At 38.2% G+C, this 122178-nt stretch overlaps 17 protein-coding genes across 17 annotated transcripts in view; all 17 read left to right on the top strand.

Moving 5' to 3' along the window:
* The first annotated feature begins 7735 nt into the window (after positions 1-7735).
* On the top strand, positions 7736-29644 carry matn4 (matrilin 4). The gene is made up of 12 exons (XM_062415602.1): positions 7736-7837; positions 8644-8802; positions 9733-9964; positions 13612-13734; positions 23726-23848; positions 25169-25266; positions 26087-26218; positions 26473-26656; positions 26804-26956; positions 27659-27668; positions 28181-28278; positions 29586-29644. Exons 1-12 carry the CDS (start codon positions 7751-7753, stop codon positions 29642-29644), a joined length of 1458 nt encoding a protein of 485 aa, XP_062271586.1. The 5' UTR covers positions 7736-7750.
* Positions 29645-37881: 8237 nt separating this feature from the next.
* On the top strand, positions 37882-40052 carry LOC133976587 (odorant receptor 131-2-like). The gene is made up of 2 exons (XM_062414833.1): positions 37882-38031; positions 39285-40052. Exons 1-2 carry the CDS (start codon positions 37882-37884, stop codon positions 40050-40052), a joined length of 918 nt encoding a protein of 305 aa, XP_062270817.1.
* Positions 40053-41985: 1933 nt separating this feature from the next.
* LOC133978003 (odorant receptor 131-2-like) lies at positions 41986-43551 on the top strand. Its single transcript, XM_062416321.1, has 2 exons — positions 41986-42135; positions 42784-43551. Exons 1-2 carry the CDS (start codon positions 41986-41988, stop codon positions 43549-43551), a joined length of 918 nt encoding a protein of 305 aa, XP_062272305.1.
* Positions 43552-46589: 3038 nt separating this feature from the next.
* On the top strand, positions 46590-48457 carry LOC133977992 (odorant receptor 131-2-like). The gene is made up of 2 exons (XM_062416308.1): positions 46590-46739; positions 47690-48457. Exons 1-2 carry the CDS (start codon positions 46590-46592, stop codon positions 48455-48457), a joined length of 918 nt encoding a protein of 305 aa, XP_062272292.1.
* Positions 48458-51316: 2859 nt separating this feature from the next.
* LOC133977993 (odorant receptor 131-2-like) lies at positions 51317-52887 on the top strand. The gene is made up of 2 exons (XM_062416309.1): positions 51317-51466; positions 52120-52887. The coding sequence occupies exons 1-2, from the start codon at positions 51317-51319 to the stop codon at positions 52885-52887; spliced, it is 918 nt and encodes a 305-aa protein (XP_062272293.1).
* A 3831-nt stretch (positions 52888-56718) lies between these two features.
* Positions 56719-58359, top strand: LOC133978004 (odorant receptor 131-2-like). The gene is made up of 2 exons (XM_062416322.1): positions 56719-56868; positions 57592-58359. Exons 1-2 carry the CDS (start codon positions 56719-56721, stop codon positions 58357-58359), a joined length of 918 nt encoding a protein of 305 aa, XP_062272306.1.
* Positions 58360-60551: 2192 nt separating this feature from the next.
* Positions 60552-63270, top strand: LOC133976578 (odorant receptor 131-2-like). The gene is made up of 2 exons (XM_062414820.1): positions 60552-60701; positions 62500-63270. Exons 1-2 carry the CDS (start codon positions 60552-60554, stop codon positions 63268-63270), a joined length of 921 nt encoding a protein of 306 aa, XP_062270804.1.
* A 4769-nt stretch (positions 63271-68039) lies between these two features.
* LOC133977967 (odorant receptor 131-2-like) lies at positions 68040-69832 on the top strand. The gene is made up of 2 exons (XM_062416273.1): positions 68040-68189; positions 69065-69832. The coding sequence occupies exons 1-2, from the start codon at positions 68040-68042 to the stop codon at positions 69830-69832; spliced, it is 918 nt and encodes a 305-aa protein (XP_062272257.1).
* A 2567-nt stretch (positions 69833-72399) lies between these two features.
* LOC133976576 (odorant receptor 131-2-like) lies at positions 72400-74282 on the top strand. Its single transcript, XM_062414804.1, has 2 exons — positions 72400-72555; positions 73503-74282. Exons 1-2 carry the CDS (start codon positions 72400-72402, stop codon positions 74280-74282), a joined length of 936 nt encoding a protein of 311 aa, XP_062270788.1.
* A 3303-nt stretch (positions 74283-77585) lies between these two features.
* LOC133976568 (odorant receptor 131-2-like) lies at positions 77586-83221 on the top strand. Its single transcript, XM_062414794.1, has 4 exons — positions 77586-77694; positions 79477-79658; positions 79790-80562; positions 83101-83221. Exons 1-4 carry the CDS (start codon positions 77586-77588, stop codon positions 83219-83221), a joined length of 1185 nt encoding a protein of 394 aa, XP_062270778.1.
* Positions 83222-84728: 1507 nt separating this feature from the next.
* LOC133976560 (odorant receptor 131-2-like) lies at positions 84729-87222 on the top strand. The gene is made up of 3 exons (XM_062414783.1): positions 84729-84841; positions 86180-86315; positions 86446-87222. The coding sequence occupies exons 1-3, from the start codon at positions 84729-84731 to the stop codon at positions 87220-87222; spliced, it is 1026 nt and encodes a 341-aa protein (XP_062270767.1).
* A 1209-nt stretch (positions 87223-88431) lies between these two features.
* On the top strand, positions 88432-92770 carry LOC133976551 (odorant receptor 131-2-like). Its single transcript, XM_062414773.1, has 3 exons — positions 88432-88575; positions 91676-91849; positions 91949-92770. The coding sequence occupies exons 1-3, from the start codon at positions 88432-88434 to the stop codon at positions 92768-92770; spliced, it is 1140 nt and encodes a 379-aa protein (XP_062270757.1).
* A 3225-nt stretch (positions 92771-95995) lies between these two features.
* Positions 95996-98577, top strand: LOC133976539 (odorant receptor 131-2-like). The gene is made up of 3 exons (XM_062414761.1): positions 95996-96108; positions 97500-97635; positions 97771-98577. The coding sequence occupies exons 1-3, from the start codon at positions 95996-95998 to the stop codon at positions 98575-98577; spliced, it is 1056 nt and encodes a 351-aa protein (XP_062270745.1).
* A 2233-nt stretch (positions 98578-100810) lies between these two features.
* Positions 100811-103108, top strand: LOC133976528 (odorant receptor 131-2-like). Its single transcript, XM_062414752.1, has 2 exons — positions 100811-100954; positions 102308-103108. Exons 1-2 carry the CDS (start codon positions 100811-100813, stop codon positions 103106-103108), a joined length of 945 nt encoding a protein of 314 aa, XP_062270736.1.
* Positions 103109-106736: 3628 nt separating this feature from the next.
* On the top strand, positions 106737-107868 carry LOC133976518 (odorant receptor 131-2-like). Its single transcript, XM_062414741.1, has 2 exons — positions 106737-106889; positions 107068-107868. Exons 1-2 carry the CDS (start codon positions 106737-106739, stop codon positions 107866-107868), a joined length of 954 nt encoding a protein of 317 aa, XP_062270725.1.
* A 2188-nt stretch (positions 107869-110056) lies between these two features.
* Positions 110057-111744, top strand: LOC133976507 (odorant receptor 131-2-like). Its single transcript, XM_062414731.1, has 2 exons — positions 110057-110212; positions 110923-111744. Exons 1-2 carry the CDS (start codon positions 110057-110059, stop codon positions 111742-111744), a joined length of 978 nt encoding a protein of 325 aa, XP_062270715.1.
* A 6176-nt stretch (positions 111745-117920) lies between these two features.
* The window catches only part of LOC133976497 (odorant receptor 131-2-like), a 4302-nt gene continuing 44 nt past the window's right edge, over positions 117921-122178 (top strand). Inside the window, exons 1-3 of the mRNA XM_062414720.1 lie at positions 117921-118031; positions 119168-119931; positions 122156-122178. The exon at positions 122156-122178 is cut by the window's right edge and continues 44 nt beyond it. Coding sequence (XP_062270704.1) covers positions 119207-119931; positions 122156-122178 — 748 coding nt within the window. The 5' untranslated portion in view covers positions 117921-118031; positions 119168-119206. The remainder of the gene's footprint in view (positions 118032-119167; positions 119932-122155) is intronic.

Genomic DNA, 122178 nt, shown 5'->3' with positions numbered 1-122178 from the left:
AGGTGGAGGTGGAGGGGGCTTTTTGGGTAGAGAAAGGCTTTCTAAGGCCTCTTTGTCCTTCCCAAACACACACACACACACACACACACACACACACACACACACACACACACACACACACACACACACACACACACACACACACACACACACACACACTTACTTTTGGGGTATTGACATAGATTTATACCCATTTCCTGAAGACTTAACCATTGACCCAAAAGTCAGCATTTTTACCAGTAGGGGTCTCCGCTTTTGTCGCCAATTGCACAAACTGTCCCCAATGAACATTGAGTCTGGTGTGTGTCCATGAAAGTGATTTAAGTTGCCTGCGCACACACACACACATGAACACACCTCATTGTGAAACAGCCTCAGGCTTCAGGTTTGGCTCATAAGTCTTGGACAGAGACCAAACTCTGAAATCAGTTATTGAAAAGCCTCAGTGTGTGTTGAGCTTCGGTGTCATTTTATTTCCCATCAGTACTTTGTGGGTACCAACCAGAGAGTGTCCATCATTTGGGTTGGAAAGCATTTTAACCTTAACCCATTTCAACATCTGCAAGTAACTAAATGCTAAAAATTACAACTCAAAGATATCTAATCACTGTTTTTTAGCTGAGAAGCTGAAACTCAACAGTTTTTATTGGTCGCTTAATTAATGTTAACAACCTGAAAATGAGCTGAGCAGCATCATATATGAAATATTGATTAGATTTATATCAGATGCATTCACTCAACAGTTGTAGTCTCTTCAGGAGCTGAAGTCTCCAAATCCTGAAACTCCTGATTCACAACGATGAAGCTGATTAAATTCAAACGTTGATCTGATATGAATCAAAGTTTAACTGGAACATTTTTGAAGTGATCTGAGGTGATCAGCTGAGTCTCTGTGAAACTACAAAAACACACAGCCCACTGGCAGTCGTACAGTTACAGAGTGATGCATCTTTTCACTCACAAACAATCTTTGTCTGAATACAGCAGCTGCAGAGACACATCAACCAGATAACAGAATAAGTTTAGCTGTTACAGAATCAGTTAGCAACAGCTGATCCAATCTGAAAATGAGAAGCTGCTACCTACAGTATACAGGGTGTTTTATTGCTCCTCTAATAAAAACCAGAGTGAGAACAGATAAAAGGTTTGATAAGCGATACGTGTTTGTTAAAGTTTAACCAATACAGGTATTTCAACCATCCGACCAGGAACCAGGTCATTCCTTTGTCTACTTATTTTTTGATAAGATATGAATTTAAATCATAATTATGTTTATTTTAGACTGTATTTTGTTTGATTAAAGTTCTTGTTCACTAATTAATTTGGTAAATTTAGTTTAAATAGAAAACAGGGTTTTGTTAAATAAACCTTGTTTGTATTCTTCAAAGTGAGACACTGGAAGCTTGATTGGTATCAGAACAAAAATCAGCACCAACACTCAGGTATCATTAGGCATCAGGATATTAACATTTTAATTGATATTCAGCCTTAATCAACCTGGTTTGTGACAGAACATTAGCAGATTGATGTGGTTTTGTTTTTTGCCATTTTTAAGATATTTCACTAATGTTTAGTGCAGCAATTACATTTTTTAATGGGATCATTGTTTATAACAAAATAGTTCAAATAGTCAATGTTTTTTATTTATTTTATGGAACAGTGCTCATTCAGGAACTTCCATTATTCTGCTAATGAGCTGCATTTGTTTTTCTCTGGTTTTTAAAAATGATTTTTTTTTTGCATTTTTCCATTCTCTCTCTCTCTCTCTCTCTCTCTCTCTCTCTCTCTCTCTCTCTCTCTCTCTCTCTCTCTCTCTCTCTCTCTCTCTCTCTCTCTCTCTCTCTCTCTCTCTCTCTTTCTAATCCCTTCATTCATCTTTCTCTCTTCCTCCCACGTCTTCCCTTCTCTCATCCCACTCTCTCTCCCATCAGACATTAGGCAGACAACCTACGACATTTTTTGGCAGGAGAGAGTCTGTGTGGGCTTTTTGTTAATTTATCCTCATGAGAATTTTGTTTTAGACTTGCAGAATGTGAACCTGGATGTAAAGTTGTGTTTGGCTGGTTGTTATTCTCTACTGCAAAGAGCTCATTTTTGTGTTGATGTTTGGATTACTGCACATTATTAGCAATTATCAAACTCTCAGACACATTAACAATCTGTGTGGGGTTAGATTTTTCTTTTATGTTTTCATTTTTCTAAAAATGGATATAAAAATGTAAATCTCACAGTGATCATGAGGTATGTTAAAGGGTTTGAAGTAAAGGTTTATGTTCGAGATGAGAAAGAAGGTAATAAGACTGTTTCCACTGTATCATTAAATATTATAATTCCTGGATTATATAAAACTAATCACTTGTTCTTTGGCCCAGTCATTTTCCCCTTGAAAGTAATTTTCAAAGATTTCCTGCTACAACAAACTGCGCCAAGAAATAATCCTTCGTAGGTCATTGACAAAAACATGTATACATACACACCGCAGGACAAGTTCAACATATAAAAATTATATTTTAGGTGTCTCTGATTTGATGGGAAGGAATGACAGATCCAACGTTTTCAAGTCAAATGGGAACAGTTATATTTTATTTAAGTCTTTTAAGTCTGGCAAGAGGGATTTTTTTAGAAGCCAAGTAAAAGCTTTACAGCTCTGTACATAAATGTATAAGTTATCAAGAGAATCATCACATTAAATGTATGATTTCACTCAGTAATAAGCGTTATTTGGTACCTTGGACTACAGATTGGCGTGTGGAAAATGCATTCTGCAAAGGTCAAAATGTATAAGGCTTTACCGTCGCCTACTCTCAATCATCTAAAGCATGAAGAATGTGCTCCAAATGTTTGTTTGACCCTCCAGTCACTGGAGAGGTGCTCCCGAACATATGTGATTAAGCGTGCAAGAGATGAGAGAAGGCGGACAGGGAGCAAGACAACGAGACAAACAGAGATGTAAACATAGAAAAAGAGCCTCTGTGCTCTTTGACTCATCAGTCAGATGTCAGCCAATGATGATGACCACAGACTCTGGCTGCCAGTCAGACAGTGATAAGCCCCTGGCCCCTCTCTGTGGATAGAGAGGTGGCTTTCATGCTGCCTGTTTGAATTGACCGTGTGCCCTTAACATAAACACTTCCCAGGCATTATCATTATCCCCCTGCTGCTGCTGCTGCTGGTAGACCTGATAGCCTGCAGGAACACTGACTGACACACTGGCAGATTAGTGACTGTATGTGTGTTTGTGCACAGCCTTCTATTAGCAGGAATTGCAGTGCACTTTATCCAGGTGTTCTCAGCCGAGTGGTTTACGATGGGGCAGAACTGGAATGTCCCACTGCAACACACGCCCGCCATCGTCATTATTACCACTTCACAAACTCACACAGGGCAGGAATTTACTGCAGTTTTTCTCTAATTGCCCAGAACAGATTTGTGCCGTCATGTGGTTAGCGGGGTTTGCAGATTGCGTTTAAAATATAAAAGGTAATGATGTATTCCTCATGTTTTACTGGCCACATCAGGTAGATTTTTCTTACATGTATGAACACTGACTTTGGAAAGCCCCCGTTGGTAATACCCCAAATGACTCAAGCGACATAAGCTTGATTTTCATAAAATTCTGAGCTACATTTCTTTAATTCACCCCTGGCCTCGCAACAAGTCCTTTAAATTAAACATTAAAAAAATGGTATTAGAGAAAAATCATAATTTGGGTTAAAATACTTCTGGAGAAAGACAAATGTTGTCACTAGGAAACAGGGGGCAAAGTGGCCTCATGTTGGTCAAATCCAATGTTTTGTTGACCGATCTATTGACCCTGATCTCCTCTTTCTAGTGACTTTGTAGTTTTACAACAAACCTTCACTGTTTCCTCCTTTGCTCCTGGCAGACGGGTCGTAACTGCAATGACCCACTGGAGGGGTTTGTTACCCTGAACCTAACTTGTGTTATTTGGGGGCATGTGACCGATGACCGATGCTCCAGTTTTTACTGCTTCTGACATAATGTTCACAGAATCCTTTTGGAGTCCAACTTCAAAACGTCAGTCAGCAAATTTTAGTCCTTCCAAATTTAGCTGAACAAGAAATCCTGCTACAAGCACGGATAGACAGCTATGGTGAGGACCTAACTTGTCTCCAATCACAGAAACCACTTCCAAAACACAGTCACTTACTCTGTTTATCCCCTCCACTCTAGACTCATTCTTGTAAGAGCATGACTGCGGCAAAGCCATCAACTGGAATCTGAGTCAATCCATTCAATCTAAAGACAACCATTGGTGCACAAATGGTCACTGAAGAGGTTCTGAGAACAGTGTTGATTGAAACCGAGGGCATTCTTAACTCAAAGCCACTAAGCTATGTATCTTCAGACATTGCAGATGTTGGTCAACCCCTAACCTTTTCATCATGGGACGACATGATGCATCTCTCCTTCTGGTGTCTTACCCTGAATCTGAGCTCCTCAATCAATGACGTTGGCATCATGCACAGATACTGTCTCATCATTTCTGGAAACACTTCACCAAATCCTACCTACCATTACTCCAAACACAACCCAAATGGCAAAGTGACAAACCGGATCTGCAGTTAAACTCTATTGTGATTATTATTGCCTATAGGAAAAGTGACCTGTCTCTTACAAAGCAATGACTGCATCAGGACTGTTGAAGTTGTAGTCAAAGAGAAACCCTATGTCAGACCAGTAGCTCATCTTATCCCACTTCCTGGCCTACCTGAAGACCCCCTTTAATTATGGTTTGGTCTTTATTGTATTTCTCATTAGAAATCAGTGGCAGCTTTGGTAAAGATTCACTATTTCCTTTATTTATTCCCCTTCCTTTTTTCTCTTTTCCTTCTCATTAATTTGCTGTTTTTTTGACCCTCTGTCTTCCCTAATTGTCTTGATTAAGTTCACCTGGTCCACTCAAGCCTTATTTAGATTACACTGACACTCATTTTCTTTCTCCTTCACATGAGGTGGCAGACCTGGTAGGAGATTCTTTAGTTTACATCTTATCCTATATACATTTAGTTTAATTGAAAATATAATTCACCCCTTTTTAGGCATGGATAATTAAATTTGTGTAAATGTAATCTTTCAGACTTGGAGACACATCTGTTCTTTTTTCCCTTTTTCATTTATTGTTGCACCAATACAGTTTTATGGCCTTCCTTTCCACACATCCGGACCCATTCCCATGATAATCAACCTTTTATGAACCTCCTACTTTACAACCACCTAACCATTTAACGGTTAACCACAACAACTTGCAAATAATTAAAGGAAATTATACAGAAAAGATCAGCAGTAGACGATGGCTATATAAATGGGGTTTGATCTGCACACAATAAGTAAAGTAATGAGAAAAATCTTTTTTGGTTTCAGTTCCCATTCTAGCTTCTGATCACCACATGGCATCCTCATCCATAGTGGAGTTATTTTATCACCGCCCCTCTAAATTCTTTCCCTCAAAGCATTTGTCCATTTGTTTTACCTCAGAAGTCTTTACTACTATCATATTCACTATCCATGTTTCTAAAACCTATTTCAACCAACCCCAACTATGAGGTTAAATCTTAAAACTGACCCAGCAGAAATTTGATTAATGTAGTTATGACTTGCATTACATTGAAATATATTGATTCAAATGCTGTTGAAACAACTTGTATGCAACCTAGAGATCTAAAAAATGTCACTAAATGTCTGTACATCTTCTGACAAATAAGCAAATCAGGGTTTACCACAGTGCCGCTCTCTAAAGTCAGTCAGAGATCAGAATCAGCTTTAACAGAAGGCATAAAGTGATTCTGGGTCAGTGTCTTACTGAAGACCACTTCAGCAGGAGTTAAGATAAACTCAGCTTCTCTCGTTTATTCCATCATGCTGGCTCAGTGCTCAAACACTCATGTTACCACGAATAACCAAATACATTTCTCTCTGCTTCCCTTCTACCTCACCCTCCACCTCTCTCCTTCACAGTGTGATCCAGTGCCAGCAGAGTCCAGCTGAGTGCGACCCCATCTGCTAGATCAGTATCATCAAAATGAAGATGAGACTCTGTGCCTTTTTTCTGCTGAGCCTGGCCGTCCTTGCCACCTCCAGGCCAACAGGTCAGTCTACTGATACTGTGAGAAGTTTGGAATGAGTTACAGCTTTTGTTACCTTCCTTAAAAATTGAATTTGAAAGTTGAAGTCGAGCAATGGCTTTCAAGTTGGGAATACCATTTTGCAAGGTGACGGACCACTGAATTGGACTTTTTACCAAAAAAATGGTACAAATCTTATATTTTATGCATTTTGTTATTGGAATGCAAAATACTAGAAAACAAAAGATGGACAAAAACAAGTTAAAAAGCAGCTTTCTTGAGTGTTTGTGTTGGAAACTGTTGGACATATCAGACCAACACGTTTAGATGTAGTTTACTTTACATATGCAGCTAAAGTTGACTTGATTTATGTGTGCAGACAATGACGTGGACATATTTACAAGATGTTATAACCTCTCCATTGCTCATGTCTGTTTGAATCCAGCCTATGTGAATAAATGTTGGCTGTACACTAATCAAACAGCTCCTTTCTAAATTATAAAGCTGCTCCACAAACACAGACTTACATCATACCTCATTCATTACCGCTGTGCTTTTGTACCGAGATGATTTTACAACAAGTAAGCGCGTTCACAGTGGTGCCGAAAAAATTAAAGACAAAAACAGGCGGCTGAAGTCATGGAGAAGTGAGCGCAGGTGGTAAATAATGTGAAAGTTATACCAGTGTGTGAGGAAAACCTGACTTGTCTGCTGTTGCTTTATTCCAGAAAAATGTAAAACTTAAAACCACACACTCATACCTACGAGGACACGCTGATTTTAAATCCATAACAGAAAAATGATTTAACTCCCCCATCCATATTATTGTATGTTAAGGAAGACATGCTTTGTTCACAAGTGGTTATTTATAGTATCCTCACAGCAATGTCATGCCCAAGGAGGCACTTAATAAAAAAGACCTAAAAAGACCAGAATAAACATATTTATGTAGCACTACAAAGTCTACAAAGCGCTTCATAAGATAAGAACATAGTAAGATTTAAACAAATAAACATAGAAATCAAATATTTCTTCCGCTGTGCTATTTTGGAAAGTGACAAATGAAATGCATAAAAATGTAAAAGCTAGATTAAAAAATATATGTAATAAAAAGATATACTTTCATTTATTTCTTAAATAGTAGTGGTAGGAAATAGTGCATTTGTTTTGGACAACTTTCAGTGGCATATTATTACACACAATGCTCCAATAAGTATTTCTGGCAGAAGTTATTGAGTCCAAATAAACTACAGTGTGTGTTAATGGTAATGAAGGAACATGAGGATTTTGATGAGCTCAGCTTTGTTGGTTTCAATGTTTTCATGGGAAATAAACAGTTTAATATCACTACCCTTATAATATTGTATTTTTTAAAGTAGTTAGTAGCCTATATGCTGGTATTAACACTTTGAATTTAAAATGATGAACCAATAGTGAAGTGTTATGTTTGCTGTATTTGGCAATCAGAAACATTGATTTAATATCAATTAGAAAAGGGTGTAGCTCCTCCAACTACTCTGTGGCATTACTGTTATTCACCCATCTGATGTCGATTGTTCTGCTGTTATCTCCCAGCTCCTGAGCAGAAGTGTAAGTCTGGTCCAGTGGATCTGGTCTTCCTCATTGACGGCTCCCGCAGCGTTAGGCCACATGAGTTTGAGACCATGAGGAAGTTCATGATTGACATCCTTAACACTCTGGATATTGGACTCAACGCCACCAGAGTCGGAGTGGTCCAGTACTCCAGCCAGGTACGACAGGCACAGAGCCTCTGCATCTTCATCCATATTTTCTTTATTCTTCAACATTGTGTTTTTTAAAGCTAATCTTCTGTACATCTTCATTATTTTGTCCCTCTTGTTGTAAAAGTTGTACTGTTTAACTATTTAGTTTGAAGTATAAGCTATTAAACCTCTCAGACTTTAGCAGAATAACTTTTTATATTAAACATTTTAATCCGACAATAATGACATACAGCTAAATATTTAACTATTCTGCTTTTACCCTAAATTACTCTTAAGTGTTTTACTCTTTGAGCAATGTCTGTTTAATCAGCGGCAGTACTTAAAGTTTTTTTGAGTTGAAAGTAAACATTATTCCCATTGCTTACTTTAATAAAAATGATGATAATGCGTCATTGTATCGCATTCAGAAGGGATCCAAGTGGAAGAACAAATCTAACCTGCAAACAAAAGACTGAGCAAAAAAATTGCCAAAAAGGGAAACTGTTTTGTACTTGTAACATCATGGTCGCAAGCAGAAATCTTCACTGGACAGTCACTTTAGGAAACTGTCTGCAATGAATCAACAGACTGTCCATTGGTAGAATTTTTATTTTTTAATCATGTGTTTAATCATTTTCCTTTGCTTGCAATATTTCCCAGCTCCTTTTGAAAAGAGCACATATTGGTAATTGTGCTGCTGCAAAATCAAACTTTTTTCGCTGCAATAATCACAAAAAAACCCCCTGAAATCCTAGAGGGACTCTGACTCTGCTTAGATGAATACAATAATTGAGTGAAATACTGTCTTTAAGTCTCACTACTTTTCTCTTCAGGTCCGCAGTGAATTCACTCTGAAGGCCCACAGTAAGCTGGACTCCACGGTGAAAGCAATCAATCGGATCATTCCCCTCTCTCAGGGTACCATGACCGGGCTCGCCATCAAATATGTGATGACTAATGCCTTCACCCCCGAGGCGGGAGACAGACCAAAGGTGCAGCACGACATACTGCATGTCTCTCAGTCTCTGGAAAACTCTTGTTTAGACCAACACAGGCATTTGATTTATTGTTTTAGGTCTGACAAGGTTTCTGGTTTTGATGTTTAGTCAATACATTTCTCTGACTTGTTTGTAGTGAACACATTATTACATTTCTTTCATTAAATTAGTGAAATACGGATCTAATGAAACGTTGAATAGACTAGATGCTGATCTGACATCATCATCAGCACCACTTAAATACCACTATCATGTAAATACACCAAAGTTTTTGTTATGGAAAACTTCATTTGTGAAGCAGGAATGTGTCATTGATATAAAATAGAAACAGTTCATATCATTTAAACCCATAATGACTTTGTTTTACCACTTGGGGGCAGCACTAACAAGTAGTGAGAGCTACACTGATATCACCATGTGATCAATTTATTGCCAAACAGTTGTTTAGGAAATATCTGGCTCTTTAGCCACAAAATACTCCGCTATTTTGACCAGTTAGTCTACAGCTAACTGTGTCTGCTGTCTGGTGCTGAGCAGGTAGTGTACAGTGGCATTTTAGAGCTTTTCTCTGCTGCCTGCTGCTGCAGCCCAAAATGACACTATGAGAGCGCTGAGAGTGAACTTAAACAGTGAAGTTGCAGCCAGACAGCTGAACAATGAACTGAAACTCACTACACTGCTCCATAAAGCCGAGCGAAGCTGCAATCACTGATAATTCTCTGTGGGATCATCACTACGAGCCACGACCAACACATTACACACTGACAGACCATATTGTTATATGTCGAGTAAAGTCACGCCAACCAAACTTTTCTAATATACTTTCAAAAAGGATATGTGCAAATGTCTCATAACTTTGGCAGTTGAGTGTGTGTGTGTCTTCCTCTGAATTTATCACCGTACCACCTTCCTGCTCTCCCTCAGGTCCCAAACGTGGTTGTGATCGTGACAGATGGACGTCCTCAGGACCGTGTGGCAGAGGTGGCAGCTGAGGCCAGAGAGAAGGGCATTGAGATCTACGCAGTCGGAGTCGCCAGAGCTGATATGACATCACTGAGGGCCATGGCATCCCCACCCTTCGAAGACCACGTCTTCCTGGTGGAGTCCTTTGATCTCATTCACCAGTTCGGACTGCAGTTCCAGGACAAGCTCTGTGGTAAAAAATAATCTATTGAAATCCAGATAATACACTTTTAGCATCAAGTAACACTTGTTGGGATTTTACAATGACTTGGTTTGGATATAGTATACATTACAGTTTTAGTGCATTTTAGTTTTCTGTGAGTATACGAAACACAATGAAAAACTGAAAAAATTAAATAATGTTACTGGCATGTGAAAACTGAAACTGACTTTTCCAAGAGGAGTCATTCTTTATGGATTTGACATATTTTTATAAAATCCCCATCTGAAACTAGTAAAGTCATTTTATGCCACTAATAGATTATTTTTTATTTGAAGCTACCTCAACATAAGACAAGTCAAAACGTTCAGCCAAATCTCTGGAATTTAAATTTTATGCTACTAAGACAACATGAGATTCTATATGTAATTAAAAACAATACGAATGTCTAGCTGGAATAAAAAAAACAAAAACCCCACCATGCCCATCTAACCCCACAGAACCTAATACTTTTCCATAACAGCCTTCTCAAATCCCTTAAGTGCAAGATATTTCCTAATGCTGCTATTCTAGACTGGACGGCAGCTGTAAAAAATGTTTTTCTTTTAAAATTTGGCTTTCCTCAGTGGGAGATGGAAAAGAAGAGTAAAGGCAGGTGAACAGATAGTATAAAAATGTGTATGAATAAGAAGGAATGAATGAAGTGAACTATCAAAACAGGCATCAAAAGAGGTGGTGGTGCAGATTTAGAAAAGTGGTACTCCAACCAAGACAGTCAGAAGCTGGTGAGATTACTTCTACTGGTTGGTTGATGTGATGCATGAAAGAGAAGCAGGTCCAGGAGTGAAAGCTTAAACCTTCAAATGTTACAACATCCACAGAAATGAATGAGGGAAAAGGTTAAGTTAGCAGATATAGTCTTGACTGAGATGTTTTTTCTTGTTTCGTTACTTCACTTTTTCCTCACATCATAATGACTGCTGCAGTTATTTTTTCCAGCTGTAAAATTTGTCAGTTTTGAGAATGTTGAAGATCCCTCCAGAGATGTTTATTAAAAAAAGTTCAATTACCTGGATAGAAATCTTAAAATTGACAATCCTGAATCTATAAAGATACAAATATTGCTCATTTTAAAAGTTTAACTGCTGGATGCAAGATGTCTCACACTTGTGTAAGTTGCATACTGGATCAAAATTGGCTTTAAACTAGTTGTGATGTCACAAATCATGCTTAAACTGAGATTAAAAGTGAGCACAGAGAAATCTTTTAATTAATAATGATAATCACAACAACAGTATTGTCTGTAATATGAATTTAGTTAAGACTAATAATGACCATGATTATGATCCTGTAGCTAGTTATACTGGAGCTGATGGTATGGGTGCTGATGTTGATCTCATATGGGTGCAGGTGTGGATCTGTGCCTGGAGTCGGACCACGGCTGTGAGCACATCTGTGAGAGCTCCCCTGGCTCCTTCCAGTGCCTGTGCCTGCCTGGATACACTCTGAATGACGATGGGAAAACATGCGCAGGTAACAAAAACTTGTGCAATCAAAATTACACAGATTGCACAAGTGGAATGATGATCTATGATGGCAAATAGGTTCACACATTGACAAGTGTATGATTCTTCCATAATTGCAATGTGTTTTAAACCATATAAAACAACCAACAACATGCAACAGACAGTATCAATTTGGTTATTAAGCATGAGGGAACATTGAGCAGAGGCAGATTGTCTTTACTGGTACTAGTTGCAACCATAGACTGTATATAAGAAATGGACGTAACATCCGTGACGTCACCCATTGGTTTGTGGACTGCTGCTCGGAGGCCAATAGTATCGGATCTGAGCAGCGCCAAATATAAAAATTTCACAAATGAAAATCATACTGCATTGAAGAAGGCTTTAAACTAGCGATTGAGACCATAAACACATTTTGAAAACGTTTACTGAGGTTAGAAATCAAGTGAGAAGTTGGTGAATTCTCCATTGACTTGTATAGAGACAGAAGTCCTTTTGACACCAAAACGGTGGCCTTTTGATAGAATGCAGTTTTAAGTTACTTCCGTGTTGGCCTCCGCTCAGAGGACCGGAACTCCCCGCCTGGTTGCAACCCTGTCTTATAGACATTACATTTATATACTTATTTGCAACAGTGAAAATGTTTTTGGAGGAAATTTAACGCTGACTGGATTCAATCTTCTATTAACATAATGATGTTTAAAAAAATGAAGTGTTCACTAATAGCACCTGGTTTTTTTTGCCAAAATATCCAGTCTTGCAGTACAATACCATTTTAACTAACATTAACCAAGGTGTTTTTGTTTCCTAAATCCAACAACACACAAGACCCAGGATGATAAATGTGATAAACGTTGTGTTTCATTCACTCAAAGATATCGACTTTAAATATATTTTAGCCAGCGATCATGTTTTAAGGAGAGAGGGTTGCCAGTTGAGATAGTAGATAAATCTCAGCATATGTATGATGTTTAAAAACGGATCAAGGGTTTAAGAAGTTTGGATGCAACAAGTGAGATTCATTGATCCAGAGTTAATGATAATGGTAGTAGTGACTCATATCTCATCTTGTGTATGTTTGTGTGTTTCAGCCATTGATCTGTGCGCTGAGAAGAAGCACGACTGTCAACAAATCTGTGTCGCCTCCCCTGGTGCTTTCACCTGCGACTGTAACAAAGGATACAAACTGAATGACGACAAGAAGAACTGCACAAGTCAGTCTCACATGCACACAAACACATTTAAACACTTCACCACAAATAGGGTTGAGATAGTTATTAGTTACCTGTTACAAAAGAAGTCAGTGATGCAAAGTAATTTGATTACTTTGCATTACTTCTGGATTACTTCAATACCAAATATACAATATTAAAGGGCCAAACCCAGAAAGAATTGCATGGCTTTTGCAACTGCAAATGAGAAAAATGATACCTTATTCACAAAGTACCTGCAAAGGGAGTAAGTTAGGTAATATTGATACATTCCCTTTCTATGCAAATGAGCACTGTTGCAAAAAACATCTAATTCATAAAGACCAGCACAAGTTGCCACACAGTTAGGGTGGATATTTTTTATTAAATGCACCTTTTAATCTGATTAAATATTTTTCTGTAACTGTAACAGAATAATGACCTTCTTTGTATATTAATTACGTAACGCATTACATGCACTCAGTTACTCCCCAAGCCTGACTACAAAACACATACATACATCACAAAACCAAGACACATGCAACAGTCACTGCTGATAGCTCATGGTTTCACATTAAGAAGAATTCATGTCATGTTCATTCATGCTGAAATGGATTCTGACCTTCACAAGCTGCTGATTTCTTTGCTGCTTCATGAGTGTTTGCATCATGTTCCTCCTGCAGACATTTATCACAAAGACTGTTTTTGTGTGTTTTTTTTTTTTTGTAAATCAAGAAAGATCATACTGTAGCTGTAGTTTTGGTCTAGGAAACATTTTGAAAGGTGTCATGCTACTTTGACAGCATGTAGTACCTTTTCAAACCCTTTAGGAAGTACTTCAGTGGGGATCTTTTCTTGTTTCATTTATAATTTATTGTTTGACAAGAGGAACATAAATGCAGTCCTACACATTTTGCTGCCTTTCGCACTGCTGCTTATGGCCTCGCTGCTTTCCTCCCCTCAGTGATCGACTACTGTTCGTTTGGGAACCACAGTTGTGATCATGAGTGTGTGAGTGTGCTCAACGGCTATCACTGCCGCTGTAACGAAGGCTACAGGCTGCTGGAAGATGGCAAGATCTGCCAGGGTAAGTAATGCATACATTGTAAGTAACACACAAACATATCGACCGATGTCTGCTGAATCACACTGTAACCCTAACACACATGCATGGTTTGAGTTGGACCATTTAACCTTCTCCAATTGGAATATGGTTTAACCAGCTAATGAGATTATTTGGAAGAACAATCAATCTGCTAAGTGATGAATTTATTTGGTCGCTGCTCGTCTGCACTCTTACCTCTCACAACATGGCAGCAACACTCCACTGAACATTTTCACAGATGTGTCATAAACCTTTTAAAACTTTATGATTCAGCTGTTATAACTTCAGGATCAAATAACACATTCCCTGTATCCATGTGGAAACACAGATTATCGGATCACTGACTCTGAATTTGGAACACATTTAAAGTAATTTCATCTCCGAAATGATGCCAAACTGCGGAGGATGCATTATTTAAGTGATAAAGTTGCACTTGCCCTTATCCCTGTCCAAGTTTAGGAGTAATCAAATGATGGCAATAATAAGTCAGATGCTCCAGCAAATATTTGAACTATATTACTACTCAAGGTGTCTGGATATGAGAAAATGAGCAGGTAATCGGCATGCACAGGAGAAAAAATCACAAGCAACCATGTTTTTAGGTATATATATAGATGCAAGCGGCCAACATGTTTATACACGACAGTTTTCATACATGCAGCCAGGCACAGATGTCTCATAGCTACACAGCAACACCTGCAGTACAGGATCTTGTGGACGGAAAACTGAAATGAAGACAATTTACAACCTGTGGATACAACCTAGCAATGAGCTGCTATTCCCTTGAAGCCCTACAAATCTTCAAAGTACAGCTAACACACCGTGTAATTGTGTTGTCCATTTAACCCAAATACCACAACAGTGTTACAAAATAGTCTGTTGGTTCAGCTGTTTTTGGCTTTTTGAAAACACCTGGTTTACGAGTTATATATATATATATATGAGCTCATCAAAGGTCGTGTAGGTCCATAATTGTGAGTCATATTGATAAAAAGTCTGCAAAGAAAACAACTGAATATCAGATATTTGTTGCATTTATAATCAACCCCATTCCTCAGATAGTTTAGGGTTAATTGAGTCTACTACAGAAGCCCTGAAAGTAAAGTGAGAATTTTTTTTCTTCTTCTGGAGATCCAATTTCTAAGTCTGATCTAAATTCTTCGCTGTACTGTTTGAACCAACAACAGGTGAAAAAAGGTTTAGTCGGGATATTCTAGGTTCTCTAATTTTGGTGGGAAAAATCTATTTTCACAGATGGGAAAAAATTGTTATAATGATCCTAGCAAAACTGTTTTTCACCTGTTCTTGAGTCACACACAGATGAGAGAAAAAGTGAGCTCATAGGACTTTATGTTTCAATCCCTCTGCATTTTTTTAAGATCTTAAGTGGGAGAGGGGCTAATAACTTCATCAGGGTCATCAGGTGGGCACCCTCCTTCATTGGCCCACGACACCTCCAGAGGGCTCAACAGTGACATCCAGTGTCCCAGGTGCTCTCCCCTCCACTTTCACCCCTCTTCCCAATCATTTTGCAGCCCAGTTGGGATCCTTTCTTTTAAGCCAGATCCAGTTGCTGCTTCGTTCGGCAGCCCCTGACATTGATTGCTTGTCGGAGGGCCGGGCCTTGAACTCCCATCCTTTTCAGGAGCTTAGACGTTGAGGTGGCTATAAACCCTCTACAGCTGACCTCTACAGGGAAGACCTTGGTCAGCAATATTGTTCTGCCTCTGCTGCTAGGTCTGCATATTTCAGCCTATTGTGATTATACGCTTCAACCGCAGGCTCCCACGGCACAGTTAACTCCATAATGTATAGGGACTTCTGCGAGGTTGACCGTAGGATCATGTACGGTTAGGATCGAGGATCAAATTGGTTGGCCTTTGGCCTAGGTCGACCTACATTTTCCAGTCCCAGGCAGCATCCAGGAGGGTCAACTACATCCTTGCAGATGGTTTCCCAAGAAGTTGTCAAATTTCACAAAGGAGATGGTGTTTGACAAACCGGACGTCGGTGGAGGGAGGGCATTGGTGGTGGATATCCTTCGTTCCAAGGTAATCGCCAGTTGTTGCAGGACCCTGTTGTGCCTCCAGGTGTAAAATTCTTGGGAGAGACTGATTTTGCAGCTGGTAAGGATATGCTGTAATGTTGCTGTGGTTTGGGAGAGGTGAGATGATGGATCTTCTCCAACCCATTGGTGTAAGTTCTTGGGTGTCGGAAGAACATCATAGGTTGCTCTGATGAAGCTGATTTGGCTTCCTTCCATCTCCCACAGATCTATCCAGGTGAGTTTGTGATAATCCAGGTTCTCCCAGCTAGTCCACTGGCCCTGTTTGGACTGTGAGACTGCCTACGCACATCTCTCTGCCTCCTTTTGCTGCTGGATCTCAGCCACAACCAGCTTTCTTCTTTCAATGGATGCAGCCTTGTGTCTTGTTGGATGACTTGCTCCAAGACCAAGAACACCTCTTACTTGCCGCACCTGACCCACAATGTCTCCATGCCTGACAGCCGATACTGTCTGTTGGTCCACTCCCTCTCAGTTGCCAGTCTGGGAACAGTTGCTTGTATAGCAGCATCTTGCGACTCAGTCAGGGTCATGTCCAGCCTCACTTTGGTGCATTTGTACTCTTTGATGAGGCTTGAAACAGGCACTTCTAGAGCACCATGTCCATACAGGCCAATATTGCTTAGCAACGTGGGAGTCCAAGCCACTTCTTGATGTATGAGATGATTGCTTTAGTTAGTTTGCACATCTCAGCCTTGATGATGGACACTTTGTAGACTGTTTGTAGATTGCCACATCAGACAGGGGAGCAATCCAATCTGCAGGCACCACAGTTTCAACTTTCCAGCGACGCCTCTTCTCTTAGTTGATTGCTCTGGTCTGAGTCTCTGAGACTGATGATGTACCAGCACCCTAAACTCTTGACAGACTGCTCCAACGCCATTGGAATGGGTGTTATGGAATCTCTGGTCCACGAGTTATCCTCAGACGATGGATATGATGAAGCTTATCCAGCAGCCGCTTGATACATGCAATGGTTTATGTAAAGTAAGGGTGGTGATGTCATCCATATAGGTGCGGTAGGAGCTGTCCAGACTGCTCTCCTGTCTCCTCCTACAACCCATTTGGATGCTGAAATGATTACTTCTACAGTATATCCATGGTTAAGCCTAGTGGGAAGATGGGGCACCCTGCCATTATACCCACTGCCAAAGGTTGCCTGGTTGTTGTGTATTATGTTGTTGTAATACAGAACTGCAAATCTTGGAAGTAGTTTTTGACCAGATTTTTAAAAAGACAATAATCTAGATCAAAGATTGGACTTTTCAGAAATCGGATTTCCAGAAATTAAAAATAAAATAAATAACTCTCACTTGCCTTTCAGGGCTTTTGTAGTCTGCTGTCGCCAAAACTTTGGCATTTACTAAATTGTAATTCTCCCCTGATGAGTCACTTACACAAAAATGTACACAGAAACAACTAAATTTTTTGGCTCAAATATTGATATACATTTTTTCGAGAGCAGTTAAGTGGCAATGTCTAGACACATACACAAATCTTGACTCAGTTTGCATGTGTGTGTTATTTAGCCATTGATCTGTGCGCTGAGGGGAAACATGACTGTGAGCAAATCTGTCTCAGCGAGCCGGGCGTCTTCACCTGCGACTGCAAGGAAGGATACACACTCAATGAAGACGAGAAGACCTGCAAACGTTAGTCAGGCCCTCACACAAATACATACCCACAAACACATATTTATTGTATGCAAGCAAGAAAAAAGTCTGCACACCACAAACCCCAATGCAGGTAGATTTATTAGGATATCACCACGTGACTTTTCAAGCTCAATGCTCTTCTTCAGACACTATTTTACACTAAAATGACATGTTTGTGTTATTTAGCCATTGATCTGTGTGCTGAGGGGAAAGATGACTGTGAGCAAATCTGTCTCAGCGAGCCGGGCGTCTTCACCTGCGACTGCAACAAAGGATACAGACTCAATGAAGACAAGAAGACCTGCAAACGTTAGTCAGGCCCTCAAACAAATACACACCCAGAAGCACACATTTACAGTCCTGACGCATTTATCTCACAGGGTCAGTGGCATTTGTCCTTCCATGTTTAGTGGCAAGAGAAGTGGTAGTCTGTAGGTTGCTGAAATTATTGGATTGATATATTTGATTATTTTGATAAGAATTGGTTATTGGTCAGAGTAAATGAACAGTTTAAAGGCATTACTTTGGACTCAGGGACAACATTATATTAACAGATGACTCATAAAAAACATAAGGAACTGCAATCCCAAATTGCAACCTTTCAAACTAATGCCTAAGATAAATGTTCTCCTTCTAAGCTTCTGACTTGCTTGTGCTCATGCAAGCAGACATAGAACCACAAACACACCACGACAGAGGAAAACCCTTAAAATGACAAACTATTTTACACTGAAATTACTTGTTTGTGTTATTTAGCCATTGACCTGTGCGCTGAAGGGAAACACGACTGTGAGCAAATCTGTCTCAGCGAGCCGGGCGTCTTCACCTGCGACTGCAACAAAGGATACAGACTCAATGAAGACGAGAAGACCTGCAAACGTTAGTCAGGCCTTCACACAAATACACACCCAGAAGCACACATTTACAGTCCTGCCGCATTTATCCCAGAGGGTCAGTGGTCTCTGTCCTTCCATGTGAAGTGGAAAATAAGTGGTACTCTGTAAAATGCTGGATTTGATTGATTGATTTGATCATTTTGATAAGAATTGGTAATTATTCAGAGTAAATTAGCAGTTTAAAGGCATCACTTTGGACTAAGGGACAACATTATGTAATCAAAATATGAGCAGATGAACCATAATAAACATTAACTGAAACCCCAAACTGTAACCTTTCAAACTAATGCTCAAGAGAAATAATCTCCTTGTGTGGAAAATCTGAGCTTCTGACTTGCTAGCGCTCATGCGAGCAGACATAGAACCACAAACACACAACGACAGAGGAAAACCCTTAAAATGACAAACTATTTTACACTAAAATTACTTGTTTGTGTTATTTAGCCATTGACCTGTGCGCTGAGGGGAAACATGACTGTGAGCATATCTGTCTCAGCGAGCCGGGCGTCTTCACCTGCGACTGCAACAAAGGATACAGACTCAATGAAGACGAGAAGACCTGCAAACGTTAGTCAGGCCCTCACACAAATACACACCAACGCACATTTACAGTCTTGACACATTTATCCCAGAGGGTCAGTGGTCTCTGTTCTTCCATGTGAAGTGGAAAAGAAGTGGTACTCTGTATAGTGCTGGATTTAATTGAATGATTTGATCATTTGATAAGAATTGGTTATTGGTCAGAGTAAATTAGCAGTTTAAAGGCATCACTTTGGACTAAGGGACAACATTATGTAATCAAAATATGAGCAGATTAATCATAATAAACTTAATTAACTGCAAACCCAAACTGCAACCTTTCAAACTAATGCCTAAGAGAAATGTTCTCCTTGTGTGGAAAATGTGAGCTTCTGACTTGCTTGCGCTCATGCAAGCAGACATAGACCCACAAACACTAAAATTACTTGTTTGTGTTATTTAGCCATTGATCTGTGCGCTGAGGGGAAACACGACTGTGAGCATATCTGTCTCAGCGAGCCGGGCGTCTTCACCTGCGACTGCAACAAAGGATACAGACTCAATGAAGACGAGAAGACCTGCAAACGTTAGTCAGGCCCTCACACAAATACACACCAACACACATTTACAGTCTTGACACATTTATCCCAGAGGGTCAGTGGTCTCTGTTCTTCCATGTGAAGTGGAAAAGAAGTGGTACTCTGTATAGTGCTGGATTTAATTGAATGATTTGATCATTTGATAAGAATTGGTTATTGGTCAGAGTAAATTAGCAGTTTAAAGGCATCACTTTGGACTAAGGGACAACATTATGAAATCAAAATATGAGCAGATTAATCATAATAAACATAATTAACTGCAAACCCAAACTGCAACCTTTCAAACTAATGCCTAAGAGAAATGTTCTCCTTGTGTGGAAAATGTGAGCTTCTGACTTGCTTGCGCTCATGCAAGCAGACATAGACCCACAAACACTAAAATTACTTGTTTGTGTTATTTAGCCATTGATCTGTGCGCTGAGGGGAAACACGACTGTGAGCATATCTGTCTCAGCGAGCCGGGCGTCTTCACCTGCGACTGCAACAAAGGATACAGACTCAATGAAGACGAGAAGACCTGCAAACGTTAGTCAGGCCCTCACACAAATTCACACCAACACACATTTACAGTCTTGACACATTTATCCCAGAGGGTCAGTGTTCTCTGTTCTTCCATGTGAAGTGGGAAAGAAGTGGTACTCTGTATAGTGCTGGATTTGATCGATTGATTTGATCATTTTGATAAGAATTGATAATTATTCACGGTAAATGAGCAGTTTAATGGCATCACTTTGGACTCATGGACAACATTATGTAATCAAAATATGAGCAGATGAATCATAAAAAACATAATTAACTGCAACCTTTCAAACTAATGCCTAAGAGAAATCTTCTCCTTGTGTGGAAAATGTGAGCTTCTGACTTGCTTGCGCTTATGCATGCAGACATAGAACCACAAACACACAACGACAGAGGAAAACCCTTAAAATGACAAACTATTTTACACTAAAATTACTTGTTTGTGTTATTTAGCCATTGACCTTTGCGCTGAGGGGAAACACGACTGTGAGCATATCTGTCTCAGCGAGCCGGGCATCTTCACCTGCGACTGCAACAAAGGATACAGACTCAATGAAGACGAGAAGACCTGCAAACGTTAGTCAGGCCCTCACACAAATACACACCAACACACATTTACAGTCTTGACACATTTATCCCAGAGGGTCAGTGGGGTCTCTGTTCTTCCATGTGAAGTGGAAAAGAGGTGGTACTCTGTATAGTGCTGGATTTGATTGATTGATTTGACCATTTGATAAGAATTGGTTATTGGTCAGAGTAAATTAGCAGTTTAAAGGCATCACTTTGGACTAAGGGACAACATTATGTAATCAAAATATGAGCAGATTAATCATAATAAACATAATTAACTGCAAACCCAAACTGCAACCTTTCAAACTAATGCCTAAGAGAAATGTTCTCCTTGTATGGAAAAATGTGAGCTTCTGACTTGCTTGCGCTCATGCAAGCAGACATAGAACCACAAACACTAAAATTACTTGTTTGTGTTATTTAGCCATTGATCTGTGCGCTGAGGGGAAAGATGACTGTGAGCAAATCTGTCTCAGCGAGCCGGGCGTCTTCACCTGCGACTGCAACAAAGGATACAGACTCAATGAAGACGAGAAGACCTGCAAACGTTAGTCAGGCCCTCACACAAATAAACACCCAGAAGCACACATTTACAGTCCTGACACATTAATCCTATTTCCACTGCAGGAACTTCTGGGTAATTTTACGGGGCTGTGACCATTGGCGCGTGTCTCCATAGCAGGAACCACCCCGAAAGGACAATTTTCTCGAACTTTGATGGGGGCTAAACGAGTCCCTGCCTGTCGGTACTCCAAGCAGCCACGAAAAACTCCTGGGTGGTGCTTGAGGTTTACTCGGTGCTGATTGGGTATACTCAAAGCAGAATGTGGCGTCAGCAGAAAGCGCAAAAATAATTGCCATTTTAAAAACCCAGCAGAAGAAGAACAGTGGTAGAAAGCGTCTACACTGCAGGAAAAAAGTTAATGGCGTCCACCGCCATGTACACGAACCAGGCGGGGAGTTCCGGTCCTCTGAGCGGAGACCAACACAGAAGTAACTTAAAACTGCATTCTATCAAAAGGCCACCAGGGGGCCTCATGCCCCTCCTGATGCCCATATAAGTAGAATCCATGTTTTTATTTTTCCCTGCATGCACCTGAAATTTTCAAGATGGCGCTGCTCAGATCCGAAACTATTGGCCTCCGAGCAGCAGTCCACAAACCAATGGGTGACGTCACGGATGTTACGTCCATTTCTTATATACAGTTTATGACACAAACACACAAACCTGAACAGGGCAACCAGCTCAGCTCCTTCCATGTTTACCACCTCGTTCTCGCTTTCTTTGTTATGCTTTCGGCGCGTCACCTCTGTGATGTCACGATCAGAGTCCGGTGGGTCCTATCTGGCACCTACTCTGCTATGGAGACACAATGGCCTAGAGGGTCGAGTGAGAGGACGTTCCTGTAAAGGTCCCGCCTCCTAAGTTTTACCAGGAACTTCTGTAGTGGAAACAGGGCTATTAATCACAGAGGGTCAGTGTTCTCTGTCTTTCCATGTGAAGTGGAAAAGAAGTGGTACTCTTTATAGTGCTCAAATGGATTGATTTATTTGATCATTTTGATTGGTATTAGTGTTTGGTCAGGCTAAATGAACAGTTTAAAGGCATCACTTTGGACTCAGGGACAACATTATGTAATCAAAATATGAGCAGATGAATCATAAAAAAAACATAATTAACTGCAACCTTTCAAACTAATGCTTAAGAGAAATCTTCTCCTTGTGTGGAAAATGTGAGCTTCTGACTTGCTTGCGCTTATGCATGCAGACATAGAACCACAAACACACCAGCACAGAGGAAAACCCTTAAAATGACAAACTATTGTACACTAAAATTACTTGTTTGTGTTATTTAGCCATTGACCTGTGCGCTGAGGGGAAACACGACTGTGAGCATATCTGTCTCAGCGAGCCGGGCGTCTTCACCTGCGACTGCAACAAAGGATACACACTCAATGAAGACAAGAAGACCTGCAAACGTTAGTCAGGCCCTCACACAAATACACACCCAGAAGTACACATTTACAGTCCTGACGTATTAATCCCACAGGGCCAGAGGCATTTGTTCTTCCATGTTAAGTGGAAAATAAGTGGAACTCTGTATGGTGCTGAAATTAAATGGATTGATTTATTTGATGACCATTTTGATAAGAATTAGTAATTGGTCAGGCTAAATGAGCAGTTTAAAGGCATCACTTTGGACTCAGAGACATAAGGTGATCAAAATATGAACAGATGTCTCATAAAAACATAATTACCTGCAACCCCTAACTGCAACCTTTCAAACTATAGTGCTTGACAGAATTTGTCTCCGTGTGTGGAGAATGTGAGCTGCTGACTTTACTTGCTTGCGCTCATGCATGCAGACATACACAACCACAAACATACCACGACAACCCTTGAAATGATGTGGTATTTTGCAATGTAAAATGACTTATTTGTGTTCTATTTAGCCATTGATTTGTGCGCCGAGGGAAAACACGACTGCGAACAAATCTGTATCAGCGCTCCTGGTGTCTACACCTGTGACTGCAACAAAGGATTCAAACTCAACAAGGACAAGAAGACCTGCACAAGTCAGTGAATTAAACACACGCAAAATAATTCTCATCATCTGTGTTCTCACTACTGTATCTCTAAAGTATTTCAGGTGGTGTTTTGACATCTAAAGACAGTCTGATGCTCTAAATGTGCTAAAGGAATAATTCACCATTTTAGAAAAAGAATGCTTATTTGCTTTCTGGTGGAGTTGGAGAAGATCTATACCACTATCTGTACTCTTAAATATGAAACTACTGTACATTCATCAGCTGCTTAGCTTAGCAAAAAGTCTAGCAGCAGGAGGAGGCAGCTAGTCTGGCTTTGTAACAATCTACCACAAGTATTGCACAATATGGCAGTAAAATGGCCAATTGTAACATGTTTTTGCATGGATAGAACAAACATTTTAATTAGTGAGCATAACAATTGTATTTCCCATAAAGTGGACATTTCCTTTAATGGACAGTGGTAATGGTCAAATACTAAGCCCTCAAAAGTACAACAGCACTTGTATGAATATACCTAGTTAACCCCCACCTCTGGTTTGCTTGTATCTTTGTCTGTGTAGGTGTAATTTATATGTAATGTGTAAATGAACTGTTTCTGCAGACATGGACCTGTGTAACACAGTGGAGCATGGCTGTGATCACCAGTGTGTCAGCACTCCAGGATCTTACTACTGTGTCTGTCCTGAGGGACAACTGCTGCAGGACGACGGCAAGAGCTGCGGCAGTAAGTCAACTCGGTTATTGTCTGTACAACATAAACACTTGACCTGCCCAAACAGACACTGAGGTACAAACTCAAAACCATTCAGAGAGCAGGTTTAATCCAGACCTCATAATAGTGCGTCTCCTCAGTTACAATCATGAAAAACACAACTTCATCTACTAAGTAAATTTGCAGAAACTCATCACTATGCTGCAGTAAGAGCTGCAGGTGGATTAGGCTCCTGTGGGTCCTTGGGGACCTGACAGCAGGAGATGCAGGATAAAGGTGCAAGACTGGAGCAGGAGGTCACTATCGATACTACACTTGTATCATATAAAACAAGAGAAGAGACACAGATGACAATCTCGTCAAAACCAGAAATTAGGGACATGAGCCCAGGTCTCTGTTGTGAGGGCTGAGTGTTACCTTTGCCTGATATACAGTATATTATGAATCAGGTGTCAGGACGTTTCATTGACACCATAGATCAATTATGGTAAAATCAGATGAACCAAACAAACATTTGCTAAGATGAAGATCAGAGCAAAAGAAAACAGTGGGTTATTTCTTAAGAAATGAACTTCAGATGTATAAGAGAATAAAGTAAGTCCCTCGCTGATGTTAAAAGCAGCTCAGTTATGTCTGGGAGAAACTGGCTGGACAAAGATGATGATCTTTTAAATTTTCTCATCCTCTGGGGAGGCTGAGCGAACCTGCCAGTAACCTTCACACAGTGCAGTCCCTCATTTATCATCCTTTCAAGATTTAATCTGACAGAGCTCTGCTCTGACTGATGCAGACAACTGCAGGACATCCTTTGTTTCTATGACAACGCACATGGTATCCAGAAAAGCAAAACATCTAACTTTTTTCCCAGTTTTACTACAGTGGGTCTGAATATTGATGTCACCAGTCTGCTGATTTCATTGAATGGTTATCGGACAATCATTTTTATACAGGGATAATGGCAATATTTGAGACTTTAAGAACAACATATACACCACGATTATTTAACATACATTTTTTTTATGACAATCTTTAAATTTGGTGGTTGAAAAAGCACTGAAACTACAAAGAAACAACTGACCTGTTGGTGCAACTGTTTCTAAATGACTGCATCTCAAATATACGTATCTTTAAAGTGTATTGTTACTTGTCAGCCGTCTTATTCTCCAATATCATATATTTATATCTCTAAGCTATGAAGTTGATGTATTGGCCAGGATTTTTAACAATTAAAAATAGAGCTTCACAACAGAAAAAATACGTAATACCTAAGTTCTAAAGAGCAAACATCAGCTGACTATGTTCTCAGTATATTTCCTCTTTCTCATCTGTCAGCCTGCAAGTCTGCCAACATTGACCTGGTGCTTCTGATCGACGGCTCCAAGAGTGTACGCCCACAAAACTTTGAGCTTGTCAAAAAGTTTGTCAACCAGGTGGGTCATGTTTTCATATTAACAACTGCACAGTTTTAATGTCACTGTTTCATACCTCAGATAACAACAAAAAGCTAAATGTACAGTAATGTTACAATGCTAAATTTAAAATGATTCATATACAATAACTGACTTCTACAGAGCTGTTAGTCTTACAGATTGATTTTCAAGATAATAGTCTATTGAAAGATAGTATACATTTTTATTTAAAACCAAAACAGGTAATTAGTTATTTTATAACTTGTCATTTTCCTGTTTTGTTGAGTGCAAAAGCAATATTTGATTCGTTGAATTTTTTATGGTTTGTGTGATATTTACAGAGCTGTCTAATTAAACATGTTTGACTGGCTTGTTTAAGAGCATAACAAGAAGGGAGGTACACACAGCAACACCTTAACTATATTAGTAATTTATTAAAGATAACTGAACTTAACCAAACAAAGAGATTGAAAGTCAAACATCTGGTTAATGTTTAAACCAGTGATAAACTAAATACAATCAATCAAACCAAACTGAGTGCCTGAAAAGCACCAGCCTTCCAGGACGGGGAGAGACAGCCATCGTGGAATAATCCAGCTAATAAAAGCCCCAAGCAGGTGACACCAATTCCTTAAAGAGGTGGGAGGGGACAGGCCATCTGGGAGAATCTGGAAAAAGGAAAACTGAGGCAGGAGAGAGGGAAGCAGAAACATGCCAGCACAGATTCTGTCATAAGGCCCGGGGCCGTCCAACTGTGTCCAAGTGGGAATCTCCTTTTTGAAATTCACTAAAAACTATATAAACGAATAAATCATAATCATAACCTCCTCCTGTGCTCCAGGTTGTGGACTCTCTGGATGTGTCCGTTCATGGTACCAGAATTGGTCTGGTCCAATACTCTAGCCGGGTCAGGACAGAGTTCCCTCTCAACATGTACCACACTGCAGATGAGATCAAAGCTGCAGTCATGAAGGTAAAGTTTTCACACCAAGCAATTACTGTATGAATTATCCTCAGTTTAGAGTTTCTGAGATAAGTGGCAGAAAATTGATGGAGGGAGTAACTGATTACAATTATGACTGGATGAGCTAGCAGTACATGTCTGATGATACTGGCTCAAAGTCAGACGTATAGTCGTAGACGTATAATGCTGGCCCTCATCAACTGTGTATTGACTTCAGCTACAGTACACTTACCGCTTGAACTGTTGTTACTGTCCATGTCTAGGTTGACTACATGGAGAAAGGTACCATGACAGGTCTGGCCATAAAACACATGCTGGAGAACAGCTTCTCAGAGACAGAGGGAGCTCGTCCTGCCAGCCGCAACATCCCCCGAATCGGCTTGGTCTTCACAGATGGACGCTCCCAGGATGACATCACAGAGTACGCCAAGATGGCCAAAGAAGTCGGTGAGTCACTATACTGAGACTCAACTAGTGCAAGAGTTAAACCACAACCAGTTTGTTTGTTTGTTTTTTAATCTTAGTGATGGTGGTGTAATAATCTGATTCTGATTCCAGTCAGATTATTGACATTAAATGTATTTGTCTGTGCAGGTATCACCATGTATGCTGTGGGTGTTGGAAAAGCTGTGGAGGACGAGCTTCGTGTGATTGCATCAGAGCCTGTGGAGAAACATTTCTATTACACCTCCGATTTCACTGCCATCAGCAACATTGCTGAGAACCTCAAACTCAACATCTGCCCAGGTACAATATTATATCATTCAAAACTCAACACATGTAAAAATAATCTATCATTTTTGTGTGACAGCATAATAAAGAGATGTAGTATATGGTAGTACTTAACATTTGAAAGGGCTGTAAATCTCTTTGACTGCCCATGGGTACACTTTCGTGCAAATTCTGTTCCACTACATGTGTGCATAAATGTATTTAAAAGTAGATCTGAAGCTAATATGAAGCTTCCATCCAAATGAGTCAAATCAAGTCTTCTGTGTTTCAACGTTAGTCTTTTTAATGCCAAAGTCTCTTTTTTTGTTACTATACTTCCACCACAGCTCAACAGGGAAACACTAAGAGGGAATTTGATGCTAAAAAGACTGTAAATGTGTCAGATATCCACTTGATATGACTAACTCAGACTGCTGAAGCCTCATATAAGCTTCACATTTACTTTTAAATGCATTTTTGGACAAATGGTCCCCATCACTTACACTGAAGCACATTTGAAGGCGATATTTTAATAGTCAATATGAACAGGGGGAATGATTGCAGAGAGGAAAACCTCTTTACTGTTCATATGGACAACTAACTATTGTTTTAAACCAGTGGTCTCCAGCCCTGCTCCTGGAGAGCTACTGCCCTGCATGTTTTAGGTATCTCCTCACTCTAACTCGTTATCAAGCAGCTGAGGCTCGTCAAAGGGCTTGATAACGAGTTGATTATTAGAATCAGGTGTGTTAGAGTGAGGAGATACCTAAAACATGCAGGGCTGTAGCTCTCCAGGAGCAGGGTTGGAGACCACTGTTTTAAACACACTCGAAAAACTGAAACTATCGGCCTTCAAAAGTGTATGTGTATTCACTGAAGCATCGTAACCATAGTCAAACAAATGTCAAAATAAATGTATTTTCGAAAGATTTTGTTCCCCCCAAATCAAACGACGAGTGTGACATTTGTCCCAGAGTGTGCATAGATGGACAAGCTGCTTCAATGATTTATTGTTGTATGGCTCCATCTAGTGACGGAAATACAATATGACAGTTGAAATAAAAAGAGGCAACAATAAAACATACAATGTACATGTAAACTCCAAATTCGCAATGATGTTACTTTTAAGTGTTTAGACAACCAAAAAAGTATAGGAAGTTTCAGAAAAAATAAATTGTGTTATTCATTCAGAGTTTGTGTAAATGTATTTTACTCTTTCCCTGTCGTCCTCTCTTATCTCTGTATCCCTGTAGAGGAAAGTCAGGGGGAGATTGAGGTGAAGGACCCCTGTGCCTGTGAGAGCCTGGTGGAGTTCCAGCAGGCCACCATGAACAGCCTGGAGCAGCTCAACCAGAAACATATCCTTAAAAAAAGATACCTTCATCCAAATTCTTTAACCTTAAGCAAGGAACTGGAGCCCCCTGGTGGCCATAGGGTTGTGTTTTCCGAGCTTTTTGACTTGTGACCCCTTGAATTGTGATAATGTCTACTTGTGATTATGACCAGTTCAACAGAAGAGTGATTTTTATTGTATAATTTTATATGTTTAAAAAGCCCTTGAAACACCTAAAATACTTATATTTCACAAGAAAAATAGCAAAGCGTCAAATAAAGTCATTTTTTATTTATATATCCCAGTATCACAAATCAAACATTAGAGAATGAACCAAAAACATTTTTTTCCCACAGTGACAGGCAGAGACTCTTATTGAATCTAATTTTGACCTGTCAAGATGTTTGTGGAACAACAGGAATAGGTACCCCACCAAATTTGGGATATTTCTCTATAGATTCCTGCTAAATTACATGTCGTCATTGGTTCCAGTGGTTATATTTTATTTTAAGTGATTAATTCAGTTTTAAGGCCAAGATAATGTACTTTACAGATGTGGAACTATGATTGTAGTTACATCTGTGTTTTCACTGAATTGGACTCTGTTGACCCAGAACCTTTGGCAAACCCAAACCCATCTGTCCCGCCACATAAAAAAACAATCAGTGGAAATATCAGGTGATATCTGTCTGATGTTCAATCCATGACATCTCAAAAGACTAAAACCTACGATGAATTGATCCACTAACAAGTATTGTGTGTATCAAAACTGTTAGTTGTCCTGCTGCCAGAAATAATCACTAGAGCACCAAATGTGGATTCATCGACTGCTTAAAATAGTCCTTTACGAATGCACCATTCACTCCTGCTTGAGTATGTTTTATTAAGAAAAACAAACTATTGTGCCCAGCTGTTTTAGTAAATTACTGAGCCTTTAAAAAATTTAATTTAGCTGTATATTTGACTAAATTTTAAAGACTCATGTCTTCAGTAGAAGCAACTGGGCTAGGGACTTAAAAAGTATGAAAGACAAACAATGGTCTTTTTAATGGCATGTGCATAGGAAAATCAATGATTATTAGATTATTGGAAAACATCTTTTCAAAACCAATACAGAATATGGTCTAGATGAAAAGTGCATTGAGATAACTTAAACGTTATATAAATAAAAGTGAAATTGATCTGACCCCCCAAAAAATATATTTGTCTAAATTGTGAGCTGAAAAATGTTTGACATTTTTCGAAAGCCTGATGGATGTACATGCTTTTATTTATGTGCATATTCACAGTAAGCGCCTGTATGTCTGTATTATTCCTTAATCACCTGACCACTGTCTGGTATGGCGGCTCGTCTGGAACAGCTGGAGAACCAGCTTCTCTCCAAGAAGTAATCTGGATCATCACAATGAGTGAACATGACGTCACACAGGAAGAACAGAATAAAGAAGAGGAGGGCACATCCTGGAAAGATCTTCAAGAGGCAAAATCAAAAACTCTACCAATCAATGGACAAACCAAAGTGTCTTTTCACGAAGCCTTTGTAGCCTTCAGTAGGTCTGTTGCTCTTCACTCTCATAGAGAATTATCTGACAGCTTGTGACATAAAATTATACTTCTGTTAAAGTTGTAAATTACATCATTAGTAAACTTTTTGTCTTAAAAACAGCAACACCACCTCCACTTTCCCTCCTATCAGCGTGCCAAGCCGAATGATGAATAACAATAAAAATGCTTTTGTAAAACAGAACTTCTTGGACAGTACATACAGTATTTTTGCATACCTGCAGTAGGTGTACATGTGTTAATGAACAGGATTGAAGATACGTTCAAGGTATTTTATAACATTTGCTATTGACCTCCATGTACAGTAACATGTGTTATAGCACAAAGGATTGTAGGCATGTTGACTATATTTGTAAACTAGATGTAATCAGTGTACTGTAGATAGTAGATACAAGCACAAAACATTATTCAGTGGAAATATGAGTAACAGTTTTCATCACGCATAGGTACACATCATTCGTCTGTTTCTCTTAGTGCCCTATTTATACTTGATTTGTTTTGTACGGTTTGTTAAATATGATGTATTTATACTAGGTTTTTTTCAGTTTTTTTTTTACCAACAGTAGTATAGCAAATAAAAACAGCTGGAGAGGGGACAACAGGAGTAAGAAAAATGAAGTTAATACCACTCCCGATATTAAAATAGTTTGGGTTATGTTTGGTACAGTCAGTACTTTATCGCCCATAGAAGTGAGTTTTAATCACAGGCCGAAGTGTCTCTACAGTGGTGAGAGGAAAGTGGTTTAGATGTTTTTTAAAAGGGAAGTTAAGAAGTTTAAAGTGTCACTATTCACTGAAGCTGTGGTCTGTTGCTGGTAGAGAAAAATGTGATGACATTAGGGGAAATAGTAGACGGTATGTTACAATGAGAAAAAAAAGAATCTCGTAAATACAATTTGTTCTTCACTCTGCACTTTCTACATTTTGTATTACAGTGACCTTAACATGTACACATAAAGTGCATTATTGGCATTTATTCATGACCATCCCAGCTTAACCTTTAACACTTTGTCAACAAGTGTTTAGAAGAGGAAAAATAACAGAAAATGATTATCTGGCATTTTAATATTCAATTAAAATAATTAAAATAGTCCTTGTAAAATCTGTCCGTTATATAATCATCCCTCAGAAACTTTACAGGACACAGTATGAATAAATTAATATGACCAGCTCAACTACAGTGTGGTTGATTGTCTCACTGTTGTACTTTTGTATAAATAAAAGACCATCAAAAATGTATTCCCCCTTATATTTGGATGCCTGTATGTTTTTGTATATTTTCTAATACCTGTACCTTTTTGTATTTTTCGGATGAATCCCTGTATTACAGCACAGAAGGCAATAAAATAGTGAATTTATCACTTTTTCTGAGTGTGGTGTTTTTGGGAAGTTTCATTTTTATTCCATATTTTTTTAAGGCCTTGTATCACCTGTTAGCAGGCGGGGAGTTCCGGTCCTCTGAAGTGATGCCAACGCGGAAGTAACTTAAAACTGCATTCTATCAAAAGGCCACCAGGGGGCAACCGTTTTAGTGTCAAAAGGACTTCCGTCTCTATACAAGTCAATGGAGAATTCACCAACTTCTCACTTGATTTCTAACCTCAGTAAACGTTTTCAAAATGTGTTTATGGTCTCAATCGCTAGTTTAAAGCCTTCTTCAATGCAGTATGATGTTCATTTGGGACATTTTGGCCTCCCTGATTTTATATTTGACGATAAAGCAGGGTATGCATTAGGGCGTGGCTACGTCATGATTGACAGGTTGATTGGCGCCTCATGCCCCTCCTGATGCCCATATAAGTAGAATCCGTGTTTTTATTTTTCCCGGCATGCACCTGAAATTTTCAAGATGGCGCTGCTCAGATCCGAAACTATTGGCCTCCTAGCAGCAGTCCACAAACCAATGGGTGACGTCACAGATGTTACGTCCATTTCTTATATACAGTCTATGCTTGTTAAACATGAAAATATTTGATTAGTTCATTAAAGGAAGCAGCTGAGCTTCTCCTTCACTGAACTTAAGTTGGATGTTCTGTTTTAAAAAAGGCAATTTTCCATAAATTGTGAGCAGCAGTAAAAGCTAAATAATAAGCTCTTGGCTGAACATAAATATTATGTTTATACTTGACACTACATGTTATCAAATACTAGTAACTGAGGTGTATACATTTGGGCGTCTTTTACACTAAAAATGTTGAGAACCACTTCCATACAGTACGTGTAAGGGGATTTACAAGCTTACAAGCCAAAACCTGAAGTATATCCACATATCTCAGTCCAATATCAAAGTTAAACCTCATTAAATCAAACCATCCATAGTGAGGATCTACACTGGATCCGAGAATGGCGTGAGAGTGAATTCTGTTCTACGATGGAGTATTGGGGCCAGACTAAGAGAAAAAAACAATTGTGTCTATTGCGAAGAAAGAACCACACGGACTTGGATGAAATTGCTTCTTTTGTGGAAGAGGAGTTGTCTGGTCATACAGCTCCTCTTCGTACTTTATTCTCGTAACATTATGACTCTTTTTCTCGTAATATTCCGACTTTATTTTCGTATTATTACGACCCTATTCTGGTAATATTACGACTTTATTCTTGTAATTTCCAAAATGTTTTTTATTTCAAAATTTTTTTTCCTCTTAGTATGGCCCTAATACTCCGTCGTATTGTTCAACTGAAAGCACACATTAATTATTTTCTTCTCCATGAACCCTCCCAAGCTCCCTACAGCAGTGAGAAGAGATGGGAAATGTTAGTATATTTCACCATTTTCATACAGAAGGTCCCCGTTTGGACTCGATTAAAGGATGTTGCAGTTCATGGTCTACCTCTTAATCTGTCAGCCACATATGGCTACTTATACATTGTGAGATATTTGTATAATTACCAACATGGTCCCATCTTACACTATATTCCATCAACACTATATACTTAATATATAAAATCCCTTTAAAACCCTAACCCCTAACCCTAATCCTAACACATTAAACAAGAGGACAAAACATAGTGACAAGTGACAAGCTTTACTTTAGAGAGAAGTTGAAGCTTTCATAAACTTGGTGCAAAAGCGGTTAAAACCAAGTTACTGGGTGAACACAAAACATTTCCACTTAACTTTTCTTCACAACTCAAGTTGCCTATGACGGGCAACAAGACCCCTGATGACTAAAGTTTGTTCTCAGTAGGCCAGCAGCCAGAACGTTTTGTTTTTGAGAGGATGCAGGTTGGTGAAACTCTGTAACAGGAACAAAGCTAATTCCTAGAGGATTTCAATTTGCTGTGTTTAAAGAGCAGCTCCATTGGGATCACTTACTGCTTCCAAAGTAAGAGCATCATTACTGACAATGACCTTAAACACATTTTCTCAATAGACTGTGATGCAAGACATGTTTGTTCCAGCAGCTTCTTTCTTCAAAAAACTAATATGTCAAGGTATAACAAGAGTTGCACTTAAGTTGATGAGATTGTTTAACCCTCCTGTTGTCCTTGGGTCAAGGAAGGAAAGGAGGAAGAAGGAAGGAAGGGAGGGAGGAAGGAAGGATGGAAGGGAGGAAGAAGGAAGGAAAGGAGGGAGGAAAGAAAGAGAGAAGGATGGAGGGAGGAAAGAAGGAAGAGAGAAAGGAAAGGAAGGAAAGAAGGAGGGAGGGAGGAAGGAAGGACAGAAGGAAGGGAGGAAAGAGAGAGGAAGGAAAGAAAGAGAGAAGGAGGGAGGAAGGACAGACGGAAGGGAGGAAAGAAGGAACAGTCAAAACAGACAGGGTCAATTTGACCCGGGAGGACTATACGAAGGTTAACAACTAATGTGCAGATTTATTATATGGTTGGACTAATCTGATATGTCAAATCTAATCAACTTTCTCAATCACCACAAACTCCAACTTGATGATTTCCACACACAGAGGTTTACAGATTTTAAATTTGGGAAAAAGAAAGTGCCACTTCCTGAAATATTCACGACCCTGAACAACGGTATCAAAATCAGAATTGGGGAAGAAAAGGTTGAATTAACGCATCTTGAATTAGAGTCTCAATAAACTGTTTAACCTTCGTGTTGTCCTCCCGGCTCAAATTGACCCTGTCTGTTTTAACTGTTCCTTCCTTCCTTCCTTCCTTCCTTCCTTCCTTCCTTCCTTCCTTCCTTCCTTCCTTCCTTCCTTCCATCTGTCCTTCCTCCCTCCCTCCTTCTCTCTTTCCTCTCTTTCCTCCCTTCCTTCTTTCCTTCCTCCATCCCCATTTTTTCCTTCTGTCACTCCTTCCTCCCTCCCTCCTTCCTCTCTCGTTCCTCCCTTCCTTCTTTCCTTCTTTCCTTCCTCCATCCCCCTTCCTTCCTTCCTTCCTGCCTCCCTCCCTCCTACCTTCCTTCCTTCCTTCTTTCCTCCATCATCCCTTCCTTCCCTCCTTCCTTCCTCCCTCCCTCCCTCCCTCCTTTCCTTCCTTCTTCCTCCCTCCCTTCTTCTTTTCCTCCGTCCTCCCTCCCTTCCGCCCTTCCGACAATTAATTTTTTATCGATTAATTAATTAAATAATCAACTTATTGTGACCGCTCTAAATAATATAAAGGTTCACATAATGGGAATTCATTGTAAGTTTGATTTACTGTAAAAAAGATGAAAGCAGAGAAGACAAATCCTTTATTGTTGCTTTGAGGGTGTGAAGTGATGCAACAACTTCATGGTAAAGTTTTAAATTATCAGCAAGCAAACTTTAGATCGTTCTAAAGGTATAGTTTAGGTTAACTGGTTTAGAAAGTAAAAGTTTATTAAAGAGCAAACAAGCGAGAGAGACAACACCATTGAGGATTACCAGTTGTTATGTTCAAAGAGCAAGTCCATAGAGATTTTTATTTTTGTTTCAGAAATGATCGTTAAGGTCAGTGAACTTAATCACCTGTTCTCTGTTGAGTATGCTGCAACTTGTTTTTAATTTACTAAAAGATTGCCATTTAGATGTTAAATGTCACAGCCAATAGTGGAATCCTAATAACAGATTCTCTCTCAGAAGACATATCTAATAAATCCCATTGATACTGTGTGTGTGTGTGTGTGTGTGTGTGTGTGTGTGTGTGTGTGTGTGTGTGTGTGTGTGTGTGTGTGTGTGTGTGTGTGTGTGTGTGTGTTCACGGATGCTACATAACAACCTACCCCAGTGTGTGTGTGTGACCTTTAATGTGAGGGCCTAATGAAGGTTGATGACACGGTTGCTCGTTCTGTGTCCTGCAGCATGACTCACTTCCTTAATACACTGAGGACTATTGAGAATGTCAGAAGGTCCCTGAAGCCCTTTCTGTGGAAAGTTCAACAAAGATTTGCTTAAAGTAAGTTCACCCCAGTAAATGAAAGACATTAGGAAGAAAAGAAACCACTTTTAAAAGAAAAAGGCCAGAGGAACTGAGTGATGTCAAAATCAAAGTCAAAATATTGACAATATTGACAGATCTAAGTTCAGAGGCATAATCTTCTTTTTCCTCTAGTATTACAAGGCCCAGTCATTGTAATTTGGAATGATACTAAATTGCACATTTTAATCTGTTCAACATTCTAATAAGTAAGTAAGTCACAAAATCACAATTAAATAAGAAACCTAATGCAAAACGGAAATTTTGATTTTGTTTGGGTGCGATCTGATGTGTGTTGCTGCCCAACACAGAATTAATGCCAATATGTTACATCTGTAATAAGCTAATGACAGGACCAAATAAAGTCACATGATCATCACAGAAAAACTATAGGTAGAGGTTTTTTTTTCCCCAGACAAAGTTTTAGTGGAGGTTTACAGTTTAATATGTGGTTTAGGTCACATCAGCCTCAACATGACTATTAGTGAGTAACCATCGGTCAGACCTCTGTCTACAGCATAGACTGTATATAAGTAATGGACGTAATGGACGTTAAGTAATTGGACGTCCAAATGAACATCATACTGCATTGAAAAAGGCTTTAAACTAGCGATTGAGACCATAAACACATTTTGAAAACGTTTACTGAGGTTAGAAATCAAGTGAGAAGTTGTTGAATTCTCCATTGACTTGTATAGAGACGGAATTCCTTTTGACACCAAAACGGTCGCCCCCTGGTGGCCTTTTGATAGAATGCAGTTTTAAGTTACTTCCGCGTTGGCATCATTTCAGAGGACCAGAACTCCCTGCCTGGTCTACAGCCATGCTAGCAGCAGACTGCAGTGGTCTGAGCTAAAAGCTAATGTCAGAATGCTAACATGCTGAGGTTCAGATTGTATAATATTTACCAAAAGTCATAGAATTACCAAAGTAATTACAGTTCATCCTGTAGGAGACACAGTCAGCACAATCTTTCATGGCCATCCATCCAATAGTTGGTGAATAATTTCAATACAAAACTAAAATATTCCCATGGTGGAGCTAAAGGAAAAGTTACCAGTCAGTAGAATTCAGCCACTGGGGGCCATGCCAGTCTGCAAAGAAATGCATGCAATAGGTGTTATATTTATGTTGTCATTCACTGAAGGTGTTCAAGTACAGTGTTGAGCAAAGGGTTAGCCAGGTTCTGGAAGTGCTCAGAGCACAGTACACAATCACTTTAGTTACATAAAACAAAGGAAAATAAACTTCAAACCAGAAAATATACTTCAGTTTGCACGGCCTGCGTAGCCAGCTGAAAACATATCCGGTTTAACGTTTCTGCCAGATGCACTAGATGGATGACTGAGGATGTGGCCAAAACACGTGTAGACGCAATTTAAACTTCTAAAAGCGTGTACACAGGCAGGTACATACACACACCACATGCAAAATCTAAAAATGTATATGCACACCCCCAAATCCTTGAATTACTGCCAGGCAAACCACATATAAAGGTATTTGACACAGCTGATACATACACTGTCTATAACCATGCTGGATCCAGGTTGGTCGGTTGCATGTTGTTAGTGTCATAATACTTGTATTATGTGCATATACAAGCCTGTTTGTGGTGTATTTTTCACATGTGGATTTTCTCTGTAAACGTTTAATCTGATTCTTTTTCTGTTACAGGACATTTTTAACTTTGATATCTCACAAAACATGATTTGGATGAACCCATAAGAAGATATAAGTGTGGTCATCAACAAGCTTATTAAGGAGCTTAGTTGATATAATTCTATTTGAAAGACTGATTATCTAATTAAATTATTCAGGTCTTTGCAAGAGATAGATAATATATGCTGTATTTCTAAATTCTTAAGTCAAGCTTTTTTTGATGTTGCATGTTAACCACTTGACTTTAAATGTGTTCACTTCCATTTCATTTAACAATTTGCTTATTTTTTTACCTTTCAAGTTGATGTGCTGATCCTGAGGTGAGCACTTCTTTTTAATGTTGCCCTTAAAAGACATGAATGTTCACAACTAACACCAACAATGTCCAACAGTGCCCATAGTTGCTTCAGATGATCATTTGTTAAAAATAAATAAATACATAACTGATAAACGTTTTGAAGAATAATATATATTTTTTAATAATAGACACCAACTGAAATACTGCATTCATTTTTAAAAAGGACTGTGCATCTTGTCATTATTTTTATTTTATTTTATTTATTTTTTTGCATATTACTAGTCTTTTATTTAATCTTATTTTTACTTTGTCTTATGTGTTTTAAATATTTTTATATATTTTATATGCCAGTCTTGTTACCTCTCTCTGTGTTGTGTGTCTTGCGTTGTATTTTACTGCTTCTTGCCTGTCTGTCAAAGCACTTTGTGAAACTTTTTTTTTTTAAAGGTGCTATATAAATAAAGTTTATTATTATTATTATTATTATCCATAGATAGTGACAGTCTCAGACTTCAATGTAAATTAAGCTCTAATTGAATGTACAACTGTGTGTTTCCATTTTTAAGTGTATAATAATTTTTTTTTTTTAAGTATAATTCCTCATTATTTAAATGAAGGCATCCACCTAAAACTGTTTTTCTCTTAACACAATGTGTCACTGTTACAAAACAGTGGATTGTCTCATACTGTGGTCAATATTAGTCCTTGTTCTCTAAAATTACTGCCGATATTTTACTACCATGTTTTCTCCTTTGTTAGACCTTTTAAGAGATGAACGTGTCATCTCCTAATGTGACTGTGGTTATAGAGTATCGAGACTCTTTTACCAAAGCAGTGACCAAGAATGTTATTGTTGTGGTTCTCGGGATTTCCATCAACTACATCAATGCAAACCTCATTCAAACGTTCAGCAAAAACCAGGTATGACATTCCTTTATTGACATGAAACAGCTTGTGTACATTTACTTAAAAAATCTGTGATGTCATTTTAGGTCAAATAGGTCGAAGGATGAATTTAAACAAACTCAACAGGAACATGTTAAGATAGGCCTGCCGTATACAGAATGTTAAAGCAAGGCAGGTCAGCAACCTAAATGTTCTAACTCGATTGACTAAATACATATTTAGTGTTATATAGTCACCAGCATTGCAATGATTGATTAACTACTTTTCCTTCTTTTCTTTTTTTTACTGTCACTAAGTAGGATTAACAGTGTTGTGATGCTGCAATTATGCATCTGTGTTCAGTTCAACAGAGACAGCCAAGGCCTTTCAATATTTAAATTACAATTGCTATCCTGGATCCATGTAATTGTTAGATAACCTTAATGATAAATTGGCTGGGCCAATATATCAGCTCATATTAGCTTATAAGGTGGACTGCTATGAAACAGTGTTGATATTCATCTGTCCACCAGAAGACAATGAAGAAGTGTTTAAATGTCTCCAAATATCTATTTAAAATCTCAAATGTCAACAATGGTTTGCGCCTCTAAAATATAGTGTTGCTCAGGCTATAGTTATGGTTGTGCAGTATTGTTACTTGTGTACTATGGTATATATAATTTCATAAGAACAATATATAACATAATATTGCTGATTTTCTGGAAATATATTGATGCAAAAATCCTGCCACAGTTAAGCAGCGGTGAGCAGAGCTGTGGGCAGCCACTGTGCAGCCTCCGGGGACGAACTCCAGTTTTATTATTATGCCTCGATCAGGGGCACTGACAGGAAAATTAACCTAACATACATGTTTTTGACTGTGGGAGGAAACCTGTGCAAGCACGGGGAGAACATGCAAACTGCGCACAGAAAGGCCCAAGCCGTTTATCAAACCCAAGAACTTCTTGCTGTGAGGCAACAGTGCTAAGCACCAAGCCATCATGATGCAGCTTTAAAAATTTGTATTGCCTCTTGACACATTTTGTCATTTTGCCCAACCCTAATATATACTTGAAATATAAGAAATATACTTAAATGTAAGGATTGGCAAAAAATTATGTTAATGAAACCATCATGCCAATATTTGCTAATGAGAACATGAGCAGGAGTGATTTAAAAGTGTTGCTATTTGTTTATAATGCTGTTATACAGTAATTAATCTGTGAGGATTGATTACTGTAGAACAATCATTTACTTCCCTCCCTTGTGCTTTTCTGCCCACCCATCAGATCTTTTACTTGAATCCTCGGTATATCCTGTTTTTTCACCTGGTTCTCAACGACATGATCCAAGTGACGCTGACTGTCATCCTGTTCATCGTCAGCTACACCCTCTACAAAATAAATGTCTCGGTCTGTGCTGCCTTCATCCTGATTGCTCTTTTCACCACTGAAAACACTCCTTTGAACCTGGCCTGCATGGCAGTGGAGTGCTACATCGCCATCTGTCTCCCCCTCCACCATGTGCAGATCTGTACTGTCAAGAGAACTTTAATGCTGATCAGTTTAATCTGGATGACCAGCATGTTGTCTGTTCTTCCTGATCTCTTCATCACTTTAGCCACAGAGCCACTGAACTTCTTTGATTCCCGAGTGTTCTGCCTCAGGGAAACTGCCTTTCGAAATCCCCACATTATCAAGAAGAGGGATATTACCTACATTGTGTATCTGGTTATTGTGTGGTTTGTTATCTTTTACACTTACTTCAAAATCCTGTTCACTGCAAAAACAGCTAGCAACAATGCAAAAAAAGCTAGAAATACTATACTCCTCCATGGTTTTCAGGTGCTGCTGTGTATGGCAACATACGCAGATCCCCTTTTACAAAATGCTCTACTCCAATGGTTTCCAAAGAACTTTTCAGACTCCCTGTTTGCTTGTTATATTATAATTCAGATCCTGCCACGATCCATTAGTCCAATTATCTATGGCATACGAGACACAACTTTCAGGAAGTACCTGAAAAGGAATCTGTTGTGTAAAGTCAGCCTACAATAAGCATTAATCTGCCAATTACAATGAGGATAGCTTTCAAAAACATTCAAAATCTTTAAATGGAGAAAGGTCCTAAAACTTATGCTTTGATTTACTTGCCTTTCCTCTGTTGAGGTAACAACTAGAGGCCTTTTTCAATATGGAGTACACCAAGTTTGGACTTGCATACATGAGAGTTTAAATTTGGCGAGCTCAACTCACAGGTACAAATTCTTGAGGATGGGAGTAAACAGTGAGACCATTTGCAATTGAATCAGCAGCGTTTTTGGCGTCATCCCTCACTCAGTCAGCTCTGGAGATTACACTTAAACACAACTGTCCTTTTCTGTACTGTGACATAATCATCTCAATTCAAAGATCCACTTAAGCACTTTTTAGGATGAAAAAAGAACTTAATTAGTGTCAAACAATGTCAATGTCAATGCTTTCATTCACCAACACACTTTACCACAGAGATGTAAACGTACTTCATTCGCAAATGTTCTTATTGTGTGTAGAAATAAAAATTTTAATTGTTGACTAAACTGATGTCTATGAATAAATTAATCCCTTTTTAATTCAATTTGACCCCCATGTTTGTGCACATTTTTGTTACCTTATGGGGACCGTTACAGGTATAAACATTGACTTTGTTGGGACCCGTAGTCCTCATGGTCCTACAAAGACTCATAAGTCATAATGTGGATAAATGTCATTTATGAGGTCCTGGTTAAGGTTATGGGTAAACTGAGGTTGGGTTAAGGTTAGGGTCAGCATGAATTGGTTATGGTTAGAATTTGGGTTAGGCTGTACAAAATGAATGGAGTCAAGGCAATGTCCTAACAGGGATAGCTGTGCAAACCTGTATGGACACACACACACACACACACACACACACACACACACACACACACACACACACACACACACACACACACACACACACACACACACACATCTACTACTAACATGTATGCAACACCAAAATGCACACCTATGAATCCCAGGTTGTACCAAACACATATAAAGTCAGATTTTTCCCGGAGCCATGTAGTTGGTGTCCTGCTGGTCTAAAAGCAGGTAAGTACAACTTACCGGACAATACGCAATAGATTTTAATTGTGTTCTGACTCCATTTATATTTTGTCACTGGGGTGAAACTGTTCACTGAAATATGAAAGAGATTTGTTTCAAACTGAAAAATGAATAATTTGAAAGATATGGCATGTTATCAATCATTAAAAGTGACTGATAGCAAAAAATGTGTTTAAAGAGCTACTGTGTAATTCATTTTTCATATATCTTGAGAGATTTGTAAAGTTTTGGAAAGGATACATACTGAAGATTATCCAATAAGGTCACCTTTTGTTGTTCCTTCATAATCAAACTTTAATTGTTTAATTTTGAATACATTTATGTTTAAATAACAAGACGAATATTGATTTAACTTGTGAAGTCGATGCTCTGATCTTCTGGTTAAGTTCTTCTTTATCAGGTTGCTGAGTGGCTTTATGCAGGATTATCCCCACAAATGTTTTTTCTTATTATTATTTTCTTCTTATTATTATTATTTTTTTATTATTATGTTTTTGATGTACTTTTCAGCTGGTCCTAAATATTCAATAATTTGTAGATTTGTTTCTGTTTCATAAGTATTCAAATACAATATAATTATCATTTTAAAAGTAAAAATTGGCCACAAAACATTGTGCTAATTTATTACAATGCATATTGATATTGTGATATAGTGGGATTGTATATATATCTAAAAAGTGTCAGATGTGTAGTTTTCTCTACCTTCTTTTGGTCAAAGTCTTTCTGATGTTTGGAAAGTTGCCTTATATTAACGCTGATATGGTTATTTCTTGCAGTATTTACTGTATTTTCTGTAAATATTTAAATGTAACTGAATAATATCCATGTTCTCTTTCTTTTATTAGACTTCTACTTTCAAGAGATGAATGTGTCAGCTGCCAATGTGTCAGTTGTTTTACAGTATCGAGACTCCTTCACTAAAGCTGTGACCAAGAATGTGATTGTTGTGGTTCTCGGGATCTCCATCAACTTCATCAATGGCAGCCTCATTCACACCTTCCGCAAACACCAGGTCTGTTATTACTTTAATGACATGTCTCCACTAATAATGAATTCACTGAATCATCAGACGATTGTGGAACTGCTCTTTCTCGGAGATTGGGTTGGCTTTGAGTGTAGAGTTTTGGGTTTTTGTTCATTCTAAAATCCTATTGTGAACTTACATGAATGAATGAATGAATGAACTTTCACCTTTTTCATTCAGCATGACAACATGACTTCTTGTTGGGCTGAGCTGGGGAATTTGATGTTAGGGTTAGGGTAACACAACATAGCACATTCTTATAACAACTTAATAACATTTTAAGTTTTTTGAAAACCATGTTACTGTACAGCTGCATCAACCTCGTCCATACTTGTGTAATTTTTGTGGCCATATTTCAACTGTTTTTCATGGATGTAGTTGGGCCACTAATAGGTGACAGGAAGATGAGGTCTCCGTTCTTAAACCAACCTACAAAGTTCTGAATGGGCGATAGATTAGTGATCCAGCAAAAACGGCCATTAATGGGCACTGAGACCAGGCTAGGAGCTTAGCTGGAGGAGAAAAGTTTGCTGCACCATTAATAAATAGTTTACAAGTAAAAATGACAGAAGGCAGATACTGAGAGGTCGCCCATTTAACTTTAACTGTCTTCTGTACTTTCTTTCCACCATCCAGATATTCTACATGAATCCCCGGTATATCCTTTTTATTCACCTGGTGGTCAACGACATTATTATGGTGACCATGACCATCTCCCTGTTTGTCGTCAGCTACACCCTCTACCAAATAAATGTCTCCGTCTGCTGCGTCATAATGCTGATTGTTATTTTCACCACTGAAAACACTCCTCTGAACCTGGCCTGCATGGCGGTGGAGTGCTACATCGCCATCTGCCTCCCCCTTCACCACATACAGATCTGTACTGTCAAGAGAACTTTAATGCTGATTGCTTTAATCTGGATGACCAGCATTGTCTCTGGTATTACTGATCTCTTCATCACCTTAGCCACAGAGCCGCTGGACTTCTTTAATTCCCGAGTGTTTTGCCGCAGGGAAGTTGTCTTCCCACATCCTCTAGTTATTGAGAAGAGGGATATCACATATTCATTGTTTTTAGTTATAGTCTGGATTACCATATTTTACACTTACTTCAAGATCCTGTTTACTGCAAAGACAGCCAGCAAAGATGCAAAGAAAGCCAGGAACACTATCATCCTCCATGGGTTTCAGCTACTTCTGTGTATGTCTTCATATGCAACCCCTCAGTTGAAAGATGCTCTGCTGCGATGGTTTCCTAAGAATATTGCGGACTCCCTCTTTGCTATCTACATTACGGTACAGATTCTGCCACGATCCATTAGTCCAATCATCTATGGCATACGAGACAATACTTTCAGGAAGTACCTGAAAAATGATCTGCTGTGTAAAATCAGCAAACCATAAGCAACCACTCTTAGACTATGACTGAGTGTTTCAAAAGAGGAAAACCTTTAGTCATCTACAAGATTTCCTCAGTGCACCCTTCAGTCCATACAACTTCGCCTGTTCATTTCATTCCAACAGACTCTTAAATTCATTTGTAACATGCAATGTAAAGTTCAGCCAGATACACAGCTGTTATGGAAATCATCCATTCATCCATCCACATATCTGGAAATGGGTCGTGGTGGCATCTAGGCATGGGCCGGTTACCGGTTTCAAGGTATACCACGGTATGAAAAAGTCACGGTTTCAAAACCGCTAAAATTTTTCGTCATACTCTTACTACGGTATGAGTGGGTTTTTTTTTTTTAATGTGACGTCTCGTCAGAGAGAAAGTGGAGGTCCCTCAGGTCGCGTGCAGCTGCAGCGTAAAGTACCCCTCCCCCACGCACCTCCGGTTGTTGTTACAAGCAGGTAGCTTTGCAGGCTGTATGATGGCTGAAGGAGGCGAGCCCCCCAAACTTTCCCCCCGTCTAAACGGACCAAGCCGGCTGTATGGGAATACTTCGGCTACTGTAAAAAGACAGACGGCCGCGCTTGGAGGAAGAAGGTTGTTTTTTTTTCATCATTAAGGACTGCACTTATTTTTTTATTATTTATTTTTTATGTAGAAAGAATTGTTATTTTTTATTATTATTTATTTTAAATACATATTTACTAATGTTCCATCATGTTCTATATATTGTTTAAAAATAAAAGACTGTTCAATGGAAAAGTTTTCTTTTTTTGTTTTTAAATACAGACATTTCAAAATAACACATTTTAGAGCTTTAATCATAATACCGTGAAACCGTGATATTTTTGCCTAAGGTTATCATACCGTCAGAATCTCATACCGGCCCATGCCTAGTGGCACCAGACTAAACATCCTTCACCCCAGCTATTTTCTCCATGTCCTCCTGGGGGTTCTCAAGATGTTCCTAGGCTAGTAGAGATATGTAACCCTTTCAGCATATTCTGGGTCTGCTTCGGGGTCTTCTACCAGTTGGACATGCCTCCAAAGAGAGACATCTTAACCAGGTGCCCAAACCATCTCAGCTGGCTCCTTTTGATGTGAAGTAGCTGTAGCTCTACACCATCTACCCCTGGATATCTGAGTTCCTAATTTAACAACTGATAAATTGAGAGGTTTACTTTCTGGCTCAGCTCTTTCTTTATCACAACAGTCCTATACAATGCAAACGTTACTGCTGAGTCTGCACTGATCCACCGATCAACCTTATACTTCATGTTAACCTCACTCGTGAATAAGACCATGAGATTGAAAGTCCTTCAATTGAGGCAGCAACTCACTCCCACTCTGGAAAAAGTAAAGAAGCAATACTGAGGTCCCCAAAATGATCAAAGCGATATAAAAAAACCGACCCTAATGCAATCCAGATATTGAATTTTCACCAGTGTCAGAAAAATTCAAACAATACTCAACCCTTTCATTCTACAACACACTCTATCACAGATATATGAAAGTTCTTAATTTGTAAATGTTATTGTTGTATGTTGAAATAAAATTTTAATCATTGACTAAACTGGTATTTATGAATGAATGAATTCAAGTTTTTATATTTCCCTTTACAATTCAATTAAAAAACTTTGTCCCCCATGTTTGTGCACATTTTTGTTACCTTATGGGGACCGTTTCTGGTATCTTGTTGGGACTTGTAGTCCTAAAAAGCCTGGCCATAATGAGGCAAAACTTCATTTCAACATGAATGGAGTTAATGCAATGTCCTAACAAGAATAGCTGTGCATACCTCTGTGGCCACACACACACAAACACACACACACACACACACACACACACACACACACACACACACACACACACACACACACACACACACACACACACACACACACACACACACACACATCTACGACCAAAATGTATGAAACACGAAAACATGCAAATGCACACCCATGAATCCCAGGTTGTGCCAAACACACAATATATAAAGTCAGATATTTCCTGGAGCCATGTAGTTGGTTTCCTGCTGGTCCAAACAAAGGTAAGTACCACTTATTGGACGATACATGATAACTTTTAATTGTAATCTGACTCCATTTATATTTTGTCACTGGGGTGAAACTGTTCATGAAATAAGATATTTATTCCAAACTGAAAAATAAATGATTTTGAAAGATATGACACAGGTTAATTCAACAAAAATGAATGATACAAAAAAGTTGTTTAAAGAACTACTGTACAATTCATTTTCACTTATGTTGACAGTTTTCTAAATGTCTGTAAAGGATAGAGACTGTGAAACTACACTGTAGATTATCTAATGAGGTCACCCATTGTTTTTCCTTTATGATCAAACTTCAATTATTTAATTCTAAATACATTCAGGTTTAATAACAAGAGTAATATATTGACTTTTACTTGTTAAGTTGATGCTGTGAGCTTCTGGTTGAGGTGAGTTCTTTATCGTATGTTTGATTGGTTTTATGCAGGATTATCCCTAAATTATCTAAGATTTTTATTATTATAATTTTCAGATTACAATGTATTTTTATTATTCTTGTGTGTTTTTGATTTACTTTACAGCTGGTCTTAAACATGTTGATTTTTTCTGTTTCACAAATATTCAAATTTGCTATAATTATAATTTTAAAAGTAAGGTAAATAATGTCAATGTAAAGCTTGTGCTAATTTATTACAATGCATATTGATATTGTGATATAGTGGGATTGTCCACTCAGTCTCTCTTTTACAAATGCACCATTCTGGTCAATTTTACTTTTCTTTGAATTTGACAATATATTTTAAAAAGTATCAGATGTGTAGTTTTTCTCTACTTTGTCTCGGTTTTCTTTCTGATGTTTGGAAAGTTATCCATAAATGAGTGTTGTAAAAAAGGTGGGGGTCCTTTTAGGATCACTGTTGCCTTATATTTACACTGATAAGGTTATTTATTGCAGTATATACTGTAAATATTTAAATTTAACTAAATAATGTCCATGTTCTCTTTCTTTTATTAGACTTCTACTTTCAAGAGATGAATGTGTCAGCTGCCAATGTGTCAGTTGTTTTACAGTATCGAGACTCCTTCACTAAAGCTGTGACCAAGAATGTGATTGTTGTGGTTCTCGGGATCTCCATCAACTTCATTAATGCCAACCTCATTCACACCTTCCGCAAACACCAGGTCTGTTATTACTTTAATGACATGTCACCACTAATATTGAATTTACTGAAGAAATCATCAGACGATTGTGGAATTGCTCTTTTCTGTCACCAACTGGTTTACAAAGAAGGTTTTCTAAATCTGGATATTGGGTTAGCTTTGAGTTTAGAATTTTAAGTTTTGTTTGGGTTTAGTTCATTCTAAAATCCTATTGTGAACATAAATGCATGAATGAACATTCAACTTTTTCATTCAGCATGACAACATGACTTCTTGTTGGGGAGCTGGGGAATTTGATGTTTTCGTTCTTGTTCTTTTTGTTCAGTAGCAAGTGACATACCCATTCTGCAGATGTAATTTCCCATGGAAAATAAGCTGGGGAAGTGACTATTATGAGAAGTCAATTTAAGCATTTTCATAACAATTTCATAATATTTTTAAAAAACTAAACTTTGCCAATCAAGTGACTGTACAGCTGCATCAATCTCATCCATGCTTGAGACATTTTTGTGGCCATATTTGCAGTTTTTCATGAATGTAGCCAGGCCACTGACAGGTGACAGGAAGATAAGGTCTCCATTCATAATCCCACCTACAAAGTTCTGATTGCCCAGCAAAAACAGCCATCAATGGGCACAACACCAGATCTGTATAAGCCAATGCACAAAGCAGAGAAGTGGATGGTGACTCAGAGGCCTGGTACCTGGCTACGAGCTTAGCTGGAGTAAAAAAGGTTGCTGCATTATTGATAAGTGTTAACATGAAAATCTAATTGAAATGAAAGTATATACTGGGAAGATAGCTAAGTAGGTGACAAGTGACAATGACAGCTGGCAGATACTGCGAGGTCCCCCATTTAACTTTTCAACATATCAAGTCCCTTTTTTAAGCACAAAGCTCTGTCCTCAGACTCCTACAATTCACAAATGTCTTCAAAACTTGTCTCTGTCCTATTCTTTCTCACCATCCAGATATTCTACATGAATCCCCGTTATATCCTTTTTATTCACCTGGTTGTCAACGACATGATCGTACTGACCCTGACCATCACCCTGTTTGTCGTCAGCTACATCCTCTTCAAATTGAATGTCTCCATCTGCTGTGTCATCGTACTGCTTGTTATTTTCACCACTGAAAACACTCCTCTGAACCTGGCCTGCATGGCGGTTGAGTGCTACATCGCCATCTGCTTCCCCCTTCACCACATGCAGATCTGTACTGTCAAAAGAACATCAATGCTGATTGGTTTAATCTGGATGACCAGCATTGTCTCTGGTCTTCCTGATCTCTTCATCACCTTAGCCACAGAGCCGTTGGACTTCTTTCATACCCAAGTGTTCTGCCTCAGAGAAAATGTCTTCCCACATCCTGTAACTATTAAGAAGAGGGATATCACATATTCACTGTTTTTAGTTATAGTCTGGTTAACGATATTTTACACTTACTTCAAGATCTTGTTTACTGCAAAGACAGCCAGCAAAGATGCAAAGAAAGCCAGGAACACTATCATGCTCCATGGGATTCAGCTACTTCTGTGTATGTCTTCATATGCAACCCCTCAGTTGAAAGAAGCTTTGCTGCGATGGTTTCCTAAGAATTATGCAGATTCCCTCTTTGCTATCTACATTACAGTACAGATTTTGCCACGATCCATTAGTCCAATCATCTATGGCTTTCGAGACAATACTTTCAGGAAGTACCTGAAAAATGACTTGTTGTGTAGGGTCAGCAAACCATAAGCAGCCATTCTTAGACGATAATTGTATCTCTAAAGAAAGATGAACCTTTAATCATCAACAGGATTTCATCAGTGCACCCCTCACTCCATACATCTTTTCCTTTTCACATCTTTCCATCAGACTCTTGAGATTATTTGTAATACACAATGTAAAGTTCAGCCAGACCGCTGTTATGTAAATCCATACATTAGCTTATCCAGAAATGGGTCGTGGTGGCATTAGACTAAGAAAGGAAAGCAAAACATCCTTCACCCCAGCAATTTTTTCCAGGTCCTCCTGGGGGTTCCCAAGGTGTTCCTAGGCTAGTAGAGATATGTAACCCTTTCAGCATATTCTGGGTCTGCTTCAGGGTCTTCTACCAGTTGGAAATGCCTCCAAAGAAAGACATCCAGGAGACATCTTTACCAGGTGCCCAAACCATCTCAGCTGGCTCCTTTTGATGTGAAGTAGCAGCAGCTCTACACCATCTATCCCTTGATGTCTAAGCTCCTAATTTGAAAAAAGCAGAGAAGCAATCATGAGGCCCCTAAAATGATCAAAGCTATGTCACAAAAACAAAAACCTAATGCAATTGAGATATTGAATTTTCACCAGTGTCAGAAAAATTAAAACAATGCTCGACCCTTTCATTTTGCAACACACTCTATCACAGAGATATGAAAGTACTTAATTTGTAAATGTTCTCATTGTGTGTTCAAATAAAATCTAAATGGTTAACTAAACTGGTAATTATGAATTAATTAATTCAAGTTTTTAATTCAATTCAATTAAAAAAACTTTGTGTGTTTGCACATTTCTTTTACCTTATGGGGACCGTTTCTGATATAAACACTGACCTTGTTGGGACCTGTAATCCTCATGGTACTACAAAGCTAATGTGTCAAAAGATCATTGCTAAGGTCCTGGTTAAAGTCTGTGTAAAGTAAGAATAAATATGTGTTCTGAGTTTGACATACCACAGCAAAGTGTGTTGTTAACCACCCTGCCAAATTTGAATGATTAAAAAAATCGCCAAATATATGAAATTAGGCTTCAAAGTTGTGTAAAAGTTAGCCTCTTTCTCTGCTCCCAAACGCTGTGGGCGTGCCCGCCGAGTTCGCTGAAACCCCGCCCCCTACCAAGAGTCACCTGTCAATCAAAGTCACCACCTCTACCAGAAACATGGACCCCACGTCTGAGAGCTTTCGGCGGCTAGCTCGGCGGCTAACTCGGCAGCTAACTAGACTGTAGTAGTAATAGTGTTAGATATTAACAATAACTAGCCACTAGGCAGGTTAACCACTGAGGAGAGCGGACTTGGGGTCTTATATAGTAGGGGAGGGACCAGGGTCACACGGGTACGCCACTGCATCACGGGGTAGCCCTTTTTTGCAGGCCCAGAAAATCAGGAAAAATGAGAGGGTGAGAAACAGTTTAAGGCTCTATCTCCACAATTCAGTACTGCATAGTTACAGTATCAGCCTTTTCACATGTTTTCTGTAACCATTTTCCAACATGTATAATATGTTTAGAAGTAAATCAATGAATTGACTTTTCAGGGACTTTAAGGTTAGGGGTAAGGTTTGAATTGAGGTTAGGTTAAGGTTAGGGTTAGGCATGAACTGGTTATGGTTAGGGTTCGGGTTAGGCTGTACAAAATGAATGGAGTTAATGCAATGTCCTAACAAGAATAGCTGTGAAAACCTTTGTGGCCACACACACACACACACACACACACACACACACACACACACACACACACACACACACACACACACACACACGCACGCACGCACGCACGCACACACACACACACACACACACACACACACACACACACACACACACACATACCTACTACCAACATGTCGAAAACATGCAAATGCACACCCATGAATCCCAGGTTGTACCAAACACACAACATATAAAGTCAGATATTTCCTGGAGCCAGTTGGTGTCCTGCTGGTCCAAACAAAGGTAAGTACCACTTGTTGGACAATACATGATCACTTTTAATTGTGTTCTGACTCCATTTATATTTTGTCACTGGGGTGAAACTCTTCACTGAAATAAGAAATGTGTTACAAACTGAAAAATGAATGATTTGGAAGATATGAAACAGATAAATTCAACTAGAATAACTATTGACAAAAATGGATGGTGTTTAAAGACCTACTGTGTAAATCATTTTTCACATATCTCAATAGATTTATAAAGTCTTGGAAATTATACATACTGTGAAACTACATAGACTGTAAAAACTACAGTGAAGATTATCAAATGAGGTTACCCTTTGTTGTTTCTTAATTATCACACATTAATTGTTAAATTGTAAATACATTCCAATTTAATAATGAGTTATGTATTGATTTTAAATGTAAAGTTGATGCTCTGATGTTCTGGTTGAAATTGGTTCTTTGTTGTATTTGAGTGGCTTTATGCAGGATTATCCCTAAAACATTTAAGTTTTGTATTATTAGAATTTCCTGTTATAATTTATTCTGATTATTATAATATGTTTTTGATTTACTGTACAACTAGCACTAAAGATTCAAACATGTTGATTATGTTCTTTTTTTTATAAGCATTTAAATGCACTGTCTGGGTGATTTTTACTTTTTTCTAAATGTGGCTATATATCTAAAAAGTATCAGATGTGTAGTTTTTCTCTACCTCATTTTGGTCAAAGTGTGTCTTATATGTGTAAAGTTATCCATGAATGTATGTTGTAAAAGGGGGGTCCTTTTAAAATCACTGTTGTCTCATATTTAGGCTTATATGGTTATTTCTTACAGTACTTACTGTATTTGCTGTAAATATTTAAATGTAACTAAATTATATTATGTTTTCTTTCTTTTATTAGACTTCTACTTTCAAGAGATGAATGTGTCAGCTGCCAATGTGACAGTTGTTTTACAGTATCGAGACTCCTTCACTAAAGCTGTGACCAAGAATGTGATTGTTGTGGTTCTTGGGATCTCTATCAACTTCATTAATGCCAACCTCATTCACACCTTCCGCAAACACCAGGTCTGTTATTACTTTAATGACATGTCACCACTAATAATTCATTTACAGAAGATATCTGGTAGAAAGGGTTAGGGTTAGGGTTAGAGTTAGGGTTAGGGTTAGGTTTAGAGGTTCTATAGAAACCAAAAACATAAACATAGAAACATATGAATGTAGCATTAATGCCTTCACCCATTCAAGTTTTGCTTGTCAAGGCTAGACAGCATGGAGAAAAGTCAAATTACTGCTATAGAGATAATAGGAACCAGCAGTAGGCCTGCATGCTGGGAGCGCAGTGTTCTGGTAGGTACATAAGCTCTTTAAGATATGATGGAGCCTGACCATTAAGAGCTTTAAAAGTGAGGAGAATGATTTTAAATTCTATTCTAGATTTTACGGGAAGCCAATGCAGTGAAGCCAAAATAGGAGTAATGTGATCTCCTATTTCTGATCTCTTAACAGCTGCTTCAAGGGCAGGAGAGTTTTCACGACACCTGCTTTCCATAGATTAGATAGGTGTAAATGGAGCAAAAGTTACCATTAAAATCTAATTAATATTTAATTTCAGTTATTTATTATAAATATAACAACATATAATAATTATAATTTAATGTAACATACATAAAAATATTGTCTTTTGTCTCCATTTGCATACTTTGGTTCCCACCATCCAGATATTCTACATGAATCCCCGCTATGTCCTTTTTATTCACCTGGTGGTCAACGACATGATCCAAATGACGCTGACTGTCATCCTGTTTGTCATCAGCTACACCCTCTACAAATTAAATGTCTCCATCTGCTGCATCTTCATCCTGATTGCTCTTTTCACCACTGAAAACACTCCTCTGAACCTGGCCTGCATGGCGGTGGAGTGCTACATCGCCATCTGCCTCCCCCTTCGCCACATGCAGATCTGTACTGTGAAGAGAACTTTAATGCTGATTGGTTTAATGTGGATGACCAGCATGTTTTCTGTTCTCCCTGATCTCTTCATCACTTTAGCCACAGAGCCGCTGGACTTCTTTTATTCCCGAGTGTTTTGCCGCAGGGAAGTTGTCTTCCCACATCCTCTAGTTATTGAGAAGAGGGATATCACATATTCACTGTTTTTAGTTATAGTCTGGATTACCATATTTTACACTTACTTCAAGATCCTGTTTACTGCAAAGACAGCCAGCAAAGATGCAAAGAAAGCCAGGAACACTATCATCCTCCATGGGTTTCAGCTACTTCTGTGTATGTCTTCATATGCAACCCCTCATTTGAAAGATGCTCTGTTGCGATGGTTTCCTAAGAATATTGCGGACTCCCTCTTTGCTATTTACATTACGGTACAGATTCTGCCACGATCCATTAGTCCAATCATCTATGGCATACGAGACAATACTTTCAGGAAGTACCTGAAAAATGATCTGCTGTGTAAAATCAGCAAACCATAAGCAACCACTCTTAGACTATGACTGAGTGTTTCCAAAGAGGAAAACCTTTAGTCATCTACAAGATTTCCTCAGTGCACCCTTCAGTCCATACAACTTTGCCTGTTCATTTCATTCCAACAGACTCTTAAATTCATTTGTAACATGCAATGTAAAGTTCAGCCAGATACACAGCTGTTATGGAAATCATTCATTCATCCATCCACATATCTGGAAATGGGTCGTGGTGGTATCTAGGCATGGGCCGGTTACCGGTTTCAAGGTATACCACGGTATGAAAAAGTCACAGTTTCAAAACCGCTAAAATTTTCCGTCATACCGTTCCTACGGTATGAGCGTTTTTTTTCTTAATGTGACGTCTCGTCAGAGTGAAAGTGGAGGTCCCTCAGGTCGCGTGCAGCTGCAGCGTAAAGTACCCCTCCCCCACGCACCTCCGGTTGTTGTTACAAGCAGGTAGCTCTGCAGGCTGTATGATGGCTGGAGGAGGCGAGCCCCCCAAACTTTCCCCCCGTTTAAACGGACCAAGTCGGCTGTGTGGGAATACTTCGGCTACCGTAAAAAGACAGAAGGCCATGGCTTGGAGGAAGAAGGTTGTTTTTTTTCACTAAAAATAATTCATTTATGTCGTGACTTAAGGTGCAGGTTTAGCCTCAGTTAAAGGACTGCATTAAGGACTGCACTTATTTTTTTATTATTTATTTTTTATGTAGAAAGAATTGTTATTTTTTATTATTATTTATTTTAAATACATATTTACTAATGTTCCATCATGTTCTATATATTGTTTAAAAATAAAAGACTGTTCAATGGAAAAGTTTTCTTTTTTTGTTTTTAAATACAGACATTTCAAAATAACACATTTTAGAGCTTTAATCATAATACCGTGAAACCATGATATTTTTGCCTAAGGTTACCATACTGTCAGAATCTCATACCGGCCCATGGCATCAGACTAAACATCTTTCACCCCAGCTATTTTCTCCATGTCCTCCTGGGGGTTCTCAAGATGTTCCTAGGCTAGTAGAGATATGTAAACCTTTCAGCATATTCTGGGTCTGCTTCGGGGTCTTCTACCAGTTGGAAATGCCTCCAAAGAAAGACATCCAGGAGACAACTTAACCAGGTGCCCAAACCATCTCAGCTGGCTCCTTTTGATGTGAAGTAGCAGCAGCTCTACACCATCTATCCCTTGATGTCTAAGCTCCTAATTTGAAAAAAGCAGAGAAGCAATCATGAGGCCCCTAAAATGATCAAAGCTATTTAAAAAAACAAAACCTAATGCGATTGAGATATATAGAATTTTCACCAGTGTCAGAAAAATTCAAACAATGCTCGACCCTTTCATTTTGCAACACACTCTATCACAGAGATATGAAAGTACTTAATTTGTAAATGATCTCATTGTGTGTTCAAATAAAATCTAAATTGTTAACTAAACTGGTAATTATGAATTAATTAATTCAAGTTTTTAATTCAATTCAATTAAAAAAACTTCCCCATGTTTTTGCACATTTCTTTTACCTTATGGGGACCGTTTCTGATATAAACACTGACCTTGTTGGGACCTGTAATCCTCATTGTACTACAAAGCTAATGTGTCAAAACATCATTGCTAAGGTCCTGGTTAAAGTCTGTGTAAAGTAATAATAAATATGTGTTCTGAGTTTGACATACCACAGCAAAGTGTGTTGTTAACCACCCTGCCAAATTTGAATGATTAAAAAAATCGCCAAATATATGAAATTAGGCTTCAAAGTTGTGTAAAAGTTAGCCTCTTTCTCTGCTCCCAAACGCTGTGGGCGTGCCCGCCGAGTTCGCTGAAACCCCGCCCCCTACCAAGTGTCACCTGTCAATCAAAGTCACCACCTCTACCAGAAACATGGACCCCACGTCTGAGAGCTTTCGGCGGCTAGCTCGGCGGCTAACTCGGCGGCTAACTGTAGACTGTAGTAATAATAGTGTTAGATATTAACAATAACTAACCACTAGGCAGGTTAACCACTGAGGAGAGCGGACTCAGGGTCTTATATAGTAGGGGAGGGACCAGGGTCAAACGGGTACGCCACTGCGTCACGGGTGAGAGGGTGAGAAACAGTTTAAGGCTCTATCTCCACAATTCAGTACTGCATAGTTACAGTATCAGCCTTTTCACATGTTTTCTGTAACCATTTTCCAACATGTATGATATGTTTAGAAGTAAATCAATGAATTGACTTTACACAGACTTTAAGGTTAGGGTTAGGCATGAACTGGTTAGGGTTAGGGTTCGGGTTAAGCTGTACAAAATGAATGGAGTTAATGCAATGTCCTAAAAAAGAATAGCTGTGAAAACCTTTGTGGCCACACACACACACACACACACACACACACACACACACACACACACACACACGCACACTCACGCACACACACACACACACACACACACACACATACACACACACACACACACACACACACCTACTACCAACATGTCGAAAACATGCAAATGCACACCCATGAATCCCAGGTTGTACCAAACACACAACATATAAAGTCAGATATTTCCTGGAGCCAGTTGGTGTCCTGCTGGTCCAAACAAAAGTAAGTACCACTTATTGGACAATACATGATCACTTTTAATTGTGTTCTGATTCCATTTATATTTTGTCACTGGGGTGAAACTCTTCACTGAAATAAGAAATTTGTTACAAACTGAAAAATGAATGATTTGGAAGATATGAAACAGATAAATTCAACTAGAATAACTATTGACAAAAATGGATGGTGTTTAAAGACCTACTGTGTAAATCATTTTTCACATATCTCAATAGATTTATAACGTTTTGGAAATAATACAGGCTGTGAAACTATACAGACTGTAAAAACTACAGTGAAGATTATCAAATGAGGTTACCCTTTGTTGTTTCTTAATTATCACACATTAATTGTTAAATTGTAAATACATTCCAATTTAATAATGAGTAATGTATTGATTTTAAATGTGAAGTTGATGCTCTGATGTTCTGGTTGAAATTGGTTCTTTGTTGTATTTGAGTGGCTTTATGCAGGATTATCCCTAAAACATTTAAGTTTGTATTATTAGAATTTCCTGTTATTATTCCTGTTTATTATGATTATTGTTATATGTTTTTGATTTACTCTCTTAAAGACCTACTGTGTAAATCATTTTTCACATATCTCAATAGATTTATAAAGTTTTGGAAATACTGTAAAAACTACAGTGAAGATGATCAAATTAGGTTACCCTTTGTTGTTTCTTAATTATTAAACTTTAATTGCTTAATTTTAAATGTATTCAGATTTAATAACAAGAGTAATACATTGATTTTAAATGTGAAGTGCTCTGATGTTCTGGTTGAAATTGGTTCTTTATGATATTTGAGTGGCTTTATGCAGGATTATTCCTAAAACATTTACGTTTTGTATTATTAAAATGTCCTATTATAATTTATTATGATTATTGTTATATGTTTTTGATTTACTGTACAGCTAGCACTAAAGATTCAAACATGTTGATTATGTTCTTTTTTTATAAGCATTTAAATGCACTGTCTGGGTGATTTTTACTTTTCTCTAAATGTGGCTATATATCTAAAAAGTATCAGATATGTAGTTTTTCTCTACCTTATTTTGGTCAAAGTGTTTCTTATATGTGGAAAGTTATCCATGAATGTATGTTGTAAAAGGGGGGTCCTTTTAAAATCACTGTTGTCTCATATTTAGGCTTATATGGTTATTTCTTACAGTGCTTACTGTATTTGCTGTAAATATTTAAATGTAACTAAATTATATTATGTTTTCTTTCTTTTATTAGACTTCTACTTTCAAGAGATGAATGTGTCAGCTGCCAATGTGACAGTTGTTTTACAGTATCGAGACTCCTTAACTAAAGCTGTGATCAAGAATGTGATTGTTGTGGTTATCGGGATCTCTATCAACTTCATTAATGCCAACCTCATTCACACCTTCTGCAAACACCAGGTCTGTTATTACTTTAATGACATGTCACCACTAATAATGAATTTACTGAAGAAACCATCAGACGATTGTGGAATTGCTCTCTTTTCTGTCACCCACTGTTTTACAATGGGGGTTTCCTAAATCTGGAGATTTGATTAGCATTGACTTTAGAGTTTTGGGTTTTGTTTGGGTTAAGTTCATACTAAAATCCTAGTCATTTCCTGTTGAAAATCAGCTTGTGAAGTGATTGTCATGATAAGTCAACTTAACAACTGAAAACATTTCAAGAATTTTTTCCAAACAAGTAACTGCACACCTACATTTATCTCATCCATTTCTGACTTTTTTCATGGATGTAGTCAGGACAGTAATAGGTGATAGGAATATGACGTCTCCCTTCTTAATCCCACCTTTAGAAGTTCTGATTGGTTGATTGTTTATCGATACAGCAAAACAACCATCAGTGGGCACAACACCAGATCTGTATAAGTCACTACACAAAGCAGATATGTGGGTGGCAACTCAGAGGCCTGGTACCAGGCTCGGAGCTTAGCTGGAGAAGAAAAAGTTTGCTGCACCATTAATAAGTGGTTGCAAGTGAAAATGACAGAGGGCAGATACGGCGAGGTCCCCCAATTAACTTTTGAGCATATTGCATCCCTTTTTCAAGCTCAAAGCTCTGTCGTTCATAAATGTTTTCAAAGCTTTTCTCCTGTCTTCTGTACCTTCTTTCTCACCATCTAGATATTCTACATGAATCCCCGGTATATCCTTTTTATTCACCTGGTGGTCAACGACATGATCGTAGTGACAATGACCGTCACCCTGTTTATCGTCAGCTACACCATCTACAAATTTAATGTCTCCGTCTGCTGCGTCATTGTCCTGCTTCTTATTTTCACCACTGAAAACACTCCTCTGAACCTGGCCTGCATGGCGGTGGAGTGCTACATCGCCATCTGCCTCCCCCTTCGCCACATACAGATCTGTACCGTCAAAAGAACATCAATGCTGATTGGTTTAATCTGGATGACTTGCATCATCTCTGGTCTTCCTGATCTCTTCATTACATTAGCCACAGAACAGTTGGACTTCTTTCGTTCCCGAGTGTTTTGCGTCAGGGAAACTGCCTTCCCACATCCTCTCGCTGTTAAGAGGAGGGATATCACATATTCACTGTTTCTAGTTATAGTCTGGATTACCATATTTTACACTTACTTCAAGATCCTGTTTACTGCAAAGACGGCCAGCAAAGATGCAAAGAAAGCCAGGAACACTATCATGCTCCATGGGATTCAGATTCTTCTGTGTATGTCTTCATATGTAACCCCTCCGTTGAAAGAAGCGTTGCTGCGATGGTTTCCTAAGAATTATGCAGACTCCCTCTTTGCTATCTACATTATAGTTCAGATTCTGCCACGATCCATTAGTCCAATCATCTATGGCATACGAGACAATACTTTCAGGAAGTACCTGAAAAATGACTTGATGTATAGGGTCAGCAGACCATAAACAGCCATTCTCAGACTATGATTGAATCTTTCAAAAAAGGAAAACCTTTAATCATCGACAGGATTTCCTCAGTGCACCCCTCAGTCCATACAACTGTTCCTGTTCACATCTTTATATCAGACTCTTGGATTCATTTGTAACACACAATGTAAAGTTCAGCCAGACACACAGCTGTTATGTAAATCCATCCACCGGCTTATCCAGAAATGGGTCATGGTGGCACCAGACTAAGAAAGGAAACCAAACCATCCTTCACCACAGCAATTTTCTCCAGAAATTTTCTCTGTGTCCTCCTGGGGGTTCCCAAGGTGTTCCTAGGCCAGTAGAGAAAGACATCCAGGAGACATCTTGACCAGGTGCCCAAACCATCTCAGCTGGCTCCTTTTGATGTGAAGTAGCAGCAGCTCTACCCCAAGCTACCCCTGGATGTCTGAGTTCCTAATTTAACAACTGATAAATTGAGAGGTTTAATTTCTGGCTCAGCGTTTTCTTCATCACAACAGTCTGATACAATGTCAACATTACTGCTGATGCTGCACCGATCCACCGATCCACCTTACACTTCATCTTAACCTAACTCATGAATAAGACCCTGAGATAGTTAAAGTCCTTCACTCTGGGCAGCAACTCACTCCCCCTCTCTGCAAAAAGCAGAGAAGCAATACTGAGGTCCCCGAAATGATAAAAGTTTTGTAAAAAAAAAACCCTGATGGAATCCAGATATTGAATTTTCACCAGTGAATTCAAACAATACTCAACCCTTTCATTCTACAGTAAACTTTATCACAGAGATATGAAAGTACTTAATTGCAAATGTTGTTGTTGTTGTTGTTGTGTGTTAAAATAAAATTCAAATTGTCAACTAAATTGATATTTATGACTTAATTAATTCAAGTTTTCATATTGCCCTTTACAATTCAATTATAAAACTTTGTCCCCCATGTTTGTGCACATTTTTATTACCTTGCGGGGACCACACGGACCAGTAATCCTCATGGGGACCAAAGCCTGGTCCTGATGCGGCAAAACTTAGGCCTGAATTGGTTAGGGTTAGGGATAGGGCTAGGATTCTGGTTAGGCTGTACAAAATCAATGGAGTCAGTGCAATGTCCTTACAAGAATAGCTGTGAAAACAAACATCTGTCGCCACACACACACACACACACACACACACACACACACACACACCTACAACCAACATGTCGGAAACATGCAAATACAGTCTTGAATCCCAGGTTGTACCAAACACGCAACATATAAAGTCAGATATTTCCTGGAGCCAGTTGGTTTCATGCTGGTCCAAACAAAGGTAAGTACCACTTATTGGACAATACATAATCATTTTTAATTGTGTTTTTACTCCATTTATATTTTGTCACTGAGGTGAAACTCTTCACTGAAATATGAGATTTGTTCCAAACTGAAAAATGAGCAATTTGAAAGATAAGAAACAAGTTAATCCAACAAAAATAACTATTGACAAAAATGGATGGTGTTTAGAGACCTACCATGTTAATTCATTTTTCACATATCTCAATAGATTTATAAAGTTTTGGAAATGATACATACTGTGAAACTACACAGACTGTAAAAACTACAGTGAAGATTATCACATTTGTTGTTTCTTAATTATCACACATTAATTGCTTACTTTTAAAATTTATTCAGATTAGTGTAATACATTGATCTTAAATGTGAAGTGCTTTCATGTTCTGGTTGAAATTGGTTCTTTAGGATATTTGAGTGGTTTTATGCAGGATTATTCCTAAAACATTTACGCTTTGTATTATTAAAATGTCCTATTATAATTTATTCTGATTATTCTCATATGTTTTTGATTTACTGTACAGCTAGCACTAAAGATTCAAACATGTTGATTATGTTCTTTTTTTCTAAGCATTCAAATGCACTGTCTGGGTGAATTTTACTTTTCTATAAATTTGGCAATATATCTAAAAAGTATCAGATATGTACTTTTTCTCTACCTTCTTTTGGTCAAAGTGTTTCTTATATTTGGAAAGTTATCCATGAATGGATGTTGTAAAAGTGGGGTCCTTTTAAAATCACTGTTGTCTCATATTTAGGCTTATATGGTTATTTCTTACAGTGCTTACTGTATTTGCTGTAAATATTTAAATGTAACTAAATTATATCCATATATTTTTCTTTTATTAGACTTCTACTTTCAAGAGATGAACATGTCAGCTGCCAATGTGACAGTTGTTTTACAGTATCGAGACTCCTTCACTAAAGCTGTGACCAAGAATGTGATTGTTGTGGTTATCGGGATCTCTATCAACTTCATTAATGCCAACCTCATTCACACATTCCGCAAACACCAGGTCTGTTATTACTTTAATAACATGTCACCACTAATAATTCATTTACAGAAGATATCTGGTAGAAAGGGTTAGGTTTAGAGGTTCTATATAAACCAAAAACATAAACATAGAAAAATATGAATGTAGCATTAATGCCTTCACCCATTCAAGTTCTGCTTGTCAAGGCTAGACAGCATGGAGAAAAGTCAAATTACTGCTATATCAATCCATCCTTAAGTAATTTATGTGTATGTTACATTTAAATAACACCAACATTAAATTTTAGTGACGATTTTCAATAAACACAGAAGATAAGGAAGAGGCACAGTATGGCCAAAATCGTCACTGAGCAGAGTTAAACTGTAATTTAACAAAGTACATACAACACAGATTGTTAGAAATGTTAGGACTTGGTTTAAAAGCAGGTTTGTGTAAGACAGGAAGAGGAGAAGCGAAATGGTGGATATGATCCACATAGGGGATCATATGTCATGTGAGACTTCCAGTCATAGGACGTGACCGCAACATTCGAGACCATGATTAATTGCTTCGCACTCGTAAGCAATCTTACATTATCAGGCTGAAGAGGTTCCTAAAGGCTTCAGTCAGGCTTTATGGCTGCATGCAGGCCTTCCTTCGTCTCATGGGGCATTTGAGGCCTAACAGAAACAGTGTGTCTAATCAATCAATCAATCCATCAATCTTTATTTATATAGCTTCAAATCACAACAAAGTTATCTCAAGGCACTTTACACATAGAGCAGGTTCTAAACCGAACTCTTCAGGTTTAATTTTAAAGAAAACCAACATTCCCACATGAACAGCACTTGGCGACAGTGGCAAGAAAAAACGTCCTTTTAACAGGAAGAAACCTCCGAACCACACTCAAAGTGAGCGGCCATCTGCCTCGACTGGTTGGAGTAGAGAGGAGAGAGAGAGAAGCACATTGAAAATCAACATTGAAGCTAGTAGGTCCGGGACTGGAATCTGTCATCCGGACGTCTACAGGCCCAGATTACCTGTGAGACGAGAAAGCACAGACAACTCCAGGGAAGCAGTTTAGGTTATTGAATGTATTAATAGTACATGAATGTTAATGGATATAGATGGATAGAGAGAGAGAGAGAGAGAGAGAGAGAGAGAGAGGAGAGAGGAGCTCAGTGCATCATGGGTAGTCTCCCGGCAGTCTACGCCTATAGCAGCATAAACTAGGAGCTGGTCCAGGACAAGCCTGGCAGGCCCTAATTATAAGCTTTATCAAAAAGGAAAGTTTTAAGCCTACTCTTAAACATAGAGAGGGTGTCTGCCCTCCGGACCGAATCTGGGAGATGGTTCCACAGGAGAGGAGCCTGATAACTGAAGGCTCTGCCTCCCATTCTACCTTTAGAGATACTAGGAACCAGCAGTAGGCCTGTATGCTGGGAGCGCAGTGTTCTGGTAGGTACATAAGCTCTTTAAGATATGATGGAGCCTGACCATTAAGAGCTTTAAAAGTGAGGAGAATGATTTTAAATTCTATTCTAGATTTTACGGGAAGCCAATGCAGTGAAGCCAAAATAGGAGTAATGTGATCTCCTATTTCTGATCTCCTAACAGCTGCTTCAGGCTCAGCAGAAGGGCAGGAGAGTTTTCACAACACCTGCTTTCCATAGATTAGATAGGTGTAAATGGAGCAAAAGTTACCATTAAAATCTAATTAATATTTAATTTCAGTTATTTATTATAAATATAACAACATATAATAATTATAATTTAATGTAACATACATAAAAATATTGTCTTTTGTCTCCATTTGCATACTTTGGTTCCCACCATCCAGATATTCTACATGAATCCCCGCTATGTCCTTTTTATTCACCTGGTGGTCAACGACATGATCCAAATGACGCTGACTGTCATCCTGTTTGTCGTCAGCTATACCCTCTACAAATTAAATGTCTCCGTCTGCTGCATCTTCATCCTGATTGCTCCTCTGAACCTGGCCTGCATGGCGGTGGAGTGCTACATCGCCATCTGCCTCCCCCTTCGCCACATGCAGATCTGTACTGTGAAGAGAACTTTAATGCTGATTGGTTTAATCTGGATGACCAGCATGTTTTCTGTTCTCCCTGATCTCTTCATTACTTTAGCCACAGAGCCGCTGGACTTCTTTAATTCCCGAGTGTTCTGTCTTAGACAAACTGCCTTCCCACATCCTCTTATTGTTCAGAAGAGGGATATCACATATGCAGTGTTTCTAGTCATAGTCTGGTTTACCATATTTTACACTTACTTCAAGATCTTGTTTACTGTAAAGACAGCCAGCAAAGATGCAAAGAAAGCCAGGAAAACTATCATGCTCCATGGGTTTCAGCTACTTCTGTCTATGTCTTCATATGCATCCCCTCAGTTGAAAGAAGCTTTGCTGCGATGGTTTCCTAAGAATTATGCAGACTCCCTCTTTGCTATCTACATTACAGTTCAGATCCTGCCACGATCAATTAGTCCAATCATTTATGGCATTCGAGACAATACTTTCAGGAAGTACCTCAAAAAATATCTGTTGTGTAGGTCAGCCAACGGTAAGCAACCATTCTTGGACTACAATTGAGTGTTTAAAAAAAGTCTTTAGTCTTAACCTTTAGTCATCAACAGATTTCCTCAGTGCACACCTCAGTCCGTTCAACTTTGTCTGTTCACTTCTTTTCATCAGGCTCTTAAATTTATTTGTAACACAATATAAAGTTCAGCTAGACACACAGCTGTTGGGATACTTTTGTGTAATTCCATCCATCTATTCATCCATTAATCTGGAAATGCATTGCAATGGCATCAGACTGAGTAAGGAAATCCAGACAACTGGATTCACCAAGGCCATGCCCTCTAGCTCTTCCTGGGAATGCCAACGTATTTCCAGAGAGATAAAAAGATATTCTTAGTCCACAAAGCACATGTAGACTGGATGTGCAAGGGTTAGGGTTGGGTGTCCTTGCAAGGGTGAAGCCGGTCCTCTGTTCAATGGCAAGGATGAAATCCCCATTGTTTGTCCTGAATCTCAGGTTCGACAGTCAGTCGGAGCATTCTGTCCAGCACCCTGGCATAAGCTTTTCTTGAGTAGTGAGAACCCCTGCTCCCCTTTTTTTAGATGATGGGAACCACTACCCTGGTCTGCCATTACACACGCATCATCCCAGATCTTCATGTGACACTGAAGAGGCATGCTTACCATGATAGCTCAATAATGTCTAGAACCTTCAGCATCTCAGGGCAAATCTCATCCAGATATTGTCTCCTTGTACTGAGGAGCTTTCAGAAACCTCTACATGGGATATGAGTGAGGCTTCCCCTGAGTTGTCCATCTCTGTGTCCTCCACAGAGGGCATGTTGGTTGTGTAAATCCAAACTCATAAATGGATATATTCATGGGACATGCAGATCAAAGCTGTATGTCAAGTTATTCAGTGTTCAAAAAATATAGTTGTACAAGATATCGGGGGGGGGGGGGGGGGGGGGGGGGGGTTTAATACAAAAACCCAAATTGGTCTTTGTGTTACAGCAAGTGTAAAGTTTTTAACCAATAACTGTAACTGAAATATCCAAATGTATTGCACTTTAATTGACATTGCTTTAATCATAAAGATCTTACTTGTAAAACAAAGTGTATGACAATTTGAGTTTTTGCTGCTGCGCTCATATGAAACACATTCAGAGAAACATTCAAGTTGACTAACTAGTTGATTAGTTGTAATTTTACCATTTATGTTCAACTGATGTTACAAAAATTATGTCCTGTGTTTGAACTTCATTCATTCATTTTCCAAACCGCTTATCCTCTCTAGAGGGTCGCGGTGGGGCTGGAGCCAATCCCAGCTGTAATTGCACGAGAGGCAGGTTACACCTCGGACAGATCGCCAGTCCATCGCAGTGTTTGAACCTCACTTTCAGATAATTAAAATTACTTCGTCAATTATTATTGGGTTTTTGTTTCTCCAACAGAGAGACCATGTCAGTCTCCATATCAAACCTGGTCCAATTTGCTAATCTCAGGGTCAAATATACCTCCTGTTCAATATAAAGTGCCACATTTTGATATAGAGCTTTAAAATTCCCGCATCCTATAAAAGAAAAATTGAGTGGTAGACACAAACATCCAGAGTCAGAAAGCAGGAGCTGGACCAAATAACAAAATCTGTAAAAGCCAGGCGGGGAGTACCGGTCCTCTGAAATGAGGCCAACGCGGAAGTAACTTTAAAACTGCATTCTATCAAAAGGCCACCAGGGGGCGACCGTTTTGGTGTCAAAAGGACTTCCGTCCCTATACAAGTCAATGGAGAATTCACCAACTTCTCATTTGATTTCTAACCTCAGTAAACGTTTTCAAAATGTGTTTATGGTCTCAATCGCTACTTTAAAGCCTTCTTCAATGCAGTATGATGTTCATTTGTGAAATTTTGGCCTCCCTGATTTTATATTTGATGATAAAGCAGGGTATGCATTAGGGCGTGGCTACATTGTAACTGACAGGTTGATTGATTCACAGGTTCAGGAGGGCGCCTCATGCTCCTCCTGATGCCCATATAAGTAGAATCCGTGTTTTCATTTTTCCCGGCATGCACCGGAAATTTTCAAGATGGCTCTGCCCAGATCCGATACTATTGGCCTCCGAGCAGCAGTCCACAAACCAATGGGTGACGTCACGGATGTTACGTCCATTTCTTATATACAGTTTATGGTTTTGCCGCATCAGGACCAGGCTTTGGTCCCCATGAGGATTACTGGTATCACGAGATACATAACTGCAGTCATAAAATATGATGATACGCACACACTCACAAACAGACTAGCATGCACACAAGCATACCTACATAAAACATAACATGCAAACACACATCCCTGAATACTGAGATGTCTGCTAACCACACCAAGTCATTTTCTGGAGCCACTTTGTTGACATGCTTGTCTATCTGCATTAGCTGGGGTAAGTTCCACTTACTGTACACTGCACTTTTATATATCAAAAATGTCACATGAAGTATTAGAAGTGATGTGAAATGTGAAGTGAATGAAATGTTTTCATAATCTAATTCATGTTCCTATCTTGCTCTTACTGTTAATGTAAATCAGATAGTCAAATAGGTCTATTTGCTGTGCATAAAATGCAAAAGCAACTATTTCTAGAACACCGGGCTATGTTGGATGACTCAAAAATAAATTTACAACTGAAATGTAAACTATTTTTTAAGCGGTTGAGATGCAATTTAAATAATCTCGGCTGATAAAATTACTGTAATAAACGGATCAACTGACTAAATGATTATCTTCTTTTCAACAATTGACTTTTTGTGGTCATGCTGTTTTGTTTTATATTACCACACTTTTATTACATGACTGTAAATATTTTAATTTAAAGTCCAGTGAGTAAAATATTGATTTTTATATTTTAGGTTGATGATCTGTTTGTCTGCTTCAGGTGAGTTCTTCCTCCAAAAGAACTCACTCATGCAAAATGATTTTCTTCACAATTATCATAATTCAAAGTATTTAATTCATTGATGTTACTACTAAACTACTATTCTTATTCATTGTCAGCATGCTGTCGGACCAGCTATATGCAAGTTCAAACATTTCTTAGTATGAAGAGTTAAGATACAAACCTCAGATTTACACCTCACCCAAGCTTGTTGTAAGTTGTTAGAAAGATGGGAAACCAAAATACATTTTCTCTCATTACGTTGTATAATGAATAATGTGGAGAATTTTTGTAAATGCGAAACTTTTTAGGATCCATTTTATGTCTTAGACTCTATAGGCCTGCACTGCTCCTGACAATAGTGAGTTAGTGAGTTAGTTAGTAATGTGAATCATTTTATTTTAATGATGATTTTTTAATGATGAAATACTGTTGCCATGGTGAAATATTTGTCAGACATAAAATCTTCCACAAAAGAATTACCTGTTAATAATGAATTATTTGGCATTTTATAGACCAAACAACTAATCTTATGTGAGAAAATAATCGTCAGATTAATTGATGATGAAAATAATTGCTAGTTGCAGACCAACATTTTACTGAAAAATGTAGTCCTTAAGTAATCATACACGGTCGCCCATAAAGTTGGAATAATTTTGTTTTCAGACACATTCCTCTTTTTATTTTCTATTTATACACATCAGTAATCACCTTTGACCAGGTGCAATGAGATTGATCAATACAATTTTGACAATATATACACTTTATCTATCAAGAATAAATCACATTTTCACAATCATTTCATGGAAAGAGGTAAAAATATTTTATTCCAACTTTATTGGCGACTGTGTATAATGAGCAATAAAACATTAAGACTGACTTCATCATCAATCGCACTTATACACCAAACAGTCTTTTCTCTGCAGGGAGACCAGTACAGCTGCCTGTTTCTATGGTTAATGGTAGTGTACCTGAACATGACATGTTTTTAAGTTGATTTTGATATTGAGTTCAATTCGGCTTTACATAACGCTCTACACTATAGTTGTTATCATCTGACAATATGTTCTTAAATTGAATAAATCAACAGAGCACTTGTCTTTATACATATGGAACAATTTGCTCTTGACTTTATGTATATTGTTTTGAAAAATAAAAAATCAGTTAATCATAGAAAACAAATAATTCACCACTCTAATCCAAGGGTGTCTGCTTAATATCCCAGTTGGAGAGCTTTCCCTGTTTCCCTGTAAGTGTATGGTGTTACAATTCACATGATAAAAGAAACCCAAAATGCCAAATGCATAATTTTCTTTAATTTAAATATGATGATTCACATGAATGTGTCTTATGAAGTTGGCATGATTGTGGGTACATTAGTGACACAAATTGAATTCTCTCTGTGACTAAAGAAAGTCATTAAAAAAAGAGTGCTTACAGTAAATGATATTGTAAATGATATTCAATGTACTTACTTATATGACTTTTTAAAAAACAGTTGGTTTCCACATTTAAGAAACTGGAGCAATCAAATGTTTGACATAAAATCTATAATCGATAAATTGACAAATTGTTGCAGCTCTTGAAAAATGTAATACCATTTTGAAAAACTTCATCTTGAAGAGGGCTGATGACTCTTTGAGATGTTAAATGGAGTTAAAAATAGCAGAAGGTTAGATGACTGCATTTTTTGGTATTCATTTTAAAAGGTGATTTTACTGATTTAATAGATGTAGGTATATTTATGTATATTTGTAGTTGTAAGATTGTCCTGTGATCTGTGTGACATTGTATTTGGGCTGATAAGCTAAAATTGTTGTACTATATAATTATTTTAGATACTGTATTTACTAATATCTGAATAACATCATGTTTTCTTTTTTGTAAGAGTTAACTTCAGCTGTCAAGAGATGAACATGTCAGCTGCCAATGTGACAGTTGTTTTACAGTATCGAGACTCCTTCACTAAAGCTGTGACCAAGAATGTGATTGTTGTGGTTCTCGGGATCTCTATCAACTACATTAATGCAAACCTCATTCACACCTTCCGCAAACACCAGGTCTGTTATTACTTTAATAACATGTCAACACTAATAATTCATTTACAGAAGATATCTGGTAGAAAGTGTTAGGGTTAGGGTTAGAGTTAGGGTTAGGGTTAGGGTTAGGGTTAGAGTTAGAGTTCTATAGAAACCAAAAACATAAACATAGAAAAATATTAATGGGTTAGGGTTAGGGTTACTGCTATATCAATCCATCCTTAAGTCATTTATGTGTATGTTACATTTAAATAACACCAACATTAAATTTTAGTGATGATTTTCAATAAACACAGAAGATAAGGAAGAGGCACAGTATGGCCAAAGTCGTCACTGAGCAGAGTTAAACTGTAATTTAACAAAGTACATACAACACAGATTGTTAGAAATGTTAGGACTTGATTTAAAAGCAGGTTTGTGTAAGAGAGGAAGAGGAGAAGCTAGATGGTGGATATGATACACATAGGGGAATATGTCATGTGAGACTTCCAGTCAGAGGACGAAGCCGCAACACTCGAGACCATGGCTGATTGTTTCGCACTCGTAAGCAATCTTACATTATCAGGCTGAAGAGGTTCCTATAGGCTTCAGTCAGGCTTTATGGCTGCATGCAGGCCTTCCTTCGTCTCATGGGGCATTTGAGGCCTAACAGAAACAGTTTGTCTAACAGCTGTTTCAGGCTTGGCAGAAGGGCAGGAGAGTTTTCACAACATCTGCTTTGCAGAATAGATTAAATAGGTGTAAATGGGGCAAAAGTTACCATTAAAATCAAATTAATATTTAATTTCAGTTATTTATTATAAATATAACAACATATCATAATTATAATTTAATGTAACATACATAAAAATATTGTCTTTTGTCTCCATTTGCATACTTTGGTTCCCACCATCCAGATATTCTACATGAATCCCCGCTATGTCCTTTTTATTCACCTGGTGGTCAACGACATGATCCAAATGACGCTGACTGTCATCCTGTTTGTCATCAGCTACACCCTCTACAAATTAAATGTCTCCGTCTGCTGCATCTTCATCCTGATTGCTCTTTTCACCACTGAAAACACTCCTCTGAACCTGGCCTGCATGGCGGTGGAGTGCTACATCGCCATCTGCCTCCCCCTCCACCATGTGCAGATCTGTACTGTGAAGAGAACTTTAATGCTGATTGGTTTAATGTGGATGACCAGCATGTTTTCTGTTCTCCCTGATCTCTTCATCACTTTAGCCACAGAGCCGCTGGACTTCTTTCGTTCCCGAGTGTTCTGTCTTAGACAAACTGCCTTCCCACATCCTCTTATTGTTCAGAAGAGGGATATCACATATGCAGTGTTTCTAGTTATAGTCTGGTTAACCATATTTTACACTTACTTCAAGATCCTGTTAACTGCAAAGACAGCCAGCAAAGATGCAAAGAAAGCCAGGAACACTATCATGCTCCATGGGTTTCAGCTGCTGTTGTGTATGACCACATATGTAGCTCCGCAATTATTAAACGTCTTGCAGCAATGGTTCCCTAAGAATCATGCAGATTTCCTCTTTGCTTATTATATTATAGTACAGGTCCTGCCACGATCAATTAGTCCAATCATCTATGGCATACGAGACAATACTTTCAGGAAGTACCTAAAAAAATATCTGTTGTGTCAGGTCAGCAAACCATAAGCAACCATTCATAGACTATATTGGAGTCTTTAAAAAATAAAATAAAAAGTCAACTCCAGGGTTTCCAGAGTGCATTCCTCAGTCCCGGAGTAGTATCTGTTCGGCCTTATGTCTTATGAACTTTTTGTATTGTCTTCATCTTGTAACATCTTGTGATATGCCAACATATGTTTGTCTTAGGTTAAAGGGCAGCCATAGATAAAGGGACAGAGGCTGTTTTATCCAGAGTGATAAATCATTTAGAAGGTGGAGTTTTCATTAGATTAAAATTACCTGTGAAAGTACCTTTGGTAACCATGAATGAGTTGGATAAACTGGTTGTTTTGTATCTGCCAGTAGCACAGCCATAACTGTTAAATACTGTATACAATTTGAATGTTTTATGTTGGCTAGTTTTTATAAAACTTGAAATGCCATAAAGCGGTGCTTGAAGTTTATGCACTGTAAAACATTTCAAGTTGGTTGTACTTTGAAATGAAAAATTCACCTGCTGCCTTGAAAATGCAAGTTAACTCAACTTTAAGATTAACTTTGTTTCAACTCAGAAATAAATGTTTATAAAGTACATGGTACACAACAGAACTTCAAACTGACTTCTTGCATTTGTTCAAAAATATTTAATTTATTTGAAACATGTATCAGTTTAAACATAAAGTCTTGAAATGAACAACAGTGTTGCACATTTATACATCTCAAACATGCCTTTACACCAATACAGACCCCACATATGTTGTGTGCTGGGAAAGGAAAGACAGATGGGCAGATGTTATACAGTGAGTCAAAATGTGAGGTAAAAGGCAAAAAAAAATCTCATTATGAACAAAAACAATGTTGTAGGGGAGACCAGGGCTTGTTGTCACACGGGTAAATTGTCACATTGCAATTATCTTCTCCACCAGAGCACACAACTAAAAAGTGGAATACTAGTTTTCTTTCTTTACATGGTCAGGTGTCATGTCCTGTCTGAGAAGAGAATAGCACATTGTGAGCTGAGATGAGCACCAATTAATCATTTTGCACAACACAAAGTAAAAAATATCAACTTGATATATTTCAAAATAAGCTTCTTTCAGGTAAAAATCCTAACAGTGATAAATGTGGACTTGTTAGAGGAGAGATTTAGGCATCCTGTCATACCTTAATCATTGTTCTGTTTTAAGATAACTTTAAACTAGAGCTAGCTTTAGCAAACATGGTAGTTTGGGGCAACATGTCTCAGTCATTTTGGGGTTAGTTGTCACATATGACTTAGTGAGGAAATTCATTTGTCAGGTTTTGTTTGAGTTTTTATGAATGGATCTTCGAGTTGTTGTTGGAACTATGGCCACATTTCAGGACTGGTTTAAATTTCATAATTTTTGTAGTTCAATTCAATCTTGAATTTTGAGTTTAAGAAAGGTAAAACCAGCATTTGAGGCTGAGAGCCATAGTCAATGGCCATGTCCAATTACCTTTTTCTAACTCAATGATAAACATTGTCTGTGCCTGACTTCAATGTTCACTTTCAAGTAAAAAAAATAACAATAATTTAATCGTTGTTTTATTAGAAATAGAAAATCCAGTGTGACATCTTACCCCGTATAGTGAGACAACTTACCCGATGGTGGGGCAACATGTCACATGTTCACACTCTCCATTTGATTGCCTATAACTCTGCACTGACACAAGATATGAAAATGACATGAACACAAAATATATACCTGAGACTTTGGTCTTTCATCTGGTACACAAAAAATATGATGTATTGATTCCAAGAAATATATGAAAGTGAAAAAAGTGTGACAACAAGCCCCAGTCTCCCCTACATCATAAACACCAAAAATGCAAACTGGGAATGAGAGCCTTTTAAAATCTTCCATGTCTAAAAGACTTTTAACAGAATTCTAAACACAATTATGTTTGTTTTCATTATATTTTAACATACCTTTAACAACCATCTCTCTGCTGGAAAGGAGGTGATCTTCTCTTAATAATGCTGTATTATTCTACCATTGGAGAAGAATGCACAAAACATTTCCTATTCATGAACTGGACAGTCTTGTTGACTCTTGTGAACAGAAAGGACAAAAAATAATGTTTAAAAAAATTAAACTTAAAATGTGTGAAATAAAGAAGATTTATATTAAGGTTTGCAACTACACATCAATCTGTTTGTGGGTGAAAAAAGTTCTCATAGAATCCGAAGTTTAAACCTAAAGTTATATCTAAGCCTTCTTTTAATTTGTCACCTGTATGCTCTAATTTTACCCTATAAAAGAATTACATCATACACACACACACACACACACACACTGTGTGACTCAGGTTAAAAGTGTGTGTGCGTTAAATGAACCTGCTATAAAAATAAAATCTTCTCTTGCTTCTCTGCTTCTCTTGCTATAAGAAAATCTGATTCATCTCAAGATCAGAATCCATTACTATCTGAGGTCAGTATGGGATTGTTTACACTTAACTGCTAATGTCATTTTAAAGATGTGAGAATGTTTGTTTTTAAATGATATTCACTGTATTATGTTGTTGTATGATGTGTGTCTTCTGCTTTTGAAACAAGTTAATCGGATGCCGACATGAATTTCACATCTGGGAACGAAACTCTGACACCGGCTGTGAATTACCGGGACAGCTTTGTCATGGCTGTTGGCAAGAATGTGATTGTTGTTGTCCTCGGCATGACCATCAACTACATCAATGCCACCATGATCCACACATTCAACAGGCATCATGTGTGTAAACTAGTTTTATTTTTAATATAAAAGCAAAAGACAAAGTTAGTTAAGGGAGTAAAGAAGGGAGTCAATCAATCAATTAATTTTTATTTATATTGCACCAAACCACAACAAAAGTTTAACTCAAGTCACTTAATATATTATTGTACATTATGTATGCATGTATAATGTACAATGAATGTATGAAATTAGAATTACCTTTTTTCCCTTTTTCTCCTGTAAGGTTTATGGAAGGAGATGGTGTAAAATTGATTCATTACTGCTGATTCTTTTCTTAAATGCCTGTATGACACATAAAAGCTCACATTTAAAATGCTAAAAAAGGAAATGTTTGTCATTTTTCCTTGACTGAAACAACTGAATTGAAACTACAAACGATTGATTGTCATAATAATTACCAATGTATTTTCTTTCAATACACTACTTAATTAGTCAACAAATTGTTGCAGCTCTAGTTGGTTTAAAGTGTATCTTATTGTGTTGAAAGTATTTTTGCATCGACTACTTTTTCTACCTACTGTATCTTGCTTTAAATTCTCTCATTTCTGCTGCACATGTGTTTACTCTGGAATAACACATACAATTAGTTGATTTCACATTTAAAATCAAAAGCACAAAACATCAATTTAGTGGACAGGCAGTGAGAACAAATGAGCATTTATTAAACTTAAAGCTGCAGTATTATTTTGATTAATCGATTGTTGGTTGGACTTTTGACTTTTGGGAAGTTATGACAGTCATTATAGACAAAATGGCTATGTAAAGAATCCATAATGAAATTAATTATTTGACACCCTAATTATACTTAAACCATCACTACCTTATGTTCCACCAGAATACAATGACTGTTAGAAATATTGGGAAAGTTGTATTAACATACTTCTGAACTGTTTGCATGTGTAATATTCTACAATCTAATCCCCCAATTCTGCTGTTCAATTCAGATCTTCAAGTTGAACCCTCGCTACATCCTTTTCATCCACCTGGTGTTTAACGACCTGATCCAGCTGACAACCAGCATCACCCTCTTTGTCTGCACCTACACCTTCCACACTATCTATGTCTCCCTCTGTTGCCTCCTCATCTTGCCAGCGGTCTTCACCACACAGAACACCCCCCTGAATCTCGCTTTCATGGCTGGAGAGTGCTACATTGCTGTCTGCATTCCTCTCCGCTATAACTACATATGTACAGTCAAAAGAACATACACTGTAATTGGCATAATCTGGACAATGAGTTCACTTTCTGTTCTGCCAGATATCTTCATCCTCTTGGCCACTGAACCTCTAGATTTCTTACATGCCAGAGTGTTCTGCAAAAGGGATAGTGTGTTTCGGAGCACCTACAGCTTAAAGAAGAGAGATGCATCTCATATATTGTTTCTGGTAGTTGTTTGGATAACTCTGTTCTACACTTACTTCAGAATTTTGATTGTGGCCAAAGCTGCTAATACAGATGCTAAAAAGGCAAGAAACACTATCCTCCTTCATGGCTTTCAAGTGTTGTTGTGCATGATAACCTACGTGCAACCTATGTTAGTTACATTTCTCACATACTTGTTCCCAGGAGGGCTGGCATCCATACTTTTTGCTCTATATGTTATAAACCAAATCCTTCCTCGCTTCATCAGTCCTATTGTCTATGGGTTAAGAGACAGTACTTTCAGAAAGTACTTCAAACGGTATCTGATGTGTGCAATAAATGAAAACAACCATGTCAAGTGAAAACTGAAGGCACTCTCTAGATATTGATATCTGACTGTCAGACTTTTGTTTTACGCAGCTTAGTAAATCTGAAGAACCTTAACCAGTTGTGAAATAAGGATTCATTACACAAACAGTGAAAAAGTTCACTGATTATCAGCTCGAGAATTGGAGACATAGCACTAAGATCAGTAATAAAAGGTATTAAGTGAGATTAAGCTGGCACAAACCTCGTGAGACCATTACAGATCATTACATGTCAGATTATGGTCTAACTGGGTAAGTTGTTAATGTTCAGTGAGTGACAACCTGTCATGTTTAATATAGTAATCAAAGGTGCAGTATAATAAAATATGATTGTTATTATGTTCTGACTGCAAACCATCATAGATATTTTGGTTTCTTAAATGTACTTCAGGTGGTTGACAGCCCTTCCTATTCTGGACAGTGACTATTGTGTTTAAAATTAATTATGACATTAAAAAAGAATATTAGAGCCATTTACTTGTCTATGGAAATATTTAGTAAATGTTTTGGCCTGTGCAATCATCCAGATGTCAAATGTTACTGCACTGTAATTTACACAGAATAAAATTCAGGACAATCTGGACCAAAATGACAGTCTGATTAATTTACTTTTTTCCAGTAGTTCAACAGTTGCTACAGTCAATGCCTTTACCTCTCCATCCATCAATCCATCTTCTTGCCACTTTATCAGGGGGTCGGGACGCTGGGGCAGCAGCCTAATCAGGGAAGCCCAGACTTCCCTCTTCCCAGCCACTTCGTCCAGCTCTTCCCGGGGGATCCCGAGGCGTTCCCAGGCCAGCCAAGAGACATAGTCTCTCCAGCGTGTCCTGGGTCTTCCCCAGGATCTCCTACCGGTGGGACGTGCCCTGAACACCTCACCAGGGAGGTGCCTGGGAGGCATCCCAACTAGATGCCCGAGCCACCTCATCTGGCTCCTCTCAACACGGAGGGGCAGCGGGTCTACTCTGAGCTCCTCCCGGATGACCGAGCTTCTCACCCAATCTCTAAGGGAGAGCCTAGCCATCCTACGGAGGAAGCTCATTTAGGCCGCTTGTACCCGCTATCTCGTTCTTTCGGTCACTACCCAAAGCTCATGACCATAGGTGAAGGTAGGAACGAAGATCGACTGGTAAATTGAGAGCTTTGCCTTTCGGATCAGCTCCCTCTTCACCACGACGGATCTGTGCAGAGCCCGCATTACTGGAGAAGCCGCACCAATCCACTTGTTGACCTCCCGCTCTATCCTTCCCTCACTCGTGAACAAGATCCCGAGGTACTTGAACTCCTCCACTTGGGACAGGATCTCCCTCCCCGACCCGGAGAGTGCCCTCCACATTTTTTCCGGCTGAGGACTATGGACTCGGATTTGGAGGTACTGATTCTCATCCCGGCCGCTTCACACTCAGCGGGGAAACCGATCCAGTGAGAGTTGGAGATCACGGTCTGATGAAGCCAACAGGACCACATCATCTGCAAAAAGCAGTGACCCAATCCTGAGGTCACCAAACCGGAACCCCTCAACGCCCTGGCTGCGCCTAGAAATCCTGTCCATAAAGATTATGAACAGGATCGGTGACAAAGGGCAGCCCTGGTGCAGTCCAACCCCCACTGGAAACGAGTCCGACTTACTACCGGCTATGCGGAACAAACTCTGACACCGGTCCTACAGGGAATGGACGGCCCGTATCAGGGGGTCCGATACCCCATACTCCCGGTGAACTCCCCGAGGGACACGGTCGAATGCCCTTCAAGTCCACAAAACAAATGTGGACTGGTTGGGCAAACTCCCATGCACCCTCAAGGATCCTGCAGAGGGTATAGAGCTGGTCCACAGTTCCACAACCCGGACGAAAACCACTTTGCTCCTCCTGAATCCGAGGTTCGACTATCCGACGAACCCTCCTCTCCAGTACCCCCGAATAGAGATAAAGACCTTAACAGGGAGGCTGAGGAGTGTGATCCCCCTATAGTTGGAACACACCCCCATTTTAAAAAGAGGGACCACCACCCCCGTCCACGCGATGTTGCAGAGTCGTGTCAACCATGACAGTCCCACAACATCCAGGGCCTTGAGGAACTCCGGGCGGATCTCATCCAGAGAGCTTTTTGACCACCTTGGTGACCTCAGCCCCAGAGATAGGAGAGCTCACACCTGGGTGACCAGGCCCTGCTTCCTTACTGGTCTTCGAAGTATTCCTTCCACCGATCCACAACGTCCCGAGTCGAGGTCAGCAGCGCACCGTACCCACCGTACACAGTATTGACGGTGCACTGCTTCCCCCTCATGAGACGCCGGATGGTGGTCCAGAACCTCTTCGAAGCCATCGGAAGGCGTTCTCCATGGCCTCACCGAACTCCTCCCATGTCCGGGTTTTTGCCTCAGCGACCGCCGCACCTGAACTCCGTTTGGCCTGCTGCCTCCGGAGTCCCAACAGGCCAAAAAGGCCTTATAGGCCTTTTTGAGCTTGACGGCATCCCTTCTTCAGCTTGACGGCATCCCTCACCGCTGGTGTCCACCAGCGGGTTCGGGTATTGCCGTCACGACAGGCACCGACCACTTTACAGCCACAGCACCGGTCGGCCGCCTTGACAATGGAGGCACTGAACCTGGCCCACTTGGACTCAATGTCCCGCGCCTCCCCCGGTACATGGTCTAAGCTCTCCCAGAGGTGGGAGTTGAAACACTTTCTGACAGGAGACTTTGCCAGACGTTCCCAGCAGACCCTCACAATACGTTCGGGCCTGCCAGGTCTGACCGGCATCCTCCCCCACCATCGGAGCCAACTCACCATCAGGTGGTGATCAGTTGACAGCTCCACCCCTCTCCTTGCCCGAATGTCCAAGACATGCGGCCGCAAGTCCGACGACACGACTAAAAAGTCAATCATCAAACTGCGGCCTAGGGTGTCCTGGTGCCATGTGCACATATGGACAACCTAATGCTTGAACATGGTGTTCGTTATGTGAACGAGACGAGCACAGAAGTCCAATAACAAAACACTGCTCGGGTTCAGATCGGGGGGGCCGTTCCTCCCAATCACACCCTTCCAGGTCTCACTGTCACTGCCGACGTGAGCGTTGAAGTCCCCCAGCAGAACAAGGGAATCCCCAGAGGGAGCACTCTCCAGCACCCCCTCTAAGGAGTCCAAAAAGGGTGGATACTCTGAACTGCTGTTTGGACCATAGGCACAAACAACAGTTAGGATCCGTCCCCCCACCCGAAGGCGGAGGGAGGCTACCCTTTCATCCACTGGGGTAAACTCCAACATACAGGCACCAAGCCGGGGGGCAATAAGTATGGATGAGAGTCCAACCCCTCTCGAGTCCACTGGAAGAGGGTCCCATGTTTCCTCTTCTGGCTCCAGGGGAGGGCCCCGGTCACCCGTGTCCGGGCAGGGGAAACGAGGTTCCATTTATAGTACTCATCATAATGGGTCTTGTGAGTTACGCTTTGTCTGGTCCCTCCCCCAGTACCCGTTTACCATGGGTGACCCTACCAGGGGCATAAAGCCCCCGACAACTGAGCTCCTAGGGTCATTGGGACACGCAAACCCCTCCACAACGATAAGGTGCAGGGAGGGGGTCTTTACCTCTACTTCCATTAAATGAGTTTTGGATATTAAAAACTGGACATTTAAATAAGAATAGAAAAAGTATTTGTCATGTTTTCTTTTAGGAAAATAATATAATGCTGACATACCTTAAGAAATGTAATTCTCATTAAGATAATACTGATAAAGTAATGTTGTATTAAAGAGGTTTGGCTGTTGCACTTCATGGTATTGATCATTAAAGTGAAAACATAAAAAGAAAATATATGAGTTCATTGTGCCTCATTTCAGAACCAGGGGCTATCCATTGTTTGGATTTCTTATTAGTGTTGCCAAACACAAATATGCTGCAGAACACAGCAAACAAATTAACACCTAAAGAGTAAACACTAACTGTGTCCTCTGTATTCATTTGTTCTCCAAACAACGGTATTGATTCTTAGATTTAAAAAAAGTTTTCAAACTCTTCTCTTTTTTCCACTTTTCATGCTAAATCTATTATTATTTGTTTTGACTGACTGTAAGCATACTGTGTTTTAATTACCAACAGACAACTGATGTCTCCTAACTTCTGCACAGCTGATTATACGTATGACATCATTACTGACATTCTCATGCGCCCAATTTTATTATAAAGCCATCAGACTGACTTCACATTGATTTCAAAGTGGAGACTGAAGTGCCTGAGGTGAGAATGTCTTTGATGCTTTCATTGTATTAGTGCTATATTCTGTTATTTTGTGGTTTAAAGTATTGTGAAGCTTTTCAACTGTATTTGTGTTTTTTTAAACAATAATCACTTTTGTAACTCCTTAATTGAACATATCATATCTCTAAAGAAATTCAGCAATTAGATGAAGTTTTAAGCAGCAGAAAGGTGACAAACATGTAAACTGTTCATGATCATTCAACATTGTGTGGTAGAGTTTCTTTTATACCTATTCACTCCAGCATTTGTTGATTTTATTTTGAATTTGATGAGAAGAAACGTGTGTATTTAAAGAAGCAAAGGAGATTTTTTTTCTGTTCATTTCTATGTACATAGATGTTGCATGACAGTTAAATGTGAAAAAAGCATATTATTAACTGCAAAACATTTAAAACATATGCAAGTGTTTCAAGTTTATTTGTATTTATTAAGCACTTTAAAAAACAAACAGATTTTGCCCCAAAGTGCTTTACAAAGGCAAGCATATGTATACACATACAAGCATGAGGACATTGTGAAAAAAGGAGCAATATAAAAATAGAACAAAGTTTAAGCACAGGTTTAAAACCGAGAGAAATCTGATTAAAAAAATAAAATAAAGTCTAGAGATGCCTTTATCAACAGCCGGCTTGTCTACAGGCTGTTCCAGAGCTGGAAGGATGCTAAAGAAAAAGCTCTGTCACCATCCTACCATGCTAAAGTGGTTGGATGTGAGGGGTGTGGCAGTGCTGTAAGGGGGGAAAAGTTCTGAGATATATGTAGTAACGAGAGGATTTTATATTTAGTTATTTTTTTGTTTGGATACTTTTAAAGATGAAAACTTACACTCTAAAAACTCAGGATACATTGATTTTTGACAAGAAGCAGATATTTGTAGTGCTAAACTAAACATCACATTAAAATATATTTAAATATTCCTCTGTAACAGACTTGCAGGATCCTCAAATCAGCTCCATGAATTCCTCGTCTTACAGCTATAATGTGTCCAGTAGTCTAAGTTATCGAGATGCTTCAAGCACAGCTGTGGTCAAAAATGTGATTGTTGTGGCTCTTGGTCTTATCATCAACTATATCAATGGTACCCTGATTCACACCTTCAGAAAAAACCAGGTCAGAATATGTTATTGTTATTTTTGTTGTTACTATCATAATCTTGTGATATAATTCTTAGTAGAAAAAAAATGGATGAACAGATGACAGATTCAATATTTCAATTGACTGACTCTTTTTTTCTCCTTCAGATATTTTATGTGAATCCTCGTTACATCTTATTCATCCACCTGGTGTTGAATGATATAATCCAGCTCACTACAACAATCAGTCTGTTTGTCCTTAGTTATGCCTTCTACAGATTTAATGCTTCTGTCTGTTGCCTCATTATTACACTTGCTATTTTCACCACCCTCAACACCCCATTAAATTTAGCAGTCATGGCAGTGGAGTGCTACATTGCTATTTGTTTACCACTGCGACATGCTGAGCTCTGTACAATCAAAAGGACATATATTCTGATTGGTTGGATCTGGGCCATGAGTGCAGCTTCAACACTGCCAGATGTGTTTATTTTGCTTGCAACAGAGCCTTTACGGTTATTCTATTCTACAATTTTCTGTGAGAGAGATAACTTATTCCATCACCCTATAAGTTTAGATAAGAGGGATGTGTCATACATAATTTTCCTTATTGGTGTTTGGCTCACTCTCTTCTACACTTACTTTAAGATTTTCTTTACTGCTAAAGCAGCTAAAGAAGCTAAATCATCTGGTGGGGATGCAAAGAAGGCCAGGAATACAATACTGCTGCATGGCTTTCAGCTAATCTTGTGCATGCTAACCTTTGTAGCCCATGTGTTGAAAAAGGCCCTATTGTACTGGTTTCCTAAATATTATGCACACGCGCTCTTTGCTTGCTACATCATAATTCAGATGCTCCCCAGGTTTATCAGTCCTATTGTGTACGGGCTACGAGACAAGACTTTTAGACATCACTTGAAAAAATACTTGCTTTGTTCAATGTGGGCAAGCATCAGACCACGGACTCCAAAGAAAAATCACATAACATAAACTATATATTAAACAAACCATTTACAGCTTTGAATGCCACTGAGGACAAATAATGTATTTATAATACACTTTAATGTGAATGTGCACTAGAAAACATTAAGTATACACATAGTAGATTCCTCAAGTTTAACAAATTTAGATTGTGCATTTAGCATCACAAGAATTGCAGTCTGCAAAACCACGGCTCTGTCCATGTTGGCATACTTCCATATTACTAAATTACTGTTATTTTAACAATTTAAACATGCACTTCTGACTGCTGCATGTAGTCTAATGCATTAGCTACCACCTCTGATACAAAATACATATTTGTACCTGATCCTGCCAAACTGGCATTATTTATGTTTATGTGATGTATTGATGTAGTAAGTCTAGCCTCTAGTTATTCTATGATAACTTATCATATGTTAGTTAAAATTATATTTAAGGAATTCTTAGACATAAATGAACAGAAGAAAAAAGAAGAAAAGGACATACAAAAAGCAGGGATATATCGACAATGTGTGAAGACTAGTTAAACTATTTTGTTTGATTGACTGATGTAAGTTTACTGAGTCTTTTTAAAGGTTTAATAAATGTGCATACCAAACATAAATATGCATAATGTGTGAAGGGTTCAAAACAGAATTAAAAATGGCATAAAAAGACCATTAAAATGATCATTGGGATTATAGTGCTGTTCATTGCTAAAATCATAAGTTTATTTATTTTAATTTATTATTTACATTTATTATTTTATGATGTCTTAAATATGTTTTAATAATAATTTACTTATAATTGCGTGTTTAATTTTAGTGCAATACTCAAACAGGTCATTAGATGGCGCATAGTGTCACATTTTGCAGAATAAATCCTGCAGTAAAGGTAAAAGCAAGCTTTCTGCCTCTTTCCTTTTACATATTGGGACAATATTTCTCAACATCACACGCATGCACACCAGTATAAGGGATAATTGTTGTGAATCGTTGACGATAACATGCAATCTTTAGAGTAAAGTGGTTTTGCTGAATTGAAATAGAGATGTTGAGCTATACACTGTCATGCTTGCCTAGTGAACCTGTTGCTTATGGATAAAGTAACATACACGGTACAATAGAAATGCTAAAGGAGTTTGTTTTGGTTAGTTAAGATCCAGATCTTAACCCCATAGAGAATCTTTGGGATGTGCTTTTCTGTTACAACCTACCATTTTGTAATCACATTTTGGTGTATAACTAACTTTTGTGTAACGTTTGTCTTGCTTTGAATAAAATGAACTGATACACATTTTCCCCAACTTTACTTGTCTGATGAAAATCACCTCCTTGTGGCATTTGGAGACACATAGCCACACAGTGGTTCATGTCACGCACACAGCGGCACAGACAATAATGTCACAGTCACACTCACTAAAACAAACTTATGAACTGCAGCATATGCTAGATGCCAACTGGTAATGTTACAGCATGTTGGCCACTATGGCTAGTACATTGATCAAATTCACCAGCCACTTCACAAATTTACCGTCATTTGGCTGAATTTCCATCCCTGAATTTAAATAAAATAACTCGTAAATTTGTGACAATAGAGCACGATTAATATATAGTAATTATATGGTAATTCATTAAGTATTTCCTATGTTATAAGCCCTGCAGTCAAGCCGAACACTAGCTACAGTTCTCTGCCTCTTTTTTTCAACATACAGCTGCAGGGTTTATCACACCCCTCCCTGACACCAACCAGGAGTGACAACAATTTGGGGGACTTTTCTAGGAATAACATCTTTGCTGGTAGCAGCTAATCATCCATAAATAAACCTGTCATTGTGTTCCTGTCATAGACTGTATATAAGAAATGGACGTAACATCCGAGACATCACCCATTGGTTTGTGGACTGCTGCTCGGAGGCCAATAGTTTCGGATCTGAGTAGTGCCATCTTGAAAATTTCAGGTGCATGCCAGGAAAAATAAAAACACGGATTCTACTTATATGGGCATCAGGAGGATGCAAGAAGACCGAGCAGGGGAGGTTGCGAGGGCTGGATCTACCACAGTCTACATCGGGAACCTGGTGATGCTAACCAAGTTAGCTGTTAAGACTAACTATAACCACAAAACTCCGGAGAAAACTGTCGGTGTGAAACAAGTTCACGGCTATTTCCATACTGTCTATCTGTCCGCCCTCCTGAACCTGTGAATCAATTAACCTGTCAATAACGACGTAGCCACGCCCTAATGCATACCCTGCTTTATCGTCAAATATAAAATCAGGGAGGCCAAAATTTCACAAATGAACATCATACTGCATTGAAGAAGGCTTTAAACTAGCGATTGAGACCATAAACACATTTTGACAATGTTTACTGAAGTTAGAAATCAAGTGAGAAGTTGGTGAATTCTCCATTGACTTGTATAGAGACGGAAGTCCTTCTGACACCAAAACGGTCGCCCCCTAGTGGTCTTTTGATAGAATGCAGTTTTAAGTCACTTCCGCATTGGCCTCCGCTCAGAGGACCAGAACTCCCCTACTGGTTCCTGTATGCACATGCCACACCACTGACTCCAGAAGTGAAGACATATCTGCTCTACAAGAAAAGCAAAGGGGAATCCAGATGTAGCTCCATCAACTGATCAATTCCACCAAGATTAAGCCTGCGGAAGACACAACGGGGTCACTGGGGAGCGACCACCAGTGACCAAACAATATCCACAATCTCCCCTCACAGTAACCAGCAATGACTCCAGCCAACAGCCGGACACCATGAAAACAATAAGTAAGAAAAGGATATAGTGTTTCAAATGTGATAGGCAAAAGGTGTGTACTTACCTGTTATATCAATGGTGTGCAGACTGACATGTTACTAGATAGTGGAGCCCAGGTTTATTGAACTGGTAGTAAAGCTCTGTCGAGATTCAGCTGTAACCCTTATCCATATAATCAGTGATACTCTAGCCCAAGAGGAGCCTGTAAATGAGAACACTAGAGTAGGAAACACAGGTCACACAGTTCCAAGTGCCAAATTTGTGAAGGGAAGGGCCCTGTCAGATCTTGGCCACAGGGCGGAACAAAGCTATTTGAACACACCTTAGAAAGTAACCTACCAGACGGGCTAGAACTGTTTCCTGCTTTAGTTGATGTGATCCTTTGGGCCCCCAAACCTGTAAATGTCGCAGTATGCAACTCTACCAACCATCTTCCTGACACCATGAACGCACTTGTGCTGTATAGGAGACATTTGCAGCAGGCCAGTAAATATCTGTTCACCTTACCATCAGTCAGCAAAGCCAAATCTACCGCTGGCACATACCTTTGAACTGCACAGGATAGCCCAACCAGTTACACCAGTGAGAGAACAAGCAGTTCAGCAGAGATCACACACAAGAAAAATGGCATCCTCCTGTCAATCAGAGCATTTGATTACCAACAGCAGGAGGCTGTATGCCAGATGCTTTTCAAGGATTCAAATAGTGTTTGCAAGAGGGGAAAGAGGGATGGGTTGTATATCCAACATACAGTTAAAGATCAATGTTGTGGACAACAACCCTGTTCAAAAGTGCTATAGTCCATACTCAAGTTCTTAAACAAGGAGGTGAAAGAATACAGAAACTCCTAGACAGAGGTTGCTTCTCTCGGCAGCCCTCTGCCAGTCACTTTAAAGCCTGTCAGATGGTCTGGCCTTGGACTCCGATCCCTTAGTAGTTTGTTGGCTAACATGGCTACAAACCCCTGCAGCCAACCTCTACAGAGAGCCCCTGTGATCTTGGGCTATATCGTGTTGTTTGATTGTTTTCTTGCAGATGACTTCTTTGGAACTTTTCCTGCTTGTACAAAGCCCATGGTGTTTTAAAATTCAGGGGTTTGGGGAGAGAGGGCACTGTTGTTAGTCCTCCTTTATTCCAGCACTAGTGCCAGTCGGACGACTGTCGCAATATTTTTTAAGTTAAGTTTAATATTACTTCATTATGATACCTGCTCTTTTAGCAGAGATTAGCTAGTAGCTAAGATTAGCATACAGCGCTTAGTGTTCCCAGTGACCTAGCATTAGCGTCAGTCTGACATTTGCAGGTGGGTTTCCAGAGCATGAAAGGCAAAACATCATACTCCTTATTTGGAATGTCCTGGCTCCAAACAGAAATGATGGCGCCGCCACCAGTACGCTGCAACTCTCAGCTTCAACCGGCTCTAATGACACCAATGGGTGACGTCAAACCTCACTACGCTGAGATACACTCTATGGTTCGAACACAGCAGTACCATCTTTTTTCTTAATTAGTACAACTGACTCATCTATTTAAATCTGAAAGATATCAGGCTGATTGACAGTGTTTGGGCCTCAACCATGCGGTCAGACAAAGACAGACCTACTTGTAAACTCAGCCTGACCTCGAGGCTGCCTTTTGTCTTCCACCCCTGAAGCAGGAGGCTCAAATGGACTCTGACTCCCTGCTCCCAGATCCAACAACTGTCAATACAGTGGGTGCAGATGACTGAGTGCGAATATTTTCAGTTTGTTTTATTTATTTTTTTCAGGCATGCATATTTATTGCAACCTTGCAGGTGATGCAATTATTTTTTTATTCTACAGCAATTTTTATGGAAGTTACATATCTGTAAAAAATCTACTGAAATGTACAAATACTATTTCATCATATTTGTTTTGAGTGACTGACTGTAAGCATACTGTGTTTCAATTACCAAGACATCTGATGTCTTCCAACTCCTGCGCAGATGAATATCTAAATGACATCATTATGACATTTTCTAGGATCATCAGACTTAATATAAAGCCATCAAATTCACTTCACACCAAAGTGGACTCTGAAGTGTCTGAGGTGAGAATGTCTTTGATGCTTTCATTGTATTAGTGCTATGTTCTGTTATTATGTGGTTTACAGTATAGTAATTATTTTGAACTCTATGTGTTTTATTAACTAACTTTGATTCTATCATTGTATTAGTGCAATACTGTGGTTGTGATTCTTATGTATGTATGTATGTATGTATGTATGTATGTATGTATGTATGTATGTATGTATGTATGTATGTATGTATGTATGTATGTATTCAATGATCATTGTGTGGTCAAATTTCTTTTATATCTATTCACTCAGACATTTGTTGATGTTATTTTGAACTTAATGAGGAAAAAAGGGTTGACAAAGCTTTTAAGACCATGCAAGTGTTATGAACTCATTTTGAAGTTGATGAGAATAATGTTCTTTATTTAACGAAACAAATCAGATTTTTAAAAGGTTCATTTATATGTACATAAGTAATGCATAAAGTATGCTATTAAATTTGAAAAAGACCCATGCAAATGTTACAGTTATGTTTGTGGTTGTATACATTGAAATATGAAAGCTTTCACTATAAAGAGTCTGGATACGATCATTTCTTGTACATTTACTTTATTCTCTGCACTTGTTAAACAGGGTATTCTGCTGCTGTGAGAAAAATACAGATAAAATAATGTTTTTTATGTAATTTGCAGTGCTCACCCAAACATCACATTAAAATATATTTAAATATTCCTCTGTAACAGACTTGCAGGATCCTCAAATCAGCTCCATGAATTCCTCGTCTTACAGCTATAATGTGTCCAGTAGTCTAAGTTATCGAGATACTTCAAGCACAGCTGTGGTCAAAAATGTGATTGTTGTGGCTCTTGGTCTTATCATCAACTATATCAATGGTACTCTGATTCACACCTTCAGAAAACACCAGGTCAGAATATGTTATTGTTATTTTTGTTGTTACTATCATAATCTTGCGCTATAATTCTTAGTAGAAAAAAATGGATGAACAGATGACAGATTCATTATTTCAACTGACTGACTCTTTTTTTCTCCTTCAGATACTTTATGTGAATCCTCGTTACATCTTATTCATCCACCTGGTGTTGAATGATATAATCCAGCTCACTACAACAATCAGCCTGTTTGTCCTTAGTTATGTCTTCTACAAAATTGATGCTTCCCTCTGTTGCCTCATTATTACACTTGCTGTTTTCACCACCCTTAACACCCCATTAAATTTAGCAGTCATGGCAGTGGAGTGCTACATTGCTATTTGTTTACCATTGCGACATGCTGAGCTCTGTACAATCAAAAGGACATATATTCTGATTGGTTGGATCTGGGCCATGAGTGCAGCCTCGACACTGCCAGATGTGTTTATTTTGCTTGCAACAGAGCCTTTACGGTTATTCTATTCCAAAATTTTCTGTGAGAGAGATAACCTATTCCATCACCCTATAAGTTTAGATAAGAGGGATGTGTCATACATAATTTACCTAATTAGTGTTTGGCTCACTCTCTTCTACACTTACTTTAAGATTTTCTTTGCTGCTAAAGCAGCTAAAAAAGCTAAATCATCTGGTGGGGATGCAAAGAAGGCCAGGAATACAATCTTGCTGCATGGCTTTCAGCTAATCTTGTGTATGCTAACCTATGTAGCTTCTCTGTTGATAAAGGCTCTGTTGTACTGGTTCCCTAAATATTATGTACATATAATCTTTGCTTGCTACATATTCATTCAGATGCTCCCCAGGTTTGTCAGTCCTATTGTGTACGGGCTTCGAGACAAGACTTTTAGACAGCACTTGAAAAAGTATCTGCTGTGTTCAGTGTGAGCAAGCATCAGACAATGGACTGCAGAGAAATGCTACATAACATGAACTAGATATTAAACAAAGCATTTATAGTTGTGAATGCCACTAAGAAAAAATAATGTATTTATAGTGACTTTAAGTCTGAAAGTACACTAAAAACATTTATTGTACAACATTGTAGATTCCTCAACTTAGACACATTTTTGGTCCTCCATCTGAGCAACACATGCATGGCAGTGTGCAAATTGACAGCCTTGTCCATGGTGAAATACCTCCAAATTACTTATATCAACAGTGTGTCATCGTTTTGTTCAACCGATTTAAAGGGTTAAAAAGTGTGGATACCTGAAATAAACATGCACAGAGTGTAAAGAATTAAAACTGTACAGGAATTTGAAATGGCATAAAAAGATGACGAAAAAAATCATTGGGACTATTGTGCAGTTCACTGCTAAAATATGTTTAAAAAATAGACATCCCTATATGTTTTTAATTTTATTATGTCATACATACTGATCAAATGCCAATTTTACTGTACTATAGGCCTACTTGTTACTGTGTCAGTTAGGGTGAGGGTTAGTTTTCTGTCTCTTTATTTCTACATACAGGTGGGTTAACATTTCCCCAAATCATATGCATGTACCCCAGTGCAAGGGATAAGTGTGAATATTTGGTGATAGCGTGTAATGTTTGGAGTAGAGTGGTTTTGCAGTAATATCTTTAAATAAAGATGTTTAGCAATAATAAATAATGCATATATTTCACAGTCCATCATTCTTTACCTGTATGTGTGTTTGTTACTTCCTAAAGAAGACATGTAAACAGTGTTGGAAATTAATGTTTTCTTCCATCAGCCAAGCATTTTGTAATCACACTTTTGTGTCTAACTGTGTAACATGTTGAATACAAAAAGAACTAATACACATTTTCCCCATAAAAAGTATTCCTCATATTATTATTTCCTTTGTTAAGGAATCAGAATAAATCCTGCAGTCAAGCTGAATACAAGCTTCAGTTTTGTGCCTCTTTTTTGAACATACAGCTACAGGGTTTATGAATAAAACCCTCCCTGATACCCACCAGGCAAGGGGAGCAACAATTTTGGGGGCTTGTCCGGGATTAGTGCCTTTTGCTGATAGCAGCCAATCCTCTATAAATAACCTGACATCAAGTTCCTGGACCAACACAGAACACCACAAACTCCTGAGGTGAAGAGATGTCTGCTTTACAATGACTGTGATGGGAATCCACAGGCAGCTCCATAAGTTCTGCCAAACAGAAGTGCTCTACAAGCTGACAGCCTCCATCAAGGATGAAGAAGAGAATTACCTACCAGATCATTATACAACAGAAGTGGAAATCTGCAACTTCATTGTACACTTTGAAAAGTGATGAGTTGGAAAGTCAAGAGGACCCACCTGTTTGTTTTCAACAATCTCATCACGGAACTGCAACAACATACAGGACATCAATGTGAGTTAGTGGCAGACACTGAATCAATGGTGGCACCTTCAGAGGTGAAAATTAAGGCAAAGATCACCAGTTGTAGCCAGTCAGGTAACTGATCTGTTAAAGTTGACAGATGTTGCAGTTTTACAACCTCATACAGAATTTCAGATAAAGATTGGACCGATTTCTGACTCAGATTCAGAAGTTAGCTATATCTTGCTGTGTAGGCAGATTGAAGGGCTATCTGAGAATTTCACAGGGGCAGAATTAAGAACATACTGTTGTAAAGATAATCAAGCCAGGTACATTTAGGCTGCGTTCACACTGCAAGCCAAAATCCGATTTTTAGCCAATCTAGATTGGAACCAGATGGCTCTTATGAAGTCTGAACAGTCATAAATCACATGAAATCCGATTTTTGCAAACCAGATCTAAACCACCTTTGGGAGGTAGTTTCAAATCGCATTTGGACAGATGTGTCTGAGTCTGAACAGCTCCAAACACTCAAATAGGATTAGACTGTCTGTGACGTCTCTCTACGTCTCTACGCTTCGGCACTCTCTATGCGACACCAGACCCGCGCTTATTCCAGTTGTTGTTGCTAGCTGATATCAATGGAGGCAATGGAGGACGTCGAAAACATCAGTCCTTGGACAGAGGACAAAACCAAATTCTTAATCTTTGGGGAGATGGCTCCGTTCAAGCGAAGCTCGAGGGTTTGTTGTTGCTGTCGCTGTCGGAATTATAAGACATCACACTACACACACTAGATGAGGCCTCCGTTCCGACGACGTTGCCACAGCAACCTGTCAGATTGGTCATTAATGTGGCCCAGTCTGAACAGAGCCAAATCCAATTTGGACACTTGCTAAAACAGTGTGGACAGTAAGGCCTAAAAATCGGATTTCAGAAGGAATCAGATTTGAATCAGATTTGCCTGCAGTCTGAACGCAGCCTTGGACATGTTGATGACCAAAGATGGGTTGACTACAGCTGACATCATGCGTTTCATCACTGCACACTTATGAGAAAAAGAAATGGAGTTATTTCAACAGTGTAGCAATACAAAATAACAGGACAGAGAAAGCCTGGTTCAACAGTTCAATCTGGGTGTAATTTTCGACAGTGATCTCAACTTCTATAAACAGGTAAATTCCGTTGTCAGGTCCAGCTTTTTCTAACTCAGAACCAACCCCCAAAATAAGGCATTTCCTCACACCCTCCGACCTCGAAAGAGTGATTCATGCATTAATATATCCAGACTGGATTATTGTAACTCACTTTACCATAGCATCCCTCAATGTACCATTTCCCATTTACAACTTGTCCAGAACACTGCAGCCCTGTTACTAACAAGATCCAAAAAACGAGACCACATCACCCCCATCCTGGCATCCTTACACTGTCTCCTGGTTCGCTTCAGGATATCATTCAAAATTCTACTAATTGTTAACAAATCCCTCCATGGTCTCGCCCCAACACATATTTCAGAACTTTTCACTCCTTACAACACCAACAGACCCCTCAGATCCTCCCATCTCAGCATGTTGGCAGTGCCCCGCTTATGGAAAAAAACGTCTGGGAACAGGGCCTTTTCTGTAGCGGCTGCTCGGCTGTGGAACAGCCTGCCAGAGGCCGTTAGACAGGCTGAGTCTGTTGACATTTTTAAAAACCATTCAAAGACTCACTTTTATTCTCTGGCTTTTAATTGTGTTTAATGTGTTTTATTTGTTATCTGATTTCTTAGGGTTTTACACTTGTGTTTAAATGTTGTTCTATTTTAATTTTGATTCTTTCATGCTTATATATGCAATAAATATTGTCTGTCTTTGTGAAGCACTAAGTGCATAGTGTTTTTGCTTTTAAAGTGCTATATAAATAAAATAAACTTGAAACTTAAAACTTGAAACAGTTCATGAGCTGCTTAATGGACTAAAACAGAGAGTACTGTTTGCTGAGGTAGCTCAGTTTCAGTACTTCTCTTTATCAACACAAACGTAACTGATTATTTTATCTTATAGATAATGACAGAGGCATTTAGTGAAGAGATTGAGACACAGTCTTCATATTCTTCCCCAATGGTTTGTGTCAGAAAAAGGACCACAGTCTGCTGTTATGTGTCCTAAGCCCATGAAGTTTAAAAACTTAGAGAGTTGGGGAAGAGAGGGTATTTTTGTTAGTCCTTTTTTCCAGCACTAGTGCCAGTTGCCAAGTATGTCGCAATATTTAAATAGGTTTAATGTTACTTAATTATGATATCTGCTCTGTTAGCACAGTTTAGTTAAACCAATGGGTGTCTAAATCTATTTAAATGTGCAAATACTGAAGTTTTCTTCATGATATTAGTTGTGACTGATTGTAAGCATAATGTGTTTTAATTACCAAGAGACATTTGATGTCTCATAACTCCTTCATAGCTGAATATCTAAGTGACATCACTACTGACAGTTTTTTTGGACTCATGCGTCATCCTTTTTAATATAAAGCTATCAAACTGACTCAATACTGACTTCAAAGTGGAGACTGACGTGTCAGAGGTGAGAATGTCTTTGATACTACCATTGTATTAGTGCTATATTCTGTTATTATGTGGTTTACAGTATAGTAATTATTTTGAACTGTTTTTATTCATTATAATCACTTTTGTAACTCTTTAATTGAGCATATCTCTAAAGCAATTCAACAACTAGATGGTGTTTTAGGTGGAAAAGTGTATAAACTTGCTGTAGTTCTAAATGATCATTCAACATTGTGTGGTCAAGTTTCTTTTATATCTGTTCACACCAGAATGTATTTTGAACTTAATGAGAAGAAAACTTTACAAAGTTTTTAAGACCCATACAAATGTTATGATCTTATTTTGAACTCGTTTACAAGAAAAGTCTGTATTTAAATATATATATATATATATATATATATATATATATATATATATATGAATATTTTTGGCAATGAGATGTTTGAAGTTTTAACCTAAATATCACATTAAAATACCTTTAAATATTCCTCTGTAAAAGTCTTGCAGGATTCTCAAATCAGCTCCATGAATTCCTCGTCTTACAGCTATAATGTGTCCAGTAGTCTAAGTTATCGAGACTCTACCAGCACAGCTGTGGTCAAAAATGTGATTGTTGTGGCTCTTGGATTTACAATCAACTATATCAATGGTACTCTGATTCACACCTTCAGAAAACACCAGGTCAGAATGTGTTATTGTCATTTTTGTTATTAGTGGAAGAAAGAAAAGGATGACAGACTAGATCTTTAAACTGACTGATTCTTTTTTTCTCTCCTTCAGATATTTTATGTGAATCCTCGTTACATCTTATTCATCCACCTGGTGTTGAATGATATAATCCAGCTCACTACAACAATCAGTCTATTTGTCTTTAGTTACATCTTCTACAAAATTAATACTTCTGTCTGTTGCCTCATTATAACACTTGCTGTTTTCACCACCCTCAACACCCCATTAAATTTAGCAGTCATGGCAGTGGAGTGCTACATTGCTATTTGTTTACCACTGCGACATTCTGTGCTCTGTACAATCAAAAGGACATATATTCTGATTGGTTGGATCTGGGCCATGAGTGCAGCTACAACACTGCCAGATGTGTTTATTATTCTTGCAACAGAACGTTTAAAGTTATTCTATTCTACAATTTTCTGTGAGAGGGAGAATTTTTTCCGTCACCCCATAAGTTTGAAAAAGAGGGATGCGTCGTACATAATTTACCTAATTAGTGTTTGGCTCACTCTCTTCTACACTTATTTCAAGATTTTCTTTGCTGCTAAAGCAGCTAAAGAAGTTAAATCATCCGATGGGGATGCAAAGAAGGCCAGGAATACAATACTGCTGCATGGCTTTCAGCTGATCTTGTGTATGCTAACCTTTGTAACCCATGTGTTTAAAAAGACTCTGTTTTACTGGTTTCCTAAATATTATGCACACGCACTCTTTGCTTGCTACATCATAATTCAGATGCTCCCCAGGTTTGTCAGTCCTGTTGTGTACGGGCTACGAGACAAGACTTTTAGACATCACTTGAAAAAATACCTCCTTTGTTCAATGTGGGCAAGCGTCAGACCACGGACTCCAAAGAAAAATCACATAACATAAACTATATATTAAACAAATCATTTACAGTTTTGAATGCCACTGAGGACAAATAATGTATTTATAATACACTTTAATGTGAATGTGCACTAGAAAACATTAAGTACACATAGTAGATTCCTCAAGTTTAACAAATTTAGATTGTGCATTTAGCATCACAAGAATTGCAGTGTGCAAAACCACGGCTCTGTCCAGGTTGACATACTTCCATATTACTAAATTACTGTTATTTTATCAATTTAAACATGCACTTCTGACTGCTGCATGTAGTCTGGTGCATTAGCTACCACCTCTGATACAAAATACATACTTATACCTGATCCTGCCAAACTGGCATTATTTATGTTTATGTGATGTATTGATGTAGTAAGTCTAGCCTCTAGTTATTCTATGATAACTTAACATATGTTAGTTAAAATTATATTTAAGGAATTCTTAGAAATAAATGAACAGAAGAAAAAAGAAGAGAAGGACAAACAAAAAACAGGGATATATCGACAATGTGTGACTAGTTAAACTATTTTGTTTGATTGACTGATGTAAGTTTACTGAGTCTTTTTAAAGGTTTAATAAATGTGCATACCAAACATAAATATGCATAATGTGTGAAGGGTTCAAAACAGAATTAAAAATGGCATAAAAAGACCATTAAAATGATCATTGGGATTATAGTGCTGTTCATTGCTAAAATCATAAGTTTATTTATTTTAGTTTATTATTTACATTTATTATTTTCTGGTGTCTTAAATATTTTTTAATAATAATTTACTTATAATTGTGTGTTTAATTTTAGTGCAATACTCAAACAGGTCATTAGATGGCGCATAGTGTCACATTTTGCAGAATAAATCCTGCAGTAAAGCTAAAAGCCTTTCTGCCTCTTTCCTTTTACATATTGGGACAATATTTCTCAACATCACACGCATGCACACCAGTATAAGGGATAATTGTTGTGAATCATTGACGATAACATGCAATCTTTAGAGTAAATTGGTTTTGCTGAATTGAAATAGAGATGTTGAGCTATACATTGTCATGCTTGCCTAGTGGACCTGTTGCTTATGGATAAAGTAACATACACGGTACAATAGAAATGCTAAAGGAGTTTGTTTTGGTTAGTTAAGATCCAGATCTTAACCCCATAGAGAATCTTTGGGATGTGCTTTTCTGTTACAACCTACCATTTTGTAATCACATTTTGGTGTATAACTAACTTTTGTGTAACGTTTGTCTTGCTTTGAATAAAATGAACTGATACACATTTTCCACAACTTTACTTGTCTGATGAAAATCACCTCCTTGTGGCATTTGGAGACACATAGCCACACAGTGGTTCATGTCACGCACACAGCGGCACAGACAATAATGTCACAGTCACACACACTAAAACAAACTTATGAACTGCAGCATATGCTAGATGCCAACTGGTAATGTTACAGCATGTTGGCCACTATGGCTAGTACATTGATCAAATTCACCAGCCACTTCACAAATTTACCGTCATTTGGCTGAATTTCCATCCCTGAATGTAAATAAAATAACTCGTGAATTTGTGACAATAGAGCATGGTTAATATATAGTAATTATATGGTAATTCATTAAGTATTTCCTATGTTATAAGCCCTGCAGTCAAGCCGAACACTAGCTACAGTTCTCTGCCTTTTTTTTTCAACATACAGTTGCAGGGTTTATCACACCCCTCCCTGACACAAACCAGGAGTGACAACAATTTGGAGTGCTTTTCTAGGAATAACATCTTTGCTGGTAGCAGCTAATCATCCATAAATAAACCTGACATTGTGTTCCTGTATGGACATGCCACACCACTGACTCCAGAAGTGAAGACATATCTGCTCTACAAGAAAAGCAAAGGGGAATCCAGATGTAGCTCCATCAGCTGATCAATTCCACCAAGACTAAGCCTGCAGAAGACACGATGGGGTCACTGGGGAGCAACCACCAGTGACCAAACAATATCAACAGTCTCCTCTCACAGTAACCAGCAATGACTCCAGCCAACAGCCGGACACCATAAAAACACTAAGTAAGAAAAGGATATAGTGTTTCAAATGATAAAAGGTGTGTACTTACCTGTTATATCAATGGTGTGCAGACTGACATGTTACTAGATAGTGGAGCCCAGGTTTATTGAACTGGTAGTAAAGCTCCATCGAGATTCAGCTGTAACCATTGTCTATATAATCAGTGATACTCTACCCCAAGAGGAGCCTGTAAATGAGAACACTAGAGTAGGAAACACAGGTCACACAGTTCCAAGTGGCCAAATTTGTGAAGGGAAGGGCCATGTCAGATCTTGGCCACAGGGCGGAACAAAGCTATTTGAACACACCTTAGAAAGTAACCTACCAGAGGGGCTAGAACTGTTTCCTGCTTTAGTTGATGTGATCCTTTGGGCCCCCAAACCTGTAAATGTCGCAGTATGCAACTCTACCAACCATCTTCCTGACACCATGAACGCACTTGTGCTGTATAGGAGACATTTGCAGCAGGCCAGTAAATATCTGTTCACCTTACCATCGGTCAGCAAAGCCAAATCTACCTCTGGCACATACCTTTGAACTGCACAGGATAGCCCAACCAGTTACACCAGTGAGAGAACAAGCAGCTCAGCAGAGATCACACACAAGAAAAATGGCATCCTCCTGTCAATCAGAGCATTTGATTAGCAACAGCAGGAGGCTGTATGCCAGATGCTTTTCAAGGAATCAAGTAGTGTTTGCAAGAGGGGAAAGAGGGATAGGTTGTATATCCAACATACAGTTAAAGATCAATGTTGTGGACAACAACCCTGTTCAAAAGTGCTATAGTCCATACTCAAGTTCTTAAACAAGGAGGTGAAAGAGTACAGAATCTCCTAGACAGACGTTGCTTCTCTCGACAGCCCTCTGCCTGTCACTTTATAGCCTGTCAGATGGTCTGGCCTTGGACTCCGATCCCTTAGTAATTTGTTGGCTAACATGGCTACAAACCCCTTCACCCAACCTCTACAGAGAGCCCATGTGATCTTGGGCTATATCATGTTGGTTTGATTGTTTTCTTGCAGATGACTTTTAGCAGAGATTAGCTAGTAGCTATGATTACCACAGGTGTACAGCGCTTAGTGTTCCCAGTGACCTAGCATTAGCGTCAGTCTGAGGTAGCAGGTGGGTTTCCAGAGCATGAAAGGCAAAACCTCACACTCCTTATTTGAATGTCCTGGCTGAAATGATGGCGCCGCCACCAGTACGCTGCAACTCTCAGCTTCAACCGGCTCTAATGACACCAATGGGTGTCGTCACACCTCACTACGCTGAGATACACTCTATGGTTCGAACAATGCAGTACCATCTTTTGTCTGCTGTGCTGTTTTTGTTTTTTGCTTAATTAGTAAAACTGACTCATCTATTTAAATCTGACAGATATCAGGCTGATTGACAGTGTTGGGCCTCAACCTTGCGGTCAGACAAAGACAGGCCTACTTGTAAACTCAACTGACCTCGAGGCTGCCTTTTGTCTTCCAACCCCTGAAGCAAAGGAAAGAGTGCCAGAGGAGGCTCAAATGGACTCTGACTCCCTGCTCCCAGATCCAACAACTGTCAATACAGTGGGTGCAGATGACTGAGTGCGCAGATTTTCAGTTTGTTTTATAATTTTTTTTCAGACATGCATATTTATTGCAACCTTGCAGGTGATGCAATTATTTTACAGCTATTTATATGGAAGTTACATATCTGTAAAAATCTACTGAAATGTACAAATACCATTTAATCATATTTGTTTTGATTGACTGACTGTAAGCATACTGTGTTTCAATTACCAAGACATCTGATGTCTTCCAACTCCTGCGCAGATGAATATCTAAATGACATCATTATGATATTTTCTAGGATCATCAAACTTAATATAAAGCCATCAAATTCACTTCACACCAAAGTGGACTTTGAAGTGTCTGAGGTGAGAATGTCTTTGATGCTTTCATTGTATTAGTGCTATGTTCTGTTATTATGTGGTTTACAGTATAGTAATTATTTTGAGCTGTATGTGTTTTATTAACTAACTTTGATTCTATCATTGTATTAGTGCAATATTGTGGTTGTGATTCGTATGTATGTATGTTTGTATGTATGTGTTTTTTTAAATATGAATCAACAGTCACTTTTCTAACTCTTTAATTGAACATATAGTATCTCTAAAGCAATTCAAAATTGTTCATTTGAAAGGAGACACACATTATAATTCAATGACCATTGTGTGGTCAAATGTATTTTATATCTATTCACTCAGACATTTGTTGATGTTATTTTGAACTTAATGAGGAAAAAAAAGTTGACAAAGCTTTTAAGACCATGCATGAGAATAATGTTCTGTATTTAAAGAAGCAAATCAGATTTTAAAGGTTCATTTATATGTACATAAGTAATGCATAAAGTATGCTATTAACTTTTAAAAAGACCCATGCAATTGTTACAGTTATGTTTGTGGTTGGATACATTGAAATATGAAAGCTTTCACTATAAAGAGTCTGGATACGATCATTTCTTGTACAATAACTTTATTCTCTGTACTGGTTAAACAGGGTATTCTGCTGCTGTGAGAAAAATACAGATATATTAATATTTTTTATGTAATTTGCAGTGCTGACCTAAACATCACATTAAAATATATTTAAATATTCCTCTGTAACAGACTTGCAGGATCCTCAAATCAGCTCCATGAATTCCTCATCTTACAGCTATAATGTGTCCAGTAGTCTAAATTATCGAGATGCTTCAAGCACAGCTGTGGTCAAAAATGTGATTGTTGTGGCTCTTGGTCTTATCATCAACTATATCAATGGTACCTTGATTCACATCTTCAGAAAACACCAGGTCAGAATATGTTATTGTTATTTTTGTTGTTACTATCATAATCTTGTGCTATAATTCTTAGTAGAAAAAAAATGAATGAACAGATGACAGATTCATTATTTCAACTGACTGACTGACTCTTTTTTTCTCCTTCAGATACTTTATGTGAATCCTCGTTACATCTTATTCATCCACCTGGTGTTGAATGATATAATCCAGCTCACTACAACAATCAGTCTGTTTGTCCTTAGTTATGTCTTCTATAGATTTAATGCTTCCCTCTGTTGCCTCATTATTACACTTGCTGTTTTCACCACCCTCAACACCCCATTAAATTTAGCAGTCATGGCAGTGGAGTGCTACATTGCTATTTGTTTACCATTGCGACATTCTGTGCTCTGTACAATCAAAAGGACATATATTCTGATTGGTTGGATCTGGGCCATAAGTGCAGCCTCAACACTGCCAGATGTGTTTATTATTCTTGCAACAGAGCCTTTACGGTTATTCTATTCCAACATTTTCTGTGAGAGAGATAACCTATTCCATCACCCTATAAGTTTAGATAAGAGGGATGTGTCATACATAATTTACCTAATTGGTGTTTGGCTCACTCTCTTCTACACTTACTTTAAGATTTTCTTTGCTGCTAAAGCAGCTAAAGAAGCTAAATCATCTGGTGGGGATGCAAAGAAGGCCAGGAATACAATCTTGCTGCATGGCTTTCAGCTAATCTTGTGTATGCTAACCTATGTAGCTCCTCTGTTGATAAAGGCTCTGTTGTACTGGTTCCCTAAATATTATGTACATATAATCTTTGCTAGCTACATCTTCATTCAGATTCTCCCCAGGTTTGTCAGTCCTATTGTGTACGGGCTTCGAGACAAGACTTTTAGACATCACTTGAAAAAATACCTGATGTGTTCAATGACCTGCAGTGGACTTCAGACAAGTACTACATAACATAAACTAGATATTAAACAAAGCCTTTATGGGTGGGAATGCCACTGAAGACAAATAATGTTTTTATAATGACATTTTAGTGTGAAAGTACACTAATAAACATTTATTGTACAACACTGTAGATTACTCAGGTTTGACCAGGCAGGGAGTTCAGGTCCTCTGAAATGGTGCCAACGCGGAAGTAACTTAAAACTGCATTCTATCAAAACGCCACCAGGGGGCGACCGTTTTGGTGTCAAAAGGACTTCCGTCTCTATACAAGTCAACGGAGAATTCACCAACTTCTCACTTGATTTCTAACCTCAGTAAACGTTTTCAAAATGTGTTTATGGTCTCAATCGCTAGTTTAAAGCCTTCTTCAATGCAGTATGATGTTCATTTGTGAAATTTTGGCCTCCCTGATTTTATATTTGACGATAAAGCAGGGTATGCATTAGGGCATGGCTACGTCGTGATTGACAGGTTGATTGGTTCACAGATACAGGAGGGCGCCTCATGCCCCTCCTGATGCCATATAAGTAGAATCCGTGTTTTTATTTTTCCCGGCATGCACCTGAAATTTTCAAGATGGCGCTGCTCAGATCCGATACTATTGGCCTCCGAGCAGCAGTCCACAAACCAATGGGTGACGTTGCGGATGTTATGTCCATTTCTTATATAAAGTCTATGGGTTTGACACATTGATCATGTGTTCTCCTGAGCAACATGAGCATGGCAGTCTGCAATTTCACAGCCTCATCCATGATGACGTGATTTAGATTTTCTAAAATATTATTTTAACAATTTAGACTGCAGCCTGTAGTCTGTTGTGCATAAGCTACCAACTCTGATATAAAATATGCAGCCTACTTATACCCGATCTTCCCAAACTGGCATTATATATGTTTATGTGATCTTTTCACATATTTATTCAAGCCTCCAGCTATTCTATGATGATCCCTGATCTCAGAGGCACCTGATCCAGCTGCATATTACTGTCAAAAGAACCCCTTTTCACTCAGATACTGAGATACTGCAGTACAGCACCGTTATTCATATTTCAAGGTGCCACACTGGCCTCCCATAAAGATCCAGATAATAAACTGAAAGAAATACGGGCATAGTATCTAAATGCGTGATTTACAGACTTATATCTCACTCTTACTGTAGTGGCCTATGGATTAAGTTCAATCACAATGGGACTCACAATGTGACATACAAATTAGTCAACACAATGTGTCAGTTGTTTTTATACCAACTGTTCTCAGCAAAAGCTGTATAAAATGAATTCTAATATGTCAGATCTATGCTGGCATGGCTGTGGAGAGAGAGGATCTTTAACAGTGACATTTTGTTTACCTATTTGCATTATTTATCACATTTGAGAAAACAGAAAAACAAAGTGGCTGATGTGAAAATTGGTGGAACAGGCCTAAAAAGATGTTAATTGTGTTGACATTTAGTCTGTAACTACTTTGATACATTTGACCAACCTGCTTTATTTTCACATTCAGATGTCAAGTGGAAAAGCTGATGGTGATGATTGTGTTTCTTTGAAAAGTTTTACTTTAAAAACTCCAGAGACACAGCCCTGGAGACACACAAACAGTATGTGCACACACATGCAAAATTAAATGTGAGATGTGTAAACAACACACTTCAATCTGTTTTGAATTGGACTCATGTAACTGCAGATACTGTACTGTATATAAAGGCATGCATGTCAGACTTTGACCTTTTATCTCCATCCATACGAGACTGCATTTAGCACTGCATATGTTTATTTGTATTGTGAGTGACCGCTTTGAAAGAGATAAAATCAAGGGCATAAATGAACAGAAGAAAAAAGAAAAGAAGGATAAACAACAATCTTGTTCAACAAATGTAAGTTGAGCTTTTCTGTCTTTTTTTATTTGAAATTAAAAACTGTGAAATGAACTAATCATGATGTATGACTATATTTAATACATCTTTAATGTGCAAGAAAATTGTTAAACTGTAATGTGACTTACTTGTACTGTATGATAGTGATGTTTAAGAAATAGAAATGCTCATTCTATATCTGTTTGGTTTGAAATTGTAAATCAGTCTATTGTTGCTGTTTTTTGTAATTATGACTGAACAATATAACATATACAATCTTAAAATCAGTTTGGAGTTACAATAACATATTTATAAAGTATATTTAAGTGAGACTTTCCACTACATTTATTAAATTCTTGTGACAGCTTTGGAAGACCTTGCCTGTTGCCACATGAATTACTCGTCTGCAAGCTCTTATGTGAAAGCTCGTGACAGTTTCAGCGTGGCTGTGAGCAAAAATTTGATTGTCGGACTACTATGTATCATCATCAACTACATCAACGGTACCCTGATCCACACCTTCAACAAACATCAGGTCTAAAGCCTTTACAATGAATGTGTATTTAGCTGCAGAGGAGAAAGCAAAAAAGGAATGAGCAGAGAAAGAAATATGACACTGCTTAAAGATCTTTTCAAGTCTGTCTTTAAACAATACTCACATGTCCATATGTACACTGCAGTCATTCTTTCTCTTTATATACTAGGCATGAAGAAATCTCTCTCTATATTGAGTTTGAAGCAACATTTTTCACACTTAGTCTGCAAAAGTTCAGCTGAAGCTAATATGAAGCTTCAGCAGTTTGAGTACATTTACTCAAGTATTTTACTTCAGTACAGTTTTGAGATACTTGCAGCATATTTACATTTTATACCACTTGGTAGTGTTTACTCCACTATACTTATCTAACAGCTACAGTTATTTTCATATCAATATTTTAAAAGTAAATGGGAAATGGACTGCACTTATATTGTGCCTTTCTAGTCCTCTAATGTTCTAGTTTTCTAGACCTCTACACTACAAGCCACATTCACAAATTCACACACAACCCCTGCACCGATATGACAGCAAACTACCCTGCAGGGCACTGGCACAGTCATCAGGAGTAATTTGGGGTCCCAGGGACACTTTGACATGTAGACTGGAAGAGCTGGAATTCGAACGGCCAATCTTCCAATTCATGGATCAACCGCTCTACTACAGCCACCCATATGTAAAACTTATTATAAATTATGCATTGTTATAGATTACACTAAACTCTTAAAATGAGCTCCACCACTACAGCATTAAATTGTATATCCATGTAGCAGTATTAAAAAGTAAGTCAGTAACAGGAGTAACAGGTTAAGTAAAGTAAAGGGAAATTACTTTGAATAGTAATGCAGCATTTTTATATTGTGTCGTAATAGGTCTCAGTATTTCTTCCAAAACTGCATATGGGCACATGAATACTGTTTTAATATGGACTTCAAAAATGTGAACCTTTTCCTTAACATTGTGTTTATTCAAAACTGTGTGCTCTTTCAACACATACTAAAAGCATTTTGAATGACATCTGACAGTGATGTTATACAACAATTCAATAAGCAAAGACACCAAACACCAGTGTCTGCTGTTTTTTAGTGCCATAATTCTTTTCCTCTCATGCTTTTTCATCCTGTTTTTATTCCTGGACATTTACTGAAGAACTACAGAGAAGACTGAGAAAGTGTGCCATTTCCATTTTAAAAAAATGAATGAGACTTTTGCTTGTACAATAAGATTAAATATGAATGTCCACTCTGACCACTTAAGCACTTAATCATCATTATAGACATATGCAATCTAAGTATATACTAAATGTAATAACAGCCTGGATAATAATGTCAAATTCTGCTCTGTTCTCTGCAGATATTCCATGTGAACCCACGATACATCCTCTTCATTCACCTTGTGGTCAATGACATGATGCAACTGACATCCTCGGTTATGCTGTTATTGCTTACTTATGTTTTCTACAAAATCAGCGTCCGCCTCTGTTCCTTCCTGCTCCTGTTTACTATCATCGCTACTCAAAACACACCAATGAATTTAGCTGCAATGGCAGTGGAGTGTTATATTGCCATTTGTTTACCACTGCACCACGCAAGGTTATGCACAGTCAGAAGAACATACATTCTGATCGTTATAATCTGGTTTGTGAGTTTGATGTCCTACATACCGGACATTTTTGTACTGCTGAGCTCACAATCTGCAGAATTCTTAGATTCAAAAATAATCTGCATCAGAAACAATGCATTTTTAAGTCCTTTACTCCAACAGAAGAACAACATCTATAACATAGTATTACTGGTTATAGTTTGGAGCACACTTGTTTACACTTACTTAAGAATACTTTTTGCTGCTAAATCAGCTGATGCAGATGTAAAGAAGGCCAGGAACACCATCCTACTTCATGGTTTTCAGCTACTGTTAAGTATGCTCACATATGTAGCCCAGGCATTAAGACAAGCTCTCTATAGCTGGTTCCCTAGAAATATTAATGATGCAATTTTTGTTTCTTATGTTTTCATCCAGGTTCTGCCCAGGTTAATCAGTCCTATTGTGTACGGGATAAGAGACAGGGCATTCAGGAAGTACCTACTGAGGTACCTGCTATGTGGAATGAGAGCAAGAATCAATCCACAGCCTACCCTTAAAGAGCTTCAGTAAGACTACAGTACTGTACAGTATGTTACTCTTGACTTTTGGCGCTTTTCCACTACACAGTTCCAGCACGACTCGACTCGACTCCGGGTGTTTTTCGTCTCCATCAGGGATAGTACCTGGTACCTGGTACTTTTTTAGTACCTGCTCTGGTGAGGTTCCAAGCGAGCCGAGCCGATACTAAATGTGACGTCAACAGACTGCCGACCACTGATTGGTCCGAGAGTCACTTGAAGAGTCATGAGCCGTCCCACACAAGAATCAAACCCGGCATTTTTAAATACCGGCAACAGCGTTACGGAGATTCGTTTCTCTTCTCTTGCTTTGTGTGAGACAGAAAGCCTCATACAGCAGCAAGTACACCATCGCCTCCATGTCCTCCATTGTTTATGTGTTTGTGTCGCGTATAAAGCGATGTCACAGCAGTTTCGTGCAACCGTGGTATGACAACCCCGCCCACGTTGAGTAGGTACTATAGTAATGAAAAAGGTTGTTCCTGGTACCAAACCGACAAATCGAGTCGTGCTGGAACTGTATATTGGAAAAGCGCCATTTGATGCTGTTGTTACATGACAATGACAATGTTACATTGTGAGCACAGATATCCAGGTTTCAATAAAGCAATAAATAAAAAGTCATAAATCACTGACGTTGACATTGGGATAGTGAGGTGATGTAGTTTGAGTTATCTAACTGTTGCTTAAGCATCAAGTACTCCATAGCTCCAGTCTGGTTACTAAAATAGAATCATTTTAGTCCAACATGCAGCCAATTAACTGATTTTCCACCTGAATCCTGTCAATCTAATATGGGTGGGGTTGCAAGTAAGAAATCAGTTCTTAATTATTATTTAATTTATTTTTCATCATTAATGAAACATTCATTTATTTTAAGTGTTGGCTATATAATATCACCATTATTCAGAGATCATCAAATTACTTAGTTTGCCTGAGAAACAATCCAAAATCCAAAGATATAAAATATACTGTCATAAATGACAAAGAAGTATACAATTAACAAATTGGAGAAGTTGTAACCAGATAATGTAATTTTAGCTCTGTCTGACCAACACACACACACACACACACACACACACACACACACACACACACACACACACACACACACACACACACACACACACACACACACACACACACGTACCTGATACATTAAATTGGCAGATCAAAACTATACATTTAGTTTGTGTAAATTGTAGTTGTTAAATAGTTTGATTTGATATGAATGATACAGTAAGCTTGCCCCTTGCTATTACATAAAAGAAGGATGCTGGCCTATTTGCAATAGACAGAGCTAAACACTGACGAGTTCCTCCTCTTTCTATCAGACCTTCATAACTCAATTTCTAACTTATTTCACACTTTCTGAAGTAAATAAAAAAAATGAATGAAATCACATTATTAAATAAACCAAAAAGTTGTATTTTTCCAATAAATGACATGTCAGATGTTTGAATCCTTAAGGTGTGTCTGTGATTTCTTTCATGTTAATAAAAAATAAAACAAGATCCTATTTCAGGATTGGTGTATTGCAATGGTTTCTTTGATATGAACAGTCACAATGAATTCATGTAATTTCATGTTTGGCTTATACAGTATGCTTTAATGACAACTTCAGTTTCTTAGTCAAAGAACCATATTTATAAAGCATAATGCACATTTTGTGTAAGCAGTGTCACGCCAGCACAAACACACACACACACACACACACACACACACACACACACACACACACACACACACACACACACACACACACACACACACAAACATACAGTTTTACTTATGTCACTTTTGGGATATTTACGTAGACTTACATTCATTTCTTGGAGACATACCCTAACCCTGACCATAACCACTACAGAAATACAATTTATTATTATTATTATTATTATTATTATTATTATTATTATTATTATTATTATTATTATTGTTAACCCTAACCTTAACCACACACACACACACACACACACACACACACACACACACACACACACACACACACACACACACACACACACACACACACACATTAAACCTGTGACTGTGGATCACGTGACAATCCCATTTAACCACTATAAATGTAGTAATTTCAAAGGCATCTAACTTATTGTATGCATTGTTGCCATATTATTACCAAGGTGCGTATCTATTCTCTCTGTCCTATTCTTGTGTTGTCATTGTTTAAATTGATATATTGTAAAAATTGAATATATCATTTTTGTTATATAGTATATAGTATATTATATAGTATAGTAGTATAGTATATATTCTTAATTATTATTGATAGACCATATTTCTTAAGACACAAATGTTCTAAAATGAAAATTGAACTTGACTGAAATCAATTGAAAATGTAGACTTGTTATTTATCTTATATAACCTAATATAGATTCTGATTTGTTTTGTTTGTTTGTTTGTTTGTTTGTATGTTTGTTTGTTTTACAATTTTTTCGGATAATTGATAACAAAAACGTGTCATTTCATTTCGATCCTTTGGTGTCAGGGTCATGGTATTGTGCATACTGGGATGATTTTCAGAGTCAACGTTAATGTTATTCCACCTGTGCTTCTCTGCTATTACAGGTCAAAATGCTTAACTTGAAAATAAAAAGTCAATTTCATAGATTTGTGTAATGTTTCAATGACTAAAAGGTTTTTCACACAGATGATTTGACTTGAAGAGAAGACGAAGGTGTTACTAACAACATCAACGACAGCTCTGCTCTATTGTGTGTCCCAGTTAGTCATGTCAGTGTAACAGTGAGTCTGCATCTACTATACAGGACCTGAAACTGAAGCAGCTAAATGGAATCAGCCATCATTTATATGTTTATTCATGCCTTTGCTTTTCCTGCTGTGATGTCTTCTTATTGCTGAAAAGGCCTGTTGCAGTTCTTATCTACTTAGTGCGATGTATTGCTGTGAGATAGCAGGCTGGGCTTTCTAAAATTTTGTTTTATTTCATTTTATTTCCGCTTACTTGAGTTTAAATTTTAGTCTATGCTTGTAGTGGACAAAAGAAATACACGGTCACCCATAAAGTTGGAATAATTTTGTTTTCAGACACATTCCTCTTTTTATTTTCTATTTATACACATCAGTAATCACCTTGAGATTGATCAATACAATTGTGAGAATATATACACTTGATCTATCAAGAATACATCACATTGTCACAATCATTTCATGAGAAGAAGTAAAAAATATTTTATTACAACTTTATGGGCGACCGTGTATAAAAAAATACTTGATAGAAATTATGGATCACATCACTAATTGCTACATTGATTTATAATGGATTTTCATGTAAATTTCATGTATTGTAGATGTGTATGTTTCATTTAATGTACAATAATCTGCAAATGTACCAACATCAAATAACAAAAACTGTGAATTGCTATTAAATACCCAGTGCACATGATATTTATTCAAATTGTATGTGCATTTTTGGCCCAAGTGGATCCAGATCAGTGTTTTGTAATTAATATTGCAAAGCTTTATTACTGTAAGAGCTGCTTCTCTCAAGGTTCTATCTAATCAATAATATCCTATTCTAATCCCTTTCTAACCTAACCCACAGTTATCTCTACTGAAACAGGTTTGGAGGACTCATGAACTTTTCAAATCCTGGCAGGAATTTCACAACGAACGTCTATCGGGACACTTTAAACACGGCTATAATCAAGAATGTGATCACTGTGGTTCTCTGCATCTCCATCAACTATATCAACAGCACCCTGGTGCACACATTCAGAAAGCATGAGGTCTGATTTGTCAGTTGTAAACATCCAATTTTCATGTTTGTATAAGAGTAACAAATATATTAACTCTCAACATACTAGTGGTATGCAACACGTAATTGTATAATCACTAAATCTGTGACACTGTTTCTACTCTTTTCTCTTATTTCCTAATCAATTCTGTTGTTTTTTTTTTTTACAGATTTTCAATGTAAACCCTCGCTACATCCTGTACATTCATCTGGTAATCAATGACATAATGCTGCTGACAATGTTTACCCTCGTTCAAGTCCTGAGTTACATCGTGTTCACTCTCAACGTCTCCCTGTGTATAGTTTTACTAACAATTGCTATATTTGCAAATTTAAACAACCCTCTGACACTGGCTGTCATGGCAATGGAGTGTTACATTGCCATATGCTTCCCTCTCCACCACACCCAGATCTGTACTGTCAAGAAAACATATGTTGTGATCGGCCTCATATGGGCGATGAGTGCACTTTCAATCCTGCCCGATTTATTTGTCACTTTCGCCGAAGAATCCCTGGATTTCTTTAATTCCAGAGTTTTCTGCCTTAGGGAAAATGTTTTCAGAAACCCTTATCTCACAGAGAAGAGAGATATATCCTACATAGTGTATTTGGTCATTGTTTGGCTCTCTCTTTTCTATACATACTTCAGGATCCTTTTCACTGCACAGGCAGCTTCTGTAGACGCCAAGAAAGCAAGAAACACCGTCCTCCTCCATGGCTTCCAACTGCTATTGTGTATGCTCACCTATGTTTACCATCTCATCACAAATGGTCTGACATACTTGTTCCCAAAAGGGGTACTGGCCATTCGCTTCACTATTGCGATATTTGTTCAGGTGCTGCCACGTCTCATCAGTCCGGTTGTTTATGGGCTACGAGACAAAACTTTCAGGCAGTACCTGAAGAGATATCTGCTCTGTTCAACAAGTGATCAGACTCATCCACAGAAAACTCTAAAAAGGCCATTATAATGTTGTTTTTTTGAGTTGCTCCTGCCATGTATAAAGTCTTATCTGTTGCTGTCTTAAAAAAATAAAGAAGGAATAAGCTGTATGATTGGCTACCTATTACTCAGCAGCAGTAAGTGTATTTTTTCTTGCAGTTCACACTTTACAGTTGGCCTCAAAAAGCACAATTTCCCATGTTATGATGAGCCCTGCACTGATCCACTTGACACATAAGTGAATAGTGAGGGGTTGGTGAGGGGGTGGCTGCATTCAACAGATTTATTCAGTGGGTGGGAGTGTAAAGGACATAATGCACAGCAGTGTCTTGGTCTACACCTTGTCCATTCATAAGGTTTTATCTCTTAGACATGACAGGCTCGGTCTTTGCTGAGCAACTTGGGACTTGTGAAAAGGGTGTGTTGACTGTCAGCTGTGGTACACCTGACCCCTCTGGGAAAATTACATCTGCAATTTGCTGTAATCCAAGAAGTCTCGGGGACTGAGGGTATAAGGTGTCTTTTGTATGATCTGTGACCCTAGGTCACGGTTTCACCCAGTTTATGTTCATGTTAACTAGGATGGGTTGGGCCCTTACTGCTCTGCTTAAGTGACTGGTATTGTAAAGTAGTAGGAGGGCTGCACTGATTAACTTATAGTCAGTCAGCTCAGTGAGGCATTCTGACCATATTGTGTCATGATGAACATTCATCAGGCCTGTGTTGGACAAAACACAGGTGACAATATTGTAATCCTAGTTCTATAAGCATAAGTGCCATGAACAAAGTGCATTCACATTGTCTGATCTTTTCCAAATATCAAAGGCTTGATAAGAGTCTTGGTCTGAAGGCATATAAAGGTCCATATTTAGTCATAGTCACAGTGCCACCCAATGGCAACTGGAAATCATGTTATTAATTTCTCCTAACAGGTTAACCAGATCAACCTAAAATTTAGCTAAGATCTTGATGATGATACATATTAAACTTTTGAGTTTTCATCTAAATCAGTTGCCAGGGCTACACTTTGTTCACCTTGAAACACAAAACTGTTTTTAAGGGGCAAGGGATGTTTGAAAACTCACCAAACTTGACACAGTTGGTGAATTCTCCATTGACTTGTATAGAGACGGAAGTCAAGAACAAATGGAGGCAGCAGCACCGAGCAGCACCACCTCAGACTCTGCCTCCACCATTAATACGGCATCTTCGTATGATTACTAAAAAACAATTTTGAAATCTGATGCATAGTTTCAGTGTTAAAACTGATAAATAATTGCTGTCTGTGGTTCTATATGAGCTGTGGCAATAACTTTGAAAAATAATAGCTTGCAGCAACATATTGAAAATAAAAAAAGAACTATGAACTAGTAAATTTTTGGAACTGTGAGCTTAGTTAAAAATTTTTAATTATGAACCATAAACTGAACTAGTTCATTTTAAAATTTGTGAACTGAACTTTGAACTAGTTCGCGGAGGTGTGAGGGGCCCAATCAACACTGCTTGCAGCTTTAATTATTGTTTTTATCTTATATTGTTGTTGGGCATTATATTCCTTTATTTGCCTCATTGCTGCCATGTAAAATGTTAATAACTTTGTTTTTAAAAATGATGTATAAATAAACTGTATTATTATTATTGTTGTTTTTGTTGTTGTTGGAAAAAAGCCAATTGGCATATTATCCCAAAATATGAAATTATTCCTTTAAGAAACACATGTGCCAACATGCATATACACACAGAAAATACAGGCCAACTTAATCCCAGATGTTTTCCTACAACCTTTATAAACTCCTTGCATCAACATCCACAACAGACTGGTTACATGACATCCTGCTGGTTAGGTACAGTCTCTTCATACTTACTTGTAATATTGTGTTGGACTAATACTCTGTGCACTGAAAATGATTGTGTGTATTGTGTAGACAAAAATGGGGAAAGTTTAAGTGTTGTTGTAGATTTCTGTTTGTTTGTTTAAATTGTTCAGTAATGATTCAGGACCATCTGCTCTGAGATAACTGATCAAGTTTCAAGTTAAACAGTTTTAGACTTTAAATATTAGACTTAGAAAAGGATGAGTTATTGTATGGATCATTATCTATTATGGCACATTTGTCAGATTTTATTTTTTAATCTGTTATAGACTTCATCATAAATTATTTAATTTTTATTTTGCTTTTCTTACATCAGACAGAAAGGATCCCGTCATTTCAGACATGAATTCATCATCTGTCAATGACACTGCAACTGCGGTTGGGAATCAGTGGAACAACTTCACCATAGCTCTGACCAACAATTTGATTGTCACAGTCCTCTGCATCACTATCAACTACATCAATGGGACCCTGGTCCACACCTTCAGAAAGCACCAGGTCTGAAATTTGTCATTGTTTTTATGTATGCGCAAGTGATTCATAGGAATAAGGACTCAACAAAAGATTGGTTTTCAAAAAAGACATCAGAGATCAACTAGGCAGAGGTTAATGACACTCCATGCCACATTTAAATATATTGGATATTAGCAGGTTATAAAAGAAAGAAGAATTTACCATAAAAATGTTTAAAAAATGATGACCATGTAAGACAACTACAACTACTGCAACTACGTGAATTCAATTTAATGTTTTCCCTGCTTGTAATGTTCATATGTTGTCTTTTTTATGCCTCAGTCAGCCATATCCTAGAAAAAAATGTCTTTAATTCTGTGATTTTTTGGGGGGGATTTTTTTGTTGTTGCTTATCATACAGAAATGAACCGATTTCACAATGTGCTGTCATTTGTATTTAAAAAAAACACCTACTTCTTAATCGCAAGATAGCTTTCATTTATTGACAGTTTATATGGTCTGAATTCACAATAATCATTAGTGTGTTAATCAAATATTTTCAAGTTACAAAGTTCATTATTGTGTCAAGTATGGGGGTCAACTAAAGTTGACTGCATAATCTGCTTTTAGTGTCATGTTGTGAAATGTTTCAGACACAAAAGCAACAAATGACTCAGCAACAAAGTCATAATTTGCTAAATAATTTAATTCTTCCTACTTTTGACCACCTTGTCTTTACTAATTGTATTTTTCAGATCTTCTATTCGAACCCTCGTTATATTCTGTTCATCCACCTGGTGATAAATGACATGATGCAGCTGTCCCTGTCAACTCTTCTCCACATCATCAGCTATGCCCTGTACACAATCAAGGTGCCCTTCTGCATCATCCTGCTGACCATCACCATCCTCGCCACCCTAAACACCCCACTAAATTTGGCTTGCATGGCAATAGAGTGCTACATCGCCATTTGCATTCCCCTCCGGCATGTACAGATCTGTACTGTCAAGAAAACCTGTGTCTTCATTGGTTTGATCTGGGTTGTGAGTTCAATGTCAATCCTACCAGATATCTTCATCCTTCTTGCCACAGAACCTCTGCAGTTCTTTCACTCCAAAGTGTTATGTGCCAGAGATTATGTGTTCAGAAGCAACTACAGCCTGAAGAAGAGGGACACATCACACATTGTCTTTCTTGTCTTGGTTTGGCTCACACTCTTATACACTTACTTCAGGATTTTGTTTGCTGCCAAGGAAGCAACTGCAGGCATAAAAAAAGCCAGAAACACTATTCTCCTCCACGGCTTTCAGCTGCTGTTGTGTATGCTCACTTACGTGAGACCCATGTTTGAACAAGGTCTGCTCTACTTATTGCCTACACATGTCCGGGCCATACGCTTTGCCTGCTATGTCATTGTCCAGATCCTGCCACGGTTTGTTAGTCCCATTGTCTACGGACTACGAGACCAAACCTTCAGGAGATATATGAGACGATATGTGCTTTGTAAAGTGAGCACGAGCAGCCACCCAGAAAATATTGCCATGTCAAGCATGAGGCTTGCTGCAATACTGCAATGAAAGGTTCTTGGCTTCCAAACACGTTCAAGCAAACAATATATAATGTAACATCTGCAGAGTAAATTCATCTGTCATAAATTGATAAACAGTGTGTAACATGATAATTTGTGTTACATTATTGTGGTTTTGTTTTCATTTTTTGTTAGTCAATTGGAACATTTATTTCTTAGGCTGTGCACACACACGTGCAGGAAAATTACACCTTTTTTATAGTATGAGCACTACAAATACATTGTTATACCAGTGGTTCACAAGTGGTGAGTGCACTTTTTCTGAGTGGGTTGCGTATTTTGGTCAACCTCATTACAAAAAATTAAAAATGCAACACTTTTGTTCCAATATTGTGAAAATACCACTTCCTGCATCCTAGTTAAAAGCAGCACATCTGCAGACTTTAGGATCTTTCCAGAGTGAACACAAAAAAGAAGAAAGAGTAGTATGTTTTATGCAGTGAAGTACTGATATGCCTTAATAACAGCTTTTTTTCTCTTTGTCATTTTCAACACTGCAGCTGTTGTTTCCTTGTCCTTTGTATCAGGCCTGTTTATTTTATGGGTACCGGGTTGCGGCACCAATGGACAGTTGTGTGTATAGCTGAAATAGAAGAAAACAAAGGATGGCACAGGAGACGTGGCTTGTCCTTGCTGAATCCTCCTCAGTTATTTTTATTCATGTCATTCACTGTACTGTTAACAGTGTCCATTTTAATATTTACTCACCAGCATGTTACTGTATGTTTATAGTCTCTTTTATGCATATTTCAGTCTTCATAAAACACATATTTTCTGCAAAACATACTATCAAACCAATATAAACACATTTTGTCACAATATCATCTTCATGTCACTTTTTCATGTTCCAGCTTAACACTCTGGTCATTATTGCACTTTAAATGCACCTTTAAGTGAAAACTGTAAAGTATTTCCTGGACTTGCATTTTACACAGTAGAATGTAAACAGACACAAGCTTTTAACCTTTTTTTAATTAGCATATTTTTTTACATATAAATCTGTACATATTAACTTTTTAAAAAAACATAATGAATTTTTACTTAATTACTTTTCACATTTAAACATATGCATTTTCAATATTTCAACCATTTCTTGTTAGATAGTTTACATTAAACCAAAGGAAAAAGAGTCGTGCAGCCCATACTAGCTTTCTACAATTATGGGGCTTTTCCACTCTACAGTTTTAGCATTAATCGACTCGGCTCGACACTTATTGCGTCCCACCAGGTGGGGAGTTCCAGTCCTCTGAAATGAGGCCAACGTCGAAGTAACTTAAAACTGCATTCTATCAAAAGGCCACCAGGGGGCGACCGTTTTGGTGTCAAAAGGACTTCCGTCTCTATACAAGTCAATGGAGAATTCACCAACTTCTCACTTGATTTCTAACCTCAGTAAACGTTTTCAAAATGTGTTTATGGTCTCAATCGCTAGTTTAAAGCCTTCTTCAATGCAGTATGATGTTCATTTGTGAAATTTTGGCCTCCCTGATTTTATATTTGACGATAAAGCAGGGTATGCATTAGGGCGTGGCTACGTCGTGATTGACAGGTTGACTGGTTCACAGGTTCAGGAGGGCGCCTCACGCACCTCCTGATGCCCATATAAGTAGAATCTTTGTTTTTATTTTTCCCAGCATGCACCTGAAATTTTCAAGATGGCGCTGCTCAGATCCGATACTATTGGCCTCCGAACAGCAGTCCACAAACCAATGGGTGACTTCACGGATGTTACTTCCATTTCTTATATACAGTCTATGCGTCCCACACAAGAATCAAACACACCATTTTTAAATACCTGCAACAGCGTTATAGCCTTACGGCTCTCTTCTCTTGCTTTGTGTGTGACAAAAAGCCACATACAGCAGCAAGTTCACCATCGCCTCCATGACGAAGTCATGGCAGTTTCTTGCAGCCGTGCTATGACGACCCCGCCCACGTTGAGTAGGTACTATAGTAATGGAAAAGGTTGTTCCTGGTACCAAACGAGTTGAGTCAAGCCGAGTAGTGCTAGAACTGTATAGTGGAAAAGTGCAATTAGCTGTTTGCTAACAACAACAGAGCACGGCGCCGCCGCTACTACTTATTGGCCGGCGTGAAGTCTGATAAACACTAGATTAACTACCTCATAGCTCACGAACAAACTTGTGCTTACTGCAAAATTGTCTTAAACATTAACCTGTCAGTTATAGCAAGTTCTGTTAAGTTTCACATACCACATACCTGAAATAGCTTGCGGTATCCTCCTCAGTTATAAGGGAAGATGCGGGATGCAGGCAGACCAAAGTCTCACAGTGCCTCCTACTGGCAGGAACGTGGCGACTGCATATACTGCGTCTGGCTTTCTTAACATATTATCTGTGCCAAAAAATAAACCGTTTACAGCAAAACAAAATGTATTCATAATGTACAACTTTATAAAGCTTTTAACCAACTTCCACAAATGTGAACACACATTAGTGGGCTTCACACGCACGAGATTTTGACAATGTTTACAGCTTTAGCAGTAGCAGCAGAGTAAAAGCCATCAGGTAAGTGTTTATTTTAATAAACTCCTGGTGTACTTACAAACTTTTCAATGCATCGATTTATGAGTAAAGACCCTATTTGTACTACTGTAGAAGTTTGATAACAACCCAGGCATTATTAGTGGAGTCAATTACGAGATACACTGGTGGGTCCGTTAGCGCCTGTACTAAGCCATTCGGCTGATGGCTCTAACTCCACTATTTTGCGACCAAATGAAAACAAAGGGCTGAGACGATTAGATAGACCTCATGGTGCATATGACGCTAGGTCGCAATTACGCCGAACCATCGCTTTAAATTAAAAAGTTTCAACTATAAAATTTGATCAGATTTTGTACCTGGTCCACTTTTATCTGGGGATCATCTGGTTTTACATTGATTTTTTTACACTGTATTGTGCATTTGCTACCACTAGGTGGCACAAAAAAGTATGTACGAATGAGGTCAATGGGTCAAAGTTCAGCATAATGAAGTATAATTAAGCATAAGGCCCAGCAAACCAAAAATGTAATGTCCCCATATGAGGACGCAGGGTCACAGGAGGTTAAATACTTGGCAGATCTACATTTGACCTGTGCAGGTAAAGAATTAGTAGTTTTATTTTTTATAGATGTTATCGCCTTCCCAAATTTTGCTGGTTTTGAATATGAGCAACTAATTCTAGATAATAATTAGAGGTGGCTTTCCTTACAGAGTCTCTGCATTTATTTTATTTATTTATTTATTATATATATATAAGTTGCCCAAATGCAAGCCAATAGGAAGGATCCCCTGAGCGTCTCGTAACATAGTTGAACAGAGCTGAAAGTTCAGGGGAAAAAACAAGAACACTTCATAAAGAGTAAATAAGTTTACAAAAGTCACATCACAGGATGACAAATGATGCTTCGATCTTGTTGTTGTTATCATCATCATCATCATCATCATCATCTTCTTCATCATGTTGTTTCCCTTCTCTTGTGAACACTGAGGATGATGATGATGATGATGATGATGATGATGATGATGATGATGATGATGATGAAGCTGAGTTCTGGGATGTTAATAAAGACTGTCGAGCTGTCTGCCGTCTTCGTCTCACCTGGACTCAGGTAGGTGCAGCAGGAAAGTGATGGTAAAGCAATATTACGAGGTGAGTTCCCTTGTACAGCGATAGTTCATCTGTCCAAATATTTACATTTCAAAACTTGAATTTGAATTTGAATTCAAATTGTAATATCTGTTTAAGATTTTAAAAAATGCCTTTTTTTGTTGAAAGTTGCTCTTATATTTGGAGGAATTTACATATAATGTGATCCTTTGCCCGACAGTGATCTAAGAAAAGTTTTGCAACTCTACAGCCTGTGTTTATCCCACCTCACACTGTTTTCTTCTACGCTTCATTTCAGGTAAAGCTCAGTTTCTAATCCCACATGCACTACCAAGTTTACACATTTTTCTCCCACTTTCATTGTTTGATCTATTTAATGTGTTTTATACTGAAAAATAAAATAAAATAGTAACATTTAATCAGCTGACTGAGCTTTGCAAAAGTTAGAATTAGTCATTAGTACATTAGTATAATTTTGACTGCCTTTATGCACCAGCATTAGTTAAGTAACACCGGTTCATGTTTTAACTTTATGTGTGGGAGAAAAAAAAGGCTGGAAGTGAAAAGGGAATAATGGCAGAGAAGGAAATTAACATCTGAGCATTAAGAAAGTTAACAGTGCTTGTGCAGGTCTGTTCTGAGATGTCAAGAATAAAATAAAATATAAGAATAACATCTAAGATTTACAGCGATGAGGAAGCAGAACTGAATAACTTAGAGCATCTTTGTGTGAAATCATTGATATATAAAACATAACAGACCAAAACATGAAATGTTACTTTTGACTTCTTAAATTTAATGTGCATGTATCATGAAAGTGCAGTTTCATTACATTGACCGAACAAATGTTACAAATGTGTATTTTTATTGATTGTAAATTGATTTTTATACAGAGTGAGGATAATTACTTTATATACACGGTCGCCCATAAAGTTGGAATAATTTAGTTTTCAGACACATTCCTCCTTTTATTTTCTATTTATACACATCAGTAATCACCTTTAACCAGGTATAATGAGATTGATCTATACAATTTTGAGAATATATCCACTTTATCTGTCAAGAATAAATCACATTGTCACAATCATTTCATGAGAAGAAGTAAAAAATATTTTATTCCAACTTTATGGGCGACCGTGTATTTGTAAATGTGTATATTCTGTGTTGTATTGTCTCTCTCAGGTCTTAGAGGAACATGAGCTCATCAGTGGATCCTGGAGGCAACATGACTTTTCCTACTCAGGTCTGCTCCAATATAGTCAAGCTACCATTTGTTCTGAAATGAATGAAAAAGTATAACTCCTGTTGGCTTGCTTGTATTGTTGTGTTGCAGTCTCTAGTTCATAATCTCAGTGTAATCTTGTCAGCAGTTTACTGTAAGTTTTCTGTTTAGTGAATACACCAAACGCAGATTAACCCTTTAGTTGTTATCAAGACTAACACACCAGGATTTTAGATAAAGCAATATTTGTCACCATTATTTCATTAATTCTGCCCACATCTCCTAATTAAAGTTTTGTTATTATTATTCACTCGTATTGTTTTGAATGCTTGGAGGTTTTTTTGTTTTTTTTGTATGTTCTGTATTCTCTTTGTTTTAGTTTAGTAATAGTTGGTTTTATTGTTCTCTTCTTTAGCTTGGAAGTGACTGATAGAGTCTAAAAATAAAAAAAAGGGGTAAAAAAAATAAAAGGGGGTAGGACTAGAAAAGCTCATTGCTTCTTCCTACATCCATTCGAACATTAGATATTTATTGTTTGTTGTTTGCCTGAAAGAGGAAAGTAAGAAAGAGAAAAAAAGAAGGAAAAAAGGGAGGAAGAAAGAAAGAAAGAAAGGAAAGCCACAGAAAAAAAAAGAATGGAAGGAAATTATGTGTACGTGTATGTGTGTGTGGGTGTGTGTGTGGGTGTGTGTGTGTGTATATGTATGTGTGTTGTTTTTTTGTTGTTTTTTATTTCTATTTCTATTTTTAATTTGAATTTTTTGCTAAAATTTCTATTTTGCCGTAAATCACTGCCTATTTGTTTTGTTTCTTTATTTTAACATGTTCGAAATAAACTTAACTTAACTAAAGGGTAACTTTGATTTGTTAAACTATGACACAAACTTCATGGCTGTAACACTGAACACATGTCTAATCACAGCGCCACATAAATGATTGGCTGGTCTGGTTCCTCTTATCCAAATATTAGGCCTCAGAGGGAATTCATTTAGTGTCCTGGTTCAGATTATTGTCATGTAGAGCTGAAAGTTGATTTATTTAGTTGTTTAAATTGTTTATATATTTTTTTGCTTGTTTAGTTTAGTTTATTAGGATCTCCATTATCTATTAGAAATGGTAATAACTACTCTTCCTGCAGTCCACTCATACCAAATTTTACAGTTAACATACTTTTCTTTATATCAAAGGTACATTACAATCAGAGGCAGTGGGGTCAGCTGATGGAAACAGAGATTGAATGATGGTGAATGATGATAACTTGTATGTGAACTGAAGTCATTTTATTTCCTTCTCTTTGGCTCCCTCTGTCGCTGGATCAGTTCCTGCTCGTCAGAGACACTTTCACCACGGCATTCGTGAAGAACCTGATTCTAGTTCTGGTCTGGCTCCTCCTCAGTTACATCAACGGCACCTTGGTTGCCACCTTCTTTAGACACCAGGTACACAAATACACACACACACACACACACACACACACACACACACACACACACACACACACACACACACACACAGCCATAAAACAACTGTAAAACTGCTGCTTCTCTTTTTTATATCATTGTGAATTATCATTGAGTTTTGGACTGTTGTTAAGATATAAACATGAGCTCTGGTAAAATGTGAAGGTATTTTTTTCTATTATCAGACATTTAAACTAAAACATTTGTCTTTTAATCAACAAATAATCAGTAATGAAAAAGAACCCTCATTTTTCGCCCTATTACACAAACACGAATAGATACCAAGGAGGAAGGAAGGGAGGAAGAAGGAAGGAAAGGAGGGAGGAAGGAAGGAGGGAAGGAACGAGGAAGGAAGGAGGGAAGGAAGGAAGGAAGGGAGGAAGAAAGAAGGAAGGAAAGGAGGGAGGGAGGAATGAAGGGAGGAAGAAGGAAGGAAAGGAGGGAGGAAGGAAGGAAGGAAGGAAGGGAGGAAAGGAGGGAGGGAGGAAGGAAGGAAGGGAGGAAAGGAAAGAAGGAAGGGACACCAAACTCATTCAATGTAGAACTTTCTTAATACTTAGACACATTGCCTCCATGACTTTAAAGTCTCAAATATGGAATATTAATAATGTTACTAATACTAACTTTTATAGAGCTGCAACTAATAGTTTAGTTTCATTTAGTCAGCAGAAAATTAAACAAGCAGCTGTTTTGATAATAGATGATTAATAATAGATGTCTGCTGTGCTGAGAGGAGAAAACTATTAGCTGAATATAATAAATAAAAGAACGTGAACCCTCTGTGTTTTTTCTCTCACTTCCTCTTTCAAAATTACCTCTCACTGTCTCACAAAATCAATCAGACACTAATTTGACATTTGTCAAGCAGAAGGGTTAAAAGGTGAGGCTTTGCTGCTCTCACTTCATAGTAAACTGAATATCTCCTGGACTGTTTAAACTTCATAACTCTGAGGATCATTTATTTACCTTCTTATTAAAACTACATGTTCACCAACAACTATTATTGTATTATAATCAATGATTCATTTTCACCTCTTTCTATCCATTTCCCGAACCTTTAACCAACCTCATCATACACTCTTTTATCTCCTCTCTCTTTCTTTGTCTTCCTCCAGGCCTTTTACGAAGACCCTCGGTACATCCTCTTCATCCACATGGTGATCAACGACGGCATCCAGCTGACCGTCACCATCACGCTCTTTGTCCTCAGCTACATCTTCTACAAGATAAATGTCTCATTCTGCTGCTTCTTCATCCTGGTGGCTGTGTTCACCACCAGAAACACTCCGGTCAACTTAGCCAGCATGGCCATAGAGCGCTATATTGCCATTTGTGAACCTTTACGGCACTCCCACATCTGCACAGTGAGGAGGACTTACGTTGTCATCGGGTTGATTTGGTTTATATGTGTGGCTCCAGATATTACAGATCTATTTGTCACACTGGCGACCGAGTCCCTGAGCTTCTTTCATCAGTCTGTGTTCTGTTTACGCCAGAATGTGTTCAAAGACCCGGCCCTGGCATATAAAAGACAAGCTTTCGACATCATCTATTTCTCCTGTGTGTTTCTGACTCTGGTCTTCACCTACCTGAGGATCCTGTTTGCAGCCCGAGCCCTCTCCACAGAGAAGGCGTCGGCTCAGAAAGCCAGGAACACCATCCTGCTGCATGGGGCCCAGCTGGCTATGTGCATGCTCTCCTACATCTCTCCTAGTGTGGAGATTGTTCTACATCTGATCTTCCCTGGCCGGATCCTAGAAATCAGATATGCCAACTACCTGATCGTCTACATCCTGCCCCGGTTCCTGAGCCCAGTCATCTACGGTGTCCGAGACAAAAAGTTCAGGAAGTACCTGAAGATGTACTTCCTGAGCAGCAGGTGCAGAGTCACGCAAAGAGTGGCAGCACAGCACGAATAAAGGTGTTTTCAGTATTTAGTTATTGTAAAAATATGTCAATATTTAATTCAAATTCAAAATGTATTCATAGAGTCACAATAAAGAAACTAATAATGACAGGATGGCTCATGTCAGTAAGAAAATATGCTTTTCGTACCTCTGCTACCCTAAAAAATAACAGTGTGGAAATTGGTTTCGAAGATTTTATAGATAAAATATATCTGTTTGTACAAATGCAACATAGAAAAAAAACATATTTTTTCTAAAGAGACAATAAATGGTAGAAATTAAACCATGATTTCAGTTTCGGGCTAAGGCAATATATTGATATTATATTGATATCGTGATATGAGACAAGATATCGTCTTAGATTTTGGATATCGTAATATCGCGATATGTCATCAGTCGTCTTTTCCTTGTTTTAAAGCTGCATTACTGTAAAATATGTAATTTTCTAAACTTACCAGATCGTTGTAGCTGTTCTGTTATTTACTTTTTACACACTTAGTCATTATATCCACATTACTGATGATTATTTATCAAAGATTTCAGATTGTAAATATTTAGTGAAAGCATCAACAGTCATCTCTATAATATTGTTGTAATATCGATATCGACGTATTTGGTCTAAAATATCATGATATTTGATTTTGTCCATATCGCCCAGCCCTAGTTCAGTTGTAGTCATTGAAACAAATAGTTTTTGACCACAGGAATGGAGCCACAGTTACATTAGTACAGCCTGGTTGGAGGGTTAGGGTTAGACAGAAAAGAAAAACCAACAGAAAAGAAAACTTAAAGAAACTTAAAACCAGTTTCAACACAAATCACAACTGTATGATTTTGTAGATGTTGTCGGGAAATTAATCATAACAATAAAATCCTGAATGCATCCAACCACTGATGGCTTGCTGGTCTTTAATTCTAATAATTCTCTAACAAGCATTAATGAACATGTTTGTCTACATGTCCGTGGCTCAGGGATCACAAGTCTCCTCAGTGATCCATAACATAACCTGTGACATCATGACCTTTACTCTATTGCTATGACAACCTGATCAAAACACACAGACACTAGGATCCATACAAATCCTTATATATGAGATGAGAGGCTGCTGGAGGAGGTCGCTGACTCTGTCAGTGACTCAACAGGTGAGATCTGTCGTCAATCATTTGATCATCTCTGAATATAATAATAATAATATAATATCAGTGTTTCCTCTACTTTCTGTTTTAATACCTTTAGGATACAGCTGATATTAATGTTACTTTTAAATTACATTCAAAGTTTGAAAAAGTTGAATGTTGTACACGTCTATGCAATCCTTCTGACTGTATTGTGTGTTGAATATGTGAATATGAAGCAGTGAATATACATCATTATTTCCATGTGATGTCATACAGTATAATGAGAATTTCTTTCCTAGTGTGATAAATCTAATTTTTTTAACTACAGGGTGAATTTCTATGAGCTGCTGAATGACGTAAGTCTACATGTGTATATGGTGTATTATATGATGTATATGATGATGAATTTATACTGAGTCATAATGTAGTATTACTGATATTTTACATACTAATGAGTCCCACAATCTCCCTATGTTAGTGTCTTAGATGTTTAGATTTTGTCTTTTATTCATAATTATGAATTATATTACAGTTAAACCCAAACTACAATGTTTTCAATTGTAGTTAAATAGCTATTTAGCTCTGATCTCACTGTGGATGAACACTGTAAACTATGAATTACAGACAGTGGGTGAATGTAATATCTCTGGTTGAGCGTGTTTATAGCTCCTTATATATAAAACTTTGCCATTGTGTGTACTGTCTGACAAGATTACTCAATTAAAAACAATCAATTAATGTTTATTCATACAGCAACAAAATTTATCTTAAGGCACTTTTCACATAGAGCAGCTCTAGACCATAATCTATAATTTTCCTTCAGTTCAATCTCAGTAAAGATATAACCTTTCATGCATTTCATGTTCTCATCTACATTCCTTATACTGCACATCTTTGAGTCTTTTGATGAGGATATTAGTTGTTATCACATAAAACATTCTTGTGATTAATCCATACTCTGATGTGCTCTAGTGTGTCGTAATTATCTGATAATCATTCATATTAAATTGTCCCTATGATCCAAAAATCTGATTTCAGAAATTATAAAGCATCTTTTTTTTTTCTGTGTCCCTTCAGACTGTGTGGAGGAGATGTCAGCG

Source organism: Scomber scombrus, chromosome 3 (assembly GCF_963691925.1).
Source record: "Scomber scombrus chromosome 3, fScoSco1.1, whole genome shotgun sequence".
NCBI lineage: Eukaryota > Metazoa > Chordata > Actinopteri > Scombriformes > Scombridae > Scomber > Scomber scombrus.
Note: the sequence above shows the minus strand (reverse complement) of the source record. Positions and strands in the feature narration are given on the sequence as shown.

Bases quoted from the DNA above. Each gene is read 5' to 3' on its own strand.
- matn4 (XM_062415602.1), top strand. From the start codon at position 7,751: ATGAGGAAGTTCATGATTGACATCCTTAACACTCTGGATATTGGACTC. The intron at 9,965-13,611 runs GTAAAAAATAAT...TCCTCCCCTCAG, and splicing joins GTTCCAGGACAAGCTCTGTG to TGATCGACTACTGTTCGTTT. The intron at 28,279-29,585 runs ATATCCTTAAAA...TCACCTGACCAC, and splicing joins GGAGCAGCTCAACCAGAAAC to TGTCTGGTATGGCGGCTCGT.
- LOC133976587 (XM_062414833.1), top strand. From the start codon at position 37,882: ATGAACGTGTCATCTCCTAATGTGACTGTGGTTATAGAGTATCGAGAC. The intron at 38,032-39,284 runs GTATGACATTCC...CCCACCCATCAG, and splicing joins AAACGTTCAGCAAAAACCAG to ATCTTTTACTTGAATCCTCG.
- LOC133978003 (XM_062416321.1), top strand. From the start codon at position 41,986: ATGAATGTGTCAGCTGCCAATGTGTCAGTTGTTTTACAGTATCGAGAC. The intron at 42,136-42,783 runs GTCTGTTATTAC...TCCACCATCCAG, and splicing joins ACACCTTCCGCAAACACCAG to ATATTCTACATGAATCCCCG.
- LOC133977992 (XM_062416308.1), top strand. From the start codon at position 46,590: ATGAATGTGTCAGCTGCCAATGTGTCAGTTGTTTTACAGTATCGAGAC. The intron at 46,740-47,689 runs GTCTGTTATTAC...CTCACCATCCAG, and splicing joins ACACCTTCCGCAAACACCAG to ATATTCTACATGAATCCCCG.
- LOC133977993 (XM_062416309.1), top strand. From the start codon at position 51,317: ATGAATGTGTCAGCTGCCAATGTGACAGTTGTTTTACAGTATCGAGAC. The intron at 51,467-52,119 runs GTCTGTTATTAC...CCCACCATCCAG, and splicing joins ACACCTTCCGCAAACACCAG to ATATTCTACATGAATCCCCG.
- LOC133978004 (XM_062416322.1), top strand. From the start codon at position 56,719: ATGAATGTGTCAGCTGCCAATGTGACAGTTGTTTTACAGTATCGAGAC. The intron at 56,869-57,591 runs GTCTGTTATTAC...CTCACCATCTAG, and splicing joins ACACCTTCTGCAAACACCAG to ATATTCTACATGAATCCCCG.
- LOC133976578 (XM_062414820.1), top strand. From the start codon at position 60,552: ATGAACATGTCAGCTGCCAATGTGACAGTTGTTTTACAGTATCGAGAC. The intron at 60,702-62,499 runs GTCTGTTATTAC...CCCACCATCCAG, and splicing joins ACACATTCCGCAAACACCAG to ATATTCTACATGAATCCCCG.
- LOC133977967 (XM_062416273.1), top strand. From the start codon at position 68,040: ATGAACATGTCAGCTGCCAATGTGACAGTTGTTTTACAGTATCGAGAC. The intron at 68,190-69,064 runs GTCTGTTATTAC...CCCACCATCCAG, and splicing joins ACACCTTCCGCAAACACCAG to ATATTCTACATGAATCCCCG.
- LOC133976576 (XM_062414804.1), top strand. From the start codon at position 72,400: ATGAATTTCACATCTGGGAACGAAACTCTGACACCGGCTGTGAATTAC. The intron at 72,556-73,502 runs GTGTGTAAACTA...TGTTCAATTCAG, and splicing joins ACACATTCAACAGGCATCAT to ATCTTCAAGTTGAACCCTCG.
- LOC133976568 (XM_062414794.1), top strand. From the start codon at position 77,586: ATGGATGAGAGTCCAACCCCTCTCGAGTCCACTGGAAGAGGGTCCCAT. The intron at 77,695-79,476 runs GTTCCATTTATA...CCTCTGTAACAG, and splicing joins GTCCGGGCAGGGGAAACGAG to ACTTGCAGGATCCTCAAATC. The intron at 79,659-79,789 runs GTCAGAATATGT...TTTCTCCTTCAG, and splicing joins ACACCTTCAGAAAAAACCAG to ATATTTTATGTGAATCCTCG.
- LOC133976560 (XM_062414783.1), top strand. From the start codon at position 84,729: ATGGCGCCGCCACCAGTACGCTGCAACTCTCAGCTTCAACCGGCTCTA. The intron at 84,842-86,179 runs GTACCATCTTTT...CTCGTCTTACAG, and splicing joins TCTATGGTTCGAACACAGCA to CTATAATGTGTCCAGTAGTC. The intron at 86,316-86,445 runs GTCAGAATATGT...TTTCTCCTTCAG, and splicing joins ACACCTTCAGAAAACACCAG to ATACTTTATGTGAATCCTCG.
- LOC133976551 (XM_062414773.1), top strand. From the start codon at position 88,432: ATGACTGTGATGGGAATCCACAGGCAGCTCCATAAGTTCTGCCAAACA. The intron at 88,576-91,675 runs GTACACTTTGAA...AAAGTCTTGCAG, and splicing joins TGGAAATCTGCAACTTCATT to GATTCTCAAATCAGCTCCAT. The intron at 91,850-91,948 runs GTCAGAATGTGT...TCTCTCCTTCAG, and splicing joins ACACCTTCAGAAAACACCAG to ATATTTTATGTGAATCCTCG.
- LOC133976539 (XM_062414761.1), top strand. From the start codon at position 95,996: ATGGCGCCGCCACCAGTACGCTGCAACTCTCAGCTTCAACCGGCTCTA. The intron at 96,109-97,499 runs GTACCATCTTTT...CTCATCTTACAG, and splicing joins TCTATGGTTCGAACAATGCA to CTATAATGTGTCCAGTAGTC. The intron at 97,636-97,770 runs GTCAGAATATGT...TTTCTCCTTCAG, and splicing joins ACATCTTCAGAAAACACCAG to ATACTTTATGTGAATCCTCG.
- LOC133976528 (XM_062414752.1), top strand. From the start codon at position 100,811: ATGAATTACTCGTCTGCAAGCTCTTATGTGAAAGCTCGTGACAGTTTC. The intron at 100,955-102,307 runs GTCTAAAGCCTT...TGTTCTCTGCAG, and splicing joins ACACCTTCAACAAACATCAG to ATATTCCATGTGAACCCACG.
- LOC133976518 (XM_062414741.1), top strand. From the start codon at position 106,737: ATGAACTTTTCAAATCCTGGCAGGAATTTCACAACGAACGTCTATCGG. The intron at 106,890-107,067 runs GTCTGATTTGTC...TTTTTTTTACAG, and splicing joins ACACATTCAGAAAGCATGAG to ATTTTCAATGTAAACCCTCG.
- LOC133976507 (XM_062414731.1), top strand. From the start codon at position 110,057: ATGAATTCATCATCTGTCAATGACACTGCAACTGCGGTTGGGAATCAG. The intron at 110,213-110,922 runs GTCTGAAATTTG...TGTATTTTTCAG, and splicing joins ACACCTTCAGAAAGCACCAG to ATCTTCTATTCGAACCCTCG.